The sequence below is a fragment of the Echiichthys vipera genome, assembly GCF_963691815.1.
Source record: "Echiichthys vipera genome assembly, chromosome: 1".
Taxonomy (NCBI): Eukaryota; Metazoa; Chordata; class Actinopteri; order Perciformes; family Trachinidae; genus Echiichthys; species Echiichthys vipera.
In genome coordinates, this window is record NC_139826.1 from 37,500,908 (window position 1) to 37,623,723 (window position 122,816).

Here is a 122,816-nt window from a genome sequence, read left to right on the forward strand (position 1 = left end):
ACCATCACAAAAATAATAAGTTTATATCTTAAAATATTAAGTAAGAGTCTCAGAAATCATGAAAAACGTATTAAAAATGAGTAAATATCTCTAAATAATGAGTTACCATCACAAAAATAATAAGTTTATATCTTAAAATATTAAGTAAGAGTCTCAAAAAATGATGAAAAACGTATTAAAAATTAGTTAATATCTCTAAATAATGAATTACCATCAGAAAAATAATGAGTTTATATCTTAAAATATTGAGTTAGTATCAGAAAAAAGTGTATTCATTTAAATCTGAGATAAAAACAAACTTTAAATCACATTGCCCTCCCAGTTGCTCCTGATTCTGTTTCTTTTTTAACATTTTTTTATTTGTGTGTTTCTCTTTTATTATACGTTTGTTATTTTCCTATTTTTTTGGTTTGTCCTTTTCTTTTCTCCTTTTACGTGAAAAACTTTGGATCTGTGTTTGGATGAATGCAATATAAATTAAGATTATTTTATTATTATTATTATTATTATTATTATTATCAAAGTACCACCCACAATGTTTGATTGACAGCTGATGTCTGTGTGAAGAGCTGCCACATGAATCGGCTATTTGACTTTACACAACTCAGCAGCAGGGTTTAAATAATAAAAACCAAGTCCAGCATAGAGAGGCTGAGTGAATGTGGTCTGGACTCTGTGGAGGAGAGTCATGGTTTCAGAGACGCTGTAGAAGGACAGAACACCTGCACTGTGATCCAGGTACACTCCGACTCTGGAGGACCGAGGACCTGAGACGGGAGTTTTGACTTTGTTGTGATGAAAGTCATAACTGTTGTTGTAACAATCTAACATCCAAGATTTGTCATTGAGTCCAAATGTATCTGCTCTGCTCATATTCTTGTATGCGACTGCTACATAAACTAGCCCTCTCCACTCCACCTCCCAGTACCAACGTCCAGTCAGACTCTCTCTACTCAGGACCTGAGGAAGATAATAACTGAATCTGTCTGTGTGATCAGAATAAGACTGTTCTTCACTCATCCATGTTGCTTTTCTGGTCCCCTCAGATAATAACAGACGTTTGTGTGCTGTGTTTGGATCCAGTGTGATTTCACGTGAGTATCTTAAGAAGTCAGCTCTGGTCTTGGGCTCTGCTCGTGGATCTGACAGTAAAACATCCACTTCAGTCCCAGTCAGTGAGACGTTTGTCCATTTCTCTCTCAGGACGTCCTGTAGTTTCTCTGTGACTTCTGACACAGCCGCCGTCACGTCCTCAAAGTGTCTCAGAGGACGGATCTTGAAGCTGGATGTAGATTCAGTGAGTGGAGACAGTGAGGTGTAGCTGTGGAGAAACTGGTTGTGATCCTCTGTGTGTGAGAGTTGTTCCAGCTCAGCGTCTTTCCTCTTCAGCTCAGTGATCTCCTGCTCCAGCTCCTGCTGAAGCTCTTTGACTCGACTCACTTCAGTTTCCTGCTGGGATCTGACCTGCTGCTTCACATCGGAGCGTCTTTTCTCCATGAGACGGATCAGCTCGCTGAAGCTCTTCTCGCTGTCGTCCGCTGCTTTATCAGCAGAGGGGTTGATGGCCTCCACCTCCTGCTGAAGCAGCTTCACATCTTTCTCTCTGTCCTGGATCCTCTGCTGGATGTTTAGTCGACTCCCCTCCAGCTCTCTCTGCCTCTGGCTCCTTTCTGCTGCAGCTGAGACTGTGTCGTGGCCTTTATGTTCGTCCATAACGCACACAACACAGATACACTGCTGATCAGTACGGCAGAACATCTTCAGCACCTCATCGTGACGAGAGCAGATGTTCTCCTGCAGCTTCTTGGAGGGCTCCACCAGCTTGTGTTTCTTGAATGTGGCTGAGTCAAAATGAGGCTGCAGGTGTTTCTCACAATAAGAGGCCAGACAGAAGAGACAGGACTTTAGGGCCTTCAGTTTCCTCCCAGTGCAGAAATCACATCCCACATCCTCAGGTCCAGCATAGCAGTGATCACCAGGAGCAGCTTGGAGTCCAGTCTTCTTCAGTTCCTCCACTAAAACTGCTAACATGGTGTTTTTCAGCAGGGCAGGCCTCGGTGTGAAGCTCTGCCTGCACTGAGGGCAGCTGTGTGTTTTCTTCCCCTCCTCTTCATCCCAGTAGCTTTTAATACAGTTCATGCAGTAGCTGTGTCCACAGGGAATAGTCACCGGGTCCTTCAGTAGATCCAGACAGATGGAACAAGAGAAGGTTTCCCGGTCCAGCTGAACTCCTTTCTGCGCCATTTCACCTCTCAGTGCCAACGCCTGTGTGAGTTTCTCTTCCTCAAAAGTGAAACTAGTCTGAGCTCTGATCTCAACAACATGTGTGTGTGCAGTGAGTGGGGCCTGTCAGCTCCTGCACGTCACCACCATGTTGGTTACACCCATTTTCAAAGTGTAGATCTGAAGGGGAGGGAACAAGGAAATAAGTGGAGTTCAGGGTGGAGCTGGCTGTGTTTCAGAGCAGGAGGAGGAGGGAGGGGTTATCAAGCTGTGTTCACTCCAGGAAGAGGAGCGCTTTGAGAGAAATACTGTGTTTAACATTTGTTTACAGTAGAGATCATTTCTCATTTAAAAACTTTTAGGGGGTAAACTCTTCTTGTAATTAAGTGAATGATAATAATAATAATAATATTAATAATAATAATAATAATAATGAAGTCTTTTAAGTGTTGTTGAAGAAAATAGGTTAAATTCAGAATCTTATTTTATAAAATAATGAGTTAGTGTCACAAAATAATAAGTTGGACTATCTCAAAGCAATACTTTAATATCTATTTCTCTATCTATTAAGTTAGTGTATAAAAAATAAATAGTGTCTCATAATATTGAAATAATATCTCAAACAAATGAGTCAGTATGTCAAAACTATTGTGTTAATATCTCTAAATAATGAGTTAGTATCACAAAATAATAAGTTTATTTCTTAAAATATTGAGTTTATATCTCAAAAATATTGAGAAACTTATTAAAAATGAGTTAAAATCTCTAAATAATGAGTGTCTATCTCAAAAATAACAAGTTTATATCTTAAAATATTGAGTTTATATCTCAAAAATATTGAGAAACTTATTAAAAATGTGTTAATATCTCTATATAATGAGTTATTATCTCAAAAATAACAAGTTTATATCTTAAAATATTGAGTTAGCATCACAAAATAATAAGTTGGACTATCTCAAAGCAATACTTTAATATCTATTTCTCTCTCTATTAAGTTAGTGTATAAAAAATAAATAGTATCTCATAACATTGAGTTACCTGTATAATAATAACAGTAGTAGTAGTAACAGTGGAGAAAATTGAATTTCCCTTGCGGGATAAATAAAAAAGGAATTCTTCTTCTTCTTCTTGACTAAGTGCACAAAGACAATGTTAGATAGAAAACTCTGCTCATTTCTCTGTGACACAGTTGAAAGGATTGAAAGGAAGACCGACTCTGAACAGGAACGCTGTACGTTGTAGCGTTTCTGTCAAGATCTGGTTCTGTCAGTGCCCTCCTCTCCTTTGTCTTGTGTGTGTTTGTCTCCCTCTGTCTGCGTCTCCCTGCATGTGCTTCCCCCTGTCTGTCTGTAGGTCCGGTAGGCGTTCCCCCAAAGCTGCAGCCTGTTAGCTGATTACCCCAACACCTTAAAAGCCTGAAGCTGACAGGCATGCAGCGCCGGACCGTCGTCGACCCAACCTTGGTAAAACTATTCCCTCCCGGACTGGCATCCCCTTTCTCGTAGTGGTTTTCACGCTCCCCGTTGTAAACTTACTAATCGTGTTTGTGTTCTGTTTTTCTCTCCGTAGTTTCCCGTGTTCCCGTTTTCCCGTCCGTCTCCCGATCTCCCGTCGTCTCCCCGTTCCTGTATTCCCGTGTTCGTTTAGTTAGTCGTGTGTTTGTACATCTGTAGTGTTTTTGCGTTTGTTCCGTTTGTTTCATTAAACGTTTTATTTGTAACTTTATTTTGTCCGTGTCTGCATCTGAGTCCACCTTTGTGTTATACCTGAACCGTTCATGACAGTTTCACTTATTCTCTCATATCAGTTTCATATTCTCTCCATCAGCTTGGTATGAAACTCTGCAATGAAGACAAGAAGAAAAGACTTTGTTCATGTGTCTTTAATCATCATATAAACTTCCATCAGTAAAGTCAACGATTTCATGTTCAGATTCACTTCATCAAGAATCTCCTCTACGTAAAAGAAAATAATCAATGAGCTCCTTATTGATAATCATCATCAGCATTCATCTTCAACCCCTTGTCCCTGTTGTGGTCGCGGAGGGCTGAAGCCGATCCCAGCTGACATATATATCTTAATATATTGAGTTAGAGTCTCAAAAATAATGAAAAACTTATTAAAAATGAGTAAATATCTCTAAATAATGAGTTACCATCACAAAGATAATACGTTTATATCTTAAAATATTGAGTAAGAGTCTCAAAAATAATGAAAAACTTATTAAAAGTGAGTAAATATCTCTAAATAATGAGTTACCATCACAAAAATAATACGTTTATATCTTAAAATATTGAGTTAGAGTCTCAAAAATATTGAAAAGCTTGTTGAAAATGAGTAAATATCTCTAAATAATGAGTTACCATCACAAAAATAATACGTTTATATCTTAAAATATTGAGTTAGTGTCTCAAAAACAATGAAAAACGTAATAAAAAATTAGTTAATATCTCTAAATAATGAGTTACCATCACAAAAATAACAAGTTTATATCTTAAAATATTGAGTTAGTGTCTCAAAAATAATGAAAAACATGTTAAAAATGAGTAAATATCTCTAAATAATGAGTTACCATCACAAAAATAATATGTTTATATCTTAAAATATTGAGTTAGTGTCTCAAAAATAATGAAAAACTTATTAAAAATGAGTAAATATCTCTAATTAATGAGTTACCATCACAAAAATAATACGTTTATATCTTAAAATATTGAGTTAGTATCAGAAAAAAGTGTCTTCATTTAAATCTAAGATAAAAACAAACTTTAAATCACATTGCCCTCCCAGTTGCTCCTGATTCTGTTTCTTTTTTAACATTTTGTTATTTGTGTGTTGCTCTTTTATTATACGTTTGTTATTTTCCTATTTTTTTGTTTGTCCTTTTCTTTTCTCCTTTTATGTGAAAAACTTTGGATCTGTGTTTGGATGAATGCAATATAAATTAAGATTATTTTATTATTATTATTATTATTATTGTCATCAAAGTACCACCCACAATGTTTGATTGACAGCTGATGTCTGTGTGAAGAGCTGCCACAAGAATCGGCTATTTGACTTTACACAACTCAGCAGCACAGTTTCCATAAAGACGAAGTCCAGCATAGAGAGGCTGAGTGAATGTGGTCTGGACTCTGTGGAGGAGAGTCATGGTTTCAGAGACGCTGTAGAAGGACAGAACACCTGCACTGTGATCCAGGTACACTCCGACTCTGGAGGACCGAGGACCTGAGACGGGAGTTTTGACTTTGTTGTGATAAAAGTAATAACTGTTGTTGTTACAAAATAACATCCAAGATTTGTCATTGAGTCCAAATCTCTCGGCTCTGCTCATATTCTTGTATGCGACTGCTACATCAACTCCTCCTCTCCACTCCACCTCCCAGTACCAACGTCCAGTCAGACTCTCTCTACTCAGGACCTGAGGAAAAACAATGAATCTGTCTGTGTGATCAGAATAAGACTGTTCTTCACTCCATGTTGCTTTTCTGTTCCCCTCAGATAATAACAGACGTTTGTGTGCTGTGTTTGGATCCAGTGTGATTTCACGTGAGTATCTTAAGAAGTCAGCTCTGGTCTTGGGCTCTGCTCGTGGATCTGACAGTAAAACATCCACTTCAGTCCCAGTCAGTGAGACGTTTGTCCACTTCTCTCTCAGGACGTCCTGTAGTTTCTCTGTGACTTCTGACACAGCCGCCGTCACGTCCTCAAAGTGTCTCAGAGGACGGATCTCGAAGCTGGATGTAGATTCAGTGAGTGGAGACAGTGAGGTGTAGCTGTGGATAAACTGGTTGTGATCCTCTGTGTGTGAGAGTTTCTCCAGCTCAGCGTCTTTCCTCTTCAGCTCAGTGATCTCCTGCTCCAGCTCCTCCTGAAGCTCTTTGACTCGACTCACTTCAGTTTCCTGCTGGGATCTGACCTGCTTCTTCACATCGGAGCGTCTTTTCTCCATGAGACGGATCAGCTCGCTGAAGCTCTTCTCGCTGTCCTCCGCTGCTTTATCAGCAGAGCGGTTTATGGCCTCCACCTGCTGCTGAAGCAGCTTCACATCTTTCTCTCTGTCCTGGATCCTCTGCTGGATGTTTAGTCGACTCCCCTCCAGCTCTCTCTGCCTCTGGCTCCTTTCTGCTGCAGCTGAGACTGTGTCGTGGCCTTTGTGTTCGTCCATAACGCACACAAGACAGATACACTGCTGATCAGTACGGCAGAACATCTTCAGCACCTCATCGTGACGAGAGCAGATGTTCTCCTGCAGCTTCTTGGAGGGCTCCACCAGCTTGTGTTTCTTGAATGTGGCTGAGTCAAAATGAGGCTGCAGGTGTTTCTCACAATAAGAGGCCAGACAGACGAGACAGGACTTGATGGCCTTCAGTTTCCTCCCAGTGCAGAAATCACATCCCACATCCTCAGGTCCAGCATAGCAGTGATCATCAGGAGCAGCTTGGAGTCCAGTCTTTTTCAGTTCCTCCACTAAAACTGCTAACATGGTGTTTTTCAGCAGGGCAGGCCTCGGTGTGAAACTCTGCCTGCACTGAGGGCAGCTGTGTGTTTTCTTCCCCTCCTCTTCATCCCAGTGGCTTTTAATACAGTTCATGCAGTAGCTGTGTCCACAGGGAATAGTCACCGGGTCCTTCAGTAGATCCAGACAGATGGAACAAGAGAAGGTTTCCCGGTCCAGCTGAACTCCTTTCTGCGCCATTTCACCTCTCAGTGCCAACGCCTGTGTGAGTTTCTCTTCCTCAGCAGTGAAACTAGTCTGATCTCAAGGTGTGTGAGCAGTCAGTGAGGTCTATCAGGTTACACCCATGTTCAAAGTGTAGATCTGAAGGGGAGGGAACAAGGAAATAAGTGGAGTTCAGGGTGGAGCTGGCTGTGTTTCAGAGCAGGAGGAGGAGGGAGGGGTTATCAAGCTGTGTTCACTCCAGGAAGAGGAGCGCTTTGAGAGAAATACTGTGTTTAACATTTGTTTGCAGTAGAGATCATTTCTCATTTAAAAACTTTTAGGGGGTAAACTCTTCTTGGAATTAAGTGAATGATAATAATAATATTAATAATAATAATAATAATAATAATGAAGTCTTTTAAGTGTTGTTGAAGAAAATAGGTTAAATTCAGAATCTTATTTTATAAAATATTGAGTTAGTATCACAAAATAATAAGTTGGACTATCTCAAAGCAATACTTTAATATCTATTTCTCTCTCTATTAAGTTAATGTATAAAAAATAAATAGTATCTCATAATATTCATTTAATATCTCAAACAAATGAGTCAGTATGTCAAAACTATTGTGTTAATATCTCTATATAATGAGTTAGTATCAAAAAATAACAAGTTTATTTCTTAAAATATTGAGTTTATATCTCAAAAATATTGAGAAACTTATTAAAAATGTGTTAATATCTCTATATAATGAGTTATTATCTCAAAAATAATGAGTTTATATCTTAAAATACTGAGTTTATATCTCAAAAATATTGAGAAACTTATTAAAAATGTGTTAATATCTCTATATAATGAGTTATTATCTCAAAAATAACAAGTTTATATCTTAAAATATTGATTTAGCATCTCAAAATAATAAGTTGGACTATCTCAAAGCAATACTTTAATATCTATTTCTCTATCTATTAAGTTAGTGTATAAAAAATAAATAGTATCTCTTAACATTGAGTTACCTGTATAATAATAACAGTAGTAGTAGTAACAGTGGAGAAAATTGAATTTCCCTTTGCGGGATAAATAAAAAAGGAATTCTTCTTCTTCTTCTTGACTAAGTGCACAAAGACAATGTTAGATAGAAAACTCTGCTCATTTCTCTGTGACACAGTTGAAAGGATTGAAAGGAAGACCGACTCTGAACAGGAACGCTGTACGTTGTGGCGTTTCTGTCAAGATCTGGTTCTGTCAGTGCCCTCCTCTCCTTTGTCTTGTGTGTGTTTGTCTCCCTCTGTCTGCGTCTCCCTGCATGTGCTTCCCCCTGTCTGTCAGTAGGTCCGGTAGGCGTTCCCCCAAAGCTGCAGCCTGTTAGCTGATAACACCAACACCTTAAAAGCCTGAAGCTGACAGGCATGCAGCGCCGCACCGTCGTCGACCCAACCTTGGTAAAACTATTCCCCCCCGGACTGGCATCCCCTTTCTCGTAGTGATTTTCACGCTCCCCGTTGTAAACTTACTAATCGTGTTTGTGTTCTGTTTTTCTCTCCGTAGTTTCCCGTGTTCCCGTTTTCCCGTCCGTCTCCCGATCTCCCGTCGTCTCCCCGTTCCTGTATTCCCGTGTTCGTTTAGTTAGTCTTGTGTTTGTACATCTGTAGTGTTTTTGCGTTTGTTCCGTTTGTTTCATTAAACGTTTTATTTGTAACTTTATTTTGTCCGTGTCTGCATCTGAGTCCACCTTTGTGTTATACCTGAACGGTTCATGACAGTTTCACTTATTCTCTCATATCAGTTTCATATTCTCTCCATCAGCTTGGTATGAAACTCTGCAATGAAGACAAGAAGAAAAGACTTTGTTCATGTGTCTTTAATCATCATTTAAACTTCCATCAGTAAAGTCAACGATTTCATGTTCAGATTCACTTCATCAAGAATCTCCTCTACGTAAAAGAAAATAATCAATGAGCTCCTTATTGATAATCATCATCATCATTCATCTACAACCGCTTGTCCCTGTCAGGGTCGCGGGGGGCTGGAGCCGATCCCAGCTGACATATATATCTTAAAATATTGAGTTAGTGTCTCAAAAATAATGAAAAACTTAATAAAAATGAGTAAATATCTCTAAATAATGAGTTACCATCACAAAAATAATATGTTTATATCTTAAAATATTGAGTTAGAGTCTCAAAAATAATGAAAAACATTAAAAATGAGTAAATATCTCTAAATAATGAATTACCATCACAAAAATAATACATTTATATCTTAAAATATTGAGTTAGAGTCTCAAAAATAATGAAAAAACTTCTTAAAAATGAGTAAATATCTCTAAATAATGAGTTACATCACAAAAATAATACGTTTATATCTTAAAATATTGAGTTAGAGTCTCAAAAATAATGAAAAACTTATTAAAAATGAGTAAATATCTCTAAATAATGAGTTACCATCACAAAAATAATACGTTTAAATCTTAAAATATTGAGTTAGTGTCTCAAAAATAATGAAAAACTTAATAAAAATGAGTAAATATCTCTAAATAATGAGTTACCATCACAAAAATAATACGTTTAAATCTTAAAATATTGAGTTAGAGTCTCAAAAATGATGAAAAACTTATTAAAAATGAGTAAATATCTCTAAATAATGAGTTAAATCACAAAAATAATACGTTTACATGTTAAAATATTGAGTTAGTGTCTCAAAAATAATGAGAAACTTAGTAAATATGAGTAAATATCTCTAAATAATGAGTTACCATCACAAAAATAATACGTTTATATCTTAAAATATTGAGTTAGAGTCTCAAAAATAATGAAAAACTTAATAAAAATGAGTAAATATCTCTAAATAATGAGTTACCATCACAAAAATAATACGTTTATATCTTAAAATATTGAGTTAGTATCACAAAAATAATCAAAAACTTATTAAAAATGAGTAAATATCTCTAAATATTGAGTTACCATCACAAAAATAATGAAAAACATGTTAAAAATGACTAAATATCTCTAAATAATGAGTTACCATCACAAAAATAATACGTTTATATCGTAAAATATTAAGTTAGAGTCTCAAAAATAATGAAAAACTTAATAAAAATGAGTAAATATCTCTAAATAATGAGTTACCATCAGAAAAATAATACGTTTATATCTTAAAATATTGAGTTAGTATCACAAAAATAATCAAAAACTTATTAAAAATGAGTAAATATCTCTAAATAATGAGTTACCATCACAAAAATAATAATTTTATATCTTAAAATATTGAGTTAGAGTCTCGAAAATAATTAAAAACGTATTAAAAATGAGTAAATATCTCTAAATAATGAGTTACCATCACAAAAATAATACGTTTAAATCTTAAAATATTGAGTTAGATTCTCAAAAATAATGAAAAACTTCTTAAAAATGAGTAAATATCTCTAAATAATGAGTTACCATCACAAAAATAATCAAAAACGTATTAAAAATGAGTTAATATCTCTAAATAATGAGTTACCATCACAAAAATAATACTTTTATATCTTAAAATATTGAGTTAGTATCAGAAAAAAGTGTCTTCATTTAAATCTAAGATAAAAACAAACTTTAAATCACATTGCCCTCCCAGTTGCTCCTGATTCTGTTTCTTTTTTAACATTTTTTTATTTGTGTGTTGCTCTTTTATTATATGTTTGTTATTTTCCTTTTTTTTTGGTTTGTCCTTTTCTTTTCTCCTTTTATGTGAAGAACTTTGGATCTGTGTTTGGATGAATGCAATATAAATTAAGATTATTTTATTATTATTATTATTATTATTATCAAAGTACCACCCACAATGTTTGATTGACAGCTGATGTCTGTGTGAAGAGCTGCCACAAGAATCGGCTATTTGACTTTACACAACTCAGCAGAGTTAAAATAATAAATACCAAGTCCAGCATAGAGAGGCTGAGTGAATGTGGTCTGGACTCTGTGGAGGAGAGTCATGGTTTCAGAGACGCTGTAGAAGGACAGAACACCTGCACTGTGATCCAGGTACACTCCGACTCTGGAGGACCGAGGACCTGAGATGGGAGTTTGGACTTCGTTGTGATAAAAGTAATAACTGTTGTTGTAACAATATAACATCCAAGATTTGTCATTGAGTCCAAATCTCTCTGCTCTGCTCATATTCTTGTATGCGACTGCTACAGAAACTTCTCCTCTCCTCTCCACCTCCCAGTACCAACGTCCAGTCAGTTTCTCTCTACTCAGGACCTGAGGAGGATAACCAATGAATCTGTCTGTGTGACCAGAATAAGACAGTTCTTCTCTCATCCCTGTTGTTTTTCTGTTCCCTTCAGATAATAACAGACGTTTGTGTGCTGTGTTTGGATCCAGTGTGATTTCACGTGAGTATCTTAAGAAGTCAGCTCTGGTCTCGGGCTCTGCTCGTGGATCTGACAGTAAAACATCCACTTCAGTCACAGTCAGTGAGACGTTTGTCCATTTCTCTCTCAGGACGTCCTGTATTTTCTCTGTGACTTCTGACACAGCCGCCGTCACGTCCTCAAAGTATCTCAGAGGACGGATCTCGAAGCTGGATGTAGATTCAGTGAGTGGAGACAGTGAGGTGTAGCTGTGGAGAAACTGGTTGTGATCCTCTGTGTGTGAGAGTTGCTCCAGCGCAGCGTCTTTCCTCTTCAGCTCAGTGATCTCCTGCTCCACCTCCTGCTGAAGCTCTTTGACTCGCCTCACTTCAGTTTCCTGCTGGGATCTGACCTGCTGCTTCACATCGGAGCGTCTTTTCTCCATGAGACGGATCAGCTCGCTGAAGCTCTTCTCGCTGTCGTCCACTGCTTTATCAGCAGAGCGGTTGATGGCCTCCACCTGCTGCTGAAGCAGCTTCACATCTTTCTCTCTGTCCTGGATCCTCTGCTGGATGTTTAGTCGACTCCCCTCCAGCTCTCTCTTCTTCTGGCTCCTTTCTGCTGCAGCTGAGACTGTGTCGTGGCCTTTGTGTTCATCCATAACGCACACAAGACAGATACACTGCTGATCGGTACGGCAAAACAGCTTCAGCACCTCATCGTGACGAGAGCAGATGTTCTCCTGCAGCTTCTTGGAGGGCTCCACCAGCTTGTGTTTCTTGAATGTGGCTGAGTCAAAATGAGGCTGCAGGTGTTTCTCACAATAAGAGGCCAGACAGACCAGACAGGACTTGTGGGCTTTGAGTTTCCTCCCAGTGCAGAAATCACATCCCACATCCTCAGGTCCAGCATAGCAGTGATCATCAGGAGCAGCTTGGAGTCCAGTCTTCTTCAGTTCCTCCACTAAAACTGCTAACATGGTGTTTTTCAGCAGGGCAGGCCTCGGTGTGAAGCTCTGCCTGCACTGAGGGCAGCTGTGTGTTTTCTTCCCCTCCTCTTCATCCCAGTAGCTTTTAATACAGTTCATGCAGTAGCTGTGTCCACAGGGAATAGTCACCGGGTCCTTCAGTAGATCCAGACAGATAGAACAAGAGAAGGTTTCCCGGTCCAGCTGAACTCCTTTCTGCGCCATTTCACCTCTCAGTGCCAACGCCTGTGTGAGTTTCTCTTCCTCAGCAGTGAAACTAGTCTGAGCTCTGATCTCAACAACAGGTGTGTGTGCAGTCAGTGAGGTCTATCAGGTCACACCCATGTTCAAAGTTTAGACTTGAAGGGGAGGGAACAAGGAAATAAGTGGAGTTCAGGGTGGAGCTGGCTGTGTTTCAGAGCAGGAGGAGGAGGGAGGGGTTATCAAGCTGTGTTCACTCCAGGAAGAGGAGCACTTTGAGAGAAATACTGTGTTTAACATTTGTTTACAGTAGAGATCATTTCTCATTTAAAAACTTTTAGGGGGTAAACTCTTCTTGTAATTAAGTGAATGATAATAATAATATTAATAATAATAATAATAATAATAATAATAATGAAGTCTTTTAAGTGTTGTTGAAGAAAATAGGTTAAATTCAGAATCTTATTTTATAAAATAATGAGTTAGTATCACAAAATAATAAGTTGGACTATCTCAAAGCAATACTTTAATATCTATTTCTCTATCTATTAAGTTAGTGTATAAAAAATGAATAGTATCTCATAATATTGAGTTAATATCTCAAACAAATGAGTCAGTATGTCAAAAATATTGTGTTAATATCTCTATATAATGAGTTAGTATCACAAAATAATAAGTTTATTTCTTAAAATATTGAGTTAGTGTCTCAAAAATATTGAGAAACTTCTTAAAAATGAGTTAAAATCTCTAAATATTGAGTAAGTATTTAAAAAATAATGATAAACTTATTAAAAATGAGTTAAAATCTCTATATAATGAGTGTGTATCTCAAAAATAACAAGTTTATATCTTAAAATATTGATTTAGCATCACAAAAAAATAAGTTGGACTATCTCAAAGCAATACTTTAATATCTATTTCTCTATCTATTAAGTTAGTTTATAAAAAATAAATAGTATCTCATAACATTGAGTTACCTGTATAATAATAACAGTAGTAGTAGTAACAGTGGAGAAAATTGAATTTCCCTTGCGGGATAAATAAAAAAAGGAATTCTTCTTCTTCTTCTTGACTAAGTGCACAAAGACAATGTTAGATAGAAAACTCTGCTCATTTCTCTGGGACACAGTTGAAAGGATTGAAAGGAAGACCGACTCTGAACAGGAACGCTGTACGTTGTGGCGTTTCTGTCAAGATCTGGTTCTGTCAGTGCCCTCCTCTCCTTTGTCTTGTGTGTGTTTGTCTCCCTCTGTCTGCGTCTCCCTGCATGTGCTTCCCCCTGTCTGTCTGTAGGTCCGGTAGGCGTTCCCCCAAAGCTGCAGCCTGTTAGCTGATTACACCAACACCTTAAAAGCCTGAAGCTGACAGGCATGCAGCGCCGCACCGTCGTCGACCCAACCTTGGTAAAACTATTCCCCCCCGGACTGGCGTCCCCTTTCTCGTAGTGGTTTTCACGCTCCCCGATGTAAACTTACTAATCGTGTTTGTGTTCTGTTTTTCTCTCCGTAGTTTCCCGTGTTCCCCTTTTCCCGTCCGTCTCCCGATCTCCCGTCGTCTCCCCGTTCCTGTATTCCCGTGTTCGTTTAGTTAGTCTTGTGTTTGTTTAACTGTAGTGTTTTTGCGTTTGTTCCGTTTGTTTCATTAAACGTTTTATTAGTAACTTTATTTTGTCCGTGTCTGCATCTGAGTCCACCTTTGTGTTATACCTGTACCGTTCATGACAGTTTCACTTATTCTCTCATATCAGTTTCATATTCTCTCCATCAGCTTGGTATGAAACTCTGCAATGAAGACAAGAAGAAAAGACTTTGTTCATGTGTCTTTAATCATCATATAAACTTCCATCAGTAAAGTCAACGATTTCATGTTCAGATTCACTTCATCAAGAATCTCCTCTACGTAAAAGAAAATAATCAATGAGCTCCTTATTGATAATCATCATCATCATTCATCTTCAACCGCTTGTCCCTGTCGGGGTCGCGGGGGGCTGGAGCCGATCCCAGCTGACATATATATCTTAAAATATTGAGTTGGAGTCTCAAAAATAATGAAAAACATATTAAAAATGAGTAAATATCTCTAAATAATGAGTTACCATCACAAAAATAATACGTTTATATCTTAAAATATTGACTTAGTGTCTCAAAAATATTGAAAAACTTGTTGAAAATTAGTAAATATCTCTAAATAATGAGTTACCATCACAAAAATAATGAGTTTATATCTTAAAATATTGAGTAAGAGTCTCAAAAATATTGAAAAACTTATTAAAAATGAGCATATATCTCTAAATAATGAGTTACCATCACAAAAATAATGAAAAACTTATTAAAAATGAGTTAATATCTCTAAATAATGAGTTACCATCACAAAAATAATACGTTTATATCTTAAAATATTGAGTTATAGTCTCAAAAATAATGAAAAACTTATTAAAAATGAGTAAATATCTCTAAATAACTGAGTTACCATAACAAAAATAATACGTTTATATCTTAAAATATTGAGTTAGGGTCTCAAAAATAATGAAAAACTTATTAAAAATGAGTAAATATCTCTAAATAATGAGTTACCATCACAAAAATAATACGTTTATATCTTAAAATATTGAGTTAGTGTCAGAAAAAAGTGTCTTCATTTAAATCTAAGATAAAAACAAACTTTAAATCACATTGCCCTCCCAGTTGCTCCTGATTCTGTTTCTTTTTTAACATTTTGTTATTTGTGTGTTGCTCTTTTATTATACGTTTGTTATTTTCCTATTTTTTTGGTTTGTCCTTTTCTTTTCTCCTTTTACATGAAGAACTTTGGATCTGTGTTTGGATGAATGCAATATAAATTAAGATTATTTTATTATTATTATTATTATCAAAGTACCACCCACAATGTTTGATTGACAGCTGATGTCTGTGTGAAGAACTGCCACAAGAATCGGCTATTTGACTTTACACAACTCAGCAGCAGAGTTTTCATAATAAATACCAAGTCCAGCATAGAGAGGCTGAGTGAATGTGGTCTGGACTCTGTGGAGGAGAGTCATGGTTTCAGAGACGTTGTAGAAGGACAGAACACCTGCACTGTGATCCAGGTACACTCCGACTTTGGAGGACCGAGGACCTGAGACACGAGTTTTGACTTTGTTGTGATAAAAGTTATAACTTTTGTTGTAACAAACTAACATCCAAGATTTGTCATTGTTGCCAAATATCTCTGCTCTGCTCATATTCTTGTATGCGACTGCTACAGAAACTTCTCCTCTCCACTCCACCTCCCAGTACCAACGTCCAGTCAGACTCTCTCTACTCAGGACCTGAGGCCATCCAATGAATCTGTCTGTGTGATCAGAATAAGACTGTTCTTCACGCATGTATGTTGCTTTTCTGTTCCCCTCAGATAATAACAGATGTTTCTCTGCTGTGTTTGGATCCAGTGTGATTTCACGTGAGTATCTTAAGAAGTCAGCTCTGGTCTTGGGCTCTGCTCGTGGATCTGACAGTAAAACATCCACTTCAGTCCCAGTCAGTGAGACGTTTGTCCATTTCTCTCTCAGGACGTCCTGTAGTTTCTCTGTGACTTCTGACACAGCCGCCGTCACGTCCTCAAAGTGTCTCAGAGGACGGATCTTGAAGCTGGATGTAGATTCAGTGAGTGGAGACAGTGAGGTGTAGCTGTGGAGAAACTGGTTGTGATCCTCTGTGTGCGAGAGTTGTTCCAGCGCAGCGTCTTTCCTCTTCAGCTCAGTGATCTCCTGCTCCAGCTCCTCCTGAAGCTCTTTGACTCGACTCACTTCAGTTTCCTGCTGGGATCTGACCTGCTGCTTCACATCGGAGCGTCTTTTCTCCATGAGACGGATCAGCTCGCTGAAGCTCTTCTCGCTGTCGTCCGCTGCTTTATCAGCAGAGCGGTTGATGGCCTCCACCTGCTGCTGAAGCAGCTTCACATCTTTCTCTCTGTCCTGGATCCTCTGCTGGATGTTTAGTCGACTCCCCTCCAGCTCTCTCTGCCTCTGGCTCCTTTCTGCTGCAGTTGAGACTGTGTCGTGGCCTTTGTGTTCGTCCACAGAGCAGAGATAGCAGATACACTGCTGATCAGTACGGCAGAACAGCTTTATCACCTCATCGTGACGAGAGCAGATGTTCTCCTGCAGCTTCTTGGAGGGCTCCACCAGCTTGTGTTTCTTGAATGTGGCTGAGTCAAAATGAGGCTGCAGGTGTTTCTCACAGTAAGAGGCCACACAGAAGAGACAGGACTTTAGGGCTTTCAGTTTCCTCCCAGTGCAGAAATCACATCCCACATCCTCAGGTCCAGCATAGCAGTGATCATCAGGAGCAGCTTGGAGTCCAGTCTTCTTCAGTTCCTCCACTAAAACTGCTAACATGGTGTTTTTCAGCAGGGCAGGCCTCGGTGTGAAGCTCTGCCTGCACTGAGGGCAGCTGTGTGTTTTCTTCCCCTCCTCTTCATCCCAGCAGCTTTTAATACAGTTCATGCAGTAGCTGTGTCCACAGGGAATAGTCACCGGGTCCTTCAGTAGATCCAGACAGATGGAACAGCAAATGATTTCCCGGTCCAGCTGAACTTCTTTCTGCGCCATTTCACCTCTCAGTGCCAACGCCTGTGTGAGTTTCTCTTCCTCAGCAGTGAAACTAGTCTGAGCTCTGATCTCAAGGTGTGTGCGCAGTCAGTGAGGCCTATCAGGTCACACCCATGTTCAAAGTTTAGACTTGAAGGGGAGGGAACAAGGAAATAAGTGGAGTTCAGGGTGGAGCTGGCTGTGTTTCAGAGCAGGAGGAGGAGGGAGGGGTTATCAAGCTGTGTTCACTCCAGGAAGAGGAGCGCTTTGAGAGAAATACTGTGTTTAACATTTGTTTACAGTAGAGATCATTTCTCATTTAAAAACTTTTAGGGGGTAAACTCTTCTTGTAATTAAGTGAATGATAATAATAGAATTAATAATAATATTAATAATAATAATGAAGTCTTTTACGTGTTGTTGAAGAAAATAGGTTAAATTCAGAATCTTATTTTATAAAATATTGAGTTAGTATCACAAAATAATAAGTTGGACTATCTCAAAGCAATACTTTAATATCTATATCTCTATCTATTAAGTTAGTGTATAAAAAATGAATAGTATCTCATAATATTGAGTTAATATCTCAAACAAATGAGTGAGTATGTCAAAACTATTGTGTTAATATCTCTATATAATGAGTTAGTATCACAAAATAATAAGTTTATTTCTTAAAATATTGAGTTAATATCTCAAAAATATTGAGAAACTTATTAAAAATGAGTTAAAATCTCTATATAATGAGTAAGTATTTTAAAAATAATGACAAACTTATTAAAAATGTGTTAAAATCTCTATATAATGAGTTAGTATCTCAAAAATAACAAGTTTATATCTTAAAATATTGATTTAGCATCACAAAATAATAAGTTGGACTATCTCAAAGCAATACTTTAATATCTATTTCTCTATCTATTAAGTTAGTGTATAAAAAATAAATAGTGTCTCATAACATTGAGTTACCTGTATAATAATAACAGTAGTAGTAGTAACAGTGGAGAAAATTGAATTTCCCTTGCGGGATAAATAAAAAAGGAATTCTTCTTCTTCTTCTTGACTAAGTGCACAAAGACAATGTTAGATAGAAAACTCTGCTCATTTCTCTGTGACACAGTTAAAAGGATTGAAAGGAAGACCGACTCTGAACAGGAACGCTGTACGTTGTGGCGTTTCTGTCAAGATCTGGTTCTGTCAGTGCCCTCCTCTCCTTTGTCTTGTGTGTGTTTGTCTCCCTCTGTCTGCGTCTCCCTGCATGTGCTTCCCCCTGTCTGTCTGTAGGTCTGGTAGGCGTTCCCCCAAAGCTGCAGCCTGTTAGCTGATTACACCAACACCTTAAAAGCCTGAAGCTGACAGGCATGCAGCGCCGCACCGTCGTCGACCCAACCTTGGTAAAACTATTCCCCCCCGGACTGGCGTCCCCTTTTCTCGTAGTGGTTTTCACGCTCCCCGTTGTAAACTTACTAATCGTGTTTGTGTTCTGTTTTTCTCTCCGTAGTTTCCCGTGTTCCCGTTTTCCCGTCCGTCTCCTGATCTCCCGTCGTCTCCCCGTTCCTGTATTCCCGTGTTCGTTTAGTTAATCTTGTGTTTGTTTATCTGTAGTGTTTTTGCGTTTGTTCCGTTTGTTTCATTAAACGTTTTATTTGTAACTTTATTTTGTCCGTGTCTGCATCTGAGTCCACCTTTGTGTTATACCTGAACCGTTCATGACAGTTTCACTTATTCTCTCATATCAGTTTCATATTCTCTCCATCAGCTTGGTATGAAACTCTGCAATGAAGACAAGAAGAAAAGACTTTGTTCATGTGTCTTTAATCATCATTTAAACTTCCATCAGTAAAGTCAACGATTTCATGTTCAGATTCACTTCATCAAGAATCTCCTCTACGTAAAAGAAAATAATCAATGAGCTCCTTATTGATAATCATCATCATCATTCATCTACAACCGGTTGTCCCTGTCGGGGTCGCGGGGGGCTGGAGCCGATCCCAGCTGACATATATATCTTAAAATATTGAGTTAGTGTCTCAAAAATAATGAAAAACTTATTAAAAATGAGTAAATATCTCTAAATAATAAGTTACAATGACAAAAATAATACGTTTATATTTTAAAATATTGAGTTAGAGTCTCAAAAATATTGAAAAACTTCTTAAAAATGACTAAATATCTGTAAATAATGAGTTACCATCACAAAAATAATACGTTTATAACTTAAAATATTGAGTTAGTGTCTCAAAAATAATGAAAAACTTCTTAAAAATTAGTTAATATCTCTAAATAATGAGTTACCATCACAAAAATAATACGTTTATATCTTAAAATATTGAGTAAGAGTCTCAAAAATAATGAAAAACATGTTAAAAATGAGTAAATATCTCTAAATAATGAGTTACCATCACAAAAATAATACGTTTACATCTTAAAATATTGAGTTAGAGTCTCAAAAATAATGAAAAACTTATTAAAAATTAGTAAATATCTCTAAATAATGAGTTACCATCACAAAAATAATACGTTTATATCTTAAAATATTGAGTTAGTATCAGAAAAAAGTGTCTTCATTTAAATCTAAGATAAAAACAAACTTTAAATCACATTGCCCTCCCAGTTGCTCCTGATTCTGTTTCTTTTTTAACATTTTGTTATTTGTGTGTTGCTCTTTTATTATACGTTTGTTATTTTCCTATTTTTTTGGTTTGTCCTTTTCTTTTCTCCTTTTATGTGAAGAACTTTGGATCTGTGTTTGGATGAATGCAATATAAATTAAGATTATTTTATTATTATTATTATTATTATTATTATCAAAGTACCACCCACAATGTTTGATTGGCAGCTGATGTCTGTGTGAAGAGCTGCCACAAGAATCGGCTATTTGACTTTACACAACTCAGCAGCAGAGTTTACATAAATACCAAGTCCAGCATAGAGAGGCTGAGTGAATGTGGTCTGGACTCTGTGGAGGAGAGTCATGGTTTCAGAGACGCTGTAGAAGGACAGAACACCTGCACTGTGATCCAGGTACACTCCGACTCTGGAGGACCGAGGACCTGAGACACGAGTTTTGACTTTGTTGTGATAAAAGTTATAACTGTTGTTGTCACAATCTAACCTCCAAGATTTGTCATTGAGTCCAAATCTCTCTGCTCTGCTCATATTCTTGTATGCGACTGCTACATCAACTCCTTCTCTCCACTCCACCTCCCAGTACCAACGTCCAGTCAGACTCTCTCTACTCAGGACCTGAGGCCATGTAGTGAATCTGTCTGTGTGATCAGAATAAGACTGTTCTTCACTCATGCATGTTGCTTTTCTGTTCCCCTCAGATAATAACAGATGTTTGTGTGCTGTGTTTGGATCCAGTGTGATTTCACGTGAGTATCTTAAGAAGTCAGCTCTGGTCTTGGGCTCTGCTCGTGGATCTGACAGTAAAACATCCACTTCAGTCCCAGTCAGTGAGACGTTTGTCCATTTCTCTCTCAGGACGTCCTGTAGTTTCTCTGTGACTTCTGACACAGCCGCCGTCACGTCCTCAAAGTATCTCAGAGGACGGATCTTGAAGCTGGATGTAGATTCAGTGAGTGGAGACAGTGAGGTGTAGCTGTGGAGAAACTGGTTGTGATCCTCTGTGTGTGAGAGTTGTTCCAGCTCAGCGTCTTTCCTCTTCAGCTCAGTGATCTCCTGCTCCAGCTCCTCCTGAAGCTCTTTGACTCGACTCACTTCAGTTTCCTGCTGGGATCTGACCTGCTGCTTCACATCGGAGCGTCTTTTCTCCATGAGACGGATCAGCTCGCTGAAGCTCTTCTCGCTGTCGTCCGCTGCTTTATCAGCAGAGTGGTTGATGGCCTCCACCTGCTGCTGAAGCAGCTTCACATCTTTCTCTCTGTCCTGGATCCTCTGCTGGATGTTTAGTCGACTTCCCTCCAGCTCTCTCTGCCTCTGGCTCCTTTCTGCTGCAGCTGAGACTGTGTCGTGGCCTTTGTGTTCGTCCATAACGCACACAAGACAGATACACTGCTGATCAGTACGGCAGAACATCTTCAGCACCTCATCGTGACGAGAGCAGATGTTCTCCTGCAGCTTCTTGGAGGGCTCCACCAGCTTGTGTTTCTTGAATGTGGCTGAGTCAAAATGAGGCTGCAGGTGTTTCTCACAATAAGAGGCCAGACAGACGAGACAGGACTTGAGGGCCTTCAGTTTCCTCCCAGTGCAGAAATCACATCCCACATCCTCAGGTCCAGCATAGCAGTGATCACCAGGAGCAGCTTGGAGTCCAGTCTTCTTCAGTTCCTCCACTAAAACTGCTAACATGGTGTTTTTCAGCAGGGCAGGCCTCGGTGTGAAGCTCTGCCTGCACTGAGGGCAGCTGTGTGTTTTCTTCCCCTCCTCTTCATCCCAGTGGCTTTTAATACAGTTCATGCAGTAGCTGTGTCCACAGGGAATAGTCACCGGGTCCTTCAGTAGATCCAGACAGATGGAACAGCAAATGATTTCCCGGTCCAGCTGAACTCCTTTCTGCGCCATTTCACCTCTCAGTGCCAACGCCTGTGTGAGTTTCTCTTCCTCAAAAGTGAAACTAGTCTGAGCTCTTATCTCAAGGTGTGTGAGCAGTCAGTGAGGCCTATCAGGTCACACCCATGTTCAAGTTTAGACTTGAAGGGGAGGGAACAAGGAAATAAATGGACAGAGTGGAGCTGGCTGTCTGAGAGCAGAGGAGGAGGGAGGGGTTATCAAGCTGTGTTCACTCCAGGAAGAGGAGCGCTTTGAGAGAAATACTGTGTTTAACATTTGTTTACAGTAGAGATCATTTCTCATTTAAAAACTTTTAGGGGGTAAACTCTTCTTGTAATTAAGTGAATGATAATAATAATATTAATAACAATATTAATAATAATAATAATGAAGTCTTTTAAGTGTTGTTGAAGAAAATAGGTTAAATTCAGAATCTTATTTTATAAAATATTGAGTTAGTATCACAAAATAATAAGTTGGACTATCTCAAAGCAATACTTTAATATCTATTTCTCAATTTATTAAGTTAGTGTATAAAAAATGAATAGTGTCTCATAATATTGAGTTAATATCTCAAACAAATGAGTCAGTATGTCAAAACTATTGAGTAAATATCTCTATATAATGAGTTAGTATCACAAAATAATAAGTTTATTTCTTAAAATATTGAGTTAGTATCTCAAAAATATTGAGAAACTTATTTAAAACGAGTTAAAATCTCTAAATATTGAGTAAGTATTTTAAAAATAATGATAAACCTTTTAAAAATTAGTTAAAATCTCTATATAATGAGTTATTATCTCAAAAATAACAAGTTTATATCTTAAAATATTGAGTTAGTGTCACAAAATAATAAGTTGGACTATCTCAAAGCAATACTTTAATATCTATTTCTCTATCTATTAAGTTAGTGTATAAAAAATGAATAGTATCTCATAATATTGAGTTAATATCTCAAACAAATGAGTCAGTATGTCAAAACTATTGTGTTAATATCTCTATATAATGAGTTAGTATCAAAAAATAACAAGTTTATTTCTTAAAATATTGAGTTTATATCTCAAAAATATTGAGAAACTTATTAAAAATGTGTTAATATCTCTATATAATGAGTTATTATCTCAAAAATAACAAGTTTATATCTTAAAATATTGATTTAGCATCTCAAAATAATAAGTTGGACTATCTCAAAGCAATACTTTAATATCTATTTCTCTATCTATTAAGTTAGTGTATAAAAAATAAATAGTATCTCTTAACATTGAGTTACCTGTATAATAATAACAGTAGTAGTAGTAACAGTGGAGAAAATTGAATTTCCCTTTGCGGGATAAATAAAAAAGGAATTCTTCTTCTTCTTCTTGACTAAGTGCACAAAGACAATGTTAGATAGAAAACTCTGCTCATTTCTCTGTGACACAGTTGAAAGGATTGAAAGGAAGACCGACTCTGAACAGGAACGCTGTACGTTGTGGCGTTTCTGTCAAGATCTGGTTCTGTCAGTGCCCTCCTCTCCTTTGTCTTGTGTGTGTTTGTCTCCCTCTGTCTGCGTCTCCCTGCATGTGCTTCCCCCTGTCTGTCAGTAGGTCCGGTAGGCGTTCCCCCAAAGCTGCAGCCTGTTAGCTGATAACACCAACACCTTAAAAGCCTGAAGCTGACAGGCATGCAGCGTAGCACCGTCGTCGACCCAACCTTGGTAAAACTATTCCCCCCCGGACTGGCATCCCCTTTCTCGTAGTGATTTTCACGCTCCCCGTTGTAAACTTACTAATCGTGTTTGTGTTCTGTTTTTCTCTCCGTAGTTTCCCGTGTTCCCGTTTTCCCGTCCGTCTCCCGATCTCCCGTCGTCTCCCCGTTCCTGTATTCCCGTGTTCGTTTAGTTAGTCTTGTGTTTGTACATCTGTAGTGTTTTTGCGTTTGTTCCGTTTGTTTCATTAAACGTTTTATTTGTAACTTTATTTTGTCCGTGTCTGCATCTGAGTCCACCTTTGTGTTATACCTGAACGGTTCATGACAGTTTCACTTATTCTCTCATATCAGTTTCATATTCTCTCCATCAGCTTGGTATGAAACTCTGCAATGAAGACAAGAAGAAAAGACTTTGTTCATGTGTCTTTAATCATCATATAAACTTCCATCAGTAAAGTCAACGATTTCATGTTCAGATTCACTTCATCAAGAATCTCCTCTACGTAAAAGAAAATAATCAATGAGCTCCTTATTGATAATCATCATCATCATTCATCTACAACCGCTTGTCCCTGTCAGGGTCGCGGGGGGCTGGAGCCGATCCCAGCTGACATATATATCTTAAAATATTGAGTTAGTGTCTCAAAAATAATGAAAAACTTAATAAAAATGAGTAAATATCTCTAAATAATGAGTTACCATCACAAAAATAATATGTTTATATCTTAAAATATTGAGTTAGAGTCTCAAAAATAATGAAAAACATTAAAAATGAGTAAATATCTCTAAATAATGAATTACCATCACAAAAATAATACATTTATATCTTAAAATATTGAGTTAGAGTCTCAAAAATAATGAAAAAACTTCTTAAAAATGAGTAAATATCTCTAAATAATGAGTTACATCACAAAAATAATACGTTTATATCTTAAAATATTGAGTTAGAGTCTCAAAAATAATGAAAAACTTATTAAAAATGAGTAAATATCTCTAAATAATGAGTTACCATCACAAAAATAATACGTTTAAATCTTAAAATATTGAGTTAGTGTCTCAAAAATAATGAAAAACTTAATAAAAATGAGTAAATATCTCTAAATAATGAGTTACCATCACAAAAATAATACGTTTAAATCTTAAAATATTGAGTTAGAGTCTCAAAAATGATGAAAAACTTATTAAAAATGAGTAAATATCTCTAAATAATGAGTTAAATCACAAAAATAATACGTTTACATGTTAAAATATTGAGTTAGTGTCTCAAAAATAATGAGAAACTTAGTAAATATGAGTAAATATCTCTAAATAATGAGTTACCATCACAAAAATAATACGTTTATATCTTAAAATATTGAGTTAGAGTCTCAAAAATAATGAAAAACTTAATAAAAATGAGTAAATATCTCTAAATAATGAGTTACCATCACAAAAATAATACGTTTATATCTTAAAATATTGAGTTAGTATCACAAAAATAATCAAAAACTTATTAAAAATGAGTAAATATCTCTAAATATTGAGTTACCATCACAAAAATAATGAAAAACATGTTAAAAATGACTAAATATCTCTAAATAATGAGTTACCATCACAAAAATAATACGTTTATATCGTAAAATATTAAGTTAGAGTCTCAAAAATAATGAAAAACTTAATAAAAATGAGTAAATATCTCTAAATAATGAGTTACCATCAGAAAAATAATACGTTTATATCTTAAAATATTGAGTTAGTATCACAAAAATAATCAAAAACTTATTAAAAATGAGTAAATATCTCTAAATAATGAGTTACCATCACAAAAATAATACGTTTATATCTTAAAATATTGAGTTAGTGTCTCAAAAATAATGAAAAACTTATTAAAAATGAGTAAATATCTCTAAATAATGAGTTACCATCACAAAAATAATACGTTTATATCTTAAAATATTGAGTTAGTGTCTCAAAAATAATGAAAAACTTATTAAAAATGAGTTAATATCTCTAAATAATGAGTTACCATCACAAAAATAATACGTTTATATCTTAAAATATTGAGTTAGTGTCTCAAAAATAATGAAAAACTTATTAAAAATGAGTAAATATCTCTAAATAATGAGTAACCATCACAAAAATAATACGTTTATATCTTAAAATATTGAGTAAGAGTCTCAAAAATAATGAAAAACTTATTAAAAATGAGTAAATATCTCTAAATAATGAGTAACCATCACAAAAATAATACGTTTATATCTTAAAATATTGAGTTAGAGTCTCAAAATTATTGAAAAACTTCTTAAAAATGAGTAAATATCTCTAAATAATGAGTTACCATCACAAAAATAATACGTTTATATCTTAAAATATTGAGTTAGTGTCTCAAAAATGATGAAAAACGTATTAAAAATGAGTAAATATCAGTAAATAATGAGTTACCATCACAAAAATAATACGTTTATATCTTAAAATATTGAGTTAGTATCAGAAAAAAGTGTCTTAATTTAAATCTAAGATAAAAACAAACTTTAAATCACATTGCCCTCCCAGTTGCTCCTGATTCTGTTTCTTTTTTAACATTTTGTTATTTGTGTGTTGCTCTTTTATTATACGTTTGTTATTTTCCTATTTTTTTGGTTTGTCCTTTTCTTTTCTCCTTTTATGTGAAGAACTTTGGATCTGTGTTTGGATGAATGCAATATAAATTAAGTTTATTTTATTATTATTATTATTATCAAAGTACCACCCACAATGTTTGATTGACAGCTGATGTCTGTGTGAAGAGCTGCCACAAGAATCGGCTATTTGACTTTACACAACTCAGCAGCAGAGTTAAAATAATAAATACCAAGTCCAGCATAGAGAGGCTGAGTGAATGTGGTCTGGACTCTGTGGAGGAGAGTCATGGTTTCAGAGACGCTGTAGAAGGACAGAACACCTGCACTGTGATCCAGGTACACTCCGACTCTGGAGGACCGAGGACCTGAGACGGGAGTTTTGACTCTTTTGTGATAAAAGTTATAACTGTTGTTGTCACAATATAACATCCAAGATTTGTCATTGAGTCCAAATCTCTCTGCTCTGCTCATATTCTTGTATGCGACTGCTACATCAACTGCTCCTCTCCACTCCACCTCCCAGTACCAACGTCCAGTCAGACTCTCTCTACTCAGGACCTGAGGCCATTCAGTGAATCTGTCTGTGTGATCAGAATAAGACTGTTCTTCACTCATGCATGTTGCTTTTCTGTTCCCCTCAGATAATAACAGACGTTTGTTTGCTGTGTTTGGATCCAGTGTGATTTCACGTGAGTATCTTAAGAAGTCAGCTCTGGTCTTGGGCTCTGCTCGTGGATCTGACAGTAAAACATCCACTTCAGCCACAGTCAGTGAGACGTTTGTCCATTTCTCTCTCAGGACGTCCTGTAGTTTCTCTGTGACTTCTGACACAGCCGCCGTCACGTCCTCAAAGTGTCTCAGAGGACGGATCTCGAAGCTGGATGTAGATTCAGTGAGTGGAGACAGTGAGGTGTAGCTGTGGAGAAACTGGTTGTGATCCTCTGTGTGTGAGAGTTGCTCCAGCGCAGCGTCTTTCCTCTTCAGCTCAGTGATCTCCTGCTCCACCTCCTGCTGAAGCTCTTTGACTCGACTCACTTCAGTTTCCTGCTGGGATCTGACCTGCTGCTTCACATCGGAGCGTCTTTTCTCCATGAGATGGATCAGCTCGCTGAAGCTCTTCTCGCTGTCGTCCACTGCTTTATCAGCAGAGCGGTTGATGGCCTCCACCTGCTGCTGAAGCAGCTTCACATCTTTCTCTCTGTCCTGGATCCTCTGCTGGATGTTTAGTCGACTCCCCTCCAGCTCTCTCTGCCTCTGGCTCCTTTCTGCTGCAGCTGAGACTGTGTCGTGGCCTTTGTGTTCATCCATAACGCACACAAGACAGATACACTGCTGATCGGTACGGCAAAACAGCTTCAGCACCTCATCGTGATGAGAGCAGATGTTCTCCTGCAGCTTCTTGGAGGGCTCCACCAGCTTGTGTTTCTTGAATGGGGCTGAGTCAAAATGAGGCTGCAGGTGTTTCTCACAATAAGAGGCCACACAGAAGAGACAGGACTTGTGGGCTTTGAGTTTCCTCCCAGTGCAGAAATCACATCCCACATCCTCAGGTCCAGCATAGCAGTGATCATCAGGAGCAGCTTGGAGTCCAGTCTTCTTCAGTTCCTCCACTAAAACTGCTAACATGGTGTTTTTCAGCAGGGCAGGCCTCGGTGTGAAGCTCTGCCTGCACTGAGGGCAGCTGTGGGTTTTCTTCCCCTCCTCTTCATCCCAGTAGCTTTTAATACAGTTCATGCAGTAGCTGTGTCCACAGGGAATAGTCACCGGGTCCTTCAGGAGATCCAGACAGATGGAACAAGAGAAGGTTTCCCGGTCCAGCTGAACTCCTTTCTGCGCCATTTCACCTCTCAGTGCCGACGCCTGTGTGAGTTTCTCTTCCTCAGCAGTGAAACTAGTCTGAGCTCTTATCTCAAGGTGTGTGAGCAGTCAGTGAGGCCTATCAGGTCACACCCATGTTCAAAGTTTAGACTTGAAGGGGAGGGAACAAGGAAATAAGTGGAGTTCAGAGTGGAGCTGGCTGTCTGAGAGCAGAGGAGGGAGGGGTTATCAAGCTGTGTTCACTCCAGGAAGAGGAGCGCTTTGAGAGAAATACTGTTTAACATTTGTTTACAGTAGAGATCATTTCTCATTTAAAAACTTTTAGGGGGTAAACTCTTCTTGGAATTAAGTGAATGATAATAATAATATTGATAATAATAATAATAATAATAATAATAATAATGAAGTCTTTTAAGTGTTGTTGAAGAAAATAGGTTAAATTCAGAATCTTATTTAATAAAATAATGAGTTAGTGTCACAAAATAATAAGTTGGACTATCTCAAAGCAATACTTTAATATCTATTTCTCTCTCTATTAAGTTAGTGTATAAAAAATGAATAGTATCTCATAACATTGAGTTAATATCTCAAACAAATGAGTCAGTATGTCAAAACTATTGAGTAAATATCTCTATATAATGAGTTAGTATCACAAAATAAAGAGTTTATTTCTTAAAATATTGAGTTAATATCTCAAAAATATTGAGAAACTTATTAAAAATGTGTTAATATCTCTAAATAATGAGTTAGTATTTTAAAAATAATGAGTTTATATCTTAAAATATTGAGTTTATATCTCAAAAATATTGAGAAACTTATTAAAAATGAGTTAAAATCTCTAAATATTGAGTGTGTATCTCAAAAATAACAAGTTTATATCTTAAAATATTGAGTTAGTATCACAAAATAATAAGTTTATTTCTTAAAATATTGAGTTAGTGTCTCAAAAATATTAAGAAACTTATTAAAAATGAGTTAAAATCTCTATATAATGAGTTATTATCTCAAAAATAATGAGTTTATATCTTAAAATATTGAGTTAGCATCACAAAATAATAAGGTGGACTATCTCAAAGCAATACTTTAATATCTATTTCTCTCTCTATTAAGTTAGTGTATAAAAAATAAATAGTGTCTCATAACATTGAGTTACCTGTATAATAATGACAGTAGTAGTAGTAACAGTGGAGAAAATTGAATTTCCCTTGCGGGATGAATAAAAAAGGAATTCTTCTTCTTCTTCTTGACTAAGTGCACAAAGACAATGTTAGATAGAAAACTCTGCTCATTTCTCTGTGACACAGTTGAAAGGATTGAAAGGAAGACCGACTCTGAACAGGAACGCTGTACGTTGTGGTGTTTCTGTCAAGATCTGGTTCTGTCAGTGCCCTCCTCTCCTTTGTCTTGTGTGTGTTTGTCTCCCTCTGTCTGCGTCTCCCTGCATGTGCTTCCCTCTGTCCGTCTGTAGGTCCGGTAGGCGTTCCCCCAAAGCTGCAGCCTGTTAGCTGATTACACCAACACCTTAAAAGCCTGAAGCTGACAGGCATGCAGCGCCGCACCGTCGTCGACCCAACCTTGGTAAAACTATTCCCCCCGGACTGGCGTCCCCTTTCTCGTAGTGGTTTTCACGCTCCCCGTTGTAAACTTACTAATCGTGTTTGTGTTCTGTTTTTCTCTCCGTAGTTTCCCGTGTTCCCGTTTTCCCGTCCGTCTCCTGATCTCCCGTCGTCTCCCCGTTCCTGTATTCCCGTGTTCGTTTAGTTAGTCTTGTGTTTGTTTATCTGTAGTGTTTTTGCGTTTGTTCCGTTTGTTTCATTAAACGTTTTATTTGTAACTTTATTTTGTCCGTGTCTGCATCTGAGTCCACCTTTGTGTTATACCTGTACCGTTCATGACAGTTTCACTTATTCTCTCATATCAGTTTCATATTCTCTCCATCAGCTTGGTATGAAACTCTGCAATGAAGACAAGAAGAAAAGACTTTGTTCATGTGTCTTTAATCATCATATAAACTTCCATCAGTAAAGTCAACGATTTCATGTTCAGATTCACTTCATCAAGAATCTCCTCTACGTGAAAGAAAATAATCAATGAGCTCCTTATTGATAATAATCATCATCATTCATCTTCAACCGCTTGTCCCTGTCAGGGTCGCGGGGGGCTGGAGCCGATCCCAGCTGATATACATATCTTAAAATATTGAGTTAGAGTCTCAAAAATAATGAAAAACTTCTTAAAAATGAGTAAATATCTCTAAATAATGAGTTACCATCACAAAAAGAATGAGTTTATATCTTAAAATATTGAGTTAGTGTCTCAAAAATAATGAAAAACTTATTAAAAATGACTAAATATCTCTAAATAATGAGTTACCATCACAAAAATAATACGTTTATATCTTAAAATATTGAGTTAGAGTCTCAAAAATAATGAAAAACTTATTAAAAATGATTAAATATCTCTAAATAATGAGTTACCATCACAAAAATAATACGTTTATATCTTAAAATATTGAGTTAGAGTCTCAAAAATAATGAAAAACTTATTAAAAATGAGTAAATATCTCTAAATAATGAGTTACAATCACAAAAATAATGAAAAACTTATTAAAAATGAGTTAATATCTCTAAATAATGAGTTACCATCACAAAAATTATACGTTTATATCTTAAAATATTGAGTTATAGTCTCAAAAATAATGAAAAACTTATTAAAAATGAGTAAATATCTCTAAATAATGAGTTACCATCACAAAAATAATACGTTTATATCTTAAAATATTGAGTTAGAGTCTCAGAAATCATGAAAAACTTAATAAAATGAGTAAATATCTCTAAATAATGAGTTACCATCACAAAAATAATGAAAAACTTATTAAAAATGAGTAAATATCTCTAAATAATGAATTACCATCACAAAAATAATACGTTTATATCTTAAAATATTGAGTTAGTATCAGAAAAAAGTGTCTTCCTTTAAATCTAAGATAAAAACAAACTTTAAATCACATTGCCCTCCCAGTTGCTCCTGATTCTGTTTCTTTTTTAACATTTTGTTATTTGTGTGTTGCTCTTTTATTATACGTTTGTTATTTTCCTATTTTTTTGGTTTGTCCTTTTCTTTTCTCCTTTTATGTGAAAAACTTTGGATCTGTGTTTGGATGAATGCGATATAAATTAAGATTATATTATTATTATTATTATTGTTATCAAAGTACCACCCACAATGTTTGATTGGCAGCTGATGTCTGTGTGAAGAGCTGCCACAAGAATCGGCTATTTGACTTTACACAACTCAGCAGCAGAGTTTAAATAATAAAAACCAAGTCCAGCATAGAGAGGCTGAGTGAATGTGGTCTGGACTCTGTGGAGGAGAGTCATGGTTTCAGAGACGCTGTAGAAGGACAGAACACCTGCACTGTGATCCAGGTACACTCCGACTCTGGAGGACCGAGGACCTGAGACGGGAGTTTTGACTTTGTTGTGATAAAAGTTATAACTGTTGTTGTAACAATATAACATCCAAGATTTGTCATTGAAGCCAAATCTCCCTGCTCTGCTCATATTCTTGTATGCGACTGCTACATCAACTTCTCCTCTCCTCTCCACCTCCCAGTACCAACGTCCAGTCAGACTCTCTCTACTCAGGACCTGAGGAGGATAAATGAATCTGTCTGTGTGATCAGAATAAGACTGTTCTTCGCTCATGCATGTTGCTTTTCTGTTCCCCTCAGATAATAACAGATATTTCTCTGCTGTGTTTGGATCCAGTGTGATTTCACATGAGTATCTTAAGAAGTCAGCTCTGGTCTTGGGCTCTGCTCGTGGATCTGACAGTAAAACATCCACTTCAGTCACAGTCAGTGAGACGTTTGTCCATTTCTCTCTCAGGACGTCCTGTAGTTTCTCTGTGACTTCTGACACAGCCGCCGTCACGTCCTCAAAGTGTCTCAGAGGACGGATCTTGAAGCTGGATGTAGATTCAGTGAGTGGAGACAGTGAGGTGTAGCTGTGGAGAAACTGGTTGTGATCCTCTGTGTGTGAGAGTTGTTCCAGCTCAGCGTCTTTCCTCTTCAGCTCAGTGATCTCCTGCTCCAGCTCCTCCTGAAGCTCTTTGACTCGACTCACTTCAGTTTCCTGCTGGGATCTGACCTGCTGCTTCACATCGGAGCGTCTTTTCTCCATGAGACGGATCAGCTCGCTGAAGCTCTTCTCGCTGTCCTCCGCTGCTTTATCAGCAGAGCGGTTGATGGCCTCCACCTCCTGCTGAAGCAGCTTCACATCTTTCTCTCTGTCCTGGATCCTCTGCTGGATGTTTAGTCGACTCCCCTCCAGCTCTCTCTGCCTCTGGCTCCTCTCTGCTGCAGCTGAGACTGTGTCGTGGCCTTTGTGTTCGTCCATAACGCACACAAGACAGATACACTGCTGATCAGTACGGCAGAACAGCTTCAGCACCTCATCGTGACGAGAGCAGATGTTCTCCTGCAGCTTCTTGGAGGGCTCCACCAGCTTGTGTTTCTTGAATGTGGCTGAGTCAAAATGAGGCTGCAGGTGTTTCTCACAATAAGAGGCCAGACAGAAGAGACAGGACTTGAGGGCCTTCAGTTTCCTCCCAGTGCAGAAATCACATCCCACATCCTCAGGTCCAGCATAGCAGTGATCATCAGGAGCAGCTTGGAGTCCAGTCTTCTTCAGTTCCTCCACTAAAACTGCTAACATGGTGTTTTTCAGCAGGGCAGGCCTCGGTGTGAAGCTCTGCCTGCACTGAGGGCAGCTGTGTGTTTTCTTCCCCTCCTCTTCATCCCAGTAGCTTTTAATACAGTTCATGCAGTAGCTGTGTCCACAGGGAATAGTCACCGGGTCCTTCAGTAGATCCAGACAGATGGAACAGCAAATGATTTCCCGGTCCAGCTGAACTCCTTTCTGCGCCATTTCACCTCTCAGTGCCAACGCCTGTGTGAGTTTCTCTTCCTCAGCAGTGAAACTAGTCTGATCTCAAGGTGTGTGAGCAGTCAGTGAGATCTATCAGGTTACACCCATGTTCAAAGTTTAGACTTGAAGGGGAGGGAACAAGGAAATAAGTGGAGTTCAGGGTGGAGCTGGCTGTGTTTCAGAGCAGGAGGAGGAGGGAGGGGTTATCAAGCTGTGTTCACTCCAGGAAGAGGAGCGCTTTGAGAGAAATACTGTGTTTAACATTTGTTTACAGTAGAGATCATTTCTCATTTAAAAACTTTTAGGGGGTAAACTCTTCTTGTAATTAAGTGAATGATAATAATAATAATAATATTAATAATAATAATAATAATAATGAAGTCTTTTAAGTGTTGTTGAAGAAAATAGGTTAAATTCAGAATCTTATTTTATAAAATATTGAGTTAGTATCACAAAATAATAAGTTGGACTATCTCAAAGCAATACTTTAATATCTATTTCTCTATCTATTAAGTTAGTGTATAAAAAATAAAAAGTATCTCATAACATTGAGTTACCTGTATAATAATAACAGTAGTAGTAGTAACAGTGGAGAAAATTGAATTTCCCTTGCGGGATAAATAAAAAAGGAATTCTTCTTCTTCTTCTTGACTAAGTGCACAAAGACAATGTTAGATAGAAAACTCTGCTCATTTCTCTGGGACACAGTTGAAAGGATTGAAAGGAAGACCGACTCTGAACAGGAACGCTGTACGTTGTGGTGTTTCTGTCAAGATCTGGTTCTGTCAGTGCCCTCCTCTCCTTTGTCTTGTGTGTGTTTGTCTCCCTCTGTCTGCGTCTCCCTGCATGTGCTTCCCCCTGTTTGTCTGTAGGTCCGGTAGGCGTTCCCCCAAAGCTGCAGCCTGTTAGCTGATTACACCAACACCTTAAAAGCCTGAAGCTGACAGGCATGCAGCGCCGCACCGTCGTCGACCCAACCTTGGTAAAACTATTCCCCCCGGACTGGCGTCCCCTTGCTCGTAGTGGTTCTCACGCTCCCCGTTGTAAACTTACTAATCGTGTTTGTGTTCTGTTTTTCTCTCCGTAGTTTCCCGTGTTCCCCTTTTCCCGTCCGTCTCCCGATCTCCCGTCGTCTCCCCGTTCCTGTATTCCCGTGTTCGTTTAGTTAGTCTTGTGTTTGTACATCTGTAGTGTTTTTGCGTTTGTTCCGTTTGTTTCATTAAACGTTTTATTTGTAACTTTATTTTGTCCGTGTCTGCATCTGAGTCCACCTTTGTGTTATACCTGTACCGTTCATGACAGTTTCACTTATTCTCTCATATCAGTTTCATATTCTCTCCATCAGCTTGGTATGAAACTCTGCAATGAAGACAAGAAGAAAAGACTTTGTTCATGTGTCTTTAATCATCATATAAACTTCCATCAGTAAAGTCAACGATTTCATGTTCAGATTCACTTCATCAAGAATCTCCTCTACGTAAAAGAAAATAATCAATGAGCTCCTTATTGATAATCATCATCATCATCATTCATCTTCAACCGCTTGTCCCTGTCGGCGTCGTGGGGGGCCGGAGCCGATCCCAGCTGACATATATATCTTAAAATATTGAGTAAGTGTCTCAAAAATAATGAAAAACATGTTAAAAATGAGTAAATATCTCTAAATAACTGAGTTACCATCACAAAATAATACGTTTACATCTTAAAATATTGAGTTAGTGACTCAAAAATAATGAAAAACTTATTAAAAATAAGTAAATATCTCTAAATAATGAGTTACCATCACAAAAATAATACGTTTATATCTTAAAATATTGAGTTAGTGTCTCAAAAATAATGAAAAACTTAATAAAATGAGTAAATATCTCTAAATAATGAGTTACCATCACAAAAATAATACGTTTATATCTTAAAATATTGAGTTAGTGTCTCAAAAATAATGAAAAACTTAATAAAATGAGTTAATATCTCTAAATAATGAGTTACCATCACAAAAATAATACGTTTATATCTTAAAATATTGAGTTAGTGTCTCAAAAATAATGAAAAACTTATTAAAAATGACTAAATATCTCTAAATAATGAGTTACATCACAAAAATAATACGTTTATATCTTAAAATATTGAGTTAGTGTCTCAAAAATGATGAAAAACGCATTAAAAATTAGTTAATATCTCTAAATAATGAGTTACCATCACAAAAATAATACGTTTATATCTTAAAATATTGAGTTAGTGTCTCAAAAATAATGAAAAACTTATTAAAAATGAGTAAATATCTCTAAATAATGAGTTACCATCACAAAAATAATGAAAAACTTATTAAAAATGAGTAAATATCTCTAAATAATGAGTTACCATCACAAAAATAATACGTTTAAATCTTAAAATATTGAGTAAGAGTCTCAAAAATAATGAAAAACTTATTAAAAATGAGTAAATATCTCTAAATAATGAGTTACCATCACAAAAATAATGAAAAACTTATTAAAAATGAGTAAATATCTCTAAATAATGAGTTACCATCACAAAAATAATGAAAAACTTATTAAAAATGAGTTAATATCTCTAAATAATGAATTACCATCACAAAAATAATACGTTTATATCTTAAAATATTGAGTTAGTATCAGAAAAAAGTGTCTTCCTTTAAATCTAAGATAAAAACAAACTTTAAATCACATTGCCCTCCCAGTTGCTCCTGATTCTGTTTCTTTTTAAACATTTTGTTATTTGTGTGTTGCTCTTTTATTATACGTTTGTTGTTTTCCTATTTTTTTGGTTTGTCCTTTTCTTTTCTCCTTTTATGTGAAAAACTTTGGATCTGTGTTTGGATGAATGCAATATAAATTAAGATTATTTTATTATTATTATTATTATTGTTATCAAAGTACCACCCACAATGTTTGATTGGCAGCTGATGTCTGTGTGAAGAGCTGCCACAAGAATCGGCTATTTGACTTTACACAACTCAGCAGCAGAGTTTACACCATAAAGACAAAGTCCAGCATAGAGAGGCTGAGTGAATGTGGTCTGGACTCTGTGGAGGAGAGTCATGGTTTCAGAGACGCTGTAGAAGGACAGGACACCTGCACTGTGATCCAGGTACACTCCGACTCTGGAGGACCGAGGACCTGAGACGGGAGTTTTGACGTTGTTGTGATAAAAGTTATAACTGTTGTTGTAACAATATAACATCCAAGATTTGTCATTGAGTCCAAATCTCTCTGCTCTGCTCATATTCTTGTATGCGACTGCTACATCAACTTCTCCTCTCCACTCCACCTCCCAGTACCAACGTCCAGTCAGACTCTCTCTACTCCGGACCTGAGGAAAAACATAAATGAATCTGTCTGTGTGATAAGAATAAGACTGTTTTTCACTCATGCATGTTGCTTTTCTGTTCCCCTCAGATAATAACAGACGTTTGTGTGCTGTGTTTGGATCCAGTGTGATTTCACGTGAGTATCTTAAGAAGTCAGCTCTGGTCTCGGGCTCTGCTCGTGGATCTGACAGTAAAACATCCACTTCAGTCACAGTCAGTGAGACGTTTGTCCATTTCTCTCTCAGGACGTCCTGTAGTTTCTCTGTGACTTCTGACACAGCCGCCGTCACGTCCTCAAAGTGTCTCAGAGGACGGATCTTGAAGCTGGATGTAGATTCAGTGAGTGGAGACAGTGAGGTGTAGCTGTGGAGAAACTGGTTGTGATCCTCTGTGTGTGAGAGTTTCTCCAGCGCAGCGTCTTTCCTCTTCAGCTCAGTGATCTCCTGCTCCAGCTCCTCCTGAAGCTCTTTGACTCGACTCACTTCAGTTTCCTGCTGGGATCTGACCTGCTGCTTCACATCGGAGCGTCTTTTCTCCATGATTCGGATCAGCTGGCTGAAGCTCTTCTCGCTGTCCTCCGCTGCTTTATCAGCAGAGCGGTTGATGGCCTCCACCTCCTGCTGAAGCAGCTTCACATCTTTCTCTCTGTCCTGGATCCTCTGCTGGATGTTCAGTCGACTCCCCTCCAGCTCTCTCTTCTTCTGGCTCCTTTCTGCTGCAGCTGAGACTGTGTCGTGGCCTTTGTGTTCGTCCATAACGCACACAACACAGATACACTGCTGATCAGTACGGCAGAACATCTTCAGCACCTCATCGTGACGAGAGCAGATGTTCTCCTGCAGCTTCTTGGAGGGCTCCACCAGCTTGTGTTTCTTTAAAGCAGCTACGTTGTAATGAGGCTGCAGGTGTTCCTCACAATAGGAGACCAGACAGACGAGACAGGACTTGAGGGCTTTGAGTTTCCTCCCAGTGCAGAAATCACATCCCACATCCTCAGGTCCAGCATAGCAGTGATCACCAGGAGCAGCTTGGAGTCCAGTCTTCTTCAGTTCCTCCACTAAAACTGCTAACATGGTGCTTTTCAGCAGGGCAGGCCTCGGTGTGAAGCTCTGCCTGCACTGAGGGCAGCTGTGTGTTTTCTTCCCCTCCTCTTCATCCCAGCAGCTTTTAATACAGTTCATGCAGTAGCTGTGTCCACAGGGAATAGTCACCGGGTCCTTCAGTAGATCCAGACAGATGGAACAAGAGAAGGTTTCCCGGTCCAGCTGAACTCCTTTCTGCGCCATTTCACCTCTCAGTGCCAACGCCTGTGTGAGTTTCTCTTCCTCAGAAGTGAAACTAGTCTGAGCTCTGATCTCAACAACATGTGTGTGTGCAGTGAGTGGGGCCTGTCAGCTCCTGCACGTCACCACCATGTTGGTTCCACCCATTTTCAAAGTGTAGATCTGAAGGGGAGGGAACAAGGAAATAAGTGGAGTTCAGGGTGGAGCTGGCTGTGTTTCAGAGCAGGAGGAGGAGGGAGGGGTTATCAAGCTGTGTTCACTCCAGGAAGAGGAGCGCTTTGAGAGAAATACTGTGTTTAACATTTGTTTACAGTAGAGATCATTTCTCATTTAAAAACTTTTAGGGGGTAAACTCTTCTTGTAATTAAGTGAATGATAATAATATTAATAATAATATTAATAATAATAATGAAGTCTTTTAAGTGTTGTTGAAGAAAATAGGTTAAATTCAGAATCTTATTTTATAAAATATTGAGTTAGTATCTCAATATAATAAGTTGGACTATCTCAAAGCAATACTTTAATATCTATTTCTCTATCTATTAAGTTAGTGTATAAAAAATAAATAGTGTCTCATAATATTAAGTTAATATCTCAAACAAATGACTCAGTATGTCAAAACTATTGTGTTAATATCTCTAAATAATGAGTTAGTATCACAAAATAATAAGTTTATTTCTTACAATATTGAGTTAGTATCTCAAAAATATTGAGAAACTTATTAAAAATGTGTTAATATCTCTAAATATTGAGTTATTATCTCAAAAATAATGAGTTTATATCTTAAAATATTGAGTTTATATCTCAAAAATATTGAGAAACTTATTAAAAATGTGTTAATATCTCTAAATAATGAGTAATTATCTCAAAAATAACAAGTTTATATCTTAAAATATTGAGTTAGCGTCTCAAAATAATATGTTGGACTATCTCAAAGCAATACTTTAATATCTATTTCTCTATCTATTAAGTTAGTGTATAAAAAATGAATAGTATCTCATAATATTGAGTTACCTGTATAATAATAACAGTAGTAGTAGAAACAGTGGAGAAAATTGAATTTCCCTTTGCGGGATAAATAAAAAAGGAATTCTTCTTCTTCTTCTTCTTGACTAAGTGCACAAAGACAATGTTAGATAGAAAACTCTGCTCATTTCTCTGTGACACAGTTGAAAGGATTGAAAGGAAGACCGACTCTGAACAGGAACGCCGTACGTTGTGGTGTTTCCGTCAAGATCTGGTTCCGTCAGTGCCCTCCTCTCCTTTGTCTTGTGTGTGTTTGTCTCCCTCTGTCTGCGTCTCCCTGCATGTGCTTCCCCCTGTTTTTCTGTAGGTCCGGTAGGCGTTCCCCCAAAGCTGCAGCCTGTTAGCTGATTACACCAACACCTTAAAAGCCTGAAGCTGACAGGCATGCAGCGCCGCACCGTCGTCGACCCAACCTTGGTAAAACTATTCCCCCCCGGACTGGCGTCCCCTTTCTCGTAGTGATTTTCACGCTCCCCGTTGTAAACTTACTAATCGTGTTTGTGTTCTGTTTTACTCTCCGTAGTTTCCCGTGTTCCCGTTTTCCCGTCCGTCTCCCGATCTCCCGTCGTCTCCCCGTTCCTGTATTCCCGTGTTCGTTTAGTTAGTCTTGTGTTTGTTTATCTGTAGTGTTTTTGCGTTTGTTCCGTTTGTTTCATTAAACGTTTTATTTGTAACTTTATTTTGTCCGTGTCTGCATCTGAGTCCACCTTTGTGTTATACCTGAACCGTTCATGACAGTTTCACTTATTCTCTCATATCAGTTTCATATTCTCTCCATCAGCTTGGTATGAAACTCTGCAATGAAGACAAGAAGAAAATACTTTGTTCATGTGTCTTTAATCATCATATAAACTTCCATCAGTAAAGTCAACGATTTCATGTTCAGATTCACTTCATCAAGAATCTCCTCTACGTAAAAGAAAATAATCAATGAGCTCCTTATTGATAATCATCATCATCATTCATCTACAACCGCTTGTCCCTGTCGGGGTCGCGGGGGGCTGGAGCCGATCCCAGCTGACATATATATCTTAAAATATTGAGTTAGTGTCTCAAAAATAATGAAAAACGTATTAAAAATGATTAAATATCACTAAATAATGAGTTACAATCACAAAAATAATGAAAAACTTAATAAAAACGAGTAAATATCTCTAAATAATGAGTTACCATCACAAAAATAGTACGTTTATATCTTAAAATATTGAGTTAGAGTCTCAAAAATAATGAAAAACTTATTAAAAATAAGTAAATATATCTAAATAATGAGTTACCATCACAAAAATAATACGTTTATATCTTAAAATATTGAGTTAGAGTCTCAAAAATAATGAAAAACTTATTAAAAATGAGTAAATATCTCTAAATAATGAGTTACCATCACAAAAATAATACGTTTATATCTCTAAATAATGAGTTACCATCACAAAAATAATTAAAAACATATTAAAAATGAGTAAATATCTCTAAATAATGAGTTACCATCACAAAAATAATGAAAAACTTATTAAAAATGAGTAAATATCTCTAAATATTGAGTTACCATCACAAAAATAATACGTTTATATCCTAAAATATTGAGTTAGTATCAGAAAAAAGTGTCTTCATTTAAATCTAAGATAAAAACAAACTTTAAATCACATTGCCCTCCCAGTTGCTCCTGATTCTGTTTCTTTTTTAACATTTTGTTATTTGTGTGTTGCTCTTTTATTATACGTTTGTTATTTTCCTTTTTTTTTGGTTTGTCCTTTTCTTTTCTCCTTTTATGTGAAGAACTTTGGATCTGTGTTTGGATGAATGCAATATAAATTAAGATCATTTTATTATTATTATTATTATTATTATTATTGTTACCAAAGTACCACCCACAATGTTTGATCGACAGCTGATGTCTGTGTGAAGAGCTGCCACAAGAATCGGCTATTTCACTTTACACAACTCAGCAGCAGAGTTTAAATAAAAAAAACCAAGTCCAACATAGAGAGGCTGAGTGAATGTGGTCTGGACTCTGTGGAGGAGAGTCATGGTTTCAGAGACGCTGTAGAAGGACAGAACACCTGCACTGTGATCCAGGTACACTCCGACTCTGGAGGACCGAGGACCTGAGACGGGAGTTTGGACGTTGTTGTGATTAAAGTTATAACTGTTGTTGTAACAATATAACATCCAAGATTTGTCATTGAAGCCAAATCCATCTGCTCTGCTCATATTCTTGTATGCGACTGCTACTTCAACTCCTCGTCTCCACTCCACCTCCCAGTACCAACGTCCAGTCAGACTCTCTCTACTCAGGACCTGAGGATAATCAATGAATCTGTCTGTGTGATCAGAATAAGACTGTTCTTCACTCCATGTTGCTTTTCTGTTCCCCTTAGATAATAACAGTTGTTTGTGTGCTGTGTTTGGATCCAGTGTGATTTCACGTGAGTATCTTAAGAAGTCAGCTCTGGTCTCGGGCTCTGCTCGTGGATCTGACAGTAAAACATCCACTTCAGTCCCAGTCAGTGAGACGTTTGTCCATTTCTCTCTCAGGACGTCCTGTAGTTTCTCTGTGACTTCTGACACAGCCGCCGTCACGTCCTCAAAGTGTCTCAGAGGACGGATCTCGAAGCTGGATGTAGATTCAGTGAGTGGAGACTGTGAGGTGTAGCTGTGGAGAAACTGGTTGTGATCCTCTGTGTGTGAGAGTTGTTCCAGCGCAGCGTCTTTCCTCTTCAGCTCAGTGATCTCCTGCTCCAGCTTCTCCTGAAGCTCTTTGACTCGACTCACTTCAGTTTCCTGCTGGGATCTGACCTGCTGCTTCACATCGGAGCGTCTTTTCTCCATGAGACGGATCAGCTCGCTGAAGCTCTTCTCGCTGTCGTCCACTGCTTTATCAGCAGAGCGGTTGATGGCCTCCACCTCCTGCTGAAGCAGCTTCACATCTTTCTCTCTGTCCTGGATCCTCTGCTGGATGTTTAGTCGACTCCCCTCCAGCTCTCTCTGCCTCTCGCTCCTTTCTGCTGCAGCTGAGACTGTGTCGTGGCCTTTATGTGCGTCATCAAGGCAGAGGTAGCAGATACACTGCTGATCAGTACGGCAGAACATCTTCATCACCTCATCGTGACGAGAGCAGATGTTCTCCTGCAGCTTCTTGGAGGGCTCCACCAGCTTGTGTTTCTTGAATGTGGCTGAGTCAAAATGAGGCTGCAGGTGTTTCTCACAATAAGAGGCCAGACAGACGAGACAGGACTTGAGGGCTTTCAGTTTCCTCCCAGTGCAGAAATCACATCCCACATCCTCAGGTCCAGCATAGCAGTGATCATCAGGAGCAGCTTGGAGTCCAGTCTTCTTCAGTTCCTCCACTAAAACTGCTAACATGGTGCTTTTCAGCAGGGCAGGCCTCGGTGTGAAGCTCTGCCTGCACTGAGGGCAGCTGTGTGTTTTCTTCCCCTCCTCTTCATCCCAGTAGCTTTTAATACAGTTCATGCAGTAGCTGTGTCCACAGGGAATAGTCACCGGGTCCTTCAGTAGATCCAGACAGATGGAACAAGAGAAGGTTTCCCGGTCCAGCTGAACTCCTTTCTGCGCCATTTCACCTCTCAGTGCCGACGCCTGTGTGAGTTTCTCTTCCTCAGAAGTGAAACTAGTCTGAGCTCTGATCTCAACAACATGTGTGTGTGCAGTGAGCGGGGCCTGTCAGCTCCTGCACGTCACCACCATGTTGGTTCCACCCATTTTCAAAGTGTAGATCTGAAGGGGAGGGAACAAGGAAATAAGTGGAGTTCAGGGTGGAGCTGGCTGTGTTTCAGAGCAGGAGGAGGAGGGAGGGGTTATCAAGCTGTGTTCACTCCAGGAAGAGGAGCGCTTTGAGAGAAATACTGTGTTTAACATTTGTTTACAGTAGAGATCATTTCTCATTTAAAAACTTTTAGGGGGTAAACTCTTCTTGTAATTAAGTGAATGATAATAATAATAATAATATTAATAATAATAATAATAATAATGAAGTCTTTTAAGTGTTGTTGAAGAAAATAGGTTAAATTCAGAATCTTATTTTATAAAATATTGAGTTAGTATGACAAAATAATAAGTTGGACTATCTCAAAGCAATACTTTAATATCTATTTCTCTATCTATTAAGTTAGTGTATAAAAAATGAATAGTATCTCATAATATTGAGTTAATATCTCAAATAAATGAGTCAGTATGTCAAAACTATTGTGTTAATATCTCTATATAATGAGTTTGTATCACAAAATAATACGTTTATTTCTTAAAATATTGAGTTAGTATCTCAAAAATATTGAGAAACTTATTAAAAATGAATTAAAATCTCTAAATATTGAGTAAGTATTTTAAAAATAATGATAAACTTATTAAAAATGAGTTAAAATCTCTATATAATGAGTCAGTATCTCAAAAATAACAAGTTTATATCTTAAAATATTGAGTTAGTGTCTCAAAATAATAAGTTGGACTATCTCAAAGCAATACTTTAATATCTATTTCTCTATCTATTAAGTTAGTGTATAAAAAATAAATCGTATCTCATAACATTGAGTTACCTGTATAATAATAACAGTAGTAGTAGTAACAGTGGAGAAAATTGAATTTCCCTTGCGGGATAAATAAAAAAGGAATTCTTCTTCTTCTTCTTGACTAAGTGCACAAAGACAATGTTAGATAGAAAACTCTGCTCATTTCTCTGTGACACAGTTGAAAGGATTGAAAGGAAGACCGACTCTGAACAGGAACGCTGTACGTTGTGGCGTTTCTGTCAGGATCTGGTTCTGTCAGTGCCCTCCTCTCCTTTGTCTTGTGTGTGTTTGTCTCCCTCTGTCTGCGTCTCCCTGCATGTGCTTCCCCCTGTCTGTCTGTAGGTCCGGTAGGCGTTCCCCCAAAGCTGCAGCCTGTTAGCTGATTACACCAACACCTTAAAAGCCTGAAGCTGACAGGCATGCAGCGCCGCACCGTCGTCGACCCAACCTTGGTAAAACTATTCCCCCCCGGACTGGCGTCCCCTTTCTCGTAGTGGTTTTCACGCTCCCCGTTGTAAACTTACTAATCGTGTTTGTGTTCTGTTTTTCTCTCCGTAGTTTCCCGTGTTCCCGTTTTCCCGTCCGTCTCCTGATCTCCCGTCGTCTCCCCGTTCCTGTATTCCCGTGTTTGTTTAGTTAGTCTTGTGTTTGTACATCTGTAGTGTTTTTGCGTTTGTTCCGTTTGTTTCATTAAACGTTTTATTTGTAACTTTCTTTTGTCCGTGTCTGCATCTGAGTCCACCTTTGTGTTATACCTGAACCGTTCATGACAGTTTCACTTATTCTCTCATATCAGTTTCATATTCTCTCCATCAGCTTGGTATGAAACTCTGCAATGAAGACAAGAAGAAAAGACTTTGTTCATGTGTCTTTAATCATCATATAAACTTCCATCAGTAAAGTCAACGATTTCATGTTCAGATTCACTTCATCAAGAATCTCCTCTACGTAAAAGAAAATAATCAATGAGCTCCTTATTGATAATCATCATCATCATTCATCTTCAACCGCTTGTCCCTGTCAGGGTCGCGGGGGGCAGGAGCCGATCCCAGGTGACATATATATCTTAAAATATTGAGTTAGTGTCTCAAAAATAATGAAAAACTTATTAAAAATGAGTAAATATCTCTAAATAATGAGTTACCATCACAAAAATAATACGTTTACATCTTAAAATATTGAGTTAGTGTCTCAAAAATAATGAGAAATGTATTAAAAGTGAGTAAATATCTCTAAATAATGAGTTATTATCACAAAAATAATACGTTTATATCTTAAAATATTGGGTTAGTGTCTCAAAAATAATTAAAAACTCATTAAAAATGAGTAAATATCTCTAAATAATGAGTTACCATCACAAAAATAATACGTTTATATCTTAAAATATTGAGTTAGAGTCTCAAAAATAATGAAAAACATGTTAAAAATTAGTTAATATCTCTAAATAATGAGTTAGTATCACAAAAATAATGAGTTTATATCTTAAAATATTGAGTTAGTGTCTCAAAAATAATGAAAAACATATTAAAAATGAGTAAATATCTCTAAATAATGAGTTACCATCACAAAAATAATAAGTTTATATCTTAAAATATTGAGTTAGAGTCTCAAAAATAATGAAAAACTTAATAAACATGAGTAAATATCTCTAAATAATGAGTTACCATCACAAAAATAATACGTTTATATCTTAAAATATTGAGTTAGTATCAGAAAAAAGTGTCTTAATTTAAATCTAAGATAAAAACAAACTTTAAATCACATTGCCCTCCCAGTTGCTCCTGATTCTGTTTCTTTTTAAACATTTTGTTATTTGTGTGTTGCTCTTTTATTATACGTTTGTTATTTTCCTATTTTTTTGGTTTGTCCTTTTCTTTCTCCTTTTATGTGAAAAACTTTGGATCTGTGTTTGGATGAATGCAATATAAATTAAGATTATTTTATTATTATTATTATTATTATTATCAAAGTACCACCCACAATGTTTGATTGACAGCTGATGTCTGTGTGAAGAGCTGCCACAAGAATCGGCTATTTCACTTTACACAACTCAGCAGAGTTTCCATAATAAATACCAAGTCCAGCATAGAGAGGCTGAGTGAATGTGGTCTGGACTCTGTGGAGGAGAGTCATGGTTTCAGAGACGCTGTAGAAGGACAGAACACCTGCACTGTGATCCAGGTACACTCCGACTCTGGAGGACCCAGGACCTGAGACGGGAGTTTCGACTTTGTTGTGATAAAAGTCATAACTGTTGTTGTCACAATCTAACATCCAAGATTTGTCATTGAAGCCAAATCCATCTGCTCTGCTCATATTCTTGTATGCGACTGCTACTTCAACTCCTCGTCTCCACTCCACCTCCCAGTACCAACGTCCAGTCAGACTCTCTCTACTCAGGACCTGAGGAAAAACAGTGAATCTGTCTGTGTGATCAGAATAAGACTGTTCTTCACTCATGTATGTTGCTTTTCTGTTCCCCTCAGATAATAACAGCTGTTTGTGTGCTGTGTTTGGATCCAGTGTGATTTCACGTGAGTATCTTATGAAGTCAGCTCTGGTCTCGGGCTCTGCTTGTGGATCTGACAGTAAAACATCCACTTCAGTCACAGTCAGTGAGACGTTTGTCCATTTCTCTCTCAGGACGTCCTGTAGTTTCTCTGTGACTTCTGACACAGCCGCCGTCACGTCCTCAAAGTATCTCAGAGGACGGATCTCGAAGCTGGATGTAGATTCAGTGAGTGGAGACAGTGAGGTGTAGCTGTGGAGAAACTGGTTGTGATCCTCTGTGTGTGAGAGTTGCTCCAGCGCAGCGTCTTTCCTCTTCAGCTCAGTGATCTCCTGCTCCACCTCCTGCTGAAGCTCTTTGACTCGACTCACTTCAGTTTCCTGCTGGGATCTGACCTGCTGCTTCACATCGGAGCGTCTTTTCTCCATGAGACGGATCAGCTCGCTGAAGCTCTTCTCGCTGTCGTCCACTGCTTTATCAGCAGAGCGGTTGATGGCCTCCACCTGCTGCTGAAGCAGCTTCACATCTTTCTCTCTGTCCTGGATCCTCTGCTGGATGTTTAGTCGACTCCCCTCCAGCTCTCTCTTCTTCTGGCTCCTTTCTGCTGCAGCTGAGACTGTGTCGTGGCCTTTGTGTTCATCCATAACGCACACAAGACAGATACACTGCTGATCGGTACGGCAAAACAGCTTCAGCACCTCATCGTGACGAGAGCAGATGTTCTCCTGCAGCTTCTTGGAGGGCTCCACCAGCTTGTGTTTCTTGAATGTGGCTGAGTCAAAATGAGGCTGCAGGTGTTTCTCACAATAAGAGGCCAGACAGACCAGACAGGACTTGTGGGCTTTGAGTTTCCTCCCAGTGCAGAAATCACATCCCACATCCTCAGGTCCAGCATAGCAGTGATCATCAGGAGCAGCTTGGAGTCCAGTCTTCTTCAGTTCCTCCACTAAAACTGCTAACATGGTGCTTTTCAGCAGGGCAGGCCTCGGTGTGAAGCTCTGCCTGCACTGAGGGCAGCTGTGGGTTTTCTTCCCCTCCTCTTCATCCCAGTAGCTTTTAATACAGTTCATGCAGTAGCTGTGTCCACAGGGAATAGTCACCGGGTCCTTCAGTAGATCCAGACAGATAGAACAAGAGAAGGTTTCCCGGTCCAGCTGAACTCCTTTCTGCGCCATTTCACCTCTCAGTGCCAACGCCTGTGTGAGTTTCTCTTCCTCAGCAGTGAAACTAGTCTGAGCTCTGATCTCAAGGTGTGTGAGCAGTCAGTGAGGTCTATCAGGTCACACCCATGTTCAAAGTTTAGACTTGAAGGGGAGGGAACAAGGAAATAAGTGGAGTTCAGGGTGGAGCTGGCTGTGTTTCAGAGCAGGAGGAGGAGGGAGGGGTTATCAAGCTGTGTTCACTCCAGGAAGAGGAGCGCTTTGAGAGAAATACTGTGTTTAACATTTGTTTACAGTAGAGATCATTTCTCATTTAAAAACTTTTAGGGGGTAAACTCTTCTTGTAATTAAGTGAATGATAATAATAATATTAATAATAATAATGAAGTCTTTTAAGTGTTGTTGAAGAAAATAGGTTAAATTCAGAATCTTATTTTATAAAATATTGAGTTAGTATCACAAAATAATAAGTTGGACTATCTCAAAGCAATACTTTAATATCTATTTCTCTATCTATTAAGTTAGTGTATTAAAAATGAATAGTATCTCATAATATTGAGTTAATATCTCAAACAAATGAGTCAGTATGTCAAAACTATTGTGTTAATATCTCTATATAATGAGTTAGTATCACAAAAATAATACGTTTATATCTTAAAATATTGAGTTAGTGTCTCAAAAATAATGAAAAACTTATTAAAAATGAGTTAATATCTCTATATAATGAGTTATTAATCTCAAAAATATTGAGAAACTTATTAAAAATGTGTTAATATCTCTAAATATTGAGTGTGTATCTCAAAAATAACAAGTTTATATCTTAAAATATTGAGTTAGCATCACAAAATAATAAGTTAGACTGTCTCAAAGCAATACTTTAATATCTATTTCTCTCTCTATTAAGTTAGTGTATAAAAAATAAATAGTATCTCATAACATTGAGTTCCGGCGCTGTGTAAAGCGGCGCTGTGTAAAGCGGCAGCCAGCAACAGTTGCTCCCTCTCCTTTTCGCACTTTTTTGCTATTTTATCTTATTTTACTGTCTTTTTATCAGTACTTTTTCCTGTAAGTCGTAGTGCTAACCTTAGCCAACTATGTTCGTGAACTTTCTTACGTGTTTTTTGTCCGTTTGTCTCATTCTTGGGACTATTTTTGCTGACCGCGTCTCCGTCTGGACACAACAATGCGGCGGCTCCATTGTTTACACCCGTGAACAGCTGTTGTCGCTAGCACCGACGGCGCTAATGCGGGAGAGGCCTGAAATCCCCAAAGAACTGAGGAGAAAGTACAGGGGATGTAAGGCTGGACGTAAACAACGGGAAAAGAAGAGGAGATATAAACCATCTCTCCCTTCCATCACCATGGGGAACGTGAGGTCGCTGGCTAATAAGATGGACGAGCTGGCGGGCCTGGTGAAGACTCAGTGGATGTATCGTGTGAGCAGTGTGCTGTGTTTCACGGAGACGTGGCTCCACGAGGACATCCCGGACTCGAACGTAACTGTGGACGGCTTTCAGACTGTTCGGGCGGACAGGAGTCACCGTGAGAGTGGCAAGAGGAAAGGTGGGGGACTTGCTATTCTTATTAACAACAAGTGGTGTCATCCTGGACACGTGACTGTAAAGGAGCGTGTGTGTAGCCCGGACATTGAGCTGCTTGCCGTGAGTCTGCGGCCATATTATCTGCCGAGGGAGTTTTCACACGTGATCGTTCTGGTTGTTTACGTTCCTCCGACTGCAAACGCGGCGCGCGCGAGTGACGTCATCCACACCGTCGTCGCGGGACTTCAGACACGGCACCCAGACGCATTCATTGCAATATCTGGGGACTTCAACCACATCACTCTGGCTGCAACACTGCCCACTTTCAAGCAGTTTGTGGACTGTCCCACCAGGGAAAACAAGACACTGGACCTGCTGTATGCTAATGTTAAGGAGGCTTACAGCTCCACTGCCCTTCCTCCTCTTGGAAGATCAGATCACAACCTCATCCATCTGCAGCCCCTGTATAAGCCCCAAGTCCAGCGGCTTCCTGTGACCACCAGGACTGTGAGGAGATGGTCACAGGAGACTGACGAAGCTTTACAGGGTTGCTTTGAACTCACAGACTGGGATTTGCTCTGTAATTCACATGGGGAGGACCTTGATGATCTCACGGACTGCATAACAGGGTACATCAATTTCTGTGTGGACAGAGTTGTTCCTACAGAGACTGTACTCTGTTTCCCAAATAACAAACCGTGGGTCACCAGAGACATCAAGGTCCTGCTGAATGCGAAGAAGAGGGCCTTCAGAGAGGGGGACAGAGAGCAGATGAGGCAGGTCCAGAGGGAGCTGAAGGAGAGGATCCAACAGGGCAAAGACACCTACAGGAGGAAGCTGGAGCACAAACTCCAGCAGAAAAACTTAAAGGACGTGTGGAGCGGCATGAGGAGCATCACTGGCTACAAACCATCTGGTAGCCAGACGGTAGGAGGTGGTACTGAACGTGCCAATGAGCTAAATCTGTTCTTCAACAGATTTGATGAAAGGGCTCTGGACCACCTCCCCACGGCTCCTCTACAACCACCCACCTCCAAACCTCCAACCCTGCTGACACCTCCCCCTCAATTCCTTCCTGATTTTGCCCTACCTGTCCCCTCCCCCCCGCCATCACCTCTCTCCACCTGTCCCCTCCCCCCCGCCATCACCTCTCTCCACCCCCACCAACACACACAGCAGACAGACCTTCACTGCAGAGCAGGTGAGGAAGGAGCTGTGCAGACTCCGCCCAGGCAAGGCAGCGGGTCCCGACGGTGTCAGCCCGAGGGTCCTCAAAACTTGTGCAATCCAGCTGTGTGGAGTCCTGCAGCACATCTACAACCTCAGCCTGAGTCTCGAGAAGGTCCCTGTGCTGTGGAAGACATCCTGCCTGGTACCATTACCAAAGAAGGTGCGTCCCAGCACCTCAGAAGACTACAGACCGGTGGCGCTGACGTCGCACCTGATGAAGTCCCTGGAGAGGCTGGTTCTTTCACTTCTTCGGCCCCTGGTCAGCTCATCACTGGACCCTCTACAGTTTGCCTACCAGCCGAGACTAGGAGTGGAGGATGCTATCATCTTCCTGCTCAACCGTGCCTGCGCCCACCTGGACAGAGCGGGGACCACAGTGAGAATCTTGTTCATGGACTTCTCAAGTGCGTTCAACACCATCCGGCCTGCTCTGCTGGGACGGAAGCTGGCGGCGATGCAGGTGGACCCTCCCCTGGTTTCCTGGATTACGGATTACTTGACGGGTCGACCACAGTATGTCAGACTGCAGGACGGAGTGTCTGACACCGTGGTCTGCAGCACTGGAGCTCCACAGGGTACTGTTCTTTCCCCATTTCTGTTCACCCTGTACACCTCAGACTTTCAGTTCCTCTCTGAGTCCTGCCACCTGCAGAAGTTTGCCGACGATTCTGCAATTGTTGGCTGTGTCAGTGAGGGGAAGGAGGAGGAGTACAGGGGCGTTGTGGACTCCTTTGTCGACTGGTGTGCAGCTAATCACCTGATTCTAAACGCCACCAAGACAAAGGAGCTAGTGGTGGATTTCCGCAGGAGTAAATCTGCCCCCACACCCATCTCCATCAACGGACTGACTGTGGATGTTGTCCAGGATTACAAATATCTTGGAGTACACCTGGACAACAAACTGGACTTTTCCAAGAACACTGAGGCTGTATACAAGAAGGGCCAGAGTCGCCTCTATTTCCTGAGGAGGCTCCGGTCGTTCAATGTTTGTAACACCATGCTGAGGATGTTCTACCAGTCAGTGGTAGCCAGTGCCATCTTCTTTGCTGTTGTGTGCTGGGGCAGCAGACTGAGGGCAGCAGACGCAAAGAGGATCAGTAAGATCATCAGGAAGGCTGGCTCCGTCCTGGGGGTCAAACTGGACTCTTTGGTGGCGGTGTCTGAGAGGAGGATGCTGTCTAAACTGCACAGCATCCTGGACAATAACTCTCACCCTCTCCACCAGCTGCTGACCTCCAGCAGAAGCACATTCAGCCATAGACTCATTCTCCCCCGGTGTAATACTGAACGCCGGAGGAAGTCTTTTCTTCCGGCGGCCATCAAACTTTATAATTCATCTCCCCCCAGTCAGGTAAGGAACAGTGGAGACACTGTATCCTGAAAATGTCACTTTGTCACTATTTACCATCACTGCATCACTTTATTCAGTTGTACTTTATTCAGTTGTACTGTCACTTACTTCAGTAAGTAATGCTGCTATACGACACTGTCACTTTATATCACCACTACATCACTTTATTTATTTATTAATGGTTTACTGTAACTATCTGCTGATACACTTACTGTGCTTTAGGACATGCTGCTACATTTCACTGTGGTTTACTGTAACTGACTGAAGTACGAAATGCTGCTACACTCCACTGTGCCATACTGTCACTTAGTTCTGTAGGACATGCTGCTACATTTTTAACATTTTTAACACTTATAACTTATCGCTCCTTCTCACTTATTTAGTTTGTACTTATTTTATTTCAATCTGCTGCTAAACTGCACGCTGCGTATTGTTGTATATTGTATATACCTACGCTTAACTGCGACGTCTGTTGCACTCTGTCACACTTGGTTCATTGCTTGATTTATCTGATTTATCTGACGTTAGCTTTATTTTGATTTGATTTATGTTTATGCTTATTGTTACTCTGATCCTTTTCCGCCTTTGTATGAAACTGTTGCACAATAATTTCCCTCGGGATAAATAAAGATTCTTGAATCTTGAATCTTGAATCTTGAACAGTGGAGAAAATTGAATTTCCCTTGCGGGATAAATAAAAAAGGAATTCTTCTTCTTCTTCTTGACTAAGTGCACAAAGACAATGTTAGATACAAAACTGCTAATTTCTCTGTGACACAGTTGAAAGGATTGAAAGGAAGACGGACTCTGAACAGGAACGCTGTACGTTGTGGTGTTTCTGTCAGGATCTGGTTCTGTCAGTGCCCTCCTCTCCTTTGTCTTGTGTGTGTTTGTCTCCCTCTGTCTGCGTCTCCCTGCATGTGCTTCCCCCTGTCTGTCTGTAGGTCTGGTAGGCGTTCCCCCAAAGCTGCAGCCTGTTAGCTGATTACACCAACACCTTAAAAGCCTGAAGCTGACAGGCATGCAGCGCCGCACCGTCGTCGACCCAACCTTGGTAAAACTATTCCACCCCGGACTGGCGTCCCCTTTTCTCGTAGTGGTTTTCACGCTCCCCGTTGTAAACTTACTAATCGTGTTTGTGTTCTGTTTTTCTCTCCGTAGTTTCCCGTGTTCCCGTTTTCCCGTCCGTCTCCTGATCTCCCGTCGTCTCCCCGTTCCTGTATTCCCGTGTTCGTTTAGTTAATCTTGTGTTTGTTTATCTGTAGTGTTTTTGCGTTTGTTCCGTTTGTTTCATTAAACGTTTTATTTGTAACTTTATTTTGTCCGTGTCTGCATCTGAGTCCACCTTTGTGTTATACCTGAACCGTTCATGACAGTTTCACTTATTCTCTCATATCAGTTTCATATTCTCTCCATCAGCTTGGTATGAAACTCTGCAATGAAGACAAGAAGAAAAGACTTTGTTCATGTGTCTTTAATCATCATTTAAACTTCCATCAGTAAAGTCAACGATTTCATGTTCAGATTCACTTCATCAAGAATCTCCTCTACGTAAAAGAAAATAATCAATGAGCTCCTTATTGATAATCATCATCATCATTCATCTACAACCGGTTGTCCCTGTCGGGGTCGCGGGGGGCTGGAGCCGATCCCAGCTGACATATATATCTTAAAATATTGAGTTAGTGTCTCAAAAATAATGAAAAACTTATTAAAAATGAGTAAATATCTCTAAATAATAAGTTACAATGACAAAAATAATACGTTTATATTTTAAAATATTGAGTTAGAGTCTCAAAAATATTGAAAAACTTCTTAAAAATGACTAAATATCTGTAAATAATGAGTTACCATCACAAAAATAATACGTTTATAACTTAAAATATTGAGTTAGTGTCTCAAAAATAATGAAAAACTTCTTAAAAATTAGTTAATATCTCTAAATAATGAGTTACCATCACAAAAATAATACGTTTATATCTTAAAATATTGAGTAAGAGTCTCAAAAATAATGAAAAACATGTTAAAAATGAGTAAATATCTCTAAATAATGAGTTACCATCACAAAAATAATACGTTTACATCTTAAAATATTGAGTTAGAGTCTCAAAAATAATGAAAAACTTATTAAAAATTAGTAAATATCTCTAAATAATGAGTTACCATCACAAAAATAATACGTTTATATCTTAAAATATTGAGTTAGTATCAGAAAAAAGTGTCTTCATTTAAATCTAAGATAAAAAACAAACTTTAAATCACATTGCCCTCCCAGTTGCTCCTGATTCTGTTTCTTTTTTAACATTTTGTTATTTGTGTGTTGCTCTTTTATTATACGTTTGTTATTTTCCTATTTTTTTGGTTTGTCCTTTTCTTTTCTCCTTTTATGTGAAGAACTTTGGATCTGTGTTTGGATGAATGCAATATAAATTAAGATTATTTTATTATTATTATTATTATTGTTATCAAAGTACCACCCACAATGTTTGATTGACAGCTGATGTCTGTGTGAAGAGCTGCCACAAGAATCGGCTATTTGAATTTACACAACTCAGCAGCAGAGTTTACACCATAAAGACCAAGTCCAGCATAGAGAGGCTGAGTGAATGTGGTCTGGACTCTGTGGAGGAGGGTCATGGTTTCAGAGACGCTGTAGAAGGACAGAACACCTGCACTGTGATCCAGGTACACTCCGACTCTGGAGGACCGAGGACCTGAGACGGGAGTTTTGACTTTGTTGTGATTAAAGTTATAACTGTTGTTGTCACACTCTAACCTCCAAGATTTGTCATTGAAGCCAAATCCATCTGCTCTGCTCATATTCTTGTATGCGACTGCTACATCAACTCCTCCTCTCCACTCCACCTCCCAGTACCAACGTCCAGTCAGACTCTCTCTACTCAGGACCTGAAGCCATCCAGTGAATCTGTCTGTGTGATCAGAATAAGACTGTACTTCCCTCATCCATGTTGCTTTTCTGTTCCCCTCAGATAATAACAGATATTTCTGTGCTGTGTTTGGATCCAGTGTGATTTCACGTGAGTATCTTAAGAAGTCAGCTCTGGTCTTGGGCTCTGCTCGTGGATCTGACAGTAAAACATCCACTTCAGTCACACTCAGTGAGACGTTTGTCCATTTCTCTCTCAGGACGTCCTGTAGTTTCTCTGTGACTTCTGACACAGCCGCCGTCACGTCCTCAAAGTGTCTCAGAGGACGGATCTTGAAGCTGGATGTAGATTCAGTGAGTGGAGACAGTGAGGTGTAGCTGTGGAGAAACTGGTTGTGATCCTCTGTGTGTGAGAGTTGTTCCAGCTCAGCGTCTTTCCTCTTCAGCTCAGTGATCTCCCGCTCCAGCTCCTGCTGAAGCTCTTTGACTCGACTCACTTCAGTTTCCTGCTGGGATCTGACCTGCTGCTTCACATCGGAGCGTCTTTTCTCCATGAGACGGATCAGCTGGCTGAAGCTCTTCTCGCTGTCGTCCGCTGCTTTATCAGCAGAGCGGTTGATGGCCTCCACCTGCTGCTGAAGCAGCTTCACATCTTTCTCTCTGTCCTGGATCCTCTGCTGGATGTTTAGTCGACTCCCCTCCAGCTCTCTCTGCCTCTGGCTCCTTTCTGCTGCAGCTGAGACTGTGTCGTGGCCTTTGTGTTCGTCCATAACGCACACAACACAGATACACTGCTGATCAGTACGGCAGAACAGCTTCAGCACCTCATCGTGACGAGAGCAGATGTTCTCCTGCAGCTTCTTGGAGGGCTCCACCAGCTTGTGTTTCTTGAATGTGGCTGAGTCAAAATGAGGCTGCAGGTGTTTCTCACAATAAGAGGCCACACAGAAGAGACAGGACTTGAGGGCTTTCAGTTTCCTCCCAGTGCAGACATCACATCCCACATCCTCAGGTCCAGCATAACAGTGATCACCAGGAGCAGCTTGGAGTCCAGTCTTCTTCAGTTCCTCCACTAAAACTGCTAACATGGTGTTTTTCAGCAGGGCAGGCCTCGGTGTGAAGCTCTGCCTGCACTGAGGGCAGCTGTGTGTTTTCTTCCCCTCCTCTTCATCCCAGTAGCTTTTAATACAGTTCATGCAGTAGCTGTGTCCACAGGGAATAGCCACCGGGTCCTTCAGGAGATCCAGACAGATGGAACAAGAGAAGGTTTCCCGGTCCAGCTGAACTCCTTTCTGCGCCATTTCACCTCTCAGTGCCAACGCCTGTGTGAGTTTCTCTTCCTCAGCAGTGAAACTAGTCTGATCTCAAGGTGTGTGAGCAGTCAGTGAGGCCTATCAGGTCACACCCATGTTCAAAGTTTAGACTTGAAGGGGAGGGAACAAGGAAATAAGTGGAGTTCAGAGTGGAGCTGGCTGTGTTTCAGAGCAGGAGGAGGAGGGAGGGGTTATCAAGCTGTGTTCACTCCAGGAAGAGGAGCGCTTTGAGAGAAATACTGTGTTTAACTTTTGTTTACAGTAGAGATCATTTCTCATTTAAAAACTTTTAGGGGGTAAACTCTTCTTGGAATTAAGTGAATGATAATAATAATATTAATAATAATATTAATAATAATAATGAAGTCTTTTAAATGTTGTTGAAGAAAATAGGTTAAATGTAGAATCTTATTTTATAAAATATTGAGTTAGCATCACAAAATAATAAGTTGGACTATCTCAAAGCAATACTTTAATATCTATTTCTCTATCTATTAAGTTAGTGTATGAAAAATAAATAGTATCTCATAACATTGAGTTACCTGTATAATAATAACAGTAGTAGTAGTAACAGTGGAGACAATTTAATTTCCCTTGCGGGATAAATAAAAAAGGAATTCTTCTTCTTCTTCTTCTTGACTAAGTGCACAAAGACAATGTTAGATAGAAAACTCTGCTCATTTCTCTGTGACACAGTTGAAAGGATTGAAAGGAAGACCGACTCTGAACAGGAACGCCGTACGTTGTGGTGTTTCTGTCAGGATCTGGTTCTGTCGGTGCCCTCCTCTCCTTTGTCTTGTGTGTGTTTGTCTCCCTCTGTCTGCGTCTCCCTGCATGTGCTTCCCCCTGTTTGTCTGTAGGTCCGGTAGGCGTTCCCCCAAAGCTGCAGCCTGTTAGCTGATTACCCCAACACCTTAAAAGCCTGAAGCTGACAGGCATGCAGCGCCGCACCGTCGTCGACCCAACCTTGGTAAAACTATTCCCCCCCCGACTGGCGTCCCCTTTCTCGTAGTGGTTTTCACGCTCCCCGTTGTAAACTTACTAATCGTGTTTGTGTTCTGTTTTTCTCTCCGTAGTTTCCCGTGTTCCCGTTTTCCCGTCCGTCTCCCGATCTCCCGTCGTCTCCCCGTTCCTGTATTCCCGTGTTCGTTTAGTTAGTCTTGTGTTTGTTTATCTGTAGTGTTTTTGGTTTGTTCCGTTTGTTTCATTAAACGTTTTATTTGTAACTTTATTTTGTCCGTGTCTGCATCTGAGTCCACCTTTGTGTTATACCTGAACCGTTCATGACAGTTTCACTTATTCTCTCATATCAGTTTCATATTCTCTCCATCAGCTTGGTATGAAACTCTGCAATGAAGACAAGAAGAAAAGACTTTGTTCATGTGTCTTTAATCATCATATAAACTTCCATCAGTAAAGTCAACGATTTCATGTTCAGATTCACTTCATCAAGAATCTCCTCTACGTAAAAGAAAATAATCAATGAGCTCCTTATTGATAATCATCATCATCATTCATCTACAACCGCTTGTCCCTGTCGGGGTCGCGGGGGGCTGGAGCCGATCCCAGCTGACATATATATCTTAAAATATTGAGTTAGTGTCTCAAAAATAATGAAAAACTTATTAAAAATGAGTAAATATCTCTAAATAATGAGTTACCATCACAAAAATAATACGTTTATATCTTAAAATATTGAGTTAGAGTCTCAAAAATATTGAAAAACTTGTTGAAAATTAGTAAATATCTCTAAATAATGAGTTACCATCACAAAAATAATGAAAAACTTATTAAAAATGAGTAAATATCTCTAAATAATGAGTTACCATCACAAAAATAATACGTTTATATCTTAAAATATTTAGTTAGTGTCTCAAAAATAATGAGAAATGTATTAAAAGTGAGTAAATATCTCTAAATAATGAGTTATTATCACAAAAATAACATGTTTATATCTTAAAATATTGAGTTAGTGTCTCAAAAATATTGAAAAACTTGTTGAAAATGAGTAAATATCTCTAAATAATGAGTTACCATCACAAAAATAATACGTTTATATCTTAAAATATTGAGTAAGTGTCTCAAAAATAATGAAACACTTATTAAAAATGAGTAAATATCTCTAAATAATGAGTTACCATCACAAAAATAATACGTTTACATCTTAAAATATTGAGTTAGAGTCTCAAAAATAATGAAAAACTTATTAAAAATGAGTAAATATCTCTAAATAATGAGTTACCATCACAAAAATAATACGTTTATATCTTAAAATATTGAGTTAGAGTCTCAAAAATATTGAAAAACTTGTTGAAAATTAGTAAATATCTCTAAATAATGAGTTACCATCACAAAAATAATGAAAAACTTATTAAAAATGAGTAAATATCTCTAAATAATGAGTTACCATCACAAAAATAATACGTTTATATCTTAAAATATTTAGTTAGTGTCTCAAAAATAATGAGAAATGTATTAAAAGTGAGTAAATATCTCTAAATAATGAGTTATTATCACAAAAATAACATGTTTATATCTTAAAATATTGAGTTAGTGTCTCAAAAATATTGAAAAACTTGTTGAAAATGAGTAAATATCTCTAAATAATGAGTTACCATCACAAAAATAATACGTTTATATCTTAAAATATTGAGTAAGTGTCTCAAAAATAATGAAACACTTATTAAAAATGAGTAAATATCTCTAAATAATGAGTTACCATCACAAAAATAATACGTTTACATCTTAAAATATTGAGTTAGAGTCTCAAAAATAATGAAAAACTTATTAAAAATGAGTAAATATCTCTAAATAATGAGTTACCATCACAAAAATAATACGTTTATATCTTAAAATATTGAGTTAGTCTCAAAAATAATGAAAAACGTAATAAAAATTAGTTAATGTCTCTAAATAATGAATTACCATCACAAAAATAATACGTTTATATCTTAAAATATTGAGTTAGAGTCTCAAAAATAATGAAAAACTTATTAAAAATGAGTGAATATCTCTAAATAATGAGTTACCATCACAAAGATAATACGTTTATATCTTAAAATATTGAGTAAGTATCAGAAAAAAGTGTCTTCATTTAAATCTAAGATAAAAACAAACTTTAAATCACATTGCCCTCCCAGTTGCTCCTGATTCTGTTTCTTTTTTAACATTTTTTTATTTGTGTGTTGCTCTTTTATTATACGTTTGTTATTTTCCTATTTTTTTGGTTTGTCCTTTTCTTTTCTCCTTTTATGTTAAAAACTTTGGATCAGTGTTTGGATGAATGCAATATAAATTAAGATTATTTTATTATTAATATTATTATTATTATATCAAAGTACCACCCACAATGTTTGATTGACAGCTGATGTCTGTGTGAAGAGCTGCCACAAGAATCGGCTATTTGACTTTACACAACTCAGCAGAGTTTCCATAAATACCAAGTCCAGCATAGAGAGGCTGAGTGAATGTGGTCTGGACTCTGTGGAGGAGAGTTATGGTTTCAGAGACGCTGTAGAAGGACAGAACACCTGCACTGTGATCCAGGTACACTCCGACTCTGGAGGACCGAGGACCTGAGACAGGAGTTACGACTTTGTTGTGATAAAAGTTATAGCTGTTGTTGTCACAATCTAACATCCAAGATTTGTCATTGAAGCCAAATATCTCTGCTCTGCTTATATTCTTGTATGCGACTGCTACATAAACTTCTCCTCTACACTCCACCTCCCAGTACCAACGTCCAGTCAGACTCTCTCTACTCAGGACCTGAAGCCATCCAGTGAATCTGTCTGTGTGATCAGAATAAGACTGTACTTCCCTCATCCATGTTGCTTTTCTGTTCCCCTCAGATAATAACAGATATTTCTGTGCTGTGTTTGGATCCAGTGTGATTTCACGTGAGTATCTTAAGAAGTCAGCTCTGGTCTTGGGCTCTGCTCGTGGATCTGACAGTAAAACATCCACTTCAGCCACAGTCAGTGAGACGTTTGTCCATTTCTCTCTCAGGACGTCCTGTAGTTTCTCTGTGACTTCTGACACAGCCGCCGTCACGTCCTCAAAGTATCTCAGAGGACGGATCTTGAAGCTGGATGTAGATTCAGTGAGTGGAGACAGTGAGGTGTAGCTGTGGAGAAACTGGTTGTGATCCTCTGTGTGTGAGAGTTGTTCCAGCGCAGCGTCTTTCCTCTTCAGCTCAGTGATCTCCTGCTCCAGCTCCTCCTGAAGCTCTTTGACTCGACTCACTTCAGTTTCCTGCTGGGATCTGACCTGCTGCTTCACATCGGAGCGTCTTTTCTCCATGAGACGGATCAGCTCGCTGAAGCTCTTCTCGCTGTCGTCCGCTGCTTTATCAGCAGAGCGGTTGATGGCCTCCGCCTCCTGCTGAAGCAGCTTCACATCTTTCTCTCTGTCCTGGATCCTCTGCTGGATGTTTAGTCGACTCCCCTCCAGCTCTCTCTGCCTCTGGCTCCTTTCTGCTGCAGTTGAGACTGTGTCGTGGCCTTTGTGTTCGTCCACAGAGCAGAGATAGCAGATACACTGCTGATCAGTACGGCAGAACATCTTCAGCACCTCATCGTGACGAGAGCAGATGTTCTCCTGCAGCTTCTTGGAGGGCTCCACCAGCTTGTGTTTCTTGAATGTGGCTGAGTCAAAATGAGGCTGCAGGTGTTTCTCACAGTAAGAGGCCAGACAGAAGAGACAGGACTTGAGGGCCTTCAGTTTCCTCCCAGTGCAGACATCACATCCCACATCCTCAGGTCCAGCATAGCAGTGATCATCAGGAGCAGCTTGGAGTCCAGTCTTCTTCAGTTCCTCCACTAAAACTGCTAACATGGTGTTTTTCAGCAGGGCAGGCCTCGGTGTGAAGCTCTGCCTGCACTGAGGGCAGCTTTGTGTTTTCTTCCCCTCCTCTTCATCCCAGTAGCTTTTAATACAGTTCATGCAGTAGCTGTGTCCACAGGGAATAGTCACCGGGTCCTTCAGTAGATCCAGACAGATGGAACAAGAGAAGGTTTCCCGGTCCAGCTGAACTCCTTTCTGCGCCATTTCACCTCTCAGTGCCAACGCCTGTGTGAGTTTCTCTTCCTCAGCAGTGAAACTAGTCTGAGCTCTGATCTCAACAACATGTGTGTGTGCAGTGGGTGGGGCCTGTCAGCTCCTGCACGTCACCACCATGTTGGTTCCACCCATTTTCAAAGTGTAGATCTGAAGGGGAGGGAACAAGGAAATAAGTGGAGTTCAGAGTGGAGCTGGCTGTGTTTCAGAGCAGGAGGAGGAGGGAGGGGTTATCAAGCTGTGTTCACTCCAGGAAGAGGAGCGCTTTGAGAGAAATACTGTGTTTAACATTTGTTTACAGTAGAGATCATTTCTCATTTAAAAACTTTTAGGGGGTAAACTCTTCTTGTAATTAAGTGAATGATAATAATAATAATAATAATAATAATAATGAAGTCTTTTAAGTGTTGTTGAAGAAAATAGGTTAAATTCAGAATCTTATTTTATAAAATATTGAGTTAGCATCACAAAATAATAAGTTGGACTATCTCAAAGCAATACTTTAATATCTATTTCTCTCTCTATTAAGTTAGTGTATAAAAAATAAATAGTATCTCATAATATTGAGTTAATATCTCAAACAAATGAGTCAGTATGTCAAAACTATTGAGTTAATATCTCTATATAATGAGTTAGTATTTTAAAAATAATGAGTTTATTTCTTAAAATATTGAGTTAGTGTCTCAAAAATATTAAGAAACTTATTAAAAATGTGTTAAAATCTCTAAATAATGAGTGTGTATCTCAAAAATAACAAGTTTATATCTTAAAATATTGAGTTAGTATCACAAAATAATAAGTTTATTTCTTAAAATATTGAGTTAGTGTCTCAAAAATATTAAGAAACTTATTAAAAATGAGTTAAAATCTCTATATAATGAGTTATTATCTCAAAAATAATGAGTTTATATCTCTAAATATTGAGTTAATATCTCAAAAATATTTAGAAACTTATTAAAAATGAGTTAAAATCTCTATATAATGAGTGTGTATCTCAAAAATAACAAGTTTATATCTTAAAATATTGATTTAGCATCACAAAATAATAAGTTGGACTATCTCAAAGCAATACTTTAATATCTATTTCTCTCTCTATTAAGTTAGTGTATAAAAAATAAATAGTGTCTCATAACATTGAGTTACCTGTATAATAATAACAGTAGTAGTAGTAACAGTGGAGAAAATTGAATTTCCCTTGCGGGATAAATAAAAAAGGAATTCTTCTTCTTCTTCTTGACTAAGTGCACAAAGACAATGTTAGATAGAAAACTCTGCTAATTTCTCTGTGACACAGTTGAAAGGATTGAAAGGAAGACGGACTCTGAACAGGAACGCTGTACGTTGTGGTGTTTCTGTCAAGTTCTGGTTCTGTCAGTGCCCTCCTCTCCTTTGTCTTGTGTGTGTTTGTCTCCCTCTGTCTGCGTCTCCCTGCATGTGCTTCCCCCTGTCTGTCTGTAGGTCCGGTAGGCGTTCCCCCAAAGCTGCAGCCTGTTAGCTGATTACACCAACACCTTAAAAGCCTGAAGCTGACAGGCATGCAGCGCCGCACCGTCGTCGACCCAACCTTGGTAAAACTATTCCACCCCGGACTGGCGTCCCCTTTCTCGTAGTGGTTTTCACGCTCCCCGTTGTAAACTTACTAATCGTGTTTGTGTTCTGTTTTTCTCTCCGTAGTTTCCCGTGTTCCCGTTTCCCTTCCGTCTCCTGATCTCCCGTCGTCTCCCCGTTCCTGTATTCCCGTGTTCGTTGAGTTAGTCTTGTGTTTGTACATCTGTAGTGTTTTTGCGTTTGTTCCGTTTGTTTCATTAAACGTTTTATTTGTAACTTTATTTTGTCCGTGTCTGCATCTGAGTCCACCTTTGTGTTATACCTGAACCGTTCATGACAGTTTCACTTATTCTCTCATATCAGTTTCATATTCTCTCCATCAGCTTGGTATGAAACTCTGCAATGAAGACAAGAAGAAAAGACTTTGTTCATGTGTCTTTAATCATCATATAAACTTCCATCAGTAAAGTCAACGATTTCATGTTCAGATTCACTTCATCAAGAATCTCCTCTACGTAAAAGAAAATAATCAATGAGCTCCTTATTGATAATCATCATCATCATCATTCATCTACAACCGCTTGTCCCTGTCAGGGTCGTGGGGGGCTGGAGCCGATCCCAGCTGACATATATATCTTAAAATATTGAGTTAGAATCTCAAAAATAATGAAAAACTTATTAAAAATGACTAAATATCTCTAAATAATGAGTTACCATCACAAAAATAATACGTTTATATCTTAAAATATTGAGTTAGTGTCTCAAAAATAATGAAAAACTTATTAAAAATGAGTAAATATCTCTAAATAATGAGTTACCATCACAAAAATAATACGTGTATATCTTAAAATATTGAGTTAGTATCACAAAAATAATGAAAAACTTATTAAAAATGAGTAAATATCTCTAAATAATGAGTTACCATCACAAAAATAATGAAAAACTTATTAAAAATGAGTAAATATCTCTAAAATAATGAGTTACCATCACAAAAATAATACGTTTATATCTTAAAATATTGAGTTAGTGTCTCAAAAATAATGAAAAACGTATTAAAAATGAGTAAATATCTCTAAATAAAGAGTTACAATCACAAAAATAATGAAAAACTTATTAAAAATGAGTAAATATCTCTAAATAATGAATTACCATCACAAAAATAATACGTTTATATCTTAAAATATTGAGTTAGTATCAGAAAAAAGTGTCTTCATTTAAATCTAAGATAAAAACAAACTTTAAATCACATTGCCCTCCCAGTTGCTCCTGATTCTGTTTCTTTTTTAACATTTTGTTATTTGTGTGTTGCTCTTTTATTATACGTTTGTTATTTTCCTTTTTTTTTGGTTTGTCCTTTTCTTTTCTCCTTTTATGTGAAGAACTTTGGATCTGTGTTTGGATGACTGCAATATAAATTAAGATTATTTTATTATTATTATTATTATTATTATCAAAGTACCACCCACAATGTTTGATTGACAGCTGATGTCTGTGTGAAGAGCTGCCACAAGAATCGGCTATTTGACTTTACACAACTCAGCAGAGTTTCCATCATAAATACAAAGTCCAGCATAGAGAGGCTGAGTGAATGTGGTCTGGACTCTGTGGAGGAGAGTCATGGTTTCAGAGACGCTGTAGAAGGACAGAACACCTGCACTGTGATCCAGGTACACTCCGACTCTGGAGGACCCAGGACCTGAGACGGGAGTTTGGACTTTGTTGTGATAAAAGTAATAACTGTTGTTGTAACAATCTAACATCCAAGATTTGTCATTGAATCCAAATCTCTCTGCTCTGCTGATATTCTTGTATGCGACTGCTACATCAACTTCTCCTCTGCTCTCCACCTCCCAGTACCAACGTCCAGTCAGACTCTCTCTACTCAGGACCTGAGGATAATCAATGAATCTGTCTGTGTGATCAGAATAAGACAGTTCTTCACTCCATGTTGCTTTTCTGTTCCCCTTAGATAATAACAGTTGTTTGTGTGCTGTGTTTGGATCCAGTGTGATTTCACGTGAGTATCTTAAGAAGTTAGCTCTGGTCTCGGGCTCTGCTCGTGGATCTGACAGTAAAACATCCACTTCAGTCACAGTCAGTGAGACGTTTGTCCATTTCTCTCTCAGGACGTCCTGTAGTTTCTCTGTGACTTCTGACACAGCCGCCGTCACGTCCTCAAAGTGTCTCAGAGGACGGATCTTGAAGCTGGATGTAGATTCAGTGAGTGGAGACAGTGAGGTGTAGCTGTGGAGAAACTGGGTGTGATCCTCTGTGTGTGAGAGTTTCTCCAGCGCAGCGTCTTTCCTCTTCAGCTCAGTGATCTCCTGCTCCAGCTCCTCCTGAAGCTCTTTGACTCGACTCACTTCAGTTTCCTGCTGGGATCTGACCTGCTGCTTCACATCGGAGCATCTTTTCTCCATGAGACGGATCAGCTCGCTGAAGCTCTTCTCGCTGTCGTCCGCTGCTTTATCAGCAGAGCGGTTGATGGCCTCCACCTCCTGCTGAAGCAGCTTCACATCTTTCTCTCTGTCCTGGATCCTCTGCTGGATGTTCAGTCGACTCCCCTCCAGCTCTCTCTTCTTCTGGCTCCTTTCTGCTGCAGCTGAGACTGTGTCGTGGCCTTTGTGTTCGTCCATAACGCACACAACACAGATACACTGCTGATCAGTACGGCAGAACATCTTCAGCACCTCATCGTGACGAGAGCAGATGTTCTCCTGCAGCTTCTTGGAGGGCTCCACCAGCTTGTGTTTCTTTAAAGCAGCTACGTTGTAATGAGGCTGCAGGTGTTCCTCACAATAGGAGACCAGACAGACGAGACAGGACTTGAGGGCTTTGAGTTTCCTCCCAGTGCAGAAATCACATCCCACATCCTCAGGTACAGCATAGCAGTGATCACCAGGAGCAGCTTGGAGTCCAGTCTTCTTCAGTTCCTCCACTAAAACTGCTAACATGGTGTTTTTCAGCAGGGCAGGCCTCGGTGTGAAGCTCTGCCTGCACTGAGGGCAGCTGTGTGTTTTCTTCCCCTCCTCTTCATCCCAGCAGCTTTTAATACAGTTCATGCAGTAGCTGTGTCCACAGGGAATAGTCACCGGGTCCTTCAGTAGATCCAGACAGATGGAACAGCAAATGATTTCCCGGTCCAGCTGAACTCCTTTCTGCGCCATTTCACCTCTCAGTGCCAACGCCTGTGTGAGTTTCTCTTCCTCAGCAGTGAAACTAGTCTGATCTCAAGGTGTGTGAGCAGTCAGTGAGGCCTATAAGGTCACACCCATGTTCAAAGTTTAGACTTGAAGGGGAGGGAACAAGGAAATAAGTGGAGTTCAGGGTGGAGCTGGCTGTGTTTCAGAGCAGGAGGAGGAGGGAGGGGTTATCAAGCTGTGTTCACTCCAGGAAGAGGAGCGCTTTGAGAGAAATACTGTTTAACATTTGTTTACAGTAGAGATCATTTCTCATTTAAAAACTTTTAGGGGGTAAACTCTTCTTGGAATTAAGTGAATGATAATAATAATATTAATTATAATAATAATAATAATAATGAAGTCTTTTAAGTGTTGTTGAAGAAAATAGGTTGAATTCAGAATCTTATTTTATAAAATATTGAGTTAGTATCACAAAATAATAAGTTGGACTATCTCAAAGCAATACTTTAATATCTATTTCTCTATCTATTAAGTTAGTGTATAAAAAATGAATAGTATCTCATAATATTGAGTTAATATCTCAAACAAATGAGTCAGTATGTCAAAACTATTGTGTTAATATCTCTATATAATGAGTTAGTATCACAAAATAATAAGTTTATTTCTTAAAATATTGAGTTAATATCTCAAAAATATTGAGAAACTTATTAAAAATTAGTTAAAATCTCTATATAATGAGTTATTATCTCACAAATAATGAGTTTATTGCTTAAAATATTGAGTTAGTGTCTCAAAAATATTGAGAAACTTATTAAAAATGAGTTAATATCTCTAAATATTGAGTTATTATCTAAAAAATAATGAGTTTATATCTTAAAATATTGAGTTTATATCTCAAAAATATTGAGAAACTTATTAAAAATGAGTTAAAATCTCTAAATATTGAGTGTGTATCTCAAAAATAACAAGTTTATATCTTAAAATATTGAGTTAGTATCACAAAATAATAAGTTTATTTCTTAAAATATTGAGTTAGTGTCTCAAAAATATTAAGAAACTTATTAAAAATGTGTTTATATCTCTATATAATGAGTTATTATCTCAAAAATAATGAGTTTATATCTCAAAAATATTGAGAAACTTATTAAAAATGAGTTAAAATCTCTATATAATGAGTTATTATCTCAAAAATAATGAGTTTATATCTTAAAATATTACGTTAGCATCACAAAATAATAAGTTGGACTATCTCAAAGCAATACTTTAATATCTATTTCTCTCTCTATTAAGTTAGTGTATAAAAAATAAATAGTGTCTCATAACATTGAGTTACCTGTTTAATAATAACAGTAGTAGTAGTAACAGTGGAGAAAATTGAATTTCCCTTGCGGGATAAATAAAAAAGGAATTCTTCTTCTTCTTCTTGACTAAGTGCACAAAGACAATGTTAGATAGAAAACTCTGCTCATTTCTCTGCGACACAGTTGAAAGGATTGAAAGGAAGACGGACTCTGAACAGGAACGCCGTACATTGTGGTGTTTCGGTCAAGATCTGGTTCTGTCAGTGCCCTCCTCTCCTTTGTCTTGTGTGTGTTTGTCTCCCTCTGTCTGCGTCTCCCTGCATGTGCTTCCCCCTGTCTGTCAGTAGGTCCGGTAGGCGTTCCCCCAAAGCTGCAGCCTGTTAGCTGATTACACCAACACCTTAAAAGCCTGAAGCTGACAGGCATGCAGCGCCGCACCGTCGTCGACCCAACCTTGGTAAAACTATTCCCCCCGGACTGGCGTCCCCTTTCTCGTAGTGATTTTCACGCTCCCCGTTGTAAACTTACTAATCGTGTTTGTGTTCTGTTTTTCTCTCCGTAGTTTCCCGTGTTCCCGTTTTCCCGTCCGTCTCCCGATCTCCCGTCGTCTCCCCGTTCCTGTATTCCCGTGTTCGTTTAGTCAGTCTTGTGTTTGTTTATCTGTAGTGTTTTTGCGTTTGTTCCGTTTGTTTCATTAAACGTTTTATTTGTAACTTTATTTTGTCCGTGTCTGCATCTGAGTCCACCTTTGTGTTATACCTGAACCGTTCATGACAGTTTCACTTATTCTCTCATATCAGTTTCATATTCTCTCCATCAGCTTGGTATGAAACTCTGCAATGAAGACAAGAAGAAAAGACTTTGTTCATGTGTCTTTAATCATCATATAAACTTCCATCAGTAAAGTCAACGATTTCATGTTCAGATTCACTTCATCAAGAATCTCCTCTACGTAAAAGAAAATAATCAATGAGCTCCTTATTGATAATCATCATCATCATTCATCTTCAACCGCTTGTCCCTGTCGGGGTCGCGGGGGGCTGGAGCCGATCCCAGCTGACATATATATCTTAAAATATTGAGTTAGAGTCTCAAAAATAATGAAAAACCTATTAAAAATGAGTAAATATTTCTAAATAATGAGTTACCATCACAAAAATAATACGTTTATATCTTAAAATATTGAGTTAGTGTCTCAAAAATATTGAAAAACTTATTAAAAATGAGTAAATATCTCTAAATAATGAGTTACCATCACAAAAATAATACGTTTGTATCTTAAAATATTGAGTTAGAGTCTCAAAAATAATGAAAAACTTATTAAAAATGAGTAAATATCTCTAAATAATGAGTTACCATCACAAAAATAATACGTTTATATCTTAAAATATTGAGTTAGTGTCTCAAAAATAATGAAAAACTTCTTAAAAATGAGTAAGTATCTCTAAAAAATGAGTTACCATCACAAAAATAATGAAAAACGTCTTAAAAATGAGTTAATATCTCTAAATAATGAGTTACCATCACAAAAATAATATGTTTATATCTTAAAATATTGAGTTAGTATCAGAAAAAAGTGTCTTCATTTAAATCTAAGATAAAAACAAACTTTAAATCACATTGCCCTCCCAGTTGCTCCTGATTCTGTTTCTTTTTAAACATTTTGTTATTTGTGTGTTGCTCTTTTATTATACGTTTGTTATTTTCCAATTTTTTTGGTTTGTCCTTTTCTTTTCTCCTTTTATGTGAAGAACTTTGGATCTGTGTTTGGATGAATGCAATATAAATTAAGATTATTTTATTATTATTATTATTATTATTATTATCAAAGTACCACCCACAATGTTTGATTGACAGCTGATGTCTGTGTGAAGAGCTGCCACAAGAATCGGCTATTTGACTTTACACAACTCAGCAGCAGAGGTTACAAAATAAAGACAAAGTCCAGCATAGAGAGGCTGAGTGAATGTGGTCTGGACTCTGTGGAGGAGAGTCATGGTTTCAGAGACGCTGTAGAAGGACAGAACACCTGCACTGTGATCCAGGTACACTCCGACTCTGGAGGACCGAGGACCTGAGACGGGAGTTTGGACTTTGTTGTGATAAAAGTAATAACTGTTGTTGTAACAAACTAACATCCAAGATTTGTCATTGAGTCCAAATCTCTCTGCTCTGCTCATATTCTTGTATGCGACTGCTACATCAACTCCTCCTCTCCACTCCACCTCCCAGTACCAACGTCCAGTCAGACTCTCTCTACTCAGGACCTGAGGATAACAAATGAATCTGTCTGTGTGATCAGAATAAGACAGTTCTTCACTCATGCATGTTGCTTTTCTGTTCCCCTCAGATAATAACAGATGTTTCTGTGCTGTGTTTGGATCCAGTGTGATTTCTCGTGAGTATCTTAAGAAGTCAGCTCTGGTCTTGGGCTCTGCTCGTGGATCTGACAGTAAAACATCCACTTCAGTCCCAGTCAGTGAGACGTTTGTCCATTTCTCTCTCAGGACGTCCTGTAGTTTCTCTGTGACTTCTGACACAGCCGCCGTCACGTCCTCAAAGTGTCTCAGAGGACGGATCTTGAAGCTGGATGTAGATTCAGTGAGTGGAGACAGTGAGGTGTAGCTGTGGATAAACTGGTTGTGATCCTCTGTGTGTGAGAGTTTCTCCAGCGCAGCGTCTTTCCTCTTCAGCTCAGTGATCTCCTGCTCCAGCTCCTCCTGAAGCTCTTTGACTCGACTCACTTCAGTTTCCTGCTGGGATCTGACCTGCTGCTTCACATCGGAGCGTCTTTTCTCCATGAGACGGATCAGCTGGCTGAAGCTCTTCTCGCTGTCCTCCGCTGCTTTATCAGCAGAGCGGTTGATGGCCTCCACCTCCTGCTGAAGCAGCTTCACATCTTTCTCTCTGTCCTGGATCCTCTGCTGGATGTTTAGTCGACTCCCCTCCAGCTCTCTCTGCCTCTGGCTCCTCTCTGCTGCAGCTGAGACTGTGTCGTGGCCTTTGTGTTCGTCCACAGAGCAGAGATAGCAGATACACTGCTGATCAGTACGGCAGAACAGCTTCATCACCTCATCGTGACGAGAGCAGATGTTCTCCTGCAGCTTCTTGGAGGGCTCCACCAGCTTGTGTTTCTTGAATGTGGCTGAGTCAAAATGAGGCTGCAGGTGTTTCTCACAATAAGATGCCAGACAGACGAGACAGGACTTGAGGGCCTTCAGTTTCCTCCCAGTGCAGAAATCACATCCCACATCCTCAGGTCCAGCATAGCAGTGATCACCAGGAGCAGCTTGGAGTCCAGTCTTCTTCAGTTCCTCCACTAAAACTGCTAACATGGTGCTTTTCAGCAGGGCAGGCCTCGGTGTGAAGCTCTGCCTGCACTGAGGACAGCTGTGTGTTTTCTTCCCCTCCTCTTCATCCCAGCAGCTTTTAATACAGTTCATGCAGTAGCTGTGTCCACAGGGAATAGTCACCGGGTCCTTCAGTAGATCCAGACAGATGGAACAGCAAATGATTTCCCGGTCCAGCTGAACTCCTTTCTGCGCCATTTCACCTCTCAGTGCCAACGCCTGTGTGAGTTTCTCTTCCTCAGCAGTGAAACTAGTCTGAGCTCTGATCTCAAGGTGTGTGCGCAGTCAGTGAGGCCTATCAGGTCACACCCATGTTCAAAGTTTAGACTTGAAGGGGAGGGAACAAGGAAATAAGTGGAGTTCAGAGTGGAGCTGGCTGTGTTTCAGAGCAGGAGGAGGAGGGAGGGGTTATCAAGCTGTGTTCACTCCAGGAAGAGGAGCGCTTTGAGAGAAATACTGTGTTTAACATTTGTTTACAGTAGAGATCATTTCTCATTTAAAAACTTTTAGGGGGTAAACTCTTCTTGTAATTAAGTGAATGATAATAATAATAATAATAATATTAATAATAATAATAATGAAGTCTTTTAAGTGTTGTTGAAGAAAATAGGTTAAATTCAGAATCTTATTTTATAAAATATTGAGTTAGTATCACAAAATAATAAGTTGGACTATCTCAAAGCAATACTTGAATATCTATTTCTCTATCTATTAAGTTAGTGTTTAAAAAATGAATAGTATCTCATAATATTGAGTTAATATCTCAAACAAATGAGTCAGTATGTCAAAACTATTGTGTTAATATCTCTATATAATGAGTTAGTATCACAAAATAATAAGTTTATTTCTTAAAATATTGAGTTAGTATCTCAAAAATATTGAGAAACTTATTAAAAATGAGTTAAAATCTCTAAATATTGAGTGTGTATCTCAAACATAACAACTTTATATCTTAAAATATTGAGTTAGTGTCACAAAATAATAAGTTGGACTATCTCAAAGCAATACTTTAATATCTATTTCTCTCTCTATTAAGTTAGTGTATAAAAAATAAATAGTATCTCATAACATTGAGTTACCTGTATAATAATAACAGTAGTAGTAGTAACAGTGGAGAAAATTGAATTTCCCTTGCGGGATAAATAAAAAAGGAATTCTTCTTCTTCTTCTTGACTAAGTGCACAAAGACAATGTTAGATAGAAAACTCTGCTCATTTCTCTGTGACACAGTTGAAAGGATTGAAAGGAAGACCGACTCTGAACAGGAACGCTGTACGTTGTGGCGTTTCTGTCAAGATCTGGTTCTGTCAGTGCCCTCCTCTCCTTTGTCTTGTGTGTGTTTGTCTCCCTCTGTCTGCGTCTCCCTGCATGTGCTTCCCCCTGTCTGTCTGTAGGTCCGGTAGGCGTTCCCCCAAAGCTGCAGCCTGTTAGCTGATTACACCAACACCTTAAAACCATGAAGCTGACAGGCATGCAGCGCCGCACCGTCGTCGACCCAACCTTGGTAAAACTCTTCCCCCCGGACTGGCGTCCCCTTTCTCGTAGTGATTTTCACGCTCCCCGTTGTAAACTTACTAATCGTGTTTGTGTTCTGTTTTTCTCTCCGTAGTTTCCCGTGTTCCCGTTTTCCCGTCCGTCTCCCGATCTCCCGTCGTCTCCCCGTTCCTGTATTCCCGTGTTCGTTTAGTTAGTCTTGTGTTTGTACATCTGTAGTGTTTTTGCGTTTGTTCCGTTTGTTTCATTAAACGTTTTATTTGTAACTTTATTTTGTCCGTGTCTGCATCTGAGTCCACCTTTGTGTTGTACCTGTACCGTTCATGACAGTTTCACTTATTCTCTCATATCAGTTTCATATTCTCTCCATCAGCTTGGTATGAAACTCTGCAATGAAGACAAGAAGAAAAGACTTTGTTCATGTGTCTTTAATCATCATATAAACTTCCATCAGTAAAGTCAACGATTTCATGTTCAGATTCACTTCATCAAGAATCTCCTCTACGTAAAAGAAAATAATCAATGAGCTCCTTATTGATAATCATCATCATCATTCATCTTCAACCGCTTGTCCCTGTCAGGGTCGCGGGGGGCTGGAGCCGATCCCAGCTGACATATATATCTTAAAATATTGAGTCAGTGTCTCAAAAATAATGAAAAACTTATTAAAAATGAGTAAATATCTCTAAATAATGAGTTACCATCACAAAAACAATACGTTTATATCTTAAAATATTGAGTTACCATCACAAAAATAATGAAAAACTTATTAAAAATGAGTAAATATCTGTAAATAATGAGTTACCATCACAAAAATAATACGTTGATATCTTAAAATATTGAGTTAGAGTCTCAAAAATAATGAAAAACTTAGTAAAAATGAGTAAATATCTCTAAATAATGAGTTACCATCACAAAAATAATACGTTTATATCTTAAAATATTGAGTTAGAGTCTCAAAAATAATGAAAAACTTAGTAAAAATGAGTAAATATCTCTAAATAATGAGTTACCATCACAAAAATAATACGTTTATATCTTAAAATATTGAGTTACCATCACAAAAATAATGAAAAACTTATTAAAAATGAGTAAATATCTGTAAATAATGAGTTACCATCACAAAAATAATACGTTGATATCTTAAAATATTGAGTTAGAGTCTCAAAAATAATGAAAAACTTAGTAAAAATGAGTAAATATCTCTAAATAATGAGTTACCATCACAAAAATAATACGTTTATATCTTAAAATATTGAGTTAGAGTCTCAAAAATAATGAAAAACTTAGTAAAAATGAGTAAATATCTCTAAATAATGAGTTACCATCACAAAAATAATACGTTTATATCTTAAAATATTGAGTTACCATCACAAAAATAATGAAAAACTTATTAAAAATGAGTAAATATCTGTAAATAATGAGTTACCATCACAAAAATAATACGTTGATATCTTAAAATATTGAGTTAGAGTCTCAAAAATAATGAAAAACTTAGTAAAAATGAGTAAATATCTCTAAATAATGAGTTACCATCACAAAAATAATACGTTTATATCTTAAAATATTGAGTTAGAGTCTCAAAAATATTGAAAAACTTGTTGAAAATGAGTAAATATCTCTAAATAATGAGTAACCATCACAAAAATAATACGGTTATATCTTAAAATATTGAGTTAGAGTCTCAAAAATATTGAAAAACTTGTTGAAAATGAGTAAATATCTCTAAATAATGAGTTACCATCACAAAAATAATACGTTTATATCTTAAAATATTGAGTTAGTATCAGAAAAAAGTGTCTTCATTTAAATCTAAGATAAAAACAAACTTTAAATCACATTGCCCTCCCAGTTGCTCCTGATTCTGTTTCTTTTTTAACATTTTGTTATTTGTGTGTTGCTCTTTTATTATACGTTTGTTATTTTCCTATTTTTTTGGTTTGTCCTTTTCTTTTCTCCTTTTATGTGAAAAACTTTGGATCTGTGTTTGGATGAATGCAATATAAATTAAGATTATTTTATTATTATTATTATTATTATTATCAAAGTACCACCCACAATGTTTGATTGACAGCTGATGTCTGTGTGAAGAGCTGCCACAAGAATCGGCTATTTGACTTTACACAACTCAGCAGCAGAGTTTACACCATAAAGAGCAAGTCCAGCATAGAGAGGCTGAGTGAATGTGGTCTGGACTCTGTGGAGGAGAGTCATGGTTTCAGAGACGCTGTAGAAGGACAGAACACCTGCACTGTGATCCAGGTACACTCCGACTCTGGAGGACCGAGGACCTGAGACGGGAGTTTTGACTTTGTTGTGATAAAAGTTATAACTGTTAATGTTACAATCTAACATCCAAGATTTGTCATCGAATCCAAATCTCTCTGCTCTGCTCATATTCTTGTATGCGACTGCTACTTCAACATCTCCTCTCCACTCCACCTCCCAGTACCAACGTCCAGTCAGACTCTCTCTACTCAGGACCTGAGGAAAAACAATGAATCTGTCTGTGTGATCAGAATAAGACTGTTTTTTACTCATCCATGTTGCTTTTCTGTTCCCCTCAGATAATAACAGACGTTTGTTTGCTGTGTTTGGATCCAGTGTGATTTCACGTGAGTATCTTAAGAAGTCAGCTCTGGTCTTGGGCTCTGCTCGTGGATCTGACAGTAAAACATCCACTTCAGTCCCAGTCAGTGAGACGTTTGTCCACTTCTCTCTCAGGACGTCCTGTAGTTTCTCTGTGACTTCTGACACAGCCGCCGTCACGTCCTCAAAGTGTCTCAGAGGACGGATCTCGAAGCTGGATGTAGATTCAGTGAGTGGAGACAGTGAGGTGTAGCTGTGGATAAACTGGTTGTGATCCTCTGTGTGTGAGAGTTTCTCCAGCTCAGCGTCTTTCCTCTTCAGCTCAGTGATCTCCTGCTCCAGCTCCTCCTGAAGCTCTTTGACTCGACTCACTTCAGTTTCCTGCTGGGATCTGACCTGCTGCTTCACATCGGAGCGTCTTTTCTCGATGAGACGGATCAGCTCGCTGAAGCTCTTCTCGCTGTCCTCCGCTGCTTTATCAGCAGAGCGGTTGATGGCCTCCACCTGCTGCTGAAGCAGCTTCACATCTTTCTCTCTGTCCTGGATCCTCTGCTGGATGTTTAGTCGACTCCCCTCCAGCTCTCTCTGCCTCTGGCTCCTTTCTGCTGCAGCTGAGACTGTGTCGTGGCCTTTGTGTTCGTCCATAACGCACACAAGACAGATACACTGCTGATCAGTACGGCAAAACATCTTCAGCACCTCATCGTGACGAGAGCAGATGTTCTCCTGCAGCTTCTTGGAGGGCTCCACCAGCTTGTGTTTCTTGAATGTGGCTGAGTCAAAATGAGGCTGCAGGTGTTTCTCACAATAAGAGGCCAGACAGACGAGACAGGACTTGATGGCCTTCAGTTTCCTCCCAGTGCAGAAATCACATCCCACATCCTCAGGTCCAGCATAGCAGTGATCATCAGGAGCAGCTTGGAGTCCAGTCTTCTTCAGTTCCTCCACTAAAACTGCTAACATGGTGTTTTTCAGCAGGGCAGGCCTCGGTGTGAAACTCTGCCTGCACTGAGGGCAGCTGTGTGTTTTCTTCCCCTCCTCTTCATCCCAGCAGCTTTTAATACAGTTCATGCAGTAGCTGTGTCCACAGGGAATAGTCACCGGGTCCTTCAGTAGATCCAGACAGATGGAACAGCAAATGATTTCCCGGTCCAGCTGAACTCCTTTCTGCGCCATTTCACCTCTCAGTGCCGACGCCTGTGTGAGTTTCTCTTCCTCAGCAGTGAAACTAGTCTGATCTCAAGGTGTGTGAGCAGTCAGTGGGGCCTATCAGGTCACACCCATGTTCAAAGTTTAGACTTGAAGGGGAGGGAACAAGGAAATAAGTGGAGTTCAGGGTGGAGCTGGCTGTGTTTCAGAGCAGGAGGAGGAGGGAGGGGTTATCAAGCTGTGTTCACTCCAGGAAGAGGAGCGCTTTGAGAGAAATACTGTGTTTAACATTTGTTTACAGTAGAGATCATTTCTCATTTAAAAACTTTTAGGGGGTAAACTCTTCTTGTAATTAAGTGAATGATAATAATATTAATTATAATATTAATAATAATAATGAAGTCTTTTAAGTGTTGTTGAAGAAAATAGGTTAAATTCAGAATCTTATTTTATAAAATAATGAGTTAGTATCACAAAATTATAAGTTGGATTATCTCAAAGCAATACTTTAATATCTATTTCTCTATCTATTAAGTTAGTGTTTAAAAAATAAATAGTATCTCATAATATTGAGTTAATATCTCAAACAAATGAGTCAGTATGTCAAAACTATTGTGTTAATATCTCTATATAATGAGTTAGTATCACAAAATAATAAGTTTATTTCTTAAAATATTGAGCTAGTGTCTCAAAAAAATTGAGAAACTTATTAAAAATGAATTAAAATCTCTAAATATTGAGTAAGTATTTTAAAAATAATGATAAACTTATTAAAAATGAGTTAAAATCTCTAAATAATGAGTGTGTATCTCAAAAATAACAAGTTTATATCTTAAAAAATTGAGTTAGCATCACAAAATAATAAGTTGGACTATCTCAAAGTAATACTTTAATATCTATTTCTCTATCTATTAAGTTAGTGTATAAAAAATAAATAGTATCTCATAACATTGAGTTACCTGTATAATAATAACAGTAGTAGTAGTAACAGTGGAGACAATTGAATTTCCCTTGCGGGATAAATAAAAAAGGAATTCTTCTTCTTCTTCTTGACTAAGTGCACAAAGACAATGTTAGATAGAAAACTCTGCTCATTTCTCTGTGACACAGTTGAAAGGATTGAAATGAAGACCGACTCTGAACAGGAACGCTGTACGTTGTGGTGTTTCTGTCAAGATCTGGTTCTGTCAGTGCCCTCCTCTCCTTTGTCTTGTGTGTGTTTGTCTCCCTCTGTCTGCGTCTCCCTGCATGTGCTTCCCCCTGTCTGTCTGTAGGTCCGGTAGGCGTTCCCCCAAAGCTGCAGCCTGTTAGCTGATTACACCAACACCTTAAAAGCCTGAAGCTGACAGGCATGCAGCGCCGCACCGTCTTCGACCCAACCTTGGTAAAACTATCCCCCCCCGGACTGGCGTCCCCTTTCTCGTAGTGGTTTTCACGCTCCCCGTTGTAAACTTACTAATCGTGTTTGTGTTCTGTTTTTCTCTCCGTAGTTTCCCGTGTTCCCGTTTTCCCGTCCGTCTCCCGATCTCCCGTCGTCTCCCCGTTCCTGTATTCCCGTGTTCGTTTAGTTAGTCTAGTGTTTGTTTATCTGTAGTGTTTTTGCGTTTGTTCCGTTTGTTTCATTAAACGTTTTATTAGTAACTTTATTTTGTCCGTGTCTGCATCTGAGTCCACCTTTGTGTTATACCTGTACCGTTCATGACAGTTTCACTTATTCTCTCATATCAGTTTCATATTCTCTCCATCAGCTTGGTATGAAACTCTGCAATGAAGACAAGAAGAAAAGACTTTGTTCATGTGTCTTTAATCATCATATAAACTTCCATCAGTAAAGTCAACGATTTCATGTTCAGATTCACTTCATCAAGAATCTCCTCTACGTAAAAGAAAATAATCAATGAGCTCCTTATTGATAATCATCATCATCATTCATCTTCAACCGCTTGTCCCTGTCGAGTCGCGGGGGGCTGGAGCCGATCCCAGCTGACATATATATCTTAAAATATTGAGTTAGTGTCTCAAAAATAATGAAAAACATATTAAAAATGAGTAAATATCTCTAAATAATGAGTTACCATCACAAAAATAATACGTTTATATCTTAAAATATTGAGTTAGAGTCTCAAAAATAATGAAAAACTTATTAAAAATGAGTAAATATCTCTAAATAATGAGTTACCATCACAAAAATAATACGTTTATATCTTAAAATATTGAGTTAGAGTCTCAAAAATAATGAAAAACTTATTAAAAATGAGTGAATATCTCTAAATAATGAGTTACCATCACAAAAATAATATGTTTATATCTTAAAATAATGAGTTACCATCACAAAAATAATACGTTTATATCTCTAAATAATGAGTTACCATCACAAAAATAATACGTTTATATCTTAAAATATTGAGTTAGTATCAGAAAAAAGTGTCTTCATTTAAATCTAAGATAAAAACAAACTTTAAATCACATTGCCCTTCCAGTTGCTCCTGATTCTGTTTCTTTTTTAACATTTTTTTATTTGTGTGTTGCTCTTTTATTATACGTTTGTTATTTTCCTATTTTTTTGGTTTGTCCTTTTCTTTTCTCCTTTTATGTGAAGAACTTTGGATCTGTGTTTGGATGAATGCAATATAAATTAAGATTATTTTATTATTATTATTATTATTATTATTATTATTATCAAAGTACCACCCACAATGTTTGATTGACAGCTGATGTCTGTGTGAAGAACTGCCACAAGAATCGGCTATTTGACTTTACACAACTCAGCAGAGTTTCCATAATAAATACAAAGTCCAGCATAGAGAGGCTGAGTGAATGTGGTCTGGACTCTGTGGAGGAGAGTCATGGTTTCAGAGACGCTGTAGAAGGACAGAACACCTGCACTGTGATCCAGGTACACTCCGACTCTGGAGGACCGAGGACCTGAGACGGGAGTGTGGACGTTGTTGTGATAAAAGTCATAACTGTTGTTGTCACAATCTAACATCCAAGATTTGTCATTGAAGCCAAATCCATCTGCTCTGCTGATATTCTTGTATGCGACTGCTACATAAACTCCTCCTCTGCACTCCACCTCCCAGTACCAACGTCCAGTCAGACTCTCTCTACTCAGGACCTGAGGATAATAACTGAATCTGTCTGTGTGATCAGAATAAGACTGTTCTTCACTCATCCATGTTGCTTTTCTGTTCCCCTCAGATAATAACAGTTGTTTCTCTGCTGTGTTTGGATCCAGTGTGATTTCACGTGAGTATCTTAAGAAGTCAGCTCTGGTCTTGGGCTCTGCTCGTGGATCTGACAGTAAAACATCCACTTCAGCCACAGTCAGTGAGACGTTTGTCCATTTCTCTCTCAGGACGTCCTGTAGTTTCTCTGTGACTTCTGACACAGCCGCCGTCACGTCCTCAAAGTGTCTCAGAGGACGGATCTTGAAGCTGGATGTAGATTCAGTGAGTGGAGACAGTGAGGTGTAGCTGTGGAGAAACTGGTTGTGATCCTCTGTGTGTGAGAGTTTCTCCAGCGCAGCGTCTTTCCTCTTCAGCTCAGTGATCTCCTGCTCCAGCTCCTCCTGAAGCTCTTTGACTCGACTCACTTCAGTTTCCTGCTGGGATCTGACCTGCTGCTTCACATCGGAGCGTCTTTTCTCCATGAGACGGATCAGCTCGCTGAAGCTCTTCTCGCTGTCGTCCGCTGCTTTATCAGCAGAGCGGTTGATGGCCTCCACCTGCTGCTGAAGCAGCTTCACATCTTTCTCTCTGTCCTGGATCCTCTGCTGGATGTTTAGTCGACTCCCCTCCAGCTCTCTCTGCCTCTGGCTCCTTTCTGCTGCAGCTGAGACTGTGTCGTGGCCTTTGTGTTCGTCCATAACGCACACAACACAGATACACTGCTGATCAGTACGGCAGAACATCTTCATCACCTCATCGTGACGAGAGCAGATGTTCTCCTGCAGCTTCTTGGAGGGCTCCACCAGCTTGTGTTTCTTGAATGTGGCTGAGTCAAAATGAGGCTGCAGGTGTTTCTCACAGTAAGAGGCCACACAGAAGAGACAGGACTTTAGGGCTTTCAGTTTCCTCCCAGTGCAGACATCACATCCCACATCCTCAGGTCCAGCATAGCAGTGATCACCAGGAGCAGCTTGGAGTCCACTCTTCTTCAGTTCCTCCACTAAAACTGCTAACATGGTGTTTTTCAGCAGGGCAGGCCTCGGTGTGAAGCTCTGCCTGCACTGAGGGCAGCTGTGTGTTTTCTTCCCCTCCTCTTCATCCCAGTAGCTTTTAATACAGTTCATGCAGTAGCTGTGTCCACAGGGAATAGTCACCGGGTCCTTCAGTAGATCCAGACAGATGGAACAGCAAATGATTTCCCGGTCCAGCTGAACTCCTTTCTGCGCCATTTCACCTCTCAGTGCCAACGCCTGTGTGAGTTTCTCTTCCTCAGCAGTGAAACTAGTCTGATCTCAAGGTGTGTGAGCAGTCAGTGAGGTCTATCAGGTCACACCCATGTTCAAAGTTTAGACTTGAAGGGGAGGGAACAAGGAAATAAGTGGAGTTCAGGGTGGAGCTGGCTGTGTTTCAGAGCAGGAGGAGGAGGGAGGGGTTATCAAGCTGTGTTCACTCCAGGAAGAGGAGCGCTTTGAGAGAAATACTGTGTTTAACGTTTGTTTACAGTAGAGATCATTTCTCATTTAAAAACTTTTAGGGGGTAAACTCTTCTTGTAATTAAGTGAATGATAATAATAATAATAATAATAATAATAATAATATTAATAATAATGAAGTCTTTTAAGTGTTGTTGAAGAAAATAGGTTAAATTCAGAATCTTATTTTATAAAATATTGAGTTAGTATCACAAAATAATAAGTTGGACTATCTCAAAGCAATACTTTAATATCTATTTCTCTATCTATTAAGTTAGTGTATAAAAAATGAATAGTATCTCATAATATTGAGTTAATATCTCAAACAAATGAGTCAGTATGTCAAAACTATTGAGTTAATATCTCTATATAATGAGTTAGTATCACAAAATAATACGTTTATTTTTTAAAATATTGAGTTAGTGTCTCAAAAATATTGAGAAATTTATTAAAAATGTGTTAATATCTCTAAATATTGAGTTATTATCTAAAAAATAATGAGTTTATATCTTAAAATATTGAGTTTATATCTCAAAAATATTGAGAAACTTATTTAAAATGTGTTAATATCTCTAAATATTGAGTTATTATCTAAAAAATAATGAGTTTATATCTTAAAATATTGAGTTTATATCTCAAAAATATTGAGAAACTTATTAAAAATGAGTTAAAATCTCTAAATATTGAGTGTGTATCTCAAAAATAACAAGTTTATATCTTAAAATATTGAGTTAGTATCACAAAATAATAAGTTTATTTCTTAAAATATTGAGTTAGTGTCTCAAAAATATTAAGAAACTTATTAAAAATGTGTTTATATCTCTATATAATGAGTTATTATCTCAAAAATAATGAGTTTATATCTCTAAATATTGAGTTTATATCTCAAAAATATTGAGAAACTTATTAAAAATGTGTTAATATCTCTAAATAATGAGTCAGTATCTCAAAAATAACAAGTTTATATCTTAAAATATTGAGTTAGCATCACAAAATAATAAGTTGGACTATCTCAAAGCAATACTTTAATATCTATTTCTCTATCTATTAAGTTAGTGTATAAAAAATGAATAGTGTCTCATAATATTGAGTTAATATCTCAAACAAATGAGTCAGTATGTCAAAACTATTGTGTTAATATCTCTAAATAATGAGTTAGTATCACAAAATAATAAGTTTATTTCTTAAAATATTGAGTTAGTGTCTCAAAAATAATGAAAAACTTATTAAAAATGAGTTAATATCTCTATATAATGAGTTATTATCTAAAAATAACAAGTTTATATCTCTAAATAATGAGTTAGTATCTCAAAAATAACAAGTTTATATCTTAAAATATTGAGTTAGCATCACAAAATAATAAGTTGGACTATCTCAAAGCAATACTTTAATATCTATTTCTCTATCTATTAAGTTAGTGTATAAAAAATAAATAGTATCTCATAACATTGAGTTACCTGTTTAATAATAACAGTAGTAGTAGTAACGGTGGAGAAAATTGAATTTCCCTTGCGGGATAAATAAAAAAGGAATTCTTCTTCTTCTTCTTGACTAAGTGCACAAAGACAATGTTAGATAGAAAACTCTGCTCATTTCTCTGGGACACAGTTGAAAGGATTGAAAGGAAGACCGACTCTGAACAGGAACGCCGTACGTTGTGGTGTTTCTGTCAAGATCTGGTTCTGTCAGTGCCCTCCTCTCCTTTGTCTTGTGTGTGTTTGTCTCCCTCTGTCTGCGTCTCCCTGCATGTGCTTCCCTCTGTCTGTCTGTAGGTCCGGTAGGCGTTCCCCCAAAGCTGCAGCCTGTTAGCTGATTACCCCAACACCTTAAAAGCCTGAAGCTGACAGGCATGCAGCGCCGGACCGTCGTCGACCCAACCTTGGTAAAACTATTCCCCCCCGGACTGGCGTCCCCTTTCTCGTAGTGATTTTCACGCTCCCCGTTGTAAACTTACTAATCGTGTTTGTGTTCTGTTTTTCTCTCCGTAGTTTCCCGTGTTCCCGTTTTCCCGTCCGTCTCCCGATCTCCCGCCGTCTCCCCGTTCCTGTATTCCCGTGTTCGTTTAGTTAGTCTTGTGTTTGTTTATCTGTAGTGTTTTTGCGTTTGTTCCGTTTGTTTCATTAAACGTTTTATTTGTAACTTTATTTTGTCCGTGTCTGCATCTGAGTCCACCTTTGTGTTATACCTGTACCGTTCATGACAGTTTCACTTATTCTCTCATATCAGTTTCATATTCTCTCCATCAGCTTGGTATGAAACTCTGCAATGAAGACAAGAAGAAAAGACTTTGTTCATGTGTCTTTAATCATCATATAAACTTCCATCAGTAAAGTCAACGATTTCATGTTCAGATTCACTTCATCAAGAATCTCCTCTACGTGAAAGAAAATAATCAATGAGCTCCTTATTGATAATCATCATCATCATTCATCTACAACCGCTTGTCCCTGTCAGGGTCGCGGGGGGCTGGAGCCGATCCCAGCTGACATATATATCTTAAAATATTGAGTTAGTGTCTCAAAAATGATGAAAAACTTAATAAAAATGAGTAAATATCTCTAAATAATGAGTTACCATCACAAAAATAATATGTTTATATCTTAAAATATTGAGTTAGAATCTCAAAAATGATGAAAAACTTAATAAAAATGAGTAAATATCAGTAAATAATGAGTTACCATCACAAAAATAATACGTTTATATCTTAAAATATTGAGTTATAGTCTCAAAAATAATGAAAAACTTATTAAAAATGAGTAAATATCTCTGAATAACTGAGTTACCATCACAAAAATAATACGTTTATATCTTAAAATATTGAGTTAGTCTCAAAAATAATGAAAAACTTATTAAAAATGAGTAAATATCTCTAAATAATGAGTTACCATCACAAAAATAATACGTTTATATCTTAAAATATTGAGTTAGTGTCTCAAAAATATTGAAAAACTTGTTGAAAATGAGTAAATATCTCTAAATAATGAGTTACCATCCCAAAAATAATAAGTTTATATCTTAAAATATTGAGTTAGTGTCTCAAAAATGATGAAAAACGTATTAAAAATGAGTAAATATCTCTAAATAATGAGTTACCATCACAAAAATAATACGTTTATATCTTAAAATATTGAGATAGTATCTCAATAATAATGAAAAACATATTAAAAATGAGTAAATATCTCTAAATAATGAGTTAGTATCACAAAAATAATACGTTTATATCTTAAAATATTGAGTTAGAGTCTCAAAAATAATGAAAAACTTATTAAAAATGAGTAAATATCTCTAAATAACTGAGTTACCATCACAAAAATAACACGTTTATACCTTAAAAATATTGAGTTAGTGTCTCAAAAATAATGAAAAACTTATTAAAAATGAGTAAATATCTCTAAAAAATTAGTTACTATCACAAAAATAACACGTTTATATCTTAAAATATTGAGTTAGTGTCAGAAAAAAGTGTCTTCCTTTAAATCTAAGATAAAAACAAACTTTAAATCACATTGCCCTCCCAGTTGCTCCTGATTCTGTTTCTTTTTTAACAGTTTTTTATTTGTGTGTTGCTCTTTTATTATACGTTTGTTATTTTCCTATTTTTTTGGTTTGTCCTTTTCTTTTCTCCTTTTATGTGAAGAACTTTGGATCTGTGTTTGGATGAATGCGATATAAATTAAGATTATTTTATTATTATTATTATTATTATTATTATATCAAAGTACCACCCACAATGTTTGATTGACAGCTGATGTCTGTGTGAAGAGCTGCCACAAGAATCGGCTATTTGACTTTACACAACTCAGCGGCAGAGTTTCCATAAAGACGAAGTCCAGCATAGAGAGGCTGAGTGAATGTGGTCTGGACTCTGTGGAGGAGAGTCATGGTTTCAGAGACGCTGTAGAAGGACAGAACACCTGCACTGTGATCCAGGTACACTCCGACTCTGGAGGACCGAGGACCTGGGACGGGAGTTTGGACTTTGTTGTGATAAAAGTAATAACTGTTGTTGTAACACTCTAACATCCAAGATTTGTCATTGAGTCCAAATCTCTCTGCTCTGCTCATATTCTTGTATGCGACTGCTACATCAACTCCTCCTCTCCACTCCACCTCCCAGTACCAACGTCCAGTCAGACTCTCTCTACTCAGGACCTGAGGATAACAAATGAATCTGTCTGTGTGATCAGAATAAGACAGTTCTTCACTCATGCATGTTGCTTTTCTGTTCCCCTCAGATAATAACAGATGTTTCTGTGCTGTGTTTGGATCCAGTGTGATTTCTCGTGAGTATCTTAAGAAGTCAGCTCTGGTCTTGGGCTCTGCTCGTGGATCTGACAGTAAAACATCCACTTCAGTCCCAGTCAGTGAGACGTTTGTCCATTTCTCTCTCAGGACGTCCTGTAGTTTCTCTGTGACTTCTGACACAGCCGCCGTCACGTCCTCAAAGTGTCTCAGAGGACGGATCTTGAAGCTGGATGTAGATTCAGTGAGTGGAGACAGTGAGGTGTAGCTGTGGATAAACTGGTTGTGATCCTCTGTGTGTGAGAGTTTCTCCAGCGCAGCGTCTTTCCTCTTCAGCTCAGTGATCTCCTGCTCCAGCTCCTCCTGAAGCTCTTTGACTCGACTCACTTCAGTTTCCTGCTGGGATCTGACCTGCTGCTTCACATCGGAGCGTCTTTTCTCCATGAGACGGATCAGCTGGCTGAAGCTCTTCTCGCTGTCCTCCGCTGCTTTATCAGCAGAGCGGTTGATGGCCTCCACCTCCTGCTGAAGCAGCTTCACATCTTTCTCTCTGTCCTGGATCCTCTGCTGGATGTTTAGTCGACTCCCCTCCAGCTCTCTCTGCCTCTGGCTCCTCTCTGCTGCAGCTGAGACTGTGTCGTGGCCTTTGTGTTCGTCCACAGAGCAGAGATAGCAGATACACTGCTGATCAGTACGGCAGAACATCTTCATCACCTCATCGTGACGAGAGCAGATGTTCTCCTGCAGCTTCTTGGAGGGCTCCACCAGCTTGTGTTTCTTGAATGTGGCTGAGTCAAAATGAGGCTGCAGGTGTTTCTCACAATAAGAGGCCAGACAGAAGAGACAGGACTTGAGGGCCTTCAGTTTCCTCCCAGTGCAGAAATCACATCCCACATCCTCAGGTCCAGCATAGCAGTGATCATCAGGAGCAGCTTGGAGTCCAGTCTTCTTCAGTTCCTCCACTAAAACTGCTAACATGGTGTTTTTCAGCAGGGCAGGCCTCAGTGTGAAGCTCTGCCTGCACTGAGGGCAGCTGTGTGTTTTCTTCCCCTCCTCTTCATTCCAGTAGCTTTTAATACAGTTCATGCAGTAGCTGTGTCCACAGGGAATAGTCACCGGGTCCTTCAGTAGATCCAGACAGATGGAACAGCAAATGATTTCCCGGTCCAGCTGAACTCCTTTCTGCGCCATTTCACCTCTCAGTGCCAACGCCTGTGTGCGTTTCTCTTCCTCAGCAGTGAAACTAGTCTGAGCTCTGATCTCAAGGTGTGTGAGCAGTCAGTGAGGTCTATCAGGTTACACCCATGTTCAAAGTTTAGACTTGAAGGGGAGGGAACAAGGAAATAAGTGGAGTTCAGGGTGGAGCTGGCTGTTTTTCAGAGCAGGAGGAGGAGGGAGGGGTTATCAAGCTGTGTTCACTCCAGGAAGAGGAGCGCTTTGAGAGAAATACTGTGTTTAACATTTGTTTACAGTAGAGATCATTTCTCATTTAAAAACTTTTAGGGGGTAAACTCTTCTTGGAATTAAGTGAATGATAATAATAATATTAATTATAATAATAATAATAATAATGAAGTCTTTTAAGTGTTGTTGAAGAAAATAGGTTAAATTCAGAATCTTATTTGATAAAATAATGAGTTAGCATCACAAAATAATAAGTTGGACTATCTCAAAGCAATACTTTAATATCTATTTCTCTATCTATTAAGTTAGTGTATAAAAAATGAATAGTATCTCATAATATTGAGTTAATATTTCAAACAAATGAGTCAGTATGTCAAAACTATTGTGTTGATATCTCTATATAATGAGTTAGTATCACAAAATAATAAGTTTATTTCTTAAAATATTGAGTTAGTATCTCAAAAATATTGAGAAACTTATTAAAAATGAGTTAAAATCTCTATATATTGAGTTAATATCTCAAAAATATTGAGAAACTTATTAAAAATGATTTAATATCTCAAAAATAATGAGTTTATATCTTAAAATATTGAGTTTATATCTCAAAAATATTGACAAACTTATTAAAAATGAGTTAAAATCTCTAAATAATGAGTGTGTATCTCAAAAATAACAAGTTTATATCTTAAAATATTGAGTTAGCATCACAAAATAATAAGGTGGACTGTCTCAAAGCAATACTTTAATATCTATTTCTCTATCTATTAAGTTAGTGTATAAAAAATAAATAGTGTCTCGTAACATTGAGTTACCTGTATAATAATAACAGTAGTAGTAGTAACAGTGGAGAAAATTGAATTTCCCTTGCGGGATAAATAAAAAATGAATTCTTCTTCTTCTTGACTAAGTGCACAAAGACAATGTTAGATAGAAAACTCTGCTCATTTCTCTGTGACACAGTTGAAAGGATTGAAAGGAAGACCGACTCTGAACAGGAACGCCGTACGTTGTGGCGTTTCTGTCAAGATCTGGTTCTGTCAGTGCCCTCCTCTCCTTTGTCTTGTGTGTGTTTGTCTCCCTCTGTCTGCGTCTCCCTGCATGTGCTTCCCCCTGTCTGTCTGTAGGTCCGGTAGGCGTTCCCCCAAAGCTGCAGCCTGTTAGCTGATTACACCAACACCTTAAAAGCCGTCGACCCAACCTTGGTAAAACTATTCCCCCCGGACTGGCGTCCCCTTTCTCGTAGTGATCTTCACGCTCCCCGTTGTAAACTTACTAATCGTGTTTGTGTTCTGTTTTACTCTCCGTAGTTTCCCGTGTTCCCGTTTTCCCGTCCGTCTCCCGATCTCCCGTCGTCTCCCCGTTCCTGTATTCCCGTGTTCGTTTAGTTAGTCTAGTGTTTGTTTATCTGTAGTGTTTTTGCGTTTGTTCCGTTTGTTTCATTAAACGTTTTATTTGTAACTTTATTTTGTCCGTGTCTGCATCTGAGTCCACCTTTGTGTTATACCTGTACCGTTCATGACAGTTTCACTTATTCTCTCATATCAGTTTCATATTCTCTCCATCAGCTTGGTATGAAACTCTGCAATGAAGACAAGAAGAAAAGACTTTGTTCATGTGTCTTTAATCATCATATAAACTTCCATCAGTAAAGTCAACGATTTCATGTTCAGATTCACTTCATCAAGAATCTCCTCTACGTAAAAGAAAATAATCAATGAGCTCCTTATTGATAATCATCATCATCATTCATCTTCAACCGCTTGTCCCTGTCAGGGTCGCGGGGGGCTGGAGCCGATCCCAGCTGATATACATATCTTAAAATATTGAGTTAGTGTCTCAAAAATAATGAAAAACTTATTAAAAATGAGTAAATATCTCTAAATAATGAGTTACCATCACAAAAATAATACGTTTATATCTTAAAATATTGAGTTAGAATCTCAAAAATAATGAAAAACTTATTAAAAATGAGGTAATATCTCTAAATAATGAGTTACCATCACAACAATAATACGTTTATATCTTAAAATAATGAGTTACCATCACAAAAATAATACGTTTATATATTAAAATATTGAGTTAGTGTCTCAAAAATAATGAAAAACATATTAAAAATGAGTAAATATCTCTAAATAATGAGTTACCATCACAAAAATAATACGTTTATATCATAAAATATTGAGTTAGAGTCTCAAAAATAATGAAAAACTTATTAAAAATGAGTCAATATCTCTAAATAATGAGTTACCATCACAAAAATAATACGTTTATATCTTAAAATATTGAGTTAGAGTCTCAAAAATAATGAAAAACTTCTTAAAAATGAGTAAATATCTCTAAATAATGAGTTAGTATCACAAAAATAATACGTTTATATCTTAAAATATTGAGTAAGAGTCTCAAAAATAATGAAAAACTTATTAAAAATGAGTAAATATCTCTAAATAATGAGTTACCATCACAAAAATAATACGTTTATATCTTAAAATATTGAGTTACCATCACAAAAATAATGAAAAACATGTGAAAAATGAGTGAATATCTCTAAATAATGAGTTACCATCACAAAAATAATACGTTTATATCTTAAAATATTGAGTTAGTGTCTCAAAAATAATGAAAAACCTATTAAAAATGAGTAAATATCTCTAAATAATGAGTTAGTATCACAAAAATAATACGTTTATATCTTAAAATATTGAGTTAGAGTCTCAAAAATAATGAAAAACTTATTAAAAATGAGTTAATATCTCTAAATAATGAGTTACCATCACAAAAATAATACGTTTATATCTTAAAATATTGAGCTAGAGTCTCAAAAATAATGAAAAACTTATTAAAAATGAGTAAATATCTCTAAATAATGAGTTACCATCACAAAAATAATACGTTTATAGCTTAAAATATTGAGTTAGTATCAGAAAAAAGTGTCTTCATTTAAATCTAAGATAAAAACAAACTTTAAATCACATTGCCCTCCCAGTTGCTCCTGATTCTGTTTCTTTTTTAACATTTTGTTATTTGTGTGTTGCTCTTTTATTATACGTTTGTTATTTTCCTATTTTTTTTGGTTTGTCCTTTTCTTTTCTCCTTTTATGTGAAAAACTTTGGATCTGTGTTTGGATGAATTCAATATAAATTAAGATTATTTTATTATTATTATTATTATTATTATCAAAGTACCACCCACAATGTTTGATTGACTGCTGATGTCTGTGTGAAGAGCTGCCACAAGAATCGGCTATTTCACTTTACACAACTCAGCAGAGTTTAAATAAAGACCAAGTCCAGCATAGAGAGGCTGAGTGAATGTGGTCTGGACTCTGTGGAGGAGAGTCATGGTTTCAGAGACGCTGTAGAAGGACAGAACACCTGCACTGTGATCCAGGTACACTCCGACTCTGGAGGACCGAGGACCTGAGACAGGAGTTACGACTTTGTTGTGATAGAAGTTATAACTGTTGTTGTTACAATTTAACCTCCAAGATTTGTCATTGTTTCCAAATCTCTCTGCTCTGCTGATATTCTTGTATGCGACTGCTACAGAAACTTCTCCTCCCCACTCCACCTCCCAGTACCAACGTCCAGTCAGACCCTCTCTACTCAGAACCTGAAGATAATGACTGAATCTGTCTGTGTGATCAGAATAAGACAGTTCTTCACTCATGCATGTTGCTTTTCTGTTCCCCTCAGATAATAACAGATGTTTGTGTGCTGTGTTTGGATCCAGTGTGATTTCACGTGAGTATCTTAAGAAGTCAGCTCTGGTCTCGGGCTCTGCTCGTGGATCTGACAGTAAAACATCCACTTCAGCCACAGTCAGTGAGACGTTTGTCCATTTCTCTCTCAGGACGTCCTGTAGTTTCTCTGTGACTTCTGACACAGCCGCCGTCACGTCCTCAAAGTGTCTCAGAGGACGGATCTTGAAGCTGGATGTAGATTCAGTGACTAGAGACAGTGAGGTGTAGCTGTGGAGAAACTGGGTGTGATCCTCTGTGTGTGAGAGTTGTTCCAGCTCAGCGTCTTTCCTCTTCAGCTCAGTGATCTCCTGCTCCAGCTCCTGCTGAAGCTCTTTGACTCGACTCACTTCAGTTTCCTGCTGGGATCTGACCTGCTGCTTCACATCGGAGCGTCTTTTCTCCATGAGACGGATCAGCTCGCTGAAGCTCTTCTCGCTGTCGTCCGCTGCTTTATCAGCAGAGCGGTTGATGGCCTCCACCTGCTGCTGAAGCAGCTTCACATCTTTCTCTCTGTCCTGGATCCTCTGCTGGATATTTAGTCGACTCCCCTCCAGCTCTCTCTGCCTCTGGCTCCTTTCTGCTGCAGCTGAGACTGTGTCGTGGCCTTTGTGTTCGTCCATAACGCACACAAGACAGATACACTGCTGATCAGTACGGCAGAACATCTTCAGCACCTCATCGTGACGAGAGCAGATGTTCTCCTGCAGCTTCTTGGAGGGCTCCACCAGCTTGTGTTTCTTTAAAGCAGCTACGTTGTAATGAGGCTGCAGGTGTTCCTCACAATAAGAGACCAGACAGACGAGACAGGACTTGAGGGCCTTCAGTTTCCTCCCAGTGCAGAAATCACATCCCACATCCTCAGGTCCAGCATAGCAGTGATCATCAGGAGCAGCTTGGAGTCCAGTCTTCTTCAGTTCCTCCACTAAAACTGCTAACATGGTGTTTTTCAGCAGGGCAGGCCTCGGTGTGAAGCTCTGCCTGCACTGAGGGCAGCTGTGGGTTTTCTTCCCCTCCTCTTCATCCCAGCAGCTTTTAATACAGTTCATGCAGTAGCTGTGTCCACAGGGAATAGTCACCGGGTCCTTCAGTAGATCCAGACAGATGGAACAAGAGAAGGTTTCCCGGTCCAGCTGAACTCCTTTCTGCGCCATTTCACCTCTCAGTGCCAACGCCTGTGTGAGTTTCTCTTCCTCAAAAGTGAAACTAGTCTGAGCTCTGATCTCAACAACATGTGTGTGTGCAGTGAGTGGGGCTTGTCAGCTCCTGCACGTCACCACCATGTTGGTTCCACCCATTTTCAAAGTGTAGATCTGAAGGGGAGGGAACAAGGAAATAAGTGGAGTTCAGGGTGGAGCTGGCTGTGTTTCAGAGCAGGAGGAGGAGGGAGGGGTTATCAAGCTGTGTTCACTCCAGGAAGAGGAGCGCTTTGAGAGAAATACTGTGTTTAACATTTGTTTACAGTAGAGATCATTTCTCATTTAAAAACTTTTAGGGGGTAAAATTCTTGTAATTAAGTGAATTAAGAAGAAGAAGAAGAAGAATACTGAAGTCCTTTTAGTGTTGTTGAAGAAAATAGGTTAAATTCAGAATCTTATTTTGATGAAAATATGCATTTTAATGTTAATTACATTCAAACAACTACTTGTTGTGAATGAATCCCACAGGACCTGAATGCACCACATCATTTGATTTCCAAATCCTTCTTAAATCAAATCATATCTTATAAATGTGTGTCTCTGCAGCTCTGACTCATCACTGTTTATGTTTATCTTTACATGTATCCACTATTTATTTTGTGCAGTGTGACTTTGTTGGAGTCATAAGTCCATATATTCTTTCTGGCTGTTTTATAGTGCACATATTTAGAGCTAACAAACAGGTTTGACTGGTGCGTGACAAGGAAACTAAAGTTAGGAGGCTGACAGAAATAAATCTGACGCACACAAACCCTCAGGACCAGACGGAGTGTTAATGATGCTTTTCTACAGTGTGTTCCCAATTGGATCTCGATGAGAAGAGGTAAATCTTTTCACCCAAACAAATGAAAGTGCCATTATGGTTGGGGTGAGTGTTTCTGTTGAGGTGTAATGGAGCTGTTACCATGCTTGTTTCTGTTGAAGTGTACGCTCTAAGATGAATATGTCTGAGGAGAGAGAGGACTGGGTCTCTGCCGTCACTCTGTCTGAGCAACACGACAGCCAGACCATGAGGTAGGGTCAACTTTCTGTCAGTGTTCTCATACCGTAGCTCCAAAATCAACTTGTACTTGAACTGTTAATGTTGTGTTGAAGCCAAGTGAACCAGGAGAGACCAGACTCACCTGGACCCACCCGTGTGTCCGTGAAGAGTGGCCGGTCTATAGGGGAGCCAATTTGGTTCAAGGGTGGAGGACAGTCTGAAAACCAAATGTAAGAATCTAAAACATATGACTTGTCATTGTGTCTTTGTTGATTTGAATTACAGTTGGAGAATCACTCAATCTCGATTCATAACTTGGAATTTGAATGTTAAATGTTTATGTTGTGTTGAAGCCAAGTGAACCAGGAGAGACCAGACCCACCTGGACCCACCCGTGTGTCCATGAAGAGTGGCCGGTCTATAAGTGAACCCATTGAGTTCAAGAATGAGGGTCTGATTGTTGATCCAAGGTAAGAATTTAAAGGAGACATATGATGCTGGTTTTCAGGTCCATACTTTTTGGGTATTATGGGTTTCTACTAGAACTGTTTTAAATTTAAAAAACGTTATCTTCTCCTACTCCTACCTGAATATACCTGTATTCAACCCGTCTGTTTTAGCACCTGTCTTCTGTTTCTTATCCTGCACCAGCCTGGTCTCACTAAAAGGCGTGTGAATGACACGCTATTTCTCTTAAGCCATCTCGCGTATAATTACAACGCATGTCCTGTTTTTTGCGTGTCATTTCACGCCATGTAGTCTCAATTGACTTGTATAGTGCAGAGATGGCGTTGTCATTTTACGCACAAATGTCATTGAGGGAAAACCCACGTGTTCGTATTTCTCCGCTACTTTCCGGAGAAATACGAAGTGGTGGAGCTTTCTGTCAGAGGGTTGTTTTTAAATCAATATTTCATGTGAAGGATGGCTGAAATAACGGGCGTGAAATGCCCTAACCCTAACCCTAACCCTAACCCTAACCCCTAACCCCTAACCCTGACCCTAACCCTTACCCTAACCCTGGGGAACAACGGGCGTTAAATGACACGCGAAAAGCTTAATATGCGTAGACATGCACGCGAAAAGTCATGCAAGTCATGAAAAGTGGCGTGCTATTTATACGCCCTCCCATGAGACCACGTTGACTGCACAGTGAAGCTCAGACATCCCGCTCTTTACAAACAGATTCTGCGTATGAATGTAAAATCTGTCAGCAATGGGACACGATTTGAGCAGTGGAAGTGGACTGGTTTCCATTTTTATATTGAGTAGTAGTCCTCAATTATGTTTGGGTGCATGCAGGTGAACACAGTCCATGGAGAGCAAAAGAGGTGGAACCCACCGGCTATTGTCTGACTGTGATTTAGCTTTTTACTAACGGTTTAATATGCAGATACCTGTTTATAAAGAGGCCGCCTCTCAACTCCATCTCAAGTTACGTATTAATCGGACCGTAAACAATGACTGCTGCTGGGAAAAGGAAGTCTTGGCCCGGATATCTGTTAGCTACATCGGAAAGCCTGAAGTATTAGCCGGTGCCCCAGAGGCTAACTTGTGGTCAGACAGATAGTGGATAGGTACAGAGACTGCAGACATTCAGGTGAACTTAACACATTTTAGAGTAGGGCTATAAATCACAAGTTTTATCATGGTACGATATTATATGGATTCTTTGGACAATGATACAATTCTTTCTGATATCACAGTCAAAGCCACGTTAAGATTTTCAATTTCAAATCAGGGGCCTGCAATCGATATGCAAACAATCAGCTACATTTATGTCAACTCACAAAAAGCAATGTTTTATTTCTAAGGTTTTCCAGATTTTTAAATGAAAAACAAACTATTCTTTTAAATAAAAACTATCAATTTAAAGTGTGAATGTCAAAATGAAGGCAAATCTTTTAAGATTAGGATATGTATCGACATAGTTGATCATGACCTCAAGTTTGAACGTTGAATGTAAATATTGTGTTGAAGCCAAGTGAACCAGGAGAGACCAGACTCACCTGGACCCACCTGTGTGTCCGTGAAGAGTGGCCGGTCTATAGGGGAGCCAATTTGGTTCAAGGGTGGAGGACAGTCTGAAAACCAAATGTAAGAATCTAAAACATATGCGTTGTTATTGTGTCTTTGTTGATTTGAATTACAGTTGGAGAATCACTCAATCTCGATTCATAACTTGGAATTTGAATGTTAAATGTTTATGTTGTGTTGAAGCCAAGTGAACCAGGAGAGACCAGACCCACCTGGACCCACCCGTGTGTCCATGAAGAGTGGCCGGTCTATAAGTGAACCCATTGAGTTCAAGAATGAGGGGCCAAGGTGAGAATTAAGAGAAGCAGTGTGTAGAAATCAGGGAACATGAATAACCACATGAATTTATTGTTGTGAGTTTGTTAGCCTAAAGCTAAATCAACCCTGCCACGTAATCCTAAAAACTGGTCTAGGCGTATGTTACTGCAGTTGGCCTGTATCAACATGTACTTGGTAACTTGGAAACTCCCCACCTTCTACAGATGAAAGTGAAAACAGCCATCTTGTTTTAAACTGTGCACATACAGTACGTCAAACAACAAAAAGTGAAGTAACAATTACCGTATTTTCCGCACTATAAGGCGCACCTAAAAACCTTTAAATGTCTCAAAAGCCGACAGTGCGCCTTATAATCCGGTGCTCCTTATTTATGGACCAATATTGAGCCACAACAGGTCTCGCAACTACGGTGAGCAGCTGCCGACTCTATTTTCCCCCGTAGAAGAAGTAACGCGCGGTGCTTGTTGAGATAAATCTCTGCGCGAAGCGTGCCGTTTCATTTCCATGTGTGTGTTTGTGTAAAGAGCCCAAAATGGCTCCTGTTAAGAGACACGCTTACCACGCAGAGTTTACACTCAAGTCCATTAGTCACGCAGTAGAACACGGGAATAGAGCAGCAGCCAGAGAGTTTAACATGAACCAATCAATGGTGCCGAAGTGGAGGAAGCAACAAGAAGACCTCCCCTGACTGTTTTGTTGACATTCCCTTTAGAGCAGCTCCATCTAATGGATGCAGAACGTGACCCCAGCCTCGACTGTAGCGTCTGTTCTATGCTCCTTATAATGCGGAAAATACGGTAATGTAGGTACTTTGGGTTTAATTGGATCAATAGTGTGACTATCAAATGAAATATTTGATAAGGAAAATTAACAAAGAAAAATTACTAAAAATGAATAACTTCAATTTATTAAAAACGTCACACGGAGAACCAATCAAATATAGTGCCTTGACTCACGTTCAGATTATGAGATTGAGTATTCTCAATAAACTTACCGTTAATCAAGTAAATATTAGTTATCACCAATAATTATAAAAGATAATAATAAAAATGACTCTAGTTAAACCAGAGTTCCTCGGGGCACCACAGTCATAGACGGAGTGATAACTAATATTAAAGTCTCATAAAAGATATTAAACTACTAATTAAGCGTTAAACACCGATAAATATAATAGTTTAATTAGTTTAAAAGGATTTAAAAGTTCTTTTCTTAGTAGAAGCTGGCTCATTCATCTTTGTGTAACATTAAATAATCAGACATATGGTAAACACAAACATTTATTAACAGGTTAATAAATGCAACAAACAAAACACAATAAACTAACTAAAGCTAACAGCAAACGTATGTTTGTGTGTGTGTGTGCGTGTGTGTGTGTGTGAGAGAGAGAGAGACAAAGAGAAGAGGTGGGGCTCGAAGAAGGTGTGAACATTCTCTTTGTTACACAAAGGCCGGAAGCCTGATCTCTCAGTTCTTATGACAAAGTTACAATTGTTTCTAGCCGTTCATACAGTCCTATAACATGTAGTAATGCCCAGTTGGTGATTAGTTACCAGTCCATGAGATGGGAGATGTTGCGCATTGCTTGATGCCAGCAGCTGGGTTGAAGAAAGAAAGCTCCGTGGTAGTTCTTGTCTGATTGTGGCTCTTAGGCAAAAGAGGGTTCGGATCGCTCTGTGCTGGGCTCAGTTAAAGATAACCGGTTGGTTAACCTTCGTGGTGATCCCACGCCATAGGCCAGGTCCAGGGCCGAGGGGACAGCTGGAAGCTGGTCTCCTGGAGTTGAGTGATCGCGTAGAGATGGAGAAGAGTAGGAGGATGATCCGGTAGAAAAAAAGATCCAGTAGAAAGAGACAGTAGAAAGATGGGGGGCTCCACTTTATATAGGCCCAGGTGATGTCATAGTCCGGGGGTCAATTCAGCCAATGAACAGTTTGGGTGCCTTGGAGAATTCACACCTGGGTGTGACCTGTTGTGGGGGAGAAGGCATGGCAGCCAAACTTTTGAGGTCTTTGTTCCAGCAGGCTGTGGCCTACTTTATTCAAACTGAAAGATCAGGTTTATCCAGAAAATGAACAATCATCTTTGGGCGCCGGTTGCACCTACAGTAATAAATCTTGGATGGCGGACTTGATCAGTTCAAGGAAGATCGTCACGGAAAAAAAGCTGTATTGTTATCGACATCAGTTACAGGAAGGCATCTGGCGGTAGATCAACATGTATTATGAAACCTGCATTCCTGTCACAGTTCAAAGGCATGCTGTTTAGACTAACTGGCCGCACTAAAGTGCTGTAGTTGTGGACTTCATTTTACATTTTAGAGCTATGTAGGGACGTGACTTGGTTAGATTTAGGTTCAGGTTGTGACTGGATCAAAAAGTGTATCCAAACCTTTCAGCCAATCAGAATTCTCAGTGGCCATGGCATAATTCAATATAACGATCTCTCACATTGACTTGTTTGTTTTCTGGGTCTACAGAGCTTACCGGAAGAGGTCAGAGGTGCTCAGCGATCGGCCTGCCAAGAAGCATCAACCGAACCTGGACTCTATTTTCATGGTATGGAAATGTACACATTTTCACATCATACGCTGCAAACATTGAACTGTATACTCTGAATTTGTGTGTGCATTATTGAAAATGAATGCAGTGATTCCTGTCTGTTTTAATTACAATTTTAAACAAAATCAGCATTGTCCAAATTCAAAGGCAACTGAACTTTCTGTTTGTCTGGTGTCTGGTTACTCAAAGCACTCTTCACTTCTACCGTCTGGAAAATCCCACACATTCAAACCTGTCTGATCACATCTTTTGGTCGTGACAATCATAAGTCATGCATCGGCTGAGCTCCAAGTGGTTGTGTGCCAATGCCTATGACAGGTTTTAGCAACTCATTCTCACTCCCAACTTGTCACATGGGGCCACTTGGTCAGGACCCTTTGCATCATTTTTCAACACTGGTAGGCTAAGACAACACAACTACCGTAATTTCCAGACTATAAAGCGCACCTGACTATAAGCCTCACCAGCTAAATTTAGGGGAAAATACAGATTGCTCCATATAAAAGCCGCACCCGACTATAAACCGCAGGCGTTTTGATGTGTAATTACCGTAGTATATAGGGGTTCCTGCTACCACGGAGGGGATTGTCGGGACAGAGATGACTGTTTGGGAACGCAAAGCGTCCCATTTATTAACAATTAATCTTTCAATCATTCAATCAAACTTTCACATCTTTGACATGGCGAACAGCATTCGTGCAGAGTACAAATAATACAACGGTGCAAAGTAATACAAAGTGCTCGCCTGTAACACGGCAGTAAAAGTGCAGTCCCGCGGCCGTTTACGTTATCAAAATAACCAGCCATTCATTGATGTCAAGGGTACGTGCAGCAGCTCTATTTCCTTCTTTGACAGCCAGATCGATTGCCTTTAACTTAAAAGCAGCATCATATGCACTTCTCCGTTTGTTTTCCATGTTGAGGGTGTTTGCATGAACACTTCCTTCGCGCAAACTGTCGCTGAAGCTCTCCTACTCTTTGTTTTGCTCACGTTACCTGGCGCCAGATGTCTGCCTCGGTCTCGCGCATCCTCGGTAGTGCGCGCCCCTGGTTACCGTAAGCCGTAGAAAAGCCGCACCGTTGTATAAGCCTCAGGGACCAGAACGAGGGAAAAAAGTAGCGGCTTATAGTCGGGAAATTACGGTACTTGGTTAGGTTTTAGAGAAAATCATGGTTTGGGTTTAAAATAAAGTATGTCTGTTATGTAAATTACGTATGTGATATTTCAGTAGGTTATGCGTAAAATCTACAAAACTCATCCATCCAACCCGACCTCCTCCCTATATGGACTTTGTCGCACTTTATACTATACTATTTTATACTATGTCATCTGAGTCAAGAGCCTGGTTTGTCTCATACAACTCATACTGTGCCAGGTCATAACAAAAGTTATCTCGAGGCACTTTACATATAGAGTAGGTAAAAAGCACACTCTATGACTCATTTATGATTTACATAGACCCAAAAATTCCTCAGCAAAATCCCCAACAGCAATCTTGCGCACACAGTGGCAACGAAAACTTTCCCTTTAATGGACAGGAAGGTTGAACAGACCCAGCTCTATGTAGGACAGACATCTGTCTTGACCGGTTGGGGAGGAAGAAAAAGAAGAGAGAAAGAGAGAAGAGACAGACAGATGGACAGAGAGAGACAAAGACAGACAGAGAGACAGTCCAAGAGATGCAAGCAACCACAAAAATAACAGTGCCTATAATAATATCTATAGTAATGTGATATGACTTATATGTTATGGCAGTTAATATAGTAGAATAGTAGAAACAGCTTGTACAGATAAGCTGTTAGAATATGCCAATGATAACAATTATGGTGGTAAATATGATCCATGAGTAGTGGTAATAACAGCTGTGATTCACAGAGATAAGTTACTGGTGATGATTTTATGGCGGCAAATTTTATGATTTGTAAAACTAATGATAGTTTATATGAGTAATAGTGACGACAGCAGCAGGAAGCGTCATGCAGGGCCGCGGCAGCAGGCACCACCACGATCAGCAGAAACCTTGTTGAGGGCAAGCTGCCGTATTTCCGGAGTTAGGAGTGAGAACGGATTGGGTTGGGATATCTGATTTAATGTGACATGAAGAGGCAGGTGTACCAACAATAAAAATCTTTAGCCACTTAAACACAAAAGCCATTTCATGTCATACACAGCAGAATCTAAATTTGCATTAACTCAGAAAAACATAAGCGGATTTATAGGGTATGGGTTAGATCAAAACATTTTTGAGCCATGTTTGAACTGATGTAGTTTAGTTTGTGTATTAGCCATATGCTACATTAGCACATTTCCCACCTTTCCAAGAAGACATACATGCATTTTGATCTTACAGTTATTATGTTATAAGCTATAAACGTGTCTTTGGTCTAACCCTACCACTACCTACAGAATACAGTCAGCTTTCAGCAAATAGATATGACGCTCTTTGCTTCCAGAACATTTTTAAATGATACACTTTTACTCTTCCAGCTTCTTGAAGAGAACATTGTAATGTTTGTGAAGAACCAGCTGGAAAAGTTCAAGAAAGTTCTGGATCCAGAAGATCAGGGGGTCTTAGAGTGGCTGAGAGATGATGAGGAAGTTGTGAATGGCAGCGACAGAGACGCATTTCTGAAGCTCACACTGAACTTCCTGAGAAAAATGAAGCAGGAGCAGCTGGCAGACTCACTGCACAACAGTAAGATGCTTTTATGAATTACATACCACTTCTGGAGCAATGGAATTTGACGATTAGATTTAATAGATATGAACAAACATCAGCCTAATGTCTAAACAGGTTGTGAGATGATACAAAATGTGAGATTGTTGATGTGTGTTGGATTGGTAGTTTTCAATAAGCGTCATTATTTCAAATTATGGCAATTTGTGATGAGCAGATTTCACATATTTACTGCAACATCCATTGAGTGATGTTATCTGTTACTTCCTCAGAAACTATTGCTGCGATTTGCCAGCGTAAACTAAAGTCTAAACTGAAGGACAAGTTCCAGTGTTTGTTTGAGGGGATTGCCAAAGCAGGAAACCCAACGCTTTTGAATCGGATCTACACAGAAGTCTACGTCACAGAGGGAGAGAGTAGAGAGGTCAATTATCAGCATGAGATCAGACAGATAGAAGCAGCATCCCGAAAACTGGCAAGTTCAGAAACAACAATCGGATGTGAGGACATGTTTAAACCTTTACCCGGGAGAGATGAACCAATCAGAACAGTGATGACAAAAGGAGTGGCTGGCATTGGGAAAACGATCTTAACGCAGAAGTTCATCCTGGACTGGGCTGAAGACAAATCCAACCACGATATACAGTTTATCTTTCCATTCACTTTTCGGGAGCTCAATTTGCTGAAAGCAAAAAACTACAGCTTGGTGGAACTTCTTCATCACATCTTTAGTGAAACCAAAGAAGCGGGAATCTGCAGATTTGAAAAGTTCCAGGTCGTGTTCATCTTTGATGGTCTCGATGAGTGTCGACTTCCTCTGGACTTCCACAACAATGAGATTCTGACTGATGTTACAAAGTCAACTTCAGTCGATGTCCTGCTGACAAACCTCATCAAGGGGAAACTGCTTCCCTCTGCACGCCTCTGGATAACCACACGACCCGCAGCAGCCAATCAGATCCCTCCTGAATGCGTTGACATGGTGACAGAGGTGAGAGGGTTCAGTGACCCACAGAAGGAGGAGTACTTCAGGAAGAGATTCGGAGATGAGGAGCAGGCCGGCAGAATCGTCGCCCACATCGAGGCATCACGAAGCGTCCACATCATGTGCCACATCCCAGTCTTCTGCTGGATCACTGCTACAGTTCTGGACCAAGTGTTGAAAGTCAGAGAGAATGCAGAGCTGCCCAAGACCCTGACTGAGATGTACATCCACTTCCTGGTGGTTCAGACCAAACAGGGGAATGCCAAGTATCACAGCAGTTTGGCGTCAGATCCAGTCTGGAACAGAGGGACCAAGAAGACCATTCTCACTCTGGGAAAACTGGCTTTTGAGCAGCTTGAGAAGGGAAACCTGATCTTCTATGAAGCAGACCTGAAAGAGTGTGGCATTGACATCAAAGCTGCATCTGTCTACTCAGGACTATTCACAGAGATCTTCAAAGATGAGCTGAACAAGGACAAGGTGTTCTGCTTTGTCCATCTGAGCGTTCAGGAGTTTCTGGCTGCACTCTATGTCTTCCTGACTTTCATCAACTTCGGCATCGATCTACTTAAAGGAAGAAAAAGAGGGCGGTTCGCCTTGGTTCACGTGCCTAGTGTGCCACTGCAACGTGAAGTTAACTTTAAACACCTCTACCAGAGTGCAGTGGACAAGGCTTTAGAGAGTCCAAACGGACACCTGGACTTGTTTGTCCGCTTCCTCCTGGGTCTTTCCCTAGAGATGAATCAGACTCTCCTACGAGGCCTGCTGAAAACGACAGGAAGTAAAGAAGAGTTCAAAGACACGCTAGTCCAGTACATCAAGAAGAAGATCAGGGGCAATCCTTCTCCAGAGAGGAGCATCAATCTGTTCCACTGTCTGAACGAGCTGAACGACCATTCCCTAGTGGAGGAGATCCAGCAGTACCTGAGATCAGGGAGTTTATCTGGAAACAAACTCTCTCCTTCTCAGTGGTCAGCGCTAGTTTTCATCTTACTGTCATCACAAAAAGATCTAGAGGTGCTCGACCTGAGGAAATTCTCCGCTTCCGAGGAGGGTTTTCTGAGGCTGCTGCCAGTGGTCAAAGCATCCAGAACAGCTCTGTAGGTGTACAGATACACAGAAGCATAACATATGTTGATTATTTTGATTTCTGTGGCAAAAAACACCAAGCAAACATTTTTCATGCACTTGTCAATTTTGAGATTTTAGGCTACATTCCTTCCTTCACATGTGTTGAACCTGACTTTATCCAATGTTCACATTAATGCTCTGGAAATGTACAAAAACTACCTTATATTTCAAAACATAAAGTCTCATTTGCATATTTAAACATAATATTTCAGAAAACTTGTAATAGAAAAAATGACTGTCATACGTAATGTCAGTAATCAACTGGGGGAGTTTCATGGTGATATCTATTAGTTAAATATGTGCCCTAGTCACCGGTAGTGTCACAAACTTCTTTTCTCCTTCAGGTTGAGTGGCTGTAACCTCTCGTCAAGAAGCTGCGAAGCTCTGACCTCAGTTCTCACCTCAAAGAACTCTAGTCTGAGAGAGCTGGACTTGAGTAACAATGACCTGAAGGATCCAGGGGTGATGCTGCTCTCAGCTGGACTTAAGAGTCCACACAGTCGACTGGAGATCCTCGGGTCAGTATTTGTTGAATAGAAAGCACTTTGTAGGTGTCAGTGCACCTGTGAGAACCCTTAAAGTGCAGAACCTGTTTAGGCATCAAAACTATTTGGTTAGGTTTAAGGAAATATTAAATACATTAAAAAGGCTTTTTTAATCACTAATACTGCTCAAAATAACACCAAACCTCTGCAGTAGCATGAGAAGAGTCCCTACACATTAACCAAAGCACTAACAATTTAGTTATTGAACCCGGAGTTCATTAAAAGAGTGTTTTGAAAGACTTACCTACTGGCCACGGTACCAGCTCCTCTCATAGTAAAGTCCATTAACGTTTATTACCAAATGCAATCCAAAAGGAAGGAGCAAATTGATGCTTTGTTTAATGTGTCAGAATTATTATCATGCTACTTTAAAGGTTTGGTGTTATTTTGAGCAGTATTTGAGGTTAAAAAAGCTGTTTTAATGCCTTCTAATTCAATTGGCTGTCCGGGATATCTCTGTAAAGTTCTAGGTCATACACAAAAAAATATGTCTTGATGGCTTATTTGATAAGTGTGTTTGCCGAAATAGACCCTAAGACGACTAGGATTTTACACTGGAATTTCACTTTAAATTGTGCATTCATTTTTGTAGGTAAAGTATGAAGAGCAAATGCGATCAGTCTGCTCCTTTAGCGTATGGTGATAAAAACAAAAGTACCCCAAAAGTATTCCGATGAATTCAGTTGTAGACTTAATCATTGGGTCTGGTAGAACCTGACTGTCATGATTAAACCTAACATGGAACTCTTTGTACGTGTTTGCAGGCTGTCAGGTTGTCTGATCACAGAGAAAGGCTGTGCTTTTCTGGCTTCGGCTCTGAAGACCAACCCCTCCCATCTGAGAGAGCTGGACCTGAGCTTCAACCATCCAGGAGACTCAGTGAAGCTGCTTTCTGCAGCACTGGAGGACCCACGCTGTAAACTGGAGACTCTCAAGTAGAGTAGATGTTATAATTGTACAGAGACATTACTCTCTTTGTATATGTGTGCATAAGTTAGTGTCTAGGTGTATTTTTCTTTCTCAGTCATTCACAATGCTCTACTTCTTCAACAGGATTGATCATTGTGGAAAGTGTCGGCTGAACGCAGAGCCCCTCAGGTGTAAGTCAAACTTTTCTAGTAAGATAACCAAGAGCTAGATGAGATCGCCCGCTCTCATGTCTGTAGGCTAAATATAAAAGCTAAAGCCAGGACACAGCTTAGCTTACCTTAGCATAGAGACTGGAAACAGGGGGACACTACTAGCCTGGCTCTGCCAAAAGGTAAGAGAGTAAACCTACCCAGAACCTCTAAAGCTCACTAATGAACCATATTTCACTTTATTTTAAGCCCTATAAAAGTGTAAAAATAACAAGTTGCGGTTTAACCAAGAGTGCTGGACTATTTCTTGGCTGGGCGCAGTGACTTCCTGGAGTTTTTATTTCCCTGTGAGGTTATCAGGAAACCAGCAAAGACTGGAAACATCTTTATCATTATCTTTGTTATTGTCCACAATGTGAAAATTTGTCTTTGGCTTCACATAGAACCAAATACAAATCACACAATGACACGCATTAAATAAATAACATGTCATTATTTACACACAGAAAGAGTAAAAAGGTGATGTACATAGCTCGAAAATGTCCTGGAATGCGTTCATGAATTTAATATTGCAACTGCATTCGGTATGAATGACTTCTTATGAATATTATTAGCATTTTGGCAGCTCTATAGCGCCTTCCTGAGGGGAGTTTTTGAAATTCATTGGCCGGGGGTGACTGGGATCAGCCAAAATCCTATGTGCTTTCCATTCGACTCTATCATCATAAATACATCCCATCTGTTTCTGCTCCCTCCCTCCTGATTTTACTGGCTATTTTTATAACATTTGCTAGTTTGCCTCTGTTTTTAACCCCCAGGTAACCACACCATGGACATATATTGTAACACAACACGCTTTTTTACAAGACCCTGATAGACCAGATCCAAAGTATTCTTACTCACATACAAAGAATTCCATTTTCTGATAAGATGCAAGGATGCAAAGATTGCTTTTTTAAAAATATGCTCAGTGTTAAAAGTAAAACTCAAACTGCAATCAAAAAAAGTTCCTAAATATTTAAACTCCCGCACGACTTCAACCTGCTGATTGTCAATCGTTGCAGGTGGAAAGGTTTCTCAAACATGGTGCAGTCTAGTTCCGCATCAGTTGGGTCATGATTCACTTACTTCCAGGGCAGTTGTCATGTCATCAGTTTTAACAAGGATTCATGGTCTTAAAAATGACTGCTGTCAGGTATCCAATGTAATATTATGTTACGTACATGTTTAATTATTTAGTCAGTTTATCCTGATAATCAGATTTGCCATAAAGTTTTGCTTCATTTATCCTGGCACTGTGTTCCTGTTGTCGGGGCCACATATCTTGCATGAGCATTTTTTTTTTGGGGGGGGGGGGTTGCCCATGTTTTTTGGGATGCCCATGTTATCAGCAGTGCGGAAATGGTCTTTTGGCAGTCATATTGGCAACACAACAGTACTTTTATTGGAGTCTCAATGTGTACATGTCGAATATTTGACAGACATGAACAAATTCAAGATATTTACAGTATATTTAACTCAACACTGTTTGTTTCTGGGAAGAGAATCTCAAAAATAAATATAAACGCCATGTAAGATGAAAACTTTCTATTATTTAGGGCCATTATCGTAGGCAAAACTCCATGCTGCACGTGTGGTAAGCCCTAAGGGCGTACTCACACTGTCCTTCTGGCAGGGGCCAAAACCGGTTTTTCAGCTAAAGCCTAGTACCTTTAAGCGCACCATGCGCGGACATTTAATAACAACAACAATGGCGGTGAAAGGTTCACATTGGTGTGATGCTGAGGTGGAGCGTTTACTGCAGATTTGGTTGGATGAAAATATTCAAAAACAGTCGACAAGACGCACAAAAACTCCGAGGTCGACGGAAAGATTTGTAAACAAAGCCACACACACGCGATCAATGTGTGTGACGTGTTACGGCGTGATGGCGTATGGACAGCAAGAAGCATTGGCCGGCCCTGGCAGTGTGAGTACAAATGGGGCTGGGGCGCGGGGGGAGAGGGAGGGGGGACAAGTACCCTAAAGCCCGGGTCGCGGTGCAGAAGGACAGTGTGAGTACGCCCTTAGTTTCAATGACGTAGCCTCCATGCTCTGCTCATGCAGGATATGTGGCTTTGCCGTTATTAGCGGGTAATGTATCCGCCCAACCAATTTTCCATCGTTGTGGAAGCTGCAGTAGTAGCTGCAATATGCAGTCAACTTAACGCTGTGTTTTGTGTTATTTCCTCCGTCAGACTTCTGTGAGCTTTCCCTGGACCTAAACACAGCAGACAGAAACCTCTCAGTGTCTGAAGACAACAGACGAGTGATGGTGGTCAAAGAGAAGCAGCCGTATCCTGATCATCCAGAGAGGTTCGACAGCTGGAAACAGCTGTTGTGTAGTGATGGTCTGACGGGGCACTGTTACTGGGAGGTCCAGTGGAAAGGGAGGGTTCATATAGGAGTGACATACAGAGGAATCAGCAGGAGAGGAGACAGCGATGACTGCTGTATTGGATGGAACGATCAGTCGTGGAGTCTGTTGTGCACTGCTCAGAGTTACACTGCCTGGCATGATAACAAACCAACAGACATTGATACACTCCCACCCTCTGACTCCAACAGAGTAGCAGTGTATCTGAACTGGCCTGCTGGCACTGTGTCCTTCTACTGCCTCCCGTCCATTGTGTCTTCAGTCAAACGGATCCACCTCCACACCTTCCACTCCACATTCACAGGACCTCTTTACCCTGCATTTGGGTTTGGCCGAATGCGCGAGCTCGGGACTGACTCGAGATTTTCACCATCCTCAGTTTGTCTGTCGCAGATTGCGGAATGAATGTGGCCTCCTGCGTAGAAGAGTGGCTCCCTGATTTGGGTACCTTAAGACAGTTCCTTAAGAGGTAGAAATAGTGACTATGAGAGCTAGCGATGAATAGATGGAGCTAAAAGAAATGCTGATAACTAGAATCAGACTGTACAGTAAATTGCAGCGCTGAACCTCTCTTGGCTTTACAAAGAAAACAGAATGTAATTCTCAAAGTTGTTGCTATATAACAACACTGGCATCACAGTGACAGTGTGGATGATTGAAAAGAAGGACTTCATGAAGGGAGGGGCCGAGGATGGAGAGGGGAACTGGATTTTTTATTTTAATTATTTATGTTATCCTTACTGCTATTATTTCTACTATTAATGTAATTCTAGTATAACTATTGTCATATATAACTATTTTTAGTCATCTCTCTCTCTCTCTCAAAGCCATAGTGTGGTCTATATCTCCTCTATAGAAGAAGAAGAATTCCTTTATTTGTCCCGCAAAGGGGAAATTCAATTTTCACTCTATATAAATTTTTCATTTTACACACACAAAGGCCCGAAATACACACAGATGCACAGACAGGACCTATATACATGCAATTAATGGAGAGATGTTAGGGTGAGGGGGCTGCCAGTGACTTGCGCCCCGAGCAGTTGGGGGTTTGGTGCCTTGTTCAACAGCACCTCGGCAGTGCCCGGGAGATGAACTGGCACCTCTCCAGCCACCAGTCCACGCTCCATTCATGGTCCACACAGGGACTCGCCAAGTCACCTATGGACTGAGCTACTGCCGCCCCACTGCTATACTGTATGTAAAGTGTCTTGAGATAACTTTTGTTATGATTTGGCACAAAAATGTATTGAATTGAATATAGTAACATGTCACACATGCAAAAGTATTTCATTTTAAAATGTTTTCAATGAATTACAGATTAAACCAGATAGAATCTTTTCTTTTTAAATTAGTCACATTTGCTCTATACACAAAAGCTTTCATCTCAGAGGACTTTACGGAGAGTCACGATTCAATCTGATGTAACTGTCTAAATGTATGCTGATGATGCTTGATTGTATGTATTAGTCGATTTTTAGCTTTACTGTGTCTAAACTCACTGTTATAGTTCAATCTAAATTCTTTTTTCCTGTATCTTATTGTCAAGTGCTATACAGCGTTAAGGCCACTAGAGAGCAGGGCATGCTTAGTTTTGTTCTGGTATAGTGTGAAGAAGTCTTTTCAGGTGGTAAGAGAAGAACTAGAATTGTCATTCTCTGATTGATGAGTGTGAGGTGAGATATCAAAAGATTAACTGCAGGTCATTTCTATTTGGTAGTAACTTTAAAAAAGAAATTGTCACAGCTGATGTGTATCAGGCCACAGGGAAAGGACCCATATGCAGATCGTCAAGGGCAAAATTTAAATTTAAGATTTTTTTAAAAAAGAAAATTAGCTGATGTTGCAGGTGCAGGTCGACAGACAGGTACATGTAGAGGCCGGAGCTGTTGAATAAGTCAAAGGGCATTCGGTGGACACAGAAAATGGCCATAAACATGTTTGGAGAGACAGGAATGTGCCTGGGGGAAGGGACAGTGATTGTGACAAGAAGAAAAATTAACACAAAAAAAATCTGAGTCGAGTGTTAGCAATGTTGTTATTTTTAAGCTGATTTTGTTCTGCTTAATTCTGCTGCTATAGGCCGAGTCTGCCGGGGGATAACACTTTTCCAGATCCTCTGAGCTTCTCTCCTCTCTGTCTGTATCATTCATGTCTCATCAATGCATGTTACTAATTCAACTTCTTCCCTGGAGTTGTTTGTGCTTTGTCATCTCGCAGGTCTCTGCTGATGGTGGTGGTGCCTGCTGCCGTGGTCCTGCATGACACTTCCTGCTGCTGTTATAATCTATCACCTTAGCTGTGCTTGTTTCTACTATTCTGCTGTATTAACTGCCATAACATATAAGTCATATTCACATAACTATAGACATTATTATAGTTACTGGAAGTGTGTCTGTCTCTGTCTTTGTGTCTGTCTTTGTCTCTCTCTGTCCATCTGTCTGTCTTTTCTCTCTTTCTTTCTCCTTCTCTTCCTCTCTCCGGTGCAGACAGATGTGCGTCCTCCACAGAGCTGGGTCTGTCTGACGTTCCTGTCTGTTATAGTGAAGGTTTTCAACGCCACCGTACTCTACGGTGGAATTGTTGGGTCTATGTAAATCATACATAAGTCATAGAGTGTGATCTTTACCTACTCTGTACAGTGTCCTGAGATAACTTCTGTTATGATTTGGCACTATAAATAAAATTGTCTTTGTCTCTCTCTGTCCATCTGTCCGTCTTTTCTCTCTCTCTCTCTCCTTCTCTTCCTCTCTCCGGTGCAGACAGATGTGCGTCCTCCACAGAGCTGGGTCTGTCTGACGTTCCTGTCTGTTATAGTGAAGGTTTTCAACGCCACCGTACTCTACGGGGAATTGTTGGGTCTATGTAAATCATACATAAGTCATAGAGTGTGATCTTTACCTACTCTGTAAAGTGTCCTGAGATAACTTCTGTTATGATTTGGCACTATAAATAAAATTGAATTGAATTGAGTTGAATTGAATTGAGTGTCCCTCTGGATTTATTATCATTGTCATTTTAGTTGATAGTGTCTTTTTGAGATAAAAAAGATAAAAGTAAGTATGCTTGTTTGATTTTAGAATAATCTAAATTCAGTGGAAACAGCACAAAAATGTAGTTTTTGGTCTTTGTGTGAAGCAAATAAACATTTAAAAACTCTTGTCTCTGTATGCTGCACATCCTTTTTTTTTTAATTACTTCTATACTTCATATTGTGAACTTTTTGCACATTCCTGCACAAAAACTGTGCAGCTTTTTCATCTTAAAACAAATTGATTGTACATATATTTTATATTTTTTATCAATATTTTTAATCGTTGTTTTTAAGTTTAAATTTATTTTTCTTGCCTTATACTTATTTTCTCTATTTGTTTATTGTTATGCACCAAAACACCAAGGCAAATTTATTCTATGTATGTGAGAATCTACTTGACACCAAAGCTGATTCTTGAAGTACATTTGCAGTTGAATTCATGATTGCAACACGTCTCTGCACGTGTGTCTGAAAAGATGCACATGTACAGCAGTTTTCAGTGAGAGCAGCATTGTTGACACACCCTTTACAGTAGTGACGTCTCTGAGCAGCACTGACTGGATGTCAGGTTTTCAGGTAACATTCATGTGGAGAACATTAACAATGTCCTCTTTTTTCACTTAAGTAAAAATACAAAGGAAAAAGCATCAAAATATAATTTAAGTACCAAAGAAAAGTGTAGAATGGCCTGTTTATGTCGCTGAGGACCAGAGTAAGCACAGTATGGAGTGTGAAGTTGTTTGGATGAGCGGTTCAGAAAGCTTCAAGCAGCAACACATGGGTATGGGATGAGTGCAAAGGTCAACCACTGCATAAACGCATGGCCCAACACAGGAGATGTCAAGACTCGGTTCTGTCAGTACCCTCATCTCTTCCTTTTGTTTGAGTTTGTCTCCCTCTGTCTGTGTATCCCTGCTTGTGTATGTGTGTTCCTTTTTGTGTAGGTCCGGTAGGCGTCCCCCCCCCCCCAAGCTGCAGCCTGTTACGTTGATCACCTGTACCACTACAAATACCTTGAGCTGACAGGCATGCAGCGCCGGACCGTTGTAGATCCTTTACTGTTTCCCGTCCGTCTCCCTGACTCTTCCGTCGTCTCCTCGTTCCTGTTTTTCCCTCTTGTCATTTGTGTTACCTGTTTACTCTGTAGTGTTTTGCGTTAGTTATTATCATTAAACGTTTGTTTGAACTTTTACTTCGTGCCTGCATTGGGTCCACCATTTTTGTATGTTATTTCTGTACCGTTCATGACAGGAGAGCTAACTCCTCAGGCCTGGACTCTGCTGTCCACTTACATCAGAAAACCACCTTCTTTGATGACAACAATGTCCACATTCTGGACAGAGAGGACAGAAAGTTTGAATGAGGAGTAAAAGAAGCCATCTATGCAAAAGTAGAGAAACAATCGCTAAACAGAGGAGGAGGTCTGAGACGCCACTTATCTCCAATTTACAATGCTGCCCTTTCATCCCTTCCCAGGAGATTCAACAATCTAACCTCAAAGAACAACTGTTCACAAATGGCCACCTGTGACCCCAACGACTGTCGTTAAGATTCAATAGAGCACTAACCAAGTCCAGACCAACTTCCCACTAACGACTGTCACTCTAACGACGGTTGTTGGCACTTGGAGCACAAAGGGTTCCAGTGACATCATCGGCCTTGTGAGAGGTTAAATACCTGGATCTCCACACCAGTTAGTTGGACCAGTCCCAGCCAGGCCCTGGTCCTGGACCAGTCCCAGCCAGGCCCTGGTCCTGGACCAGTCCCAGCCTGGTCAGATACATACATGAACTGATGAAGCCTCTTGGATGAGAGGTGAAACGTCTTCCTAGACATATAACCAAGTCCAGTTGCTTTTGACTGAAATTGCTTTGGGGATAACGATGACCTGGACAAATGAGAACATTCACAGGCTAACAAAATGAAAAAAGATTCAACTGGAAAGAGAATCAACTCATTGCTTTTGATCAACAAGACGTGCAAACTGTACTTACAGATGCCTACATAAATTACAACAGTCTGATAGAATGGAGGTTACATTGCCAAGCCACAGAAATCCACTGGCTCATGTTAATCCTTCCTGGTAAATTACGTGTCAAGTTGTTATCACGCACACACCCAAATCTATTGTACAGATACCAAAACCTTCTCAGACACTGGTGTTTATAATAACAGTACTTCCTTTTAGGATGTACTTTACTGAAAATAGCCACCCATTTTATTTTCTCATGTCAATCACTGCCATAACCTGCTGAGTCAGAAAAATCACTGACGAGAAACTCAAGTTGCTTTTCATAGAACTTCTGTTTGGGTGGGAAAAACACATCTTTAGCTTCATGGTTTAACCGTTGGACAGTCAATGGGTGGTTTTATTTTGTAGTTTGCTCCTTTAATTTAAACTTCAGATCAACAATTCCTGTTTTGATGGGCTTAAAATGTTACTGCAGTGTGTATAAATAACTGATTAAGACCAAACTTATCAGAGAAATGAACACTGTGTGTCAAATTAGCAGTTCTTTTTTGTAAAATTGTTACAACATAGTTATGCTACATCTGCCTTTGCTATTGAGAGAAGAGGGTTGTTATTCGTAGTGCTGCAAGAGGTCACTGGTCAGCAAAATCTAAACCTTTTCCACATTTCAACTAACGACCAGTGCTGCTGTTTTTATGAATTGGACAGTATAAATACTGACCCAGAAACTAGCGCCAGAAAAATGTGACCTTCTTCCCAGTAAAAACCTTTGCTTATGCACTCTTTAAAAGGGAAACTGTTCAGTGCTTGAGAGCCACGGCGAATCTGCGAAATGTAGGCTGGTCAGATTTGTACTCCCTATAATAATAATTAAAGCTGCAAGCAGCGATGAACAGGCCCTAGCCCCCGGTGCATCTTGGGGAAACCGGCAAGACTCCAGCCAGTGCCACGTGCCTCAGCGACCGTTGAACACTGCACAAAGGGCGTGGCGCAGCAGGCAATCTATGGCAACATTTGCCCCACTTCTTGCATCAACTATGTGACGCTAGAGCACACCTACTTAACATGGTGTGCCTTGCTATGCGTCAAACGAGGAACACACCTTGAAAATGTGTATCGGATGAAGTTTGTCATATTAGGCTGACTTCCTGTTTCCAACAGGAATTACTAAGGTTTTAGATGGCACGGGCCGGGTTGAATCTCTAGTAGGAGTTCTTTAAAGTGTGTACCATCAAAAAGCCACATATTTCCTGTTGCCAATAGGAGCGCTCTGACTATGAGTGAATATTGATTATGTGGGAAAGGGCCGGACTCTCATCAACCATCAGAAGTTTGGAGCAGATTGGACAATTTATGCCAAAGTTATTATCTACTTCCTGTTTAATGGCCATACCCTATAAAATTGTAATTGTAAATAATGTCCCCGGGGGGATTATTAAAGTATTTCTGATTCTGAAATTAGGTTACGGGATGAGGATACTTTGATCACAAGGGTCTTGAGATGGTTCGGGCTAATTTTGATGTTGATCGTGTCAAATCTCTAGGACGAGTTCTTTAAAGTGTGGCATACATTCAAATATGGACTAAAATTGCATATTCAATTAAAAATGGGCGATTTTCTGGGTTTTGGGTTTATGGTATGGCTCCAAGAGGCTTTTATCCGTCTCCTCACTCTATGAGCCTGCCGATTTTCATAAATCTAGGTGAAACCTCATCGAGGGGCTCAACTTTAGCAACTTTCTAGGGGGTGCTACTGCGGTATTTTGCAACGACCATGTCCATCTCTATGTCCATGTAGTCTTCACCCAATGGGTGACATCACAGTCAGTAATGCAGTGTATGCTTCCCGACTTATTCAGCCTACATGCATGTTTTTTCAGCGTTACATTGTTAAACAAGGCAGTTAATATTGGCAGTGAGAGCAACAAGTGTGTGTCAGTGAGCAGGGATTAAAAATGTGACTGTAAATGACAGAAAAACACAATAAAGGCTCAGATTGAAACCAAATAGAGTTGAATATTCGATCCATCCTTAATAATGTCATTGATTCATTTATCTAACAAAATCCATTTGAATATTGTTAAATTCGTCTCACAGCAAATACTGATTCATGCAATTAATTTCTGTTCGTTAATCACATGGCATGTAGGTGTTGTTCATGGTCAAGTGTTAAAAACAAAGCACATTTATGCACCAAACAACAATATGCAGCTTCACTACATTCCCAAGTGCCGCTTGGATCAACTTGACAGTTCAGCGAAACACATGACTGTGCTGCGTCTCTAATCTTTCCAGTAGGGCTCTTTATAACCCAACCCTCTTCTATAAAACTGAAAGACTTCCTGCTTCATGTAATCAAACATTATTTATGTGTGACCTGATAAATGAGTGATGAGTGATGAGTGCCCTAATGTGACAAAAATCCCTGCCCCTTTCATCTTCCTGTTTAAGAAAACAAACCTGAAGGTATCAGTTCTGAGAAACGACTATGTTTCCTGATGAACAAGTTTGATGGAATTTTGATTGTTGGAGTGTCGGTGACTTGACTTATAACCCTTGTTGACATTGACATTACAGCCTCATTGTTTGGAGACCCACAGACCCAACTGCTGTATGTTAAAGAAGACCGGTGTTGTATGTAACTTACGTACATAGCATAAGTTAAAAAAAGAGACAATCTTGGGAGTGCCCCTTCCCTACTTCCTACCCCCCTGTTTGGGGGGGAGAGGGGAATAGTAAGTAGGGAAGGGGGTAGTAGGAAGGGTGTGTGCGTGTGTCATTATGGCAAAATGTGACACCTACTGCAGCAAGATCTACCCCAGAGGCAGTTTTGTGGACGGCGTCACACGCAGGCAAGATAAGCCCCTTTTACACACGCACACAGACAAAACCCAACAGCGCTGTATGTGAGAACGCAAACGTCCTCCAACTGGGTTTACCTTCCCAGCTCCTGAGTACAAACACTGTTTAATGTCAGAGGGAGCCCATGTGGAAATACAGCCACTCTGGTGTGTTGGTGACGTTTGTATCATGCCATGTACCGACAACACCTCCGACGATGAAGAAACCCAGGGATTTACACAAAGACAACAAAGAAAATGATGGTAAGGACTGACACCAAAATAATCAGACCAACTCAGACAAGACTTGTTTATGATCGAATCAAGAACCGGCTCCATCGATGTAGTTTAATTCGCTCTATATAGGAGAGTTCAACATAAGTCATGGAGTTTTTGACACATGCTTCCCAACAGGCCTGTGGGGTCATTGATGGTTTTTATTATTCCTGCCTTTACTCCTACTTCTTTATTCATCATTGTGGGTGTTTTTTATGTTCAAGTGTTAAAAACAAAGCACATTTATGCACCAAACAACAATAAGCAACTGCCTCTTGGGACATCTTGGCAGTTCAGTGGCACACCAACGTGACTGTGGTGTGTCTCTAATGGGTGTTGAGTGTCTTAATGTGACCAAAATAACTGCCACATACATATTTCTGTTTGACAAACAATCCTGATTGCATCAGTTCTGAGAACAGACTCATTTTCCTGATGAACAAGTTTGGAGGAATTGTGGTTTTTGGAATGTCGGTAAATTGACTTTTAACCCTTGTTGACATTATATTACATCACTTACGTACATAGAGAAATATGAAACAAGAGACCATCTTGGGATGGCCCCTTCCCTACTTCCTACCCCCCTGCTTCTGGCTCCATGGACCACACCCTCCTTTGAAATCACCCTTGATACAGTCGATTTAAACTACAAACCTGTACTTTGATTCAACTGTATCTTGTACAGTTGGGATGCTATACGCGAATTGGGCCAGGGTTCACTACTTCCAGCCCCCCTACTTCTGCAGCCCTTGCTCAGACCACAACCATTTTTGGTACCTTCATTTTGACCAACTTTAATGTTATATTACTCTATCTTGCACAGTTATCATGCCAGGGACGTAAAGCAGGGGAGACCATGGATCTACTTCAATTTAATTAAATTCAATTCAAAAAACTTTATTTGTCCCCGGGGGGCAATTCAGGGCACACAGAGCAGGAAACAACGACAGTGCAACTATACAAAAACATTTTAACCTATCAACAAAATGATGTGTAAAAGAAGAATAAGTGTCAGGATGTTAGTGTGTTAGTACAGGTTAGAATAAGTGTCAGGATGTTAGTGTGTTAGTACAGGTAGAATAAGTGTCAGGATGTTAGTGTGTTAGTACAGGTAGAATAAGTGTCAGGATGTTCGTGTGTTAGTACAGGTAGAATAAGTGTCAGGATGTTAGTGTGTTAGTACAGGTTAGAATAAGTGTCAGGATGTTAGTGTGTTAGTACAGGTAGAATAAGTGTCAGGATGTTAGTGTGTTAGTACAGGTAGAATAAGTGTCAGGATGTTAGTGTGTTAGTACAGGTTAGAATAAGTGTCAGGATGTTAGTGTGTTAGTACAGGTAAGATACGGAGAACATCGTCGGCGTGAGATGTAGAAAGACATGCGTGATTCAGATGTAAGCAGACATGTGAACGGGTGTATATGATGTAAACAATGTAAACATGCAGTAGACTGTTGAAACAGGTATAAACAGAACTGTAGTGCAGAAAAGATATAAGTGATGTGGTCAGACATGATACATATGTGTAATGAGCAGACGTAAACAGAACTATAGTGCAGTAATAGAGTATAAATATAATATATAACTATAGCTATGTGCAGATACTAAATAATAAAGTGATAGTGTTGCATGGCAGGAATACAGCAGTCTAAGTATATGCTAGCTCTGTGTAACCAGAGGAATACTGAAAAATAAAGTGACCATAGTGCTATGATGGATACAATATAAGACCTGATAGACAGAATCAAGTAGACCAGTAAGAACATAGTAAAAGATGTTCTTCAGGCCCTCTAGCTAGGATCACATCAGTTTTTTTTTTTAACTTGGGCTTGATTTTGACCCCACTACACACCTGTAACCTTATGTGACTGTATCTTGCACAGTTGGGAAGTTCAAATCTGTCCACAGATAGACAGATATATATACACTTGGCAAAATACTGCATGAACACACACACATACACGCACACACGATGAAAACGATACCAGTACGACAACAACATGCGGCTACACAACATTCCTGAGTGAGACCATTTAATGTCACAGCGTGTGAAGAAGAGCTTAAATGTTATTTTAGAGTTTGCAACGGTGATGCTGGTATTGTTTTCAACTTGTTTGTGTGTGTGTGTGTCACTATGGCAAAATGTGAAACCTACTGCAGCGAGAACTACCCCAGAGGCAGTTTTGTGGATGGCATCACACACGGGCAAGATCAGCCCCATTTACACATGCACACAGCAAAACCCAGCACGGCTGTAAGTGAGAACGCAAATGTCCTCAAACAGGGTTCACCCTCCCAGCTCACAAGAACAATCACTGTTTAAGTCAGAGCGAGCCCATGTGGAAATACAGCCACTCATCCTCTGGTGTGTTGATGACGTTTGTATCATGCCATGCATGAGGATTTACACAAAGATAACAAAGAAAATAATGGTAGGGTCCTCATCTCATCTCATCTCATCTTCAGCCTCTTATCCGGGGTCGGGTCGCGGGGGCAGCAGCTTTAGCAGGGGACCCCAAACATCCCTTTCCCGGGCCACATTAACCAGCTCTAACTGGGGGATCCCGAGGCGTTCCCAGGCCAGTGTGGAGATCTAATCTCTCCACCTGGTCCTGGGTCTTCCCCGAGGCCTCCTCCCAGCTGGACGTGCCTGGAACACCTCCCTAGGGGGGCGCCCAGGGGGCATCCTTACTAGATGCCCGAACCACCACAACTGGCTCCTTTCAATGCAAAGGAGCAGCGGATCTACTCCGAGTTCCTCACGGATGGCTGAACTTCTCCCCCTCTCTCTAAGGGAGACTCCAGCCCCCCTCTTGAGAAAACCCATTTCGGCCGCTTGGACCCGCGACCTCGTTCTTTCGGTCCTGACCCAGCTTTCATGACCACAGGTGAGGGTAGGAAGAAGATTCACCGGTAGATCGAGCGCTTTGCCTTCCTCAGCTCTCTTTTCATCACAACGGTGCGGTAGAGCGGCTGCAACACTGCCCCCGCTGCTCCGATTCTCCGGCCAAACTCTCGCTCCATCGTCCCCTCACTCATGATCATGATCCCGAGGTCCTTGAACTCCTTCACTTGGAGTAAGGACTCTTTCCCTACACCAAAATATTCAAACAAATTATTCAGACTAATGACCAAATTAAGAACCGGCTGCCACTCTACCTTTAAACTCAAACTTTTACAGAAAGAAGATGCTATAAACTCAAACACACTCAGTTATGCATGCCACAGCTCCTTAATGTCATGGAGAGATTTCCACAAAAGTCATGTAGTTTTTCAAACATGCATCCCAACGGACCTGAGGGGTCATTGTTGATTGAATATTTAATGTTCTTGCCTTGACTCTTATTTCCTTTCTTTCTTTCTGTAGTTATAAATCTGATATCTTGAGGGTTTTTTAAATTTTACTTCCAAAACATTGTGGTATAATAAACAAATATTGGGAGATTTTACTTCTGGGAAATCACTGTCAGTGCAATTCTTTCTTTTGTGCAGCTTCACATCAACAAACAAACTGACAGCTCGACAGACATTGGTGAATCCTTCGGCACACCCAGTGTGAGTTTCCTTTAAAGAGGGATGAGCTGAGCACCTGCTGCATCCAGCATCAGAGTTCGGGTCGATCAGGTAAACTCCACAGATCTCTTACTAATTCCTTTGTTTTTATTTATTAATTTAGCACTTACACACACCTAACTTATTCCTTTTGACTTTATTTTCAGATATAACGGGAAAAGACTCAGTCATGACTCCAGTGATCATTTTCCTCTTCTTCCTCTCATTGACGGTTGTTCCTCCAGTGAGTCCAGTGACGCTTTCAACACTTTGGACCTTAGCGCATTTTGAATCATCATCTTGTTTTTATGAGCATCTAAGATGAAGCAGCATTGCTGCAATAAGAAAAGACTCTAATTACTTTAACATACTTTAACAGAAGCTTTATTATGATAAGATAAAGATATAATATAAACCATGATTTTAAATGTGCAATGTTGTACCTTTGTGTTGCAGGGTGCAACTGATCAAAGAGGTGAGTTGGAAAATGGAAAATTCCCCAAATACAGAAGTCACTTTTCTTTCACATCAAATGTAAATAATTTAATAAAGTTGGATGGCTGATAATATTTTCTGTTGCCCTCTGATTTCTTACAGATGCGTCTTCGAGCGTCTCGGACGTCATCGCTGAAGCAAATGACCAGAACCGTAAGACAGAAGAGTTACATTAAGTCTAAATACATGATGGCAAAAACCCACTGAGACTCGGTGTAGAGCTGAAACAATTCATCTGTTAGTTGCTATTGACCAATAGAAAATTAATTAGTTATCAACAGTTATGATAATCAACTCATTCGTTGAGCTTTTTAAATGCGAGGATTTTTTCCTTATCTAAAAAAACATTGATTGCAGCCTTGATCTTTGGTCCATGTCCATCAAACTCTTGGTTGGATATTCATGTAAGTGTCTGTTTATCTGTTGTTCTGCAGAGCACTTGATGTACGGTGACATTATGCCAAATCACAAGAAGAATGCAGATATCTGCGTGTTCAGGGGTTGCAAGTGGCCCAGAAGTGGAAGATACGTCAAAGTGCCCATCTCCATCTCTTCCAGTTACAGTGAGTTGTAGTGACTTTGTTTGGTTCCAGTCAGAACTCCCAAAACATAGTTATAGTTAAAAATAGATTATTAGCAATATACGGTACGTAATAAAATATAAGAGTAATAAAAATTGAGTAGCCAGTTTATTAGATATACGTCGCTAAAGCTAGTGCCAGCCTGCACTTTCCAATTGTTATCCGACTGCAAACAAATCATTTTGTGGGGTTAGTATTCATTAATAGGCTTATATTTATACCAAAATAGGCTATTTATCATGATTTATAGGGAAAAAATGTAAAATGTAAATCTTAAAAATGAGACATTCAGCACGCCCAGAGCCGGTATGGAATAATCCATTGTTTCATAACAACGTTTCAACTGTGAGATTGGCAGTTGAATCAAGCTCCTTGCATCGAATAATCGACTATTCAGGGTTGCCCCTAGTGGCCACTATGTGACATTGGCTTTAAAGCCTGACAAGCCTCCTGGGGGGCCGGGTATAAAGCAATACTATACAACACGAACTGTAATGCAGACCCCCTGCAGCTGAATAAAATAAAATTTAAAAAAAATAGTTTCTAACAGTGGACGCAGTGATGCCTTTTTCCAGATCTAGTAATACTTTCATTGTCAAAACGTTTAATAAGTTAGAAATGTATCTGTTGTTTGAGTCTTGCGAGTGACTTGAAGTAAAGGTTTCTCCTGTTTCTCAGTTCTGTTCAATCTGTGTTTTGTGTGCGCAGGCAGAGCACAGAAAAACATCATCATAAGGGCCCTGCTGACTTTCCACAGAACCACTTGCATTCGCTTTTACTGGAGGAGATTTTGGCATCGGAGTTACATCCGCTTCTACCCTGGAAATGGGTAGGCACACACACACACACACACACACATACGCACACACACGCGCACACACACACAAACACACTTACATGCAAAGAGGGGACTGTCACATTAACAGGGACATAGTCGAGACCGTCCTTTAAAAGTTATGCATTCAAACCTCAAACACAAGTAAAAGTATTATCAGCATAATATAAAGCATTAAAGTTAAAGTATGATAGGTATGTTAGATATATATTTATATATTTCATTATGAAATTAGGATTGATACTAATGTGTTAGTGTTAAGATTCAGTATACTCTGCTTGTCCTAAGGGTAAAAATGTATCAGCCATCACTAAATCCCCAAAATAAAGAAGCTTAATGGAATTTTAAACCCAACATGTATCTTGCATTAAGAACCAACCTGTCCATCAAATACCTTGTATACCTGAAACAATAACAGTCTTGAATGAAATGAAATTTATATATTAATGTGATATATTTACTATTTACATACTTTCCGATGAGGAATACAACTACAACTAGTCTTCTCCCATTTTAGAACCATGAATCACACCCATATGATGTATAAACATCTTCATTGAATAAGGATAAGGCAGATTCTAATCTACAATGCTACGTACACCCATTTGTTTTTGCTTTGGAGGAGAGTTGGGATTGTGGATGTGTCCCTAAAGCACAGGCCTCATGGCTTATCCCCTCTGCTTTGATGCAAAACATCAGTAGTCCATTAACAGTCACAGATGTATGATGTTGTATGTTAAATAGAAAGCAGTTATATACTAAACCATTAAGGCAACACAGGGGTTAAAGCAGCATTCAACTGTTGTAGTAGCTGCTCGATTTGGAGCTCAAATCTGACAGGTTGTGAGAAGATTATAGGGAGAGGAAAGAAAAAGAAGCAGTTTTTTGATAATCTTGTTTTTTTTTAATGAAATATTGGATAATTTGACCTCTTTTGGCCCTAATAAAATTATCTAAATGAGTCGATCTGATTAATATAAAGTGGAAAGATATTCTGAGTGTAGAACGTGTGTGTCTGTGTGTGACAGGTGTTGGTCCTACCTGGGCCGCCAGGGGGGAAGACAGGCGATTTCCCTGAAGAAAAACGGTTGTTTGTACCAGGACACTGTGCAGCACGAGGTTCTTCACGCTCTGGGCTTCCACCACGAGCACGTCCGCTCCGACAGAGACAATTACGTCAGAATCCTCACCCAGAACATTCGGCCAGGTCAGCTCGACCCCTTATGCCCTCCTGACTGAAAGACACACACATTACACAAATTAGACCAAAATAACAAGCAAGTGTTTACAGCTATGAGGCTGTTAGGCAGACTAAGCATCACTTTGAAGTTCACTTCTTGTGTCCACTATGTGGTGCTAGACAACACACTTATTTACACACGTATTTATATATGTTGCTGCATATATTATAGAGGTAATCAGATGGTCTTTGTCACATAAGGCTGACTTCCTGGTGGCACTTTGCCTACAACTCACAATTAACAGGTGTGAGGCACATCGGACGATACACAGTTAAGTTACAACAACTTTCTGTTTCATGGCCAAACACACGAAGGGTATTATATGCAGATATCATATTATCTGCTGATTTAGGAGTAACTCTCAGTCCTAATTTTAGGAATAAAATTCGGTCTAAGAATATTTCACGAAGTGTTTTAGCGACAAAAGCAGCTCCGAAATCTAAGAAAAGTTAAAAGTAGTCAAGAGGAGTCCTGAGTCACAAACAATCCCAAAATAATTGCTGCCAGCAATCAGCCTCAACATTTTAGAAAGCGTTAATGATAGTGGGAAGGTGTAGGTTACATTTTCTGCATACTTCTTTTGCTGTTATCCAGACTCTGAATATCCCTTTAACAACTGTTCTCATGGTTATTGTAGTCTGATAATTATGTGGATTCTCACATGGATACCTGCTAACTGTTAAGGAACCAGACGTTTAAGATGCTGATAATTAGTTGCACATAAACATTAGTAGTCAGCAGCCGATATTACCCTTTGTTCAAATGTTCAATAAGTCACCATTTATTTGAAATCTTAGTAACAATATTGCAAACTACCTCCGACAGTATTTCTGTCTACTTATAACATAAACATGAAGGTTTTAGATGTGAACTTCAGGGAAGCCAAGATATGCACCATGCACCAGTTTGAAACCACAGACAAACTATTTCAATCCACCGTTGCTGAAGAACAAAACAGGTAAAAATTTAATGCTGTGCTTAAACGTTTTGGTCTGTTCGTTCCTGCCGTGCAGGTGTGGAAGATAACTTTAAGAAGACGTGGACTTACAACTTGGGGACTCCCTATGACTTCAACTCTGTCATGCACTACAGCAAGTGAGTGCCTTTGTTTGCAATGTTGTTTGGGCCAATAAGTATACAGTTGCATTTAATGGGAATACTGAAGTGACCACGAAAGTGTACTTAAGTGTCCTGAGTTATAGTCCACCATTATATATATATATATATATATATATATATATATATATATATATATATATATATATATATTTAAAATATATCATAGGTTGTTCTATTGTAAGTCATTACATTATTTTCAAAGGACAAAAACTAACAAACAAACAAACTAACTAAACCAACAATTAAACTTTAAACTCCAACCTGGAGCTAGTGTGTGTGTGTGTGTGTGTGTGTGTGTGTGTGTGTGTGTGTGTGTGTGTGTGTGTGTGTGTGTGTGTGTGTGTGCAATTCTGCTTGCATTTGTCTGTGTGTACCAAATATGTTGTGTTTATGTGCTCCTCAAGATACGCCTTCTCCAAGAATGGGCTGCCAACCATCGTCTCCAAGAGTAATGTGAATGCTAACTTTGGATACGCCACAACCATGAGCGCCAATGACATCAGCCGTGTAAACAAGCTTTACTGCTGTGAGTGGACATTTAAGACTATTCTATATAACTGTAAAACTAAAACACAACAAATGCATCCCCCTTAGGGTTGCAAAATTCCCAGGAATATTCAAAGTTGAGAAACTTTCCATGGGAATTAACAGGAATTAACTGGAAAATGTAGGCAAATTGTGACTCTTTTATTTAGCTTGTCAAATGCTGACATATATATATACTGTTTGTATTCAGGATGTAAAATGAATTGATTATCTGTGCATTAGATTGCACGGTACGTGGTTGAATGCAGTTAATGAAATTAACCCCAGAATGTTTAGTCCTGTTAATTTCCCATTAATTCACATACAACATATTCACGTTTAAATCTGCATCGTACCTTTGATTCCCATGGAAAGTTTCCATCTCTTTTGCAAAGATGAAACATAAAACAGGTAGAAATGTCCCAAAATGCTGAGCTTAGCTTCCTATGATATATTTCTGGAAAGCTTTCAGAAATGTACTGGAAACTGTCCGACCCGTTGCAAACCTAATACCACTATGGTTCAGGTTATCATGTAACAGCAGGAGACAAAAAAAGGTAGGGTTGGAATATCATACATCTGAGATATTAAATCAGAATCTCTTTTTTTCCTGCATCCAGAAACGTGCTGACGGAAGGAAAGAGTCGCCTCCAGAAACCTCGACTCTCAGCTCGTCATGATTGCAGCCAATCTGTTCTGCTGCAGGAAAATTACTTCAAATCAACAGAAACACATTACTTTAACTTCATTTAACTAAAAATAACTAGTACATTTTTATCAGACTTGGTACCAGTAACTTATATAGAAATTATTTAGCCTTGTTTTTGTTTTGTCTCTTATAGTTTGAAATTTGATTTTAAATAATTTACTCAAAACTTTACTGATTATGGTTATGGTTGGTTTTAAATACAAGCTTTATGATTTACTTATGGTTCTACTGAGTGGATTTACAGATTATTTGATTTGATGATTGTTTACAATAAAGAAAAATTAATTTGCAAAACATTGAAAACATTTTGAATTTTTTTTTTACATAAAACTTGAAACACAATGTAAAAATACTCCATTACAAGTAAAAGTTCTGTTTGATAGCTGTAGTTAATACAGTGAAGTACAGAACTCTAATCGGCACGATTACTAAAAATCAAAAATGTCACATAAATCTGTTAAAAAATACAGAACATTTTAGTAAATGATTGTGTTCTCAATGATTATTGGAAATTAAATGCAGGGTTGAAATACAAAGTATAGCAAAAAATAGAAATACTGAAAGTACAACTACCACAAAACTGTGTACTGATCCAAAAGCAATCAAAAATGTATGTTGATGATATTTTTAGGATGGTTTCCAAATCTCTACTGTACTTGTTCAATAAAAATCTACAAAAATAAAAAGATGTGATTGCAGATTTCCACCTAAAGGAGGCAGTAGCCCTCCTTCAGATGTACTCTGGATGCATCAGATGGATGCACTGTCTGGTCACATGATACACAAAATTAAGTTTTGACTTGACTGTCTACAGACTCCAGTCACAGAATAGGAGCAAAAGCCACATTTCAGCAGCTAGTCTAGTTTAAAGTCATAATTTTCACTATAAGGCTGTTATAACTCACTACCATTACAATGGATAAAATGCACATAAATCCCACAATTTAAGCTTTATAGTTTGACGTTTTATGTAGATGTCATCGACTTGGTCCAGCAAAAATGATTGTATTTCTCAGCAGTAATATTCAGATCTTTTACTCAAGTTAAAGGGACTGTACTCGATATTCAGAACATTAATATAGCAGCAAACAACTGTTTTCTGTAGAAAGATGAACATGAGTAAAACTCCTGAGCAGAGAATGAAGTCACTCTCCCTCTGTATGTCCTGTAATCCAAATACTTCTTTGTTGTCCGTTTTTTTTATAGACTGTGAAAACTGTGTGACGGCAATCCCAGCCCACCTTTATTTCAGTATTTCGAGAACATCTCCTTTAAAGTACCACAAAAACAATATAAAAATACTCTAGTACTCTAACAGTACAGAGGTATCAGCAGGACCAGATACATGCATTACACTACTGTACCGCACTGTCTGTAGTTTAGTTGTGGATTTGATCTGCTTCAGTTGTCAAGATTTGGTTCTCTCATTACCCTCCTCTCTCCCTTTTGTTTG

General features: G+C 38.9%; 12 protein-coding genes across 14 annotated transcripts; 2 read left to right on the top strand and 10 right to left on the bottom strand.

Annotated features, from left to right (window-relative positions):
* Nucleotides 1-585: 585 nt before the first annotated feature.
* On the bottom strand, nucleotides 586-6,919 carry LOC310952104 (uncharacterized protein; the record flags this gene model as incomplete). The annotated part of the gene is given in 4 exon segments (XM_083920603.1): nucleotides 586-2,261; nucleotides 2,264-2,356; nucleotides 2,502-2,531; nucleotides 5,284-6,919. Coding segments are annotated over 4 exon segments (3,435 nt in total).
* Nucleotides 6,920-10,750: 3,831 nt separating this feature from the next.
* On the bottom strand, nucleotides 10,751-12,421 carry LOC310945472 (tripartite motif-containing protein 16-like; the record flags this gene model as incomplete). Its single annotated transcript, XM_083911572.1, has 1 exon — nucleotides 10,751-12,421. The coding sequence occupies exon 1, from the start codon at nucleotides 12,404-12,406 to the stop codon at nucleotides 10,751-10,753; it is 1,656 nt and encodes a 551-aa protein (XP_083767698.1). The 5' UTR covers nucleotides 12,407-12,421.
* Nucleotides 12,422-15,317: 2,896 nt separating this feature from the next.
* Nucleotides 15,318-21,473, bottom strand: LOC310952114 (uncharacterized protein; the record flags this gene model as incomplete). Its single annotated transcript, XM_083920615.1, has 2 exons — nucleotides 15,318-17,042; nucleotides 19,857-21,473. 2 exons carry the CDS (start codon nucleotides 21,471-21,473, stop codon nucleotides 15,318-15,320), a joined length of 3,342 nt encoding a protein of 1,113 aa, XP_083776741.1.
* A 4,460-nt stretch (nucleotides 21,474-25,933) lies between these two features.
* LOC310945484 (tripartite motif-containing protein 16-like) lies at nucleotides 25,934-27,595 on the bottom strand (the record flags this gene model as incomplete). The annotated part of the gene is made up of 1 exon (XM_083911582.1): nucleotides 25,934-27,595. Exon 1 carries the CDS (start codon nucleotides 27,587-27,589, stop codon nucleotides 25,934-25,936), a length of 1,656 nt encoding a protein of 551 aa, XP_083767708.1. The 5' UTR covers nucleotides 27,590-27,595.
* A 3,248-nt stretch (nucleotides 27,596-30,843) lies between these two features.
* On the bottom strand, nucleotides 30,844-37,110 carry LOC310952124 (uncharacterized protein; the record flags this gene model as incomplete). The annotated part of the gene is made up of 2 exons (XM_083920624.1): nucleotides 30,844-32,561; nucleotides 35,466-37,110. The coding sequence occupies 2 exons, from the start codon at nucleotides 37,108-37,110 to the stop codon at nucleotides 30,844-30,846; spliced, it is 3,363 nt and encodes a 1,120-aa protein (XP_083776750.1).
* A 2,943-nt stretch (nucleotides 37,111-40,053) lies between these two features.
* Nucleotides 40,054-41,781, bottom strand: LOC310945462 (tripartite motif-containing protein 16-like; the record flags this gene model as incomplete). The annotated part of the gene is made up of 1 exon (XM_083911561.1): nucleotides 40,054-41,781. The coding sequence occupies exon 1, from the start codon at nucleotides 41,704-41,706 to the stop codon at nucleotides 40,054-40,056; it is 1,653 nt and encodes a 550-aa protein (XP_083767687.1). The 5' UTR covers nucleotides 41,707-41,781.
* Nucleotides 41,782-44,684: 2,903 nt separating this feature from the next.
* Nucleotides 44,685-54,632, bottom strand: LOC310952133 (uncharacterized protein; the record flags this gene model as incomplete). Its single annotated transcript, XM_083920637.1, has 2 exons — nucleotides 44,685-46,406; nucleotides 53,013-54,632. 2 exons carry the CDS (start codon nucleotides 54,630-54,632, stop codon nucleotides 44,685-44,687), a joined length of 3,342 nt encoding a protein of 1,113 aa, XP_083776763.1.
* Nucleotides 54,633-58,043: 3,411 nt separating this feature from the next.
* Nucleotides 58,044-64,417, bottom strand: LOC310952144 (uncharacterized protein; the record flags this gene model as incomplete). Its single annotated transcript, XM_083920649.1, is given in 4 exon segments — nucleotides 58,044-59,710; nucleotides 59,713-59,805; nucleotides 62,710-62,751; nucleotides 62,812-64,417. Coding segments are annotated over 4 exon segments (3,408 nt in total).
* A 3,169-nt stretch (nucleotides 64,418-67,586) lies between these two features.
* LOC310952154 (uncharacterized protein) lies at nucleotides 67,587-74,303 on the bottom strand (the record flags this gene model as incomplete). The annotated part of the gene is made up of 2 exons (XM_083920661.1): nucleotides 67,587-69,311; nucleotides 72,684-74,303. The coding sequence occupies 2 exons, from the start codon at nucleotides 74,301-74,303 to the stop codon at nucleotides 67,587-67,589; spliced, it is 3,345 nt and encodes a 1,114-aa protein (XP_083776787.1).
* A 2,719-nt stretch (nucleotides 74,304-77,022) lies between these two features.
* On the bottom strand, nucleotides 77,023-89,455 carry LOC310952163 (uncharacterized protein; the record flags this gene model as incomplete). The annotated part of the gene is made up of 3 exons (XM_083920671.1): nucleotides 77,023-78,737; nucleotides 82,713-84,420; nucleotides 87,815-89,455. The coding sequence occupies 3 exons, from the start codon at nucleotides 89,453-89,455 to the stop codon at nucleotides 77,023-77,025; spliced, it is 5,064 nt and encodes a 1,687-aa protein (XP_083776797.1).
* Nucleotides 89,456-90,220: 765 nt separating this feature from the next.
* Nucleotides 90,221-107,246, top strand: LOC310947576 (NACHT, LRR and PYD domains-containing protein 3-like). Of its 3 annotated transcripts, XR_014593217.1 has the most exons (14): nucleotides 90,221-90,323; nucleotides 90,425-90,514; nucleotides 90,596-90,712; nucleotides 90,836-90,952; nucleotides 92,463-92,579; nucleotides 92,703-92,807; nucleotides 95,275-95,353; nucleotides 97,845-98,052; nucleotides 98,307-100,119; nucleotides 100,495-100,668; nucleotides 101,460-101,630; nucleotides 101,749-101,795; nucleotides 104,012-105,236; nucleotides 105,279-107,246. XR_014593217.1 is itself a non-coding variant. In XM_083914423.1 (13 exons), the coding sequence occupies exons 2-13, from the start codon at nucleotides 90,438-90,440 to the stop codon at nucleotides 104,593-104,595; spliced, it is 3,609 nt and encodes a 1,202-aa protein (XP_083770549.1). In that variant the 5' UTR covers nucleotides 90,221-90,323; nucleotides 90,425-90,437; the 3' UTR covers nucleotides 104,596-107,246. The 3 variants fall into 3 exon arrangements, 2 of the variants coding, with proteins under 2 accessions (XP_083770549.1, XP_083770550.1); XM_083914423.1 differs by having other exon boundaries at nucleotides 104,012-107,246; XM_083914424.1 differs by lacking the exon at nucleotides 92,463-92,579 and having other exon boundaries at nucleotides 104,012-107,246.
* Nucleotides 107,247-115,895: 8,649 nt separating this feature from the next.
* On the top strand, nucleotides 115,896-122,032 carry LOC310947643 (high choriolytic enzyme 2-like). The gene is made up of 10 exons (XM_083914520.1): nucleotides 115,896-115,930; nucleotides 116,026-116,102; nucleotides 116,315-116,333; nucleotides 116,456-116,506; nucleotides 116,788-116,916; nucleotides 117,643-117,763; nucleotides 118,798-118,976; nucleotides 120,024-120,105; nucleotides 120,534-120,655; nucleotides 121,275-122,032. Coding segments are annotated over exons 2-10 (759 nt in total). The 5' UTR covers nucleotides 115,896-115,930; nucleotides 116,026-116,048; the 3' UTR covers nucleotides 121,277-122,032.
* The last annotated feature ends 784 nt before the right edge of the window (nucleotides 122,033-122,816 follow it).

Excerpts from the sequence above, each read along its gene's own strand:
- LOC310947576 (XM_083914423.1), top strand. The coding sequence starts at position 90,438 with ATGAATATGTCTGAGGAGAGAGAGGACTGGGTCTCTGCCGTCACTCTG. Across the intron at positions 90,713-90,835 it reads GGACAGTCTGAAAACCAAAT|CCAAGTGAACCAGGAGAGAC; the intron begins GTAAGAATCTAA and ends GTTGTGTTGAAG. Across the intron at positions 92,808-95,274 it reads TTCAAGAATGAGGGGCCAAG|AGCTTACCGGAAGAGGTCAG; the intron begins GTGAGAATTAAG and ends CTGGGTCTACAG.
- LOC310947643 (XM_083914520.1), top strand. The coding sequence starts at position 116,049 with ATGACTCCAGTGATCATTTTCCTCTTCTTCCTCTCATTGACGGTTGTT. Across the intron at positions 116,917-117,642 it reads CTCCATCTCTTCCAGTTACA|GCAGAGCACAGAAAAACATC; the intron begins GTGAGTTGTAGT and ends TTGTGTGCGCAG. Across the intron at positions 118,977-120,023 it reads CACCCAGAACATTCGGCCAG|GTGTGGAAGATAACTTTAAG; the intron begins GTCAGCTCGACC and ends CCTGCCGTGCAG.